Source organism: Schistocerca cancellata, chromosome 9, assembly GCF_023864275.1.
Source record: "Schistocerca cancellata isolate TAMUIC-IGC-003103 chromosome 9, iqSchCanc2.1, whole genome shotgun sequence".
NCBI lineage: Eukaryota > Metazoa > Arthropoda > Insecta > Orthoptera > Acrididae > Schistocerca > Schistocerca cancellata.
In genome coordinates this window covers 127,739,731-127,883,909 of record NC_064634.1, presented here as the reverse complement: position 1 = coordinate 127,883,909, position 144,179 = coordinate 127,739,731, and positions in this window count along the sequence as shown.

Genomic DNA, 144,179 nt, shown 5'->3' with positions numbered 1-144,179 from the left:
GTTTCCATTAAAAAAAGTAGGTTTGTGTTAAAAAACATACTTCAGTGCATTTTTTATGGTTTGTATTAAACAATTACGTTCGGTCTGTGGAATCAGTTCGTCAGTATTTGATGTGGTTTACGAAATATATCCAGCGGTAATGTTAGGTGACTCACCCTGTATAATCGGCGTAACTGTGTCAAACAGCGCACTACTAATACTGTATTCGAACATTACGATATCGTTTTTCCTGCTCATCTGTGTTTACATTTGCCTGTATTTAGAACAAGCTGCCACTCATCACACCAGCTAGAAATTTTGTCTAAGTCATCTGTTATCCTCATGCAGTCCCTCAAAGACGACACCGCAGCATCATCATCAAAAATGGGCATATTGCTGATCACTATGTCCATCACATAATTTATATCGTCTTATCACACTTCCCCGGGATAATTTTGCATTACATAGGAGTGTCCGGATATTTTTGACCAGACAGAGTATTCATCATCTGAAAAGTCGTAACACTGTGAGAGACCTATAGAAACTAGCATAGCATCCTACAGAATCTCTCCTTAGAACATTGATCCGCCCCAAAATTTAAGGAGACGGTATCGGCAAGAGTCAAGGACCTTATAGAGAGAAGGCCTGGACGAAGAAATGCCCGCCGGGTCAGTTGCCTTCGCTCTCGTTCCCGCTCTCGCTGCGCGCCTCTGCTGGGGTTTTCTCTCCTCGGTCTCGGCGCGCGGCTTGCGGCTCGGGTGAAAGCTGCGCTGAGTCAGGCCGTGCCGGGAACCGGGCGCAGGAAATGCCGCCGCTTCTTACACATCCTCCGGGCCTCTGCGTTGCGGGGCGACTCTCAAGCGGCACCGCCGGCGGTGGAGACACCTGCCACATGAGGAGGCAACCTCGTCATAAGCTCCACTGTTATTCCATCAACTCAGATATAGCAGTAAATAACTTGAGCCTTCTGAATGATTTGTGACAGGCAGTCACGATTTCCTCACTTGTGCCAATGCCTTCATCTTACATTCTCAATTACATCTGCAAGACTACTCTACAATTCACCATTAAGTGTCTGGCAGAGGATTCACGGAACCACCTTCAGACTATTCCTCAACCAGGATGACATTTTCAATCCGCAGCGGAGTGTGCGGCGATATAAAATTCCCTGGCAGATTACAACTGTGTGCTGGCAACTGCCCTACCGACTGAGCCACCCAAGAACGACTCACGACCCCTTCTCTCAATTTTACTTCCGCCAGTACCTCGTCTCCTGCCTTCCAAATCTCACAGAAGTTCTCCTGCGGAACTTCGGGACTAGCACTCCTAGAACAAAGGATATTGCGGGGCAGGGACAGTTTTCATCTTACAAGAAGTTTCATATCAGCGCACACACTACCGCAGAGTGAAACTTTCATTCAGGAAACATCCCCCAGGCTATAGCTAAGCCATGCCTCCGGAATATCCTTTTTTCCAGGAGTACTACTCCCACAAGTTCCTCAGGAGAACTTCTGTGAAGTTTGACGATGTACTGCCGTAAGTAAAATTGTGTTGAGGTGTCGTGTATCGTACTGCGTAGCTCAGTCGGTAGAGTATTTCCTGACAAAAAGCAAAGATCCTGAGTTCGAACCTCGGTCCGGGATACAGTTTTAATACGCCAAGAACTTTTTGATATATCTACCGTTCCACTCTCGAATAGCAGGCGGGAAAAACGGACACTTAGATCTTTCCGTGCGAACTCTGATTTCTCTGATTTTATTATCATGATGGTTTCTTTCTAGGCAAAAGTGAGCGCCAACAAAATATTTTCTCATTCGGGCCGGCCGAAGTGGCCGAGCGGCTCTAGGCGCTAAAGTCTGGAACCGCGCGACCGCTACTGTCGCAGGTTCGTATACTTTCTCGGGCATGGATGTGTGTGATGTCCTTAGGTTAGTTAGGTTTAAGTAGTTCTAAGTTCTAGGGGACTTATGACCAGAGCAGTTGAGTCCCATAGTGCTCAGAGCCATTTGAACCATTTGAAATCAACGGGCCACACTTTCGAGCACCCCAACTGGTTGACGAGTGTGTCAGCAGTACCATAGGGACGTCCGGCTGTGCAGCGAAGTGTTTGATTGTGATCGGTCGATCACTTCGAATGAGAGTGTCCACACGATCCAACATTGCAGGAGTAACAAGGAACAGAAATACACTCCTGGAAATGGAAAAAAGAACACATTGACACCGGTGTGTCAGACCCACCATACTTGCTCCGGACACTGAGAGAGGGCTGTACAAGCAATGATCACACGCACGGCACAGCGGACACACCAGGAACCGCGCTGTTGGCCGTCGAATGGCGCTAGCTGCGCAGCATTTGTGCACCGCCGCCGTCAGTGTCAGACAGTTTGCTGTGGCATACGGAGCTCCATCGCAGTCTTTAACACTGGTAGCATGCCGCGACAGCGTGGACGTGAACCGTATGTGCAGTTGACGGACTTTGAGCGAGGGCGTATCGTGGGCATGCAGGAGGCCGGGTGGACGTACCGCCGAATTGCTCAACACGTGGGGCGTGAGGTCTCCACAGTACATCGATGTTGTCGCCAGTGGTCGGCGGAAGGTGCACGTGCCCGTCGACCTGGGACCGGACCGCAGCGACGCACGGATGCACGCCAAGACCGTAGGATCCTACGCAGTGCCGTAGGGGACCGCACCGCCACTTCCCAGCAAATTAGGGACACTGTTGCTCCTGGGGTATCGGCGAGGACCATTCGCAACCGTCTCCATGAAGCTGGGCTACGGTCCCGCACACCGTTAGGCCGTCTTCCGCTCACGCCCCAACATCGTGCAGCCCGCCTCCAGTGGTGTCGCGACAGGCGTGAATGGAGGGACGAATGAAGACGTGTCGTCTTCAGCGATGAGAGTCGCTTCTGCCTTGGTGCCAATTATGGTCGTATGCGTGTTTGGCGCCGTGCAGGTGAGCGCCACAATCAGGACTGCATACGACCGAGGCACACAGGGCCAACACCCGGCATCATGGTGTGGGGAGCGATCTCCTACACTGGCCGTACACCACTGGTGATCGTCGAGGGGACACTGAATAGTGCACGGTACATCCAAACCGTCATCGAACCCATCGTTCTACCATTCCTAGACCGGCAAGGGAACTTGCTGTTCCAACAGGACAATGCACGTCCGCATGTATCCCGTGCCACCCAACGTGCTCTAGAAGGTGTAAGTCAACTACCCTGGCCAGCAAGATCTCCGGATCTGTCCCCCATTGAGCATGTTTGGGACTGGATGAAGCGTCGTCTCACGCGGTCTGCACGTCCAGCACGAACGCTGGTCCAACTGAGGTGCCAGGTGGAAATGGCATGGCAAGCCGTTCCACAGGACTACATCCAGGATCTCTACGATCGTCTCCATGGGAGAATAGCAGCCTGCATTGCTGCGAAAGGTGGATATACACTGTACTAGTGCCGACATTGTGCATGCTCTGTTGCCTGTGTCTATGTGCCTGTGGTTCTGTCAGTGTGATCATGTGATGTATCTGACCCCAGGAATGTGTCAATAAAGTTTCCCCTTCCTGGGACAATGAATTCACGGTGTTCTTATTTCAATTTCCAGGAGTGTATATTGCATCACTTATTGAAAATGTATTGGATTACTTATTGAACACCCCTCGTTGATTAGGGACAGCGGAGAACGTATAACACTTCTGTTTTACTCGATGACTTTCCACAAATTACCACATCTTTAGATAATTATTATACACTGAAGCGCCAAAGAAACGCATATTCAAATACAGAGATATGCAAACAGGCAGAATTAGGCGCTGCGGTCGGCAACGCTTATTAACGCAAGTGTCTGGCGCAGTTGTTAGATCGGTTACTGCTGCTAAAATGGCAGGTTATGAAGATTTAAGATGGGACACAGCATCTCCGAGGTAGCGATGAAGTAGGGATTTTTCCGTACGATTAGTTCACGAGTGTACCGTGAATATTAGGAAACCGGTAAAACATCATCTCTCCGACATGCTGGGCCAGAAAAAGATCCTGCAAGAACGGGTCCAACGACGACTGAAGAGAATCGTTCAACGTGACAGAAGTACAACCCTTCCGCAAACTGCTGCAGATTTCAGTGCTGTGCCATTTAATGAAACATCATCGATATGGCTTTTCGGAGCCGAAGGCCGACTTTTATACCCTTGATGACAGCGGGACACACCTTTTTAATCCTCGCCTCGGCCGCGTCAATACTGAGATTGGAGTGTTGATGATTGGAAACATGTCGTCTGGTCGGAGGTGGACGTGTATGGAGAGAACCTCATGAATCCATGGACCCTGGATGTCAGCAGGGGACTGTTCATAATGGTGGAGTCTCTTTAATGGGGTGGGGCGTGTGCAGTTGGAGTGATATGGGACCCCTGATACATACGTAAGTATCCTGTCTAATCACTTGCATCCATTCATGTCCATTGCGCATTCCGATGGACTTGGGCATTTCCATCAGGGCAATACGACACTCCCCACGTCCAGAACTGCTACAGAGCGGCTCCAGGAACATTCTTCTGAGTTTAGGCACTTCCGCTGGCCACTAAACTCCCCAGACATCAACATCAACATATATCTGGGATGCCTTGCAACGTGCTCTTCAGAAGAGAACTCCACCCCGTCGTACTCTTACGGATTTATTTACAGCCCTGCAGAGTTCATGGTGTCAGTTCCCTCCAACACTACTTCAGACATTAGTAGAGTCTACATCTACATCTACATCTACATCTACATCTACATCTACATCTACACGGATACTCTGCAAATCACATTGAAGTGCCTGGCAGAGGGTTCATCGAACCACCTTCACAATTCTTTATTATTCCAATCTCGTATAGCGCGCGGTAAGTATGAACAGCTATATCTTTCCGTACGAGCTCTGATTTTCCTTCTTTTATCGTGGTAATCGTTCCGCCTTATGTAGTTCGGTGTCAACAAAATATTTTCGCATTCGGTGGAGAAAGTTGGTGATTGGAATTTCGTGAGAAGATTCCGTCGCAACGAAAAACGCCTTTCTTTTAATGACTCCCAACCCAAATCCTGTATCATTTCTGTGACACTCCCTCCCATATTTCACGATAATACAAAACGTGCTGCCTTTCTTTGAACTTTTTCGATGTACTCCGTCAGTCCTACCTGGTAAGGATCCCACACCGCGGAGCGGTATTCTAAAAGAGGACGACAAGCATAGTGTAGGCAGTCTCCTTAGTAGGTCTGTTACATTTTCTAAGTGCCCTGCCAATAAAACGCAGCCTTTGGTTAGTCTTCCCCACAACATTTTCTATGTGTTCCTTCCACTTTAAGTTGTTCGTTATTGTCATACCTAGGTATTTAGTTGAATTTACGGCTTTTAGGTTAGACTGATTTATCGTGTAACCGAAGTTTAACGAGTTCCTTTTAGTACTCATGTCGATGACCTCACACTTTTCGTTATTTAAGGTCAGCTGCCACTTTTCGCACCATTCAGATATTTTTTCTAAATCGTTTAGCAGTTTGTTTTGATCTTCTGATGACTTTATTAGTCGATAAACGACAGCGTCATCTGCAAACAACCGAATACGGCTGCTCAGATTGTCTCCCAAATCGTTTATATAGATAAGGAACAGCAGTCCATGCCACATAGTGTTGCAGCAATTCTGAGTGCTGCCGGGTCCCTACACGATATTGGACCAGTGTACCAGTTTCTTTGGCTCTTCGCTGTAGACAGGGTGATTTCATTAAACGGGTCGAACTGCAGGAAATGAGCAAAAAAGATCAACTGGACGCTTGGCTAGAAATGTGCTCCAAGGGAGCTACACCAGCTTGAATGTGGAGGTAAAAAATCTCTGCCATTGTACGTTTCATTGATACAAAGTACTCATGAGCACACTCCAGGGAAGTTGTAATGTTCTTTCTATACTAGTGCTTTAGCTCTACACTGAAGAGGCCAGTAATGTTGTGAATGACCCGAGTGACCCGGCAACAGTAGAGAACTGGATGCTCCCTAGTACTGATGTGTGTACCCGCCACCGTCATGGACAACGTTACTGTCTCACTGCAATGGGCAGGACGTTCCCACTTGCCTGTGTGTTGTTGTGCGTGCTTTCATTAACTCAAACCTACGTTGTCTAAGATCTTTTATGATCACCTTCAAGTGGATGGACTTCCCTTGGAACACATTTCCGGCCATATGTCCACTTGATCTTGTTTGGATCTTATACTGTCAATGAACGTTCAATGAATCGTGCTGTATGAAACTTCCTGGCAGATTAAAACTGTGTGCCCGACCGAGACTCGAACTCGGGACCTTTGCCTTTCGCGGGCAAGTGCTCTCCCATCTGAGCTACCGAAGCACGACTCACGCCCGGTACTCATAGCTTTACTCCTGCCATTACCTCGTCTCCTACCTTCCAAACTTTGCAGAAGTTCTCCTGCGAAACTTGCAGAACTAGCACTCCTGAAAGAGAGGATATTGCGGAGACATGGCTTAGCCACAGCCTGGGGGATGTTTCCAGAATGAGAATCGTGCTGTATATTTCAGTCTCTGTCGTCCTGTTACCCCCTACGGCTCCCTCTAGACCAGGGCCGGCCACGGCGTGCCGAACGCCGCGGATGCCCGATTGCGGACCGAGGCTCGGCCTTCGGCCTGTCTCGGCTTTTGTTCGGTCCTCGGAAGCCCCCTGTAAACCGCGATATTTCATTTGGTACTACGGTGTGGCATTTTTCGGTCGGCACAACCCTCTTGAGTACGGCGGAATCGTGGTGTCAGCGCTGTTTACTCTTCGCTGTTTGTTCATGGCAAGAAGGACGTTCGCAGCCCCAGTGGCTACTTGCACAAAAAGACGACGTCTAGCAATCTACCATCACAAGCAACACCAGTTGCGTAACATTACCTTTCGTGGATGCACGCAGTTCTTTGTACGGGGAGTTGCTCCTTTGTTTGGGCTCAAATGGCTCTAAGCACTATGGAACTTAACATCTGAGGACATCAGTCCCCTAGACTTACAACTACTTAAACCTGACTAACGTAAGGAGATCACACAGAGCCATTTCCGAGGCAGGATTCGAACCTCCGACAGTAGCAGCAGCGTGGTTCGGGACTGAAGCGACTAGAACTGCTCGGCCATGTTTGAGCTCAACCATACCTTTCTTTTCCGTATGTTAACGTAAAGACACTGTTTCCCGTCAGCAGTTACGATACAGGAAGGTAATGGTACTCGGGACCTTTGCCTTTCGCGGGCAAGTGCTCTACCAGCTGAGCTACCCATGCACGACTCACGCCCCGTCCTCACAGCTTTACTTCCGCCAGTACCTCGTCTCCTACCTTCCAAACTTTACAGAAGCTCTCCTGCGTGAGTCGTGCATGGGTAGCTCAGATGGTAGAGCACCTGCCCGCGAAAGCTCCCGAGGTCCAGTCTCGGTCCGGCACACAATATCAATCTGCCAGGAAGTTTCATATCAGCGCACACTCCGCTGCAGAGTGAAAATCTCATTCTGGGAAAAGTAGGTGTTGTTCACGAACCAGTTAATGACGAGCAGGCAGAGACGTACGCATGGTGTGGTTTTGGCTTAGAGCATGCGGCACCCATACATCCGACACTTGAACCTTCCCCATTAAATGGAAATGTCTTAATGGAAATGTTGGAATAATCACAGATCATCACATGTGCCAATTCTACAGTACACAGACGCGGATCATGGTGGATTAATGCTTTTAAATGATGTCAATCACACCCCGAAAGCCTTCCTGAACATGGAGAGTCACTAATGTCAGTCTTAAAACGAGAAAACATGTTCTTGCCGTGTTCTGATCAGTGGCATTATCCCTACACGCAGCGCAAATGTTTCCGGCTGTCTCCGCTACTGTCACCCCTCTACTGAACTCATACAGAAGAATTTGTCGGAAATGTTCCGATATCTCCCCTTGACACACTATTTTCTTGTATCCACAGTTCCACTCGCTATATCCGCGTGATAAAATGGCAATATGAAAATTCAAATACCGACAGTGAACTACAAATAAAAAATGACAATCGATAAATGAACCCGTGGCCAGCGGAATACCAACATGCAAAACAAACGGTACGAGCTTATGAGCCAGCCTAATAACAGCAGTCAATTTATATTTCAGTTATATTACGTACAGGCGGAAAACGGGGCCTAGTCTATACAGACCTTGATGAACGTACTGGCACCGAAATTCAAAAGGCTTTATTACTGTACTCCACCTTGAAAATTGTGTCATTGAGAAGAAATTACTAAGGAATAACATTATACAATAAACTGCCCAATGCGATTGAAGCGATTACTAAAAAAAGTCTATTTCAGAATGCAATTAAAAAACTGGTTAAGCAATTAAGTTTGTAAGTAGGCTGTTTATGTTTAGTAGGCTGTTTATGTTTTCATATTGGTAACGCCACGTAGCGCTCTGTATGAAAATCACTGGCTGTGCTGTGTGCAGTCAGTGGCTGGTTGGCATTGTTGTAATACTCGCCATTGTAGTGTTGGGCAGCTGGATGTTAAAAGCGCGTAGCGTTGCGCAGTTAGAGGTGAGCCGCCAGCAGTGGTGGATGTGTGGAAGGAAATGGCGGAGTTTTGAAATTTCATATATTATGACTTTTGATGATATTAAGGTAAATACAGTGTTTGTTCTCTATTAAAATCTTTCATTTGCTAACTATGCCTATCAGTAGTTAGTGCTTTCCGTAGTTTGAATCTTTTATTTAGCTGGCAGTAGTGGCGCTCGCTGTATTGCAGAAGTTCCAGTAACGAAGATTTTTGTGAGGTAAGTGATTTGTGAAAGGTATAGGTTAATGTTAGTCAGGGCCATTCTTTTGTAGGGATTATTGGAAGTCAGATTGCGTTGCGCTAAAAATATTGTGTGTCAGGTTAAGCACAGTCTGTCAGGTTAAGCACAGTCTTGTATAACTGTTCAAAGGGGACGTTTCAAGTTCTGCACATTGAAGGACTGCTTATATAATACAGAGTGGGGAGATGGTAAAAAAATGTAACACAAGTAAACAATAATAAAAGATCTACATTATTTCACACCACACTTTCGCACTATAATGGTTCTTTTTCTTTTCTATAAAATCGTAAACAAAACTCTGCAATAGATTATACTAACACCTTACCGTATTTGAGATCTCAATTTTCTGCTCGTTATGGCGGGTTGCTGAAGACAAGAAAATGAGAAGATACAGGAAACGAAATGGAAACCAAGCATCGTTACCATGGTCCTGATGTGTGTAGTGTGCAATCTGAAATTATGTGAGTATGGCGTGCGTATTGCGTGTGTGGTGATGGTTACTGAGAAATGAATGAGTCATTCATCAAAAGCTTTGTCAATAATAAATAACTTATTTGCAAAACAGTATCCTACACTAAGGATAAACAGAAAGAGACTTCGCTGTTTGGAAGGGAATGACCTTGTATTCGTGAGGTTGCGGCTCAAATTTCCATCTCTCCATCCAGATTAAGGTTTTCTGTGATTTTGAAACTTCTTTATTAAAATGTGTGTGTCTGTACTTAAATTGCTGAATGACTGAGAAGATGAAACTTCTACGTTATTTGATTCTGAAACAGCTGAGTAAAACTGAACGTACTGTGCCTACTTTCTCTTTACTTTTTCTCATCATGTCAACTCTGACCCACAATATTCTAGCGCAACGCAATGTGACTGCTCAAAAAAATTACAACCTGACTTCAAATAATTAATTCAAAAGAATGGCCCTGACTAGAAAGAAATCTTAACAATAACCTATGCATTTCATTAAGCACTTACCTCACAAAAAACTTCATTTCGCGAACTACTGCAATACAGCGAGCGTCAATACTGCCAGCTAAATAAAAGATTCTAACTACTAAAGCCACTAACTACTAATAGGCATGTGGTTAGGAAAGAAAATAATCTATTTTTTTACCTTAATACTGTGACATCCAGTTGAAACACGAAGATAAATCGTCATTGACATCCACTACAAAAATATACAAAATGAAAAATTTTCAATCTCCAAGTCGTATACTTCCAGGTCGTAAGCCTACGCTAACACTTCATCAATGCTAACTTCTCACATTTAACATCCATCACTGCTGGCTGTTCACCTCCAACTGCCCAACAGTACTGGCGATTAACTTCCAACTGCGAGTCCAACCAGCCACAGAGTCTCTTACAAAGAAAGCGCAGTGGAGAGATCCAATGCAAAGCGCTACACAGCGCTGCCAACACAGAAGCAGCTGGCAAATGTGGGTTCAAAAATGGTTCAAATGGCTCTGAGCACTGTGCGACTTAATTTCTGAGGTCATCAGTCGCCTAGAACTTAGAACTAATTAAGCCTAACTAACCTAAGGACATCACACACATCCAAGCCCGAGGCTGGATTCGAATCTGCGACCGTAGCGGTCGCCCGGTTCCAGACTGTAGCGCCTAGAACCGCACGGCCACTCCGGCCGGCGCAAATGTTGGGATAGCTCTTATAGTAAGTCTATAAGAAATATGACTGACTATCCGTTTCATCCTTGTAAAGCTACACCATTTAGGTATGTAAATTACTGCATGTATCGTTTCAGCGCGGAAGCGCTATAACAAATACACTGATGTAACTAAAGTCATGGTATACCTCCTAATATCGTGTTGGACCTCCTTTTGCCCAGTGTAGTGCAATAACTCGACGTGACATGGACTCAACAAGTCGTTAGAAGTCTCCTGCAGAAATATTGACCCATATTGCCTCCATAGCGGTCCATAACTGCTAAGGTGTTGCCGCTGTAGGATTTAGTGCACGAACTGACCTCTCGATTATGTCACATAAACGTTCAATTGTATTCATGTCGGCCAATCAGGATGGACAAATCATTCACCCGAATCCTCCAGATTGTTCTTCAAACTAATCGCGAATAATTTCGACCTGGTGACATGACGCATTGTAATCCATAAAAATTCCGTCGTTGTTTGGGAACACGTCAATTGATGACTCAAATGGTCTCCAAGTGACCAAACATAACCATTTCTAGACAGCGATCGATTCAGTTGGCCCAAAGGACCCAGTCCATTCCATGTAAGGACAGCCCACACCATTATGGAGCCATCACTAGCTCTGCATAGTGCTTTGTTAACAGCCAAGGTTTATGGCTTCGTGAGGTCTACGCCACACGTGACCACTACCATCAGCTCTTACCAACTGAAATCGGGACTCATCTGACTAGGCCATGGTCTAGGGTCCAACAGATATGGTCACAAAACCAGGAGAGGCGCTGCAGGCGGTTTCGTGCTGTTAGCAAAGGCACTCGCGTCGGTCGTCTGCGGCCATAGCCCATTAACACCAAATTTCGCCGCACTGTCCTCACGAGTACGTTGATATATGACGCTATTTCACGTAGTGTTGCTTGTCTGTAAGCATTGACAACTCTACGCAAACGGCACTGCTCTCGGTCGTTAAGTGAAGGCCATCGGCCACTGCGTGATCTGTGGTCAGAGGTAACGCGTGAAATTCTGTATTCTCGGCATATTCTTGACACTGTGGATCTCGGAATTCTGAACTGCCTAACGATTTCCGAAACTGAATGTTCCATGCATCTAGATCCAACTACCAACCCGCGTCAGAAGTTTGTTAATTCATGTCGTGCAGTCAATCACGCCGGAAATCTTTTCAAGTGAATCACCTAAGTACGAATGACAGCCCCGCCAATGCACTGCCATTTTATACCTTGTGTATGCCATACTACCACCATCTGCGTGTGTGTGTGTGTGTGTGTGTGTGTGTGTGTGTGTGTGTGTGTGTGTGTGTGTGCATATCGCTATCCCATGATTTTTGTCACGTCAGTGTATGTACGAAAAGGCCTCGCGCAGAATCACCGTTTCGGATTGTCTTGGTGCTCGGTTGCCATTTGAGCTAGGAATGTGGGGTAAAAAGTGTATAGTTACTCCGGAGCAGCGGCCATTTGCACGCTCATTCGAATATCAGTCTTACTGTAGGTACGTTACAGAATATTAAGCAAGATTTGTACGACGAACTGGTGGCAAACTGTGCGAACCGATGATTCCTTTTGGGAAAGATTTCAACTGGGCTGAAATTAATGTTCAGCTGATGGCAGCATTTGTATGTGCACCCTGCGGATTTTACGTACAAAACCCCTTGGAAAAAACTTTCTTCGTTTGCGTTTAACGTGCAAAAAACAAGTTTCTCTGGGAAGTTTTTGGAGCGCGCCACTTCTGTGTTTCAGACTTGTGCGAATTCGTTCAAATTTTGGGAAAAGGCAGACAAATATATGCAATTAATATTCTTTCTGATGTTTTGTGAAAGCCATATTCTCTCTGGACACACGGAGCTCCCAACTGCTGGTTACAGAAATCAGGAGATGCTCTTTGCACGTGTTGCGGTAAACACATAGTATCGACTGGCCATTGAAGATCAGTTCGCATGCAAGCTGCAAAGCCACAAATACGGACACACAGTAGACACGAAGACAATACATTAACCTTTGAAGGCAGTAGCAGCACACACAGGTCGGCAGCAATAAGCAGGCGGGTAGCCAGACTCCGAGATGAAATAGCCTTACCCAGTATTTGGAAGACAGTGCAATCAGCTAAAATAAACACTGAGTTTCAGCCCCACAAGTTCCACTCGAAATAATGGAACGGGGTTCGGTTCGAGTGAGTAACTGTCGGCTATCACAGACACTCGACAACCAATGCAAAACGCAATAGTGGTCTTTGAGTTTCAGCGGAACTATGTACGTATTCAGTAAAATGTATAGAGATAATGTTAAATCACTTCTCGTACAGTAGGTAGAATCACTCCATGCAGGCACGTAACATGTAGACAATTTGAGACTCATATGATGTTTACGATATTGCAGTGCCTGTGTTATTCCGAATTACGACGGATGTTCCTTCGGACATGCATATGGCGGCTAAAGCCGGTATGAAATACAGTTGCGAATATGAACAACCATCAGCTGTATAATGGAATGGCAACAACGAAAATTTGCATCGAACCGGGGCTCGAACCTGGATTTCGCGCTTATCGCGAGTGTTCGCCTTACCATCATTTGGCATTCGGTAGGAAGGAAATTAGAGGAATCATAAAAACGACGAGCAGAATATGGATGTATCTCTCTCGGGCCAGTTCACTGCAGAATTATGTGCTTGCCTGTTGTGACTTTTCTGGAGATCGAACAATTCCTTTGTAGGAATAAACACGTTCCCACAAGCACTAATTCAATGAGATTCAGCTTGCTCTGTTCCGGAAATCAGCAGAGAGCGGACTTCCGGTCTATGCCGCGTTCCTTGACTTTCAGAAAACAGTAGATGCAGTTACGCGTAGACGCCCAGGAAGTGAACTACGCACACAAATGCGATCGGACTTGTGACTTCCAAGCTGACGGAATTCAGTATGTTGTCCTTAACGAGGAGGCATCATTAGAAGAGAAGTAGTTGTTGTTGTTGTTTTTGGGGAAGGAGACCAGACAGCGAGGTCATCGGTCTCATCGGATTAGGGAAGGACATGGAAGCAAGTCGGCCGTGCCCTTTGAAAGGAACCATCCCGGCATTTGCCTGGAGCGATTTAGGGAAATCACGGAAAACCTAAATCACGATGGCCGCACGCGGGATTGAACCGTCAAATGGTTCAAATGGCTCTGAGCACTATGGGACTTAACTTCTGTGGTCATCAGTCCCCTAGAACTTAGAACTACTTAAACCTAACTAACCTAAGGACATCACACACATCCATGCCCGAGGCAGGATTCGAACCTGCGACCGTAGCAGTCCCGCGGTTCCGGACTGCGCGCCTAGAACCACTAGACCACCGCGGCCGGCGATTGAACCGTCGTCCTCCCGAATGAGAGTCCAGTGTCTAACCACTGCGCCATCTCGCTCGGTCTTAGAAGAGAAGGTAGCGTCTGTTGTACCTCAGGGTAGTGTAATGGGAGTGCTGTTGTTATGCACATATGCAGGGAAGTTAGAAATGACACGTGTCCCGACATACGACAGTACTGGTCAAAACTAAAAAGAAAAGTTCCTATAACTATGTGTGCTTTTGAGATATGAACCAATCTGGCCTCTTATTTCCAATTGTCAATACGAACAACGCTGCATGTGGTTACCAAGCATCGTGACACATTCTTCAGCCCTTATTCGCAGTGAATGACGCGCCCTTTCAAATACTGCTGACTCCACTCGGGTTGTGTCACGTGCGTTAGTGAGTTTCCTGTAACGTCGGCGCATTGTCCACAGGTTGGGCATTCACCAATGCCTTTCATTGCCCCGAAAGACAGAAATGAACAGCTTCACGTCTGGAGGTCATGTTCCCGGCCCGACTCGACTAATCCACTGTGCATGGAACGTTGCGGGGAGGTGCTGCCCGGTCCACAGGACATCGGGTGGTGTCCCGTCGTGCGTGAATAACAGTCGTTGTCTTCCTGCAAGGGTAATAGCGCTGGTAATTCATCCTGTGAAACATAGCACCTGATAATGTGTTTGGTAAAATGTATGGCCCTACAAGTATGTCACCGACAATTCCTGCCCATTCACTGAAGCTGAAGCGATCCTGATGCCTCAACTGCCTGACTTCTCGAGAATTTGCGTCTCCGCACACGCGTAGTGCCGTAATTTATTATGCATTCTCTTCTAACGGCCTACGACACCAAACACTAAACATTACCAATCACACGTGAAATGGCCCATATCTCAACAGGTATTGGTCTTCGGACATATATTTAATGAAACTTTTCTTCTAGTTTTGACCAGTACTGCTCCGTGCACGAATAGTGACACATTTTTTTAAACAGCCTGTATAAATAATCAGTCAGCTGATACCTTTAGCCGTATTATTCTGTTTGCAGACGACGCAGTTGTGTGCGGAGAGATGGCATTGTTAGAAACCTGTCGCAACATGTAGAGAGACTGTTGCAAAAACTGGAATTTTAAACTCTGTTCCCATGCTTGCAGAAAGCAACCTTATACATGTATAAAAATGGATATGTATGTATGTATGTATGTGTGTGTGTGTGTGTGTGTGTGTGTGTGTGTTCCACATCTCCTCCTAAGCCCCTGGCTCGAGTTCACGTTTAATATATATTCTATGGGAAGAGATACAGAGACAAAAAGGACCTGGCTCCCAAAGGAAGAAGATGGCAGTGAAAAAGAGTCTGCATACCCAGACACACAGGCTGTCCTGCACAAAAGGCATATTATGCCGTTAGTAATGGAATGCCTTCCAGAGGTATATCTGCAGAAGCCACAGCTTAGGGAGGGGGAGAGGAGACGGATAGTGAGAGTGGGAGGATGAGATGGAAAGAGAAAGGTGGAAGGAGGAGATGGAGAGATGGAGGTGGCGTTAGGATACAGACAACAAAGACTAACAGAGAGGGGGGGGGGAAGAGGACATGGGAGTGTAGAGGTAGAAGTAGACAGAGAGAGTGGAGGAGTTGATGGACAGACAGAGAGGAAGCAGGAGAAGGTACCAAAGGGGGAAGATAGATATGTTGAGATAGAGGGGCCGAAGGGGAAGGGGTGGTAGGCATGTGGAACATGGAGAGGGCTAGTGGGTAAGTGGAAAAGGAAGAGCTAGGGGAGGAGACGGACAGGGGGGGGGGGGTGAACAGAGAGGAGAGCAGATTGAGAGAGTTGGGCAGAGAGAGGGGGAGGAGGCGAAGACGGGGAGGTGGTGGTGGACAGATAGTGTATGAGATGCACAGAGAGATGGGAGAGGAAGAGTTGTACAGAGAGCGGGGGCAGGAGGAAATGTGTGTAGTATATGGGCTGTTTGCGTCAGCGGGCGAAGCCAGGTGTAGAAGGCTGGCAATGAATTAATTCATTTTTGGCTGCTGAGCTTACAACAAATAAATGAAACAACTTCGTTTTACTACACATTCTTTAATCAGTCACTGGAAACAGCCACAGCCTTCAAGTATCCAGGAGATCCTGTCTAGAGTCATTTAAAATCGAATGGCCAAATAAATTTAAACTGAGGAAAAATAGATTTTTTGGAACAGATGCAATTAAAACACGAGACAGGTCGCTTAGAGACCCTAATTAGACCAATTCTGGACGTCTTTCTTCACTTTGGGATACTTCCGAGGAAAGAGTAAATATTCAAAGAAGAGCTGCACTGTTTTTCACGCGTGTATCACCGTTAGTGTGTCACTGGACTGCTCAACAAACCGCTCAGACAGAGATTTCAAGAGTGACGACGTGCATCGTGGAGAGACTTATCGTGAAAGTTCGCGAGCCCACCAGCGAACTAAAAGCTGCAAATGTAGCCCACCACGAGACAATGCTGCATGGTCGCGTTGCGGGCACGTGACCCGGAATGGAAAGTACACAGGGTGCATGACATGGTAGGTAGGCTACAGACGAAAGGGGCGAATGGAGAACACTGAGACAAGCAAGCAATCCTAATAAACATAGGTCCAGAAACCAATTGTTTTTCCGATACGGTGAATTACGACTGAGAACATCTTGTAACAGAGCCCCTAAGAATCCAAAATATAGATACGCACTTGAAGACAAACGTCATACAAGTGTTCCACATGGCGCCCATTCGTGTGAAGGCAAGCTTCAGCACGTCTCCTCATCAATGTCCGCACACGTTCAAAAATCCCAGGTGTCTTACGAACGCACTGACAACCATCCACAATGCATTCCCGGAATTCATCGACGCTTTCAACAGGGATGGCAAATGCAGATTGTTATGGAACGGCGCCTGGAGCGAGAAACCTGGAAACGGCGAAGCTGGTCGACTGTTCGCACGTTACTGTCGTGAGCGTCAATGGAAAGTCTTTTTCAATATATAAAGTATACAGACAACCGGTTGCATAAGTTTAATGTAAAAATCATATCCTGGTTTCGACACTACAAAACAGCAGAAAATATGTAGTAAAATCCTCCATGGATTTTGCTCTTTAACTTGAGCTCCTCCACTTCTGATGTATATTTACAGTTTTAACGTCATATAATGTATGTGACTTACTTCTGAAGAAGATACCCTTAGTGGTATCGAAACTAGTTAAGGTTTTTACATTAAACTTATGCAATAGTCTGACTGTAAAACCTTATATACTGAAAATTTATTTACCTTTGCTGCAGTCAGCCATGTTTAAAACTGTCGACGGAAAGTGGGTGAAGGACGATGAAACTAGGAGTAGGCGACAACATTGAGCCGTGGTAAAATTTGCTGTTTTGAAGAGCGCGCCGCAGCGCGTTGTGTGAAGCAGTCGCCCTCCGTTTCTGGCGGTGGCGCCGCTGTGGCAATCGCAGCTTTGGTGTCTCCCTCTGGTGAGGAAAGTGGAAAAGTTGCCTGTTCACGTACATTTAAGGGGCGCTATGAGCTCGGCAAAGGGTCAGTCGGTCAGTCTCGGCGAGTCTGGTTAGTTGGTCATCCGGGTCAGTGTGGGGCAGTCAGTGTCTGTCTCTCGTCCGGAGTGCTAGTATGTGATAGGCCGCCAGTCTGCTCGAGTTTGTTCAGGCAGTGGTCATTGGCCGTTGGATCGATCGGCTGGTCGGTCGTGCACTGGGACACAAGATGCCTTGTCCGTCTTGAGCGTCAGCGCATGTGAAGTCGCCGCGTCAGTCCAGTGGGCCGCGCCGTATAGCGAGGGGTAGTGGCTTCGCGGCCGACACGAGAGCAACAGGAGTCAACCCACGACATCGGTCTGGCCGGTGCGAGCTGCGACGCCGTGAGACGGGAGATCGGCGCGCCTTCATGCGTCCGTTGAAGCGGCTGGCAGCGGACGGTTCGGGAGAGCGTTTTAGGGGTGCTGCGCCAGGTCTTCGCCAGACATCGCAGTTTATTAGAATTTAAGTAATTCGTGATATGTTGTTTCATTTACTTGTTGAATTCTACTTGTTTTCTTGGTCAGTCTCTCGTCCCCAGCTTGCTCGTCTGTCTCCCGTCCGCATTTGTTAGGCAGTTAGTGTCTGTCTGTCGGTCGGTCTGCCGTACTTTAATAGCTGCCTCTGTCATGTTTGTCGGATTCGGTGTTAACGAATTTATTGCTTAAGGTGTACAGGCCGAATACCTGAAATATGTTTTTATCTTGCCTATCATCTTGAGAGGTGGTATATGTGTAATGTAGAGGATGTTTGTACAATTTATGTAAGACTGCATGTCACGGGTTTTTATTTAAATGGTCATTTTAGCATATAAAGTTGCCACCTTACCACCGTAAGAGTTATTTTAAAAACAAGTTGCACTTTCATGGCAAATAATTTTTAATGTGAGTGTTTTGTACCATTTCCATCCCTCTTACGAGGTGCATAGTTTATGTGTTTGTGTGAGTTGTTAAAATTTTTAGATTAAAGTAATCTGGCGTGTTGAAGATTTGCACCAGTGTAGTCTTTCAGAGGTTGTTGTGAGCGGTCGTGACTACGGCCGTGTTAAAAGGGAGCGGCAAGGTTCTCAGCCCGAAAGCTCGATTACAATTTTAAATCTGTTTTAAAAAAAAGGTGTTTTAGGAATAAAATTTCCATTTATTGGAAAAAAATTTATTTTGTTTTCATCAGTTACCCACTGGCAACTACTTCCACGCTCACGTAGTGTGATTAAATGTGTTGATGTTCTTGATGAATCGTTAGTAAATAAAGTAAATTCTTGAAGAAAAGATTTTGAAAGTTAACCCACGGTTCAAAGATGTTCGACGTCCACGCGTCATCACATACTGTGAAGGTCCGAAGTTTGCCACTTTGTAGAGCAGCAGAGGCGTTGATCTGTGGTTAATCTAACGACAGGGTACAGTAATGGTGCAGGGTGTTTTCTACCATACCGCTCACAGCACACTGTTGAACATTGGGCACCGCTGCAGACGACTCTTACATTTCCCAGTTAATACCCAATGACACCGTGTATTCCAGTTGCACTGGACATGAATGACTGGAAACGTCTCGCCTCATCAGCTGAAGTGCAACGAAACGTTCACGTGGCTAGGACCTGCCGTCGGGAAGACCGGTCGTCTGGTGCAAGTGTTTTCAGCTGATGCCACTTCGGCGACTTGCTTGTCGATGAGGAAGAAATGATGATGACAACAACACGGCACCCAGACCCAGGGTGGAGAAAATCTCCAACACGGCCAGGAATCGAACCCAGGCCGCGCTGACCACTAAGCTGTGGAGGCCTGGTCGGATGAATTACTTTTCTTGTTACTCCAAGTAGGATGGCTGCTCACGGATATGCCATCATCCAAGTGAGCAGTTATTCTGCACTGGGTCACGGACGCCGACCATTGAGAGCAGTATTCTGCTGTGGTGGACGTTCAGCTGGGCCTCCACGCGTCTGTGGCAGTAATCGATGGCACCGGGACAGTTTTTAACTACGTGAACGTTATTGCACGCCACCTATATCCCTTCAGACTTGATGTCTTCTCCGACGATACTGGAATCATCAAGCAGGGTAACTTCAAATGGTTCAAATGGCTCTGAGCACTATGGGACTTAACATCTGAGGTCATCAGTGCCCTAGAACTTAGAACTACTCAAAACTAACTAAGCTAAGGACATCACACACATTCGTGCCCGAGGCAGGATTCGAACCTGCGACCGTAGCAGTCGCGCGGTTCCGGACTGCAGCGCCTAAACCGCGCGGCCACCGCGGTCGGCAAGCAGGGTAACTGTCTGTGTCATAAGATTCGAACAGTGTTACCGTGCTTTGACGAGCATGACAGTGAATACATGTTGAGTCCGCAGCTCGTGGTCGTGCGGTAGCGTTCTCGCCTCCCACGCCCGGGTTCCCGGGTTCGATTCCCGGCGGGGTCAGGGATTTTCTCTGCCTCGTGATGACTGGGTGTTGTGTGCTGTCCTTCGGTTAGTTCGGTTTAAGTAGTTCTAAGTTCTAGGGGACTGATGACCATAGATGTTAAGTCCCATAGTGCTCAGAGCCATTTGAACCATTTGAACCAATACATGTTGATCTCTTGGCCACCAGATTCGCCTGATATGAACGCGATGGGACACATCTCATGTGCACAGAAATTTTGTGGCACATGCGTCCGGAAACCTACCAAGGACTTGTCGAATCCGTGCCACGCAGAACCGCTTTTGTATTGAGACTGAAAGGTGAGGTGTAGCGCTATTAATCAGATGGTAATAGTGTATTGTCTCATCACGACCCCTAAGTTACTGAGATTTTGATCTGTATAGAGAGGTACTGACAGTCTTTCTTGCCATCTACCACCTGTGAATGGAATGGGAAAGAGGAGGGTCGGGGCAAAATATACTCTAAGACAAAAATGAACGTCCCGAACGGAACGCAAATCGGTAGATGTGGCGTACATATACAAACAAATGATTACAATTTCGTAAACATTTGAAGATTTATTCAAGAGGAAGAGCTTCGCCGTCCGAAGTGGCCGTGCGGTTCTAGGCGCTGCAGTCTGGAACCGCGAGACCGCTACGGTCGCAGGTTCGAATCCTGCCTCGGGCATGGATGTGTGTGATGTCCTTAGGTTAGTTAGGTTTAACTAGTTCTAAGTTCTAGGGGACTAATGACCTCAGAAGTTGAGTCCCATAGTGCTCAGAGCCATTTGAACCATTTTTTGAAAGAGCTTCACAAATTGTGCGTGTCAATAACGCGATGATGCACCTCTGGCCCTTATGCAAGCAGTTGTTCATCTTAGCATCGATTGATTTTTTGAAATTTGTGGTAAGGTCTTATGCGACCAAACTGCTAAGGTCGTCGGTCCCTAAGCTTAGACAATACTTAATCTAACTTAAACTAACTTACGCTGAGGACGACACACACACCTATGCCCGAGGGAGGACTCGAACCTCCGACGGGAGGAGTTGCGCGAACGATGACCAGACGCCTAAGACGCGGCTACCCAAATCCATTGATCTGTTGCTGGATGTCCCCCTGAGGTATATCCTGCCTAATTCTGTTCAACTGGCGTGTTAGATCGTCGAAATAATGCACCATTCTCAGTTCGGAAGAGATCCGGCGACCTTGCTGGCCAAGGTAAGGTTTGATAAGCTCTAAGCAAGCAGCAGACACTCTCGCCGCATGCAGGCGGGCGCTATCTGGCTGAAATCTAAGCCCGGAATAGCTTGCCATGAAGGGCAATAAAACGAAGCGTAGAATATCGTCGACGTACAGCTGAGCTGTAAGGTCGCCGCGGATGACAATCAAAGGGGTCCTACTATGAAATGAAATCGTATTCCAAATCAGCACTCCTGTTTGTTGGTCCGTATGGTGGGTGACAGTCAAAGTGATATCTTAAGCAGGTAGGCGCATCAAGTAGAAATTTTTGTCACGTAGTAAATTCTACGGTTTCTTGGCAGTGTAAAACATTTTAGATTCTACGTCAGTGCAATCAAAAGATCCGGCCATTTATGTTACATATTTTGATATCTTACCAGTATCGATATCGATAACAGACAGAAATCGTCAAAATTCTGGGTTCTCGGGTTGGATGAACTACCTGAATATTCAATTAAGTGCGAGACCTTGAAACACCCCTGTCATATCCTTTATTGGGTTTTGTGTGATTTACCGAAGCCGCCAAACAGTTAATTATTATGCATATATGACAGTATGCTTAATCGATGAAAGGCCATCGCTTTTTTCTGCTGCGGTTTCGAGGGTATTTCAACAGAGTGCGGCTGTTCTGAGACAGAATAGTTTATGTTCAAATGTGTGTGAAATCTTATGGGACTTAACTGCAAAGCTTACACACTACTTAACCTAAATTATCCTAAGGACAAACACACACACTGATGCCCGAGGGAGGACTCGAACCTCCGCCGGGACCAGCCGCACAGTCCATGACTGCAGCGCCTGAGACCGCTCGGCTAATCCCGCGCGTAATAGAAAGTTTTTCTATTATTAAAGACCACAAAGGTTGCGATATACATCACCAACACGCAAATTCTGAGGCAGTTGCTACCGTCGCCTAACACGTTTAATTACGGTTATATCATCATTGGTTGCTGATTTTAAGTACTTCGTCACACGCAATGAAGATGGTTAACATTCACAACAATCCTCGCTCCAATCCATGGTTGTTGCTGGCCGACGCGGTTGACGCCAAACACGTAATTCAGCGCCTGACACTTTTGGTTTTACATCACTCGCGAATCGGTATTGATGACGCTCAGCCCCACGACGATAAGGGGACCCGCTCATTTGTCACACTCCGGTGAATTTACAATTTACTCCTCACTCGGCACATCCACCAGTGACACCGTACTCAGCTCGACCGCCATTTTTTTTTTTTTTGCCCGTCTTCCCAGTACTACTTTCACCCGACACTAATCTCACTGCCTCCTGCAGCGCTCGACAATCGACTCCTGTCTGCTTTCGACCTGGGTATCGGATACTAATATCTATGTTCGTGTCTGCCCCCCGGTAGCTGAATGGTCAGCGTAACGGATTGTCAATTCTCTGGGCCCGGGTCCGATTCTCGGCTGGGTCGGGGAATTTTCTCCACCCAGGGACTGGGTGTTGTGCTGAAACTTCCTGGCAGATTAAAACTGTGTGCCGGACTGAGACTCGAACTCGGGACCTTTGCCTTTCGCGGGCAAGTGCTCTACCATCTGAGCTACCCGAACACAACTCACGCCCCGTCCTCACAGCTTTACTTCTGCCAGTACCTCGTCTCCTACCTTCCAAAGGCAAAGGTCCCGAGTTCGAGTCTCGGTCCGGCACACAGTTTTAATCTGCCAGGAAGTTTCATATCAGTGCAAACTCCGCTGCAGAGTAAAAATCTCATTCTGGAGACATCCCCCAGGCTGTGGCTAAGCCATGTCTCCGCAATATCCTTTCATTCAGGAGTGCTAGTTCTGCAGGGTTCGCAGGAGAGCTTCTGTAAAGTTTGGAAGGTAGGAGACGAGGTACTGTCAGAAGTAAAGCTGTGAGGACGGGGCGTGAGTCGTGCTTGGGTAGCTCAGCTGGTAGAACACTTGCCCGCGAAAGGCAAAGGTCCCGAGTTCGAGTCTCGGTCCGGCACACAGTTTTAATCTGCCGGGAAGTTTCATATCAGTGCAAACTCCGCTGCAGAGTGAAAATCTCATTCTGGAAACATCCCCCAGGCTGTGGCTAAGCCATGTCTCCGCAATATCCTTTCTTTCAGGAGTGCTAGTTTGCAAAGGTTCGCAGGAGAGCTTCTGTAAAGTTTGGAAGGTAGGAAACGAGGTACTGGCAGAAGTAAAGCTGTGAGGACGGCGCGTGAGTCGTGCTTAGGTAGCTCAGCTGGTAGAGCACTTGCCCGCGAATGGCAAAGGTCCCGAGTTCGAGTCTCGGTCCGGCACACAGTTTTAATCTGCCAGGAAGTTTCATATCAGTGCAAACTCCGCTGCAGAGTGAAAATCTCATTCTGGGTGTTGTGCTGTCCTCGTCGACATCCTTTCATCCTCATCGACAGCAAATCGTCGAAGTGGCGTCAAATTGAAAGACCGGCACCAGGCGAACGGCCTGCCCGACGGGGATCCCTAGACGTACGATTAAAATATAAATCTATGTACGTGGGATCACGGGTTCCTTACCACTTATTCGCATTCATCCGGATTTTGTCTTAATGATGTGTAATTTTTTTCAGTGCCTCGTTCCTGTGAATCACCCTCTACAAGAGCGGCAGAAAAATGGTGGGATTAGTAGTGTACAAAACCAGTGGATGTTGAGCTCGGAAAGTAAGTGGCTACGTAAGGACTGGCTTACGGTAAGAAGACACGGAGGAAGAGAGGCCGATGATAATTTTAAAGAAATAGAATCGTAGGAAGAGCCACGTGCAGTGACCAGGAGGCTGCTTCATGGTGACGTAGGCGTCAGAGCATCGCCGGCCGTGACTCAGCGACTGTGGGAGCAGGTGGGCGGAACCAGCGCGTGGGTCAATAGCAGGATCCTGGTACCAGCACAGCACCTGGCTGACTTGGCTCACCCGTGGCGGGGAGCAGTCCACACGTGACCGTCAGCACACCGTCCGATCCCAGGCACCGCGCCGCTCTAGCACGGCAAAGGGGCTTCCACCTTGTTTGTTTGTATGCTTGCTACTGACAAGGGATTCTAGATCGATTCCGTATTCCATGATATCCGGAAGGCTTTTGACACTGTACCACACAAGCGGCTCGTAGTAGAATTGCATGCTTATGGAACGTCGTCTCAGTTATGTGTCTGGATTTGTCATTTCTTGTCAGAGAGGTCACAGTTCGTAGTAACTGACGGAAAGTCATCAAGTAAAACAGAAGTGATTTCAGGCGTTCCCCAAGGTAGTGCTACAAGCCCTTTGCTGTTCCTTATCTATATAAACGATTTTGGAGACAATCTGAAAAGCCGCTGTCGTTTATCGAGTAATAAAGTCATCAGAAGATCAAAACAAACTGCAAAACGATTTGGAAAAAATATCTGAATAGTGCGAAATGTGGCAGTTGACCCTAAGTCATCCACATAAGTACTAAAAGGAACTCGTTAAACTTCGGTTACACGATAAATCATTCTAATCTAAAAACCGTAAATTCAACTAAATACCTAGGTATTAAAACTACGAACAATTTAAATTGGAAAGAACACATAGAAAATGTTGTGGGGAAGGCTAAACAAAGGCTGCGTATTTTTCGCACAACACTTAGAAAATGTAACAGACCTACTAAGGAGACTGCCTACACTACGCTTGTCCGTCCTCTTTTAGAATACTGCTGCGCGGTGTGGTATCCTTACCAGGTAGGACTGACGGAGTACATCGAAAAAGTTCAAAGAAAGGCGGCACGTTTCGTATTATCGCGAAATATGGGAGAGAGCGTCACAGAAATGATACGGGATTTGGGCTGGAAATCATTAAAAGAAACGCGTTTTTCGTTGCGACGGAATCTTCTCACGAAATTCCAATCACCAACTTTCTCCTCCGAATGCGAAAATATTTTGTTGACACCGACCTACATAGGTCGGAACGATCACCACGATAAAAGAAGGAAAATCAGAGCTCGTACGGAAAGATATAAGTGTTCATTCTTTCCACGCGCTATACGAGATTGGAAGAATAGAGAATTGTGAATGTGGTTCGATGAACCCTCTGCCAGGCACTTAAATGTGATTTTCAGAGCATGCATGTAGATGTAGATGCCCTCTGAAAACCTGTCACCTTGTTTACTAATGCAGGCCACAAAGTGCATCTATTATATTGAAAGTGTCCTACAAAATTCTGAATTATAGAGGGTGAGTCAGCTAACACAGGGCACCCCAAATATATCCAGAACGAATAAACGTATCGAGATGAGGTTTTCGCCAAGTTACAGCAGACACAGACAGTATAGCGAATTTCCTGACATTCGAAAGTAATTTCTATCTTTTGTAGACGGTGAATCACGACACCGATGTTGCTTTTTGTAATTGAACAATATATTTTTTCTGTGGCATTTGAAAGAAGCTACTAAAAGAACAAGGACATAACATGTATGGGACTTGATCATAACGCCGCAAACCACTGTCCCGCCGTCAGGAGAAGAGGGTCCATTATTTAAGGAAACAGGTAACTCATGCTTCGTGTATAAATTATGACAGCTGTCAATCCAAGTGCTCAAAATGTTGACCTCGAACACTGCCACACGCTCCTAAAACGATCCTGCAGAAACAATACTGCACGTTGAATTTCATCTGGAGTTAACGGAAGCACAGGTCTATATTATAAGACTTTTGGTACCTTGGAGAGTCATCTGTGTTTGGAAACAAACCTCTTGTTTTAATTCTCGCCACAAATAAAAGTAAATAAGTGTCAAGTTTGGTGAGTCTGCAGACCGTTTAGCGTAAACGGAACGACCGTTCTAGTGCTCTCCAGATCTTCTCTTACGAGGTGTGAATATACAGGGTGTTTCATAAATGACCGGTATATTTGAAACGGCAATAAAAACTAAACGAGCAGCGATAGAAATACACCGTTGGTTGCAATATGCTTGGGACAACAGTACATTTTCAGGCGGACAAACTTTCGAAATTACAGTAGTTACAATTTTCACCAACAGATGGCGCTGCAAGTGATGTGAAAGATATAGAAGACAACGCAGTCTGTGGGTACGCCATTCTGTACGTCGTCTTTCTGCTGTAAGCATGTGCTGTTCACAACGTGCAAGTGTGCTGTGGACAACATGGTTTATTCCTTAGAACAGAGGATTTTTCTGGTGTTGGAGTTCCACCACCTAGAACACAGTGTTGTTGCAACAAGACGAAGTTTTCAACGGAGGTTTAATGTAACCAAAGGACCGAAAAGCGATACAATAAAGGATCTGTTTGAAAAATTTCAACGGACTGGGAACGTGACGGATGAACGTGCTGGAAAGGTAGGGCGACCGCGTACGGCAACCACAGAGGGCAACGCGCAGCTAGTGCAGCAGGTGATCCAACAGCGGGCTCGGGTTTCCGTTCGCCGTGTTGCAGCTGCGGTCCAAATGACGCCAACGTCCACGTATCGTCTCATGCGCCAGAGTTTACACCTCTATCCGTACAAAATTCAAACGCGGCAACCCCTCAGCACCGCTACCATTGCTGCACGAGAGACAATCGCTAAAGATATAGTGCACGGGATTGATGACGGCGACATGCATGTGGGCAGCATTTGGTTTACTGACGAAGCTTATTTTTACCTGGACGGCTTCGTCAATAAACAGAACTGGCGCATATGGGGAACCGAAAAGCCCCATGTTGCAGTCCCATCGTCCCTGCATCCTCAAAAAGTACTGGTCTGGGCCGCCATTTCTTCCAAAGGAATCATTGGCCCATTTTTCAGATCCGAAACGATTACTGCATCACGCTATCTGGATATTCTTCGTGAATTTGTGGCGGTACAAACTGCCTTAGACGACACTGCGAACACCTCGTGGTTTATGCAAGATGGTGCCCGGCCACATCGCACGGCCGACGTCTTTAATTTCCTGAATGAATATTTCGATGATCGTGTGATTGCTTTGGGCTACCCGAAACATACAGGAGGCGGCGTGGATTGGCCTCCCTATTCGCCAGACATGAACCCCTGTGACTTCTTTCTGTGGGGACACGTGAAAGACCAGGTGTACCGCCAGAATCCAGAAACAATTGAACAGCTGAAGCAGTACATCTCATCTGCATGTGAAGCCATTCCGCCAGACACGTTGTCAAAGGTTTCGGGTAATTTCATTCAGAGACTACGCCATATTATTGCTACGCATGGTGGATACGTGGAATATATCGTACTATAGAGTTTCCCAGACCGCAGGGCCGTCTGTTGTTGACAATTGTAACTACTGTAATTTCGAAAGTTTGTCTGCCTCAAAATGTACTGTTGTCCCAAGCATATTGCAACAAACGGTGTATTTCTATCGCTGCTCGTTTAGTTTGTATCGCCGTTTCAAATATACCGGTCATTTTTGAAAGACCCTGTATGAAGATGTCATATATGAAGATGTCAGCTGATATGCCATCTTCATATCGTTTAAGGCTAACCGGCTGATGACCTTCTTCAGTGCGGATGCACACGATTTGCCTGAACTGTTACAGGACTCAGTGGATTGTCTGCCGCGAGTAATGGGTATAATAGCCGGGGCACTACGAATGCAGTGTGTGGACTATAATGTGAGAATGTGCGTCTCACGGGGAGCGTGCCAGCAATAAATCCATGTAGTCGCACCATCCTCTGTGCCCTCGGTGGCTCAGATGGATAGAGCGTCTTCCATGTAGGCAGGAGATCCCGGGTTCGAGTTGCAGTCGGGGCACACAGTTTCAACTGTCCCCGTTGATGTTTATCAACGCCCGTCAGCAGCTAATGGTATTGATTTAATTGTAATCTCTTACGAGGGTCTATCATTACATGTGCAGAATGGCAGGGACATTCGTCACGCTGCTACCACACAGATTGCCTAACGGCCAATGGCAGTTCCGTTGCCAACTTTATGACGTCCGTGGGGTAGTATCGAAACATGACGTCACACACTCAGCCCACAGTGTAATCACTGCCCAGGACGACAGCATCGTCTTACTTCTGATCCAGCAGCGCGAGTTGTTTTAGAAGCTAGAACTGTATATCAAGATTATAGTCAATTGTACATTGAGATATCACTATCATTCCGTATAGTATTTTCATAAGTTAGTATTCAGCGACAGCAACAAATTCCTGTGAACCTGAATTCTTTCCAACTTAACTATTTTACACGGAAGTGGCAAAGAAACTAGCATAGGCATACATATTCAAATACAGAGGTACGTAAACAGGCACAATACGACGCTGCGGTCGGCAACGCCTATATAAGACAAGTGTCTGCGCAGTTGTTAGATCGGTTGCTGCTGCTACAAAGGCAGATTATCAAGATTTAAGTGAGTTTGGACTTTGTTTTATAGTCGGTGCACGAGCGATGGGACGCAGCATGTCCGAGGTGGCGGTGAAGTGGGTATTTTCCCGTACGACCATTTCACGAGTGTACCGTGAATGTCAGGAATCCGCTAAAACATCAAATCTCCGACATCGCTGCGGCCGGGAAAAGATCCTCCAAGGACGGGACCAATGACGACTGAAGAGAATCGTTCAACATGACAAAAGTGCAACCCTTCCACAAATTGCTACAGATTTCAATGCTGGGCCATCAGCAAGTGTCAGCGTTCGAACCATTCAACGAAATATCATCGATGTGGGTTTTCAGAGCCGGAGGGCCACTCGTGTACACTTGATGGCTGCACGATGGCAGATATGAGACCCCTGATACGTCTAGATACGACTCTGACAGGTGACACGTACGTAAGCATCCTGTCAGATCGCATGCATCCAATGTCCATTGTGCCTTCCGACGGACTTGGGCAATTCCAGTAGGACAATGCGACACCCTCTTATACCTTATAAGCCCATTACAAATTTTACCGACTGTAGCCCCCCTTTATTATTTTACGCTGTTAAATTAATCGTTGAAGATTTGAGTATGCCTACAGTAGCGACATCTGGTAAACTTACAACACAAACATCTTGTGGCTGCTGTACGGCAGCTTGTTTTGAACAGTAGTGCTGCTGACAACATGACTCGTTCCTATGCTGTTATTTATATATATTTGACAATGCTGGAGCTGATTTTGCATTTAACATTTGACGATACCACTACGGCAGCAGTACATTATGACTTTATTTTTTTTAAACAGGTATGCCTCTTCATACTTAAAGTGCACAAATGCATATATATGTCAGTAGTACTTTTCATAAAGGTATATTTATTGTTTTAAGCTGTAGACAATCTGCTTATGTATTTATGTTTCCCATATTTTGCTGCAGATCTGAAGATGGTCATTATAGACTGAAACGGGTAATCTGCTGGCAAAAAAAAAAAAAAAAAAAAAAAAGAAAAGAAAAAAAAAGAAATTGTAACCATAGACGTAAAGTAAAGGAAATTTTTCAAATGGAACACTCTTTTTTTTACGTATATGGCCACTTCCCCATTCCGCAAATAACTCCTTGAAAAGCAGCCAGCTAATCTGTATCCTGGTAAAGGAAGCCTCTCAATTGTCAAATTATTTAAGTGTTGCTCCGGTATACGAACAATGTCAGAGTCAACATCTATAAGGAGTTCGCTGACTTTATCTCTAGTACCTCTTATATTTTGATGAAATATGCTAATTCCTACACTTCATGGGTGCCGGATCTCCTCTGAAGGTGTTTCCTCTGTTAGAAGGACTTCCTTTAAGCAGGGACTTCAGTCTAGAAAAGGTGCAGCTCTAACACCAACTACTGTAGGAATTTTCCCGTGAGTGATCCCACTACCCACTACACGGTCACCTATCAGCTTTGCCAGCCTCCCCTTGCCATACCCATTGAGGTGCAGGCCATGCCTAGTGAAACCCGATCTACTGATAGACTCAACTAGCACCACTGCAATGTGAACCATGCCCTCCGCCTTCAGCGCCCTCTCCAGCCCCGTGTTAACACGCCTAACTGCAGCATTAGGATGAGGCCGATCATGGCGCTGAAACTGTTGCACGATGTGCACATTAGTGCCACCAGTTTGAGTGGCTATCTTTACCAGGTCACTACCTACATCATACTCTCTTTCCCTATCAAGACTATTCCCAGTTCCACTCACAATCACTACCTGATCCTCTTTCGTAAAATTCCTACTAACTCCCCTGTTTTAACAGTCACGTGAACCATTCTTGCACTAGGCTTCACAATGCTGGTGACCTGATATCCATCCCGCAACACTTCCTGCAACTGCTGGCCCACACCTCTGTCATGCGAACTACCTAGCAGCAGAATCTTCTTCTTTCTTGTTACGATCCGGATACCCCCTAGCAGCAGAATCTTCTTCTTTCTTGTTACGATCCGGATACTCTTCGGCTTCAAACCGCATCGCTACTCTAACCGTTAGGGGGGATTTGCCATAAACGATATTGGCTGTAATATAATTGTGAATGTCCCAATAGCTACACGTACAAGTTATCTCATTGCTACAACAGCAGAGCGCGGACTGATGGGCTTCAAGCGCACAGTTAAGCACGAGAACCGTACCTGAGTTCCGCGTTTGCCTACATTCGTTATAATAGGGCAGTCGCCTGTGGAACCTCATCTCCTGACGATAGGATAGTGTTTTGCGGCACTGTTATCTTTTATTTGATCAAGTTCCATACATGTTATGTCGTTGTAGAAGTTTTTTTTGAATGTCACAGTACGTAGCTGCATGCCGGCCGGAGTGGCCGAGCGGTTAAAGGCGCTACAGTCTGGAACCGCACGACCGCTTCGGTCGCAGGTTCGAATCCTGCCTCGGGCATGGATGTGTGTGATGTCCTTAGGTTAGTTAGCTTTAAGTAGTTCTAAGTTCTAGGGAATTATGACCACAGCAGTTGAATCCCATAGTGCTCAGAGCCATTTGAACCATTTTACGTAGTTGCACTAGAAAAAAAACCAAAGTCGGTGTCGTAATTCAGCGACTATAAACGATATAAAATAACTATCGAACGTCAGGAAACTCGCCGCATTGTTCAATATAACTTGTCGAAAACCGCACCTCGATATGTTTATTCAAAATGGTTCAAATAGCTCTGAGCACTATGGGACTTAACATCTGTGGTCATCAGTCCCCTAGAACTTAAAGCTACTTAAACCTCACTAACCTAAGGACATCACACACAACCATTCCCGAGGCAGGATTCGAACCTGCGTCCGTAGCAGAAGCGCGGTTCCGGACTGAAGTGCCTAGAACCGCTCGGCCACTCCGGCCGGCGATATATTTATTCATTCTGTATATAACTGTGGTGGCCTGACTTCGCTGCCTCACCGTGTATGATAGCGTTTGTGGACAGATATATGAAACTTTGGAAATTTATATCTCATGGTTTACTACATTACATTTGAGATGTAATACTGTTGATAACCGATTTCGGCCTTAAGAGCCCTTCTTCAGATCTACAAAAATGACAAAAGAACAGAAATCACAAAGGTATCCTACTGTATGATGAAATGTATGTAATAGTATGAAGTAAATATATAAAACCGCAGGTTTTTGGCTTGGTTACAGTGTAACACATCAAATTCGTAGCCGTGTGATAAGATACTGCGGTGTGAATAGAGGATACGTAGATGCTAAAGAAACCAATCGGTATTCTATTTGCTAGGCATGTACCGAGTCTTTCTTGTGCAGAGTGACAACATGTTGTACATCTAAGATAACATCTACATTTTATAGAACTATTATCACTAAACTATTCTATGCTAAATTTGTTATTCTCCTGTGAGAAAGTGTCTAGATGGATAAATGATTGATTGACCAGTTCTTACAGTATAACAGGCGTTTATATACAGGTGTTAAAACTGTAAAAATACAAAAATGAGTGAAAAATCCAGCTATATCTGTATTTATTTAAGTCGATTAGAGACCGACACAACTGATTTCGGCAACTTTTAAGCTGCATCTTCTTGGGTATAGAGCTACAGAAAACTTTATTAATTAATGCTTTAAGTATTGAGTGAACAGATTTAAACAAGTATCTAGTTAGGAAACTAGGTGTGGATCACATACGCCCCACAACGAACGAGCCTGTTAGTATTTAATAAGTAAGATTTGTAGTTTCATACCAAAAGAAGGTATGCTGTGTCATAGTGTATAGGGAAATGTTACAGAATGTTAGAGACTAACAGTTGGCGTAGCTACGCGATGTTCACACCCTTCCTCAATTGATAAAAACCAACATCAGTGATGAATGTCCGGACTCAAAAAAAATGCAATAGAATTAGGAATCAGAAACTGCTACCTGCTTAAGAAACAGTGAACCGGTAACTAAAATGAAAACGAGATGCAGACAGCCGCCATGTAACGTGGAACAATTGCCAAAAACGTGACCTACTAGCGTTAAAATCACGAACTATCATCATTTTACCGGTTAAAATATGTTCTTGTGGGCCTATGTCAAGCAACAGACGATGCACCGCGTAAATGTTATCCAGGAAAATTTTGGGATTCTGGAGAGACTGAAGAGTAAAATAAAGTTAGTGATGAAAGCTAATGAAATTAATGTATTGAAATACGCTGGAAAAAATTGCTTTTAATATGGTTTGTGGACCACCAATGACCGAAAGGAAGAAGCTTATGCTGACGTCTCTAGACGGATCAGTGTCGGAGGCAACTGAAACCAGCTACTCTAGTTTTGAATGATTATCTTATTTCTCCGTAAGTAGCTCTCTGATCTCAACCTCCACATTTTATCATGAGGGAAACTTTCTACTTTGCAGAAGTCTGCTTCATTTATGTGTGTCAAGCTTCTACTAGATATTGCCCACTTCCAAGAGTGCAATCTGTAGCAGCATGGAACTCCCCACTGCAGTCAACTCCCACTTAGCGAGCAAGCGAGAAACGAGCAATTCCCGTAGCCGCTCAGCAGAATTTCACTCGTTGCCTTTATCTGTTTCCGGGAACCGCACGTTGCGGCCTGGCTCTGCTACGGGGACCAGCACAGCATTTGTCTATAACGCACGATAATCTGTCTAAAGCGCACACAGAGCCGTTCAATGTTTGTTTGATGTCAACAAACATCAGAGAGCTCGCAATGTGGTATTCACGGCAGCCAAACATAGGCGCCATTGATTCAGTTAAAATATTTGGGCAGTCTGTATGTTGGGATATGCAGTCGCCTCAGAAAATCAAACAGATATTGCGCCCTGTGAGAGATAGTCACAGGTGTTTACGATATTCTATGAGAATCTAGCAGCAGCTACGTGTGACAACCAGACCGAACAGTTTCCGAACGCTGTACCAGTCATCAGTGGCGCACCAAGTACAGTCTCACAAATAAACACAAGAAACGTGGTTGAGCAGACACGGATTTTAGCTAACGCTTCAAAACACTAGGTTTGTTGAAACTAGTATGTGTGTCAGTAACTTTAATAAAGATATGGGCTATGCACTCAGCATTGCGTTGGAGCCGGTACACGGAGACATAAAACGAGTATGTCCAGTATTGCACGCCGTCACGGAAAAAATGGCAGCTGATGTCAACATAATCTCTGGTCGTTGTTGGCACTACTACACGATTTACACATATGAGATTCGTTATTTCTTTATTTATGTTTTATTTATTTTTCATTCATTAATACAGTGGAAATAAATAGTTCACAAATATACTCACACACAGAATACATAAGTATGCGTATACATCTACACCATCGACATCAATACTCTGCAGGCCACATGACGGTGTGTGGCGGAGGGTACCTCTGGTACCACAAACTGATGACCTCTTCCCTGCTTCATTCGTAAATGGGGTCTGGGAAGAACGATTGTCGGTAGCCTCTGTATTAGCTCTAATTTGTCAAATTTTCTTGTGGTTATTTCGCGACACCATGTGGGAGGAAGTAGTATGTTTTCCGACTATTCTCAGAAAGTACTGTCTCCAAATTTCTATAGTAAACCCTTCCGTTATGCCAAGGCCTCAATTGTAGCGTCTGCCACAGGGGTTTGTTGAGCACTCTGTAACGCTCTCGCGCCAACTAATCGATCCCGTGACGAAACGTGCTGTTCTTCGTCGGGTCTTTTCCATCTCTTCTATCAGCCCTACCTGTAAGGGTCCCAGACTGATGAAAATATTCAGGAATCGGTTGAACAAGCACCTCGTAAGCCACTTTTTTAACGGCTGACCTATACATTTCCTTAACGTTCTTCCTACGCATCGCACTCAGGCATGTGGTTTTCTTACTATTTGTTTTATATGGCAAATCCACTTAAGTCGCTCCGGATAGATTCTCCTAGTTATTTTACGGCAGATTCCGTTTCTAGCAATTTGTCGTCAATAGTGTACTTGCAAAGTCGTGGATTCCTTTTCCTGTATCTGCGCAATATGTTGCATCTGTTAACGTTCAGGGTCAACAGCCAGTCCCCGCACCAAAAAGCATGCCTCAGTAGACCCTCCTGCGAATCGTTCTTTCTTCAGGCATTGCTACGTTCTTATAGACAACCACATCAACGGCGAACAGCCTTAAAGAGCTTCCAACGCATTCTGGTAGATGATTTCTGCAAGTTATAAACATTAACGATCCTATCGCACTCCATTTGGGTATTCCCGAAATCGCTTCAAATGGTTTAGGGAAACCACGGGAAACCCAATTCAGGACCTGTTGTGTCTAGACAAGACAGTCTAGACACAAGGCGAGGAAGCCGAAAGGGCACGCGCTTAATTCACGCAGGCTTGCTTAGGTCTGAAACAGGATACGTAATGAAAGCTATAAAGAAAAGTACGTAGCTGCTGGAATACTTAACTTTAATCCATCATTTGTATACAGCATTCTTGATGATACAAGTGAGACTCTCTCTAGAAATGGTTAATGGCGCCTTGCTAGGTCGTAGCCATGGACTTAGCTGAAGGCTATTCTAACTGTCTCTCGACAAATGAGAGAAAGGCGTCGTCAGTGTAGTCGCTAGCAAAGTCGTCCGTACAACTGGGGCGAGTGCTAGTACGTCTCTCTAGACCTGCCGTGTGGTGGCGCTTGGTCTGCAATTACTGACAGTGGCGACACGCGGGTCCGACATGTACTAATGGACCGCGGCCGATTTAAAGCTACCACCTAGCAAGTGTGGTGTCTGGCGGTGACACCACAGGACCCTCTAGAATATGAGTTCAGTGTCTTATCAACTGCAATACCTCATCGATTGGTCCCTATTGTACAGTATTCTTCGACAGTCACTTGCTTTCCTGGCGAAGACAGTGATGGACATTGTCGAAAAAACGAATTTTTATAGAGAATTAAGGTATCAAGAACATTAATGAAATGCATCGAGAACAAACTACAACAAATCTACAACAAATCCTGTAGAGAAATGAAATGATAATTAAATGGACACCCTAGCTGCAAACAGGCGTTGATGTGCTTCATTGGGGACATGTTGAAATTGGGGCACACATTTTCAACATGTCCCCAATGAAGCACATCAACGCCTGTTTGCAGCTAGGGTGTCCATTTAATTATCATTTCATTTCTAGCAAAGCTGCATGGTCATCTATGGTAACTGTTCTTTCGGGAGCAGATACTACCGTCATATATAATCCTGTACAGATTGTACAAAAAAGGCTGGGTATGATATTGGTCAAAATTAAATATTAAAATTCCCGACACAATTCAGGATATTTAAAGAATCACCCATAACAAATTGAGATGCTGCTGAATTTTGTTTTATATTGGCTTCTTCGTCGTGTATATTGCATGAAGAAATGTCATTCATTTTATGTGCCTTATGTTTTAAGCATTTCTTTACAGAGCATCACTATTATCTTACATGACAATAATGAGTTATTTATTATTTCCAATTAACCAAAGAAACGTCTAAAAATGGTAAACTAAAAAACATTAATGTAAAAAGTAAAATAACAGTTTAAAACATAAAACAATTATAAGCAACCAAAATAATTAAAATAGTAATGAATGTTTAGATACTCAAATTAGGTATGTTGAAAATACTCAGCACAATGTGTACAGCCTATTTTCCAAACATTAGTTTTCATTTTTCAAAATTAATTAATGGTGGTAGTGTATTTTGCTAAATTTCAAATTATGACAAAAGTTGGTTATATAGTTTTCAAGAACGTGAGCTGCATATCAACTTTTGTATCGAAAAAGTTTTTACATGTCGAAATGTGGAAGATATTCCCTCTAAACCTAATATGCCAAATTAGCTTTCGGGGCGAGTCTTACCTACAAAACTGAAATTGGGCGCAGACAAAAATATCCGTACTGCACTATTTTGCCCCCTCTCTACACACCCGCCAAATTTCGTCAAGATCGTTTATTCACACGTTCCCTTTCCCTGATGTGTAAAAGAAATAAATTAAGGAAACCACAGTGGTTTACTATGAAATGGGAATTTCACCTTCGGAATGAACGAAAGAAAATGCAATAACTTGTCATGAAGAGTAAATGGATCAGAATTAACAAGCATTAACAAGAATATACTATACACATCGTATGACAGCAGTCTTGACTAAATATTTTTCTTTCAGAATACGAGCCGATTATTGCAGGCTGTCAGACAGAACTACACATGTTAATTTTAGTGATGAAATATGCTAGAAGTAAGAAACTCTATACTATGAATAGTTGTATGAAGTAAATGGTAATATGAATAATGAATAATGAAGTGCCTTTTTTTTGCTGATGATGTTAAATGATGTATGGATATATGAAGAGTATGGTAATATGAGTAATGAAATTTTTCTTTGCAGATGATGATAATGATGGTTATGATAATATGAATAATGAAGTTTTTCTTTGCAGACGATGATAATGATGAAGTTTATATATTTACTATTAGTTAAGAGATGCTATGTAGTTATTTAAGTATTTGTTGCAGTTCCTTTTGACAGTATGTCTTATGTCGCATAGTATAATGACTGAATGTTTTGGGAAAGACAGCTAAAGTATATACATATTAAGTACACGTTTCATTACCTGTTAATTCGAAGTTTACTACTTTTCAGCATAATATACATTTTTCTTTCAGGTCAATAATCCATTTTGTATTTTTTCCAGGAGAAGCTATTCATTATATTAATATGTTATTATCAGTTAGTTATTAAACCTTTTCTAATACCTGCATTTTTTTTACCCAGTTGTGTCTTATCATTGATGAATGTGATCGCATATACTGTACTGGTTTCATAACTTTGCTACAGCTGACTCATGATGAATGACGTTATTAATCCTTATTTCCAACAATAAGTCAAAAGCAAATATTTTCATGCCCCAGTAATTAATTATCGATCCCAACACAATGCATTGTTGACACAAAAATATTTTATTACCAGTCCCCACTGTTACCAGTATACTACTAAATAATGCTACCAGTGTAAGATATATTTCTAGTCCTAAATATAATGAAAATTTCTCTGATGTATTGATTCCATTATCTCTATGTATTATTGGACTAAACACCTTGAGTAATAGTTACACTGTCTTACATTTTAAGTATGTCTTATGTCACTTACATGATATCATATATAGTCACTAGCAGCTTGTTGCTACACGCAATAACTCTTGTTTTGAATGATGACTTCTGAATAATACTGAATGATGTTTTGTAATACTGTATGAGTGCTATACCAATGATTACTGTAATATGATGACTTATGCATAAATGCTATGTGAATAATTTCTGTAAATAATATTTTGTTATATTCTATAAATGCTATGCCAATAATTATTGTAACGAGATGACTTCTGATGCCAATGATTACTGAAATATGAAGACTTATGCATAAATGTTATGCAAATAATTAACGTTCCCTTGTTACTGATAGTATTCATTAAACTGCGTTGTGTATGGCAGGGCAGATTTGCAACGCCGGGTAATTCTGACTATTTCCTCGGGGAAGTGAAGCTAGGTGAGCACCTTTTGTGCTAATCTCGGAACCAGTGGTACATGCGCAAATGTTGTAGGCCGTCAGTCTCTGGGGTATATGCTCAGCTTGTGTGATAATCGTAACTTCTGTGAAGGCTTTTTAAGTAAATTTCATTACATTCAATGATGATTTCTTTCTTGTAATTCGGAATAGTTTTTCCTGGCAGCACCCTGTGCGTGACTCCTGCTAACCATTGACAGGCATCAGTCCCAAGATTTAGTTCAGTTTTCAATTCGGCGACTACTTCGAAACTTTTTTTTCCCGATCTCAAGTTATTTAGTTGATTTCTGTATTAATTTACTCGTGGATCATGTCTGATCGTTGTTTATTATCCCCCTCCCCCTGACACACAAGTGGGTACTCTCAGTGACAGATCTACGATGGAAGAAGAACACGCTTAGTATGAAGCAAACTATAAACATTTTAATTGTGTTTGGTCTTTGCGTAATTTCTCCAGGTGAGCTAGTGGCTAGTGACGGTGTGTCCCGTTTGTAGATCAGTAGCTGCATGTGTGTGGGTGTGTGCAGCTTTATTCCTACTTCAGCTGTAGTGTCCTTGTCCAGACTGTATCCCATGTACCGAATGAAATGACTAGCGAGATCGATAAAGCTAGTGAGACTACTTGATGTGTGATTACGTAACTACAGTTGTAAAACTACCGTAGACTATCACAAGTAAGGGTAGACCACTGTAATTTTTCTAGTAGCTTTGGTTATTTAAACTCGTAGCTGCGTTACTAGACGTCAGGTGTATTGCGTACTTACGTGACGCTATCTCATAAGGATTGCTGGGTAACCTATGGAACACTTTCGTTCTACATAGTTATCATACTGTCTATTACTTACAAATAAACAGTAGTTACAGCAGAATTGAAATTTTCAGTGTTTAATTCAGGTTTTATTAGGAAATATTGATTTTTAACATGAAAAAGAGGGATTTTGTAGTAAAATCAAAAGGAAACAATACAGGTTTATCATAAAGAGCTAGAAACGTAGAAGGGTTAAAAAAACGCAAAACAAAAATATATCAAACATCATTTCAATATATCGTCGAATTTCCATAAAACCTGTTTCTATTACTCATAAACAACATCTGCATTTATCGATAGTAACATGAAACTCTTACCTTTGATCATAATGAAGTACGTTCTACTGAGTACAAAATAACTACAATTATATACACTTCACCGGTTCCTCATTTCGCAAGCACCCCAGTACCTTGCTTCACAGATTAAACACCTTTCATGCCACCATAATCGAAACACGAGGTCACTGATATTTGGTATCCTAACTGCGCCCACTCACAAAACAAAAACATTTGCAAGCTCCTTCTCTGTTGCCGCCGTCCGCCTATGGAACAAACTGCCTCTCACTTTGCGCAAAATTCAGTCCCCTGCCACTTTTAAGAAGAAGTTGCAGTATTTCCTATTATCTTGCTCATAACGTTTTCCACAAAATTAATGTGCATGGCCAATCTTCCTCTCTGTCAAATAGTAAAGGTAGTGTCTCCTATCTTGCTCCTTTCTCTTCTTCCTCTTCTTCTATCTCCATTAGACATGCAATCCTCTTTTCCCTTATATTTCCTTAACTGTGTTTCATCGCGTCCCCATTCTTCCCCTCCCTTCACCATCTGTTTCTCTCATATCCAGTGCTGCGAACACTCCTATCTAAAATATGTCTTCATTATAATGTCTAATTATTGCAGTACTTACCAAATGGCTCTGAGCACTATGGGACTTAACATCTTAGGTCATCAGTCCCCTAGAACTTAGAACTACTTAAACCTAACTAACCTAAGGACATCACACAACACCCAGCCATCACGAGGTAGAGAAAATCCCAGACCCCGCCGGGAATCGAACCCGGGAACCCGGGCGTGGGAAGCGAGAACGCTACCGCACGACCACGAGATGCGGGCGCAGTACTTATCACCTACGGATATAAACTGTATATGTATGTATTTTTACAAGTGTGTCTTTGTAATTGTTTATTTCACATTTTGTACTAGATGTAGTGTAACATGCCTACTAAAACATATGAAAGCAAAATATGTAGAATGCCTGGTTAGACGTAAGAGAGGGCCCGATAGCCCTAATCTTGCCAGGTTAAATAAATCAATATATATAAAATCGACGAGATCAACCAATTTTTATTGCTTGTAAACTTACTGTAAAGATATGAAAAACGTAATGGACCATCACTGAATGAGGTGCGGTTCTAATTATGTGCAAAACAAACAAATAACCAAACAAATAAAAGACAAATGATATGTCGTCGGCCTCCACTTTCTCCCTTACACATTCATTTATGTTTCTTTCCCTTACGATGCTACCAACAATACCGATAATCCTTCCATTTACCACGTCAATTATGCAGTGTACCAAAATTACCAAACCGTAGTTTTGGTAGCACGCAACTAAACACGTAACTATTGCGTTCTGGACCCCCAGTGCGAGTATGTTTACTGCAAATGTTCACGTGTAAACCAATAAATGGAATGCGTGTTCATAAGAGTAAGTCAAGGTGTACGGTCGAGTAACTGCTAATATTTCAGAAACCAACGCTAGCTATCCTTAACCATTTCTCCACCCAGTAATCGATAGTGTTCCTTATCGAGCTCTTGACGATCAGTCCCGATGAATGGTATGTTATGCCTGAGAGGCGCTTGCACTATGTACTTTTCTCTCGAAGTACACAAATCCTTGCGTTATCCGTTGCGTTAGTAATTCATTTTTCTACCCTGTTAGCCTCATTTTAGGGCTTTATTTGTTTCAGGTTGAGCGCTCTGTCAGACGGAAAGGTGTATGTGGAATCGTGGATCAGTTGAAGGACTGCAACTCATCAGGGATATTAATAATTGTAGACCATACTCTAGCACCTCCCTATCAGGCACCATACGACGAAGGTTTTAATAATCTGGCACCACCTGCCAGAGTTAATTAGATGAGAACAATTAATTTCAGGGATAGCATAAGGGAACAATTGAAAGGAATGGGGGAAAGAAATACAGTAGAAGAAGAATGGGTAGCTCTGAGGGATGAAGTAGTGAAGGCAGCAGAGGATCAAGTAGGTAAAAAGAAGAGGGTTAGTAGAAATCCTTGGGTAACAGAAGAAATATTGAATTTAATTGATGAGAGGAGAAAATATAAAAATGCAGTAAATGAAGCAGGCAAAAAGGAATACAAACGTCTCAAAAATGAGATCGACAGGAAGTGCAAAATGGCTAAGCAGGGATGGCTAGAGGACAAATGTAAGGATGTAGAGGCTTATCTAACTAGGGGTAAGATAGATACTGCCTACAGGAAAATTAAAGAGACCTTTGGAGATAAGAGAACCACATGTATGAACATCAAGAGCTCAGATGGAAACCCAGTTCTAAGCAAAGAAGGGAAAGCAGAAAGGTGGAAGGAGTATATAGAGGGTCTATACAAGAGCGACGCACTTGAGGACAATATTATGGAAATGGAAGAGGATGTAGATGAAGATGAAATGGGAGATACGATACTGCGTGAAGAGTTTGACAGAGCACTGAAAGACCTGAGTCGAAACAAGGCCCCCGGAGTAGACAACATTCCATTGGAACTCCTGACGGCCTTGGGAGAGCCAGTCCTGACAAAACTCTACCACCTGGTGAGCAAGATGTATGAAACAGGCGAAATACCCTCAGACTTCAAGAAGAATATAATAATTCCAATCCCAAAGAAAGCAGGTGTTGACAGATGTGAAAATTACCGAACAATCAGTTTAATAAGCCACAGCTGCAAAGTACTAACACGAATTCTTTACAGACGAATGGAAAAACTAGTAGAAGCCGACCTCGGGGAAGATCAGTTTGGATTCCGTAGAAATACTGGAACACGTGAGGCAATACTGACCTTACGACTTATCTTAGAAGAAAGATTAAGGAAAGGCAAACCTGCGTTTCTAGCATTTGTAGACTTAGAGAAAGCTTTTGACAATGTTGACTGGAATACTCTCTTTCAAATTCTAAAGGTGGCAGGGGTAAAATACAGGGAGCGAAAGGCTATTTACAACTTGTACAGAAACCAGATGGCAGTTATAAGAGTCGAGGGACATGAAAGGGAAGCAGTGGTTGGGAAGGGAGTAAGGCAGGGTTGTAGCCTCTCCCCGATGTTATTCAATCTGTACATTGAGCAAGCAGTAAAGGAAACAAAAGAAAAATTCGGAGTAGGTATTAAAATCCATGGAGAAGAAATAAAAACCTTGAGGTTTGCCGATGACATTGTAATTCTGTCAGAGACAGCAAAGGACCTGGAAGAGCAGTTGAACGGAATGGACAGTGTCTTAAAAGGAGGATATAAGATGAACATCAACAAAAGCAAAACGAGGATAATGGAATGTAGTCGAATTAAGTCGGGTGATGCTGAGGGAATTAGATTAGGAAATGAGGCACTTAAAGTAGTAAAGGAGTTTTGCTATTTGGGGAGCAAAATAACTGATGATGGTCGAAGTAGAGAGGATATAAAATGTAGACTGGCAATGGCAAGGAAAGCGTTTCTGAAGAAGAGAAATTTGTTAACATCGAGTATAGATTTAAGTGTCAGGAAGTCATTTCTGAAAGTATTTGTATGGAGTGTAGCCATGTATGGAAGTGAAACATGGACGCTAAATAGTTTGGACAAGAAGAGAATAGAAGCTTTCGAAATGTGGTGCTACAGAAGAATGCTGAAGATTAGATGGGTAGATCACATAACTAATGAGGAAGTATTGAATAGGATTGGTGAGAAGAGAAGTTTGTGGTACAACTTGACCAGAAGAAGGGATCGGTTGGTAGGACATGTTCTGAGGCATCAAGGGATCACCAATTTAGTTTTGGAGGGCAGCGTGGAGGGTAAAAATCGTAGGGGGAGACCAAGAGATGAATACACTAAGCAGATTCAGAAGGATGTAGGTTGCAGTAGGTACTGGGAGATGAAGAAGCTTGCACAGGATAGAGTAGCATGGAGAGCTGCATCAAACCAGTCTCAGGACTGAAGACCACAACAACAACAGCAATTAATTTAAATACACCCTATCAAAGTGACGTCAGTGCACGGTGGATAACGTGGTAACGTGGACTGCCACTTGAGAGCAGGCAGTGTTAAGTAGTGGACGTGCTGCTGTGGTGTGTCAACGCTGTTGTGTTGCAAATCGCACTGCAGCAACATCTCTGTCAAGATCTTCTCCACAATGTTTTGAAGAAGGGAAAATTTTGTGCACAGTTTGTCCCACACACCATGACGGGGTTGGACCACTTGTAGACGGAGCTTTGTGCTGCTGCAGGTATAAGCGGTTTTCACAGGTACACTAAGAAGTCTAGCAGCGACCAGTAGTATAAAATGTCTTCAGACGGAAGGAGAATCTATGGATGTAGTTCCATGTCATTTACCTGCGTTTCTGCAGCAAAGATTTTGTATAGGGTGTTCGTGCATTAAACTGCTTTTCAGTATTTACATATTTCCGATGATTATGGCGTTTTCCTGTCACTGTAATTTCTGTGCGTGGCTCACAAAAGTCAAAAACAATTTTAAGCTGCCGTCAAGTTGGAGTCTTTTTAAAGCCTTTGCAGAAGTCTCGTCAGACTTATTTTCGCATCGAAATTTAAAATTAAACCGCGAGACTGATGGCCGTATTACTTTGCGTTGTCCCGAAGGTTTTCGCCAATGAGTAAACATTTGGATGAACTTTTGATATTCATGTATTTATTCTTCGCTTCCATCCTTCAGAGACGTTAGTGCGATGGCGTCTTCCACTGAAATTCTATATATCTCTTGGCGTACTCCCGTTATAGAGCCAACGGTTCAGAATAGTACAAGTCCTGATGCTTTTGGTATTAAGACGTGCTCTTCTGAGTAAACAACCAACCATCATCCAACATTTCCAGAGGAAGATATGCTAGATGTGAACACATTCTTCGTTTTCGTTGTAGCCAGGAGCAAGGCCGCAATAACCTGTAAGAAGGGAATTAAAGGAATGGAGTGGCCAGATTGAGCATGTCTGGGATGAACTTTGCAGACGCGTTGCAGCCAGACCAGCACCTCCCACAACTGTTGTAGAGCTGGATATTTTACTCATCGAAGAATGTCCAAATATCCCTCAAGAGCTGATTGATAACATCTTACTGTCCAGGCCACGCAGATGTGCAACTGTACTGGCCGTCTGAGGTGATCACTAACCATATTAGAGGGCAACGAGAATGACTCTTTCACTATTAGCCCCATGGTGCCTCGCTCTACGTAAACGCCATGTAAACCTCAAGTAAAGAGTTGAGACCGCAACATATCGTACTGTATTTCACACAAATTACAATACTAACTGATATCTGAATAAAATACGGTACCATATGTTTATTGTGTGTGATATCTCACATGATCCCCTAATTGTTTTGAGCAGTGTATTAAGAGATTTAAAAGTTGTCGCTCACTACTTTCAGTATGACCCTCGTAGAAGTGAAGCTGTGGGGGCGATTCGTTAGCCGAATCTAGATAGACTATTCCCCATGAAATGTTCCTTATTCGAGTCACGGTCCAGCACAGAAGTTTTAGCGAGCTCGGCTGAGTATGTATTCTGTCAGGCTAGTTGTGCAGTTAAAAACGTGTGCATTGGCATTCCTTGCAATAACTGACGTTACAGGGGCTAAGAGCAGACGCAATGGCGGCAGGTGTCTGGTGTGTGTGCCTTGCGCAGCGACCTGGAGTAGCAGGTTCCGTGACTCACCGGTCGGGCACGCGGTCCCAGCCCGCCAAAAAGTCTGACTGCAGTCTGCACTGCTCTGCAGAGCGAAAGCTCCACCTGCAGAACCGGCACCGCCCGACATTGTACGGCCAAGCCCACAGCACACTCCGTAAGGGACTCAATTCCAACTGGGCTGGAAGCCAGGTGATACACTGCGTAAGGCGCTGGACTACCACTTGCGAGATGTGAGGTTCGAATACAAGTCAGGCCTCCCGTTTATATTCGCCATGCTTTCCTAAATCCATCCTCCAATTGTCTCCCAAAAAGAAACGTAAGTTTATTGAGGATTTCATGGGTCCCCCATTGCTAAAACTTATCAATAAAAGATAAACATATTTCCTCAGAAAAAAAACAAGAATACATTGTAGTACATCACAGTTGTACCTCAAATGACAGCATTGGCTTTGACTGTGCCCAAATTAAAGCAACAAACTAATATGAACTGTCGACAACCGTACGATCGTGTTCTGCACGGAAGATGGCATTCCTGTCAACGGAGAACCACGCCAACGATGACCTCAGAACACCTATCAAACAGGATAGTGTTTGCTTGGTAGTCCCACATCCACAATCGAGGTATGCACAGTCACACACGGTACAGTATGGCACAGAGAATATGCCTACCAGACTCTCTGCAAAGGGGGAGCCATAGGAAGAATGGAAGCAATTCCAAACCGATGAGACGGGATGGCTTAACGTGAATTGTTCTGTGTTTCGAATGTGGCGACAGTTTCTGGAGACTGAAACACTGTCCCGAAAACAAGGACAGGGCCGACCACGTGTGACAACACAAAGAGAGGACCGATATTTGGCTATAAGGGCACGACGGTACTGAACGCCAGCTGTCATCTGACCTCGCAGCATCCATTGGATGTATTGTTTCGAGGTACTGTCAGAGTGGACTTTGCTGTCGGAGACCTACTGTATGTGTACCTTTGACGCGCTTTCACTGAACATCAAGAGTGCATACGCCAACGTGCCACCTGAACAGTAAAAAAAAAAAAATGGTTCAAATGGCTCTGAGCACTATGGGACTTGACTTCTGAGGTCATCAGTCCCCTAGAACTTAGAACTACTTAAACCTAACTAACCTAAGGACATAACACACATCCATACACGACGCAGGAAACGAACCTGAACAGTCGAACAATGGCCTAACGTTCTTTTCACAGATGAGTCCCGATTTGGTCTCGAGAGTAATTCTCGACGGATTCGCATCTGGAGGGAACGTGGAACATGATTTCGGGACCCAATCATTGTAGAAAGAGACCGATGTCGAGAGAGATCCCTAAATTTTGACCACTCGAACACCTCTTCATAACCGAGCGAGGTGGCAAATGCCGGGATGGTTCCTTTGAAAGGGCATGACCGACTTCCTTCCTCGTCCTTCCCTAATTCGACGAGACTATAACCTCGCTGTCTGGTCTCCTCCGCCGAAACAACCCCACCCAACCCAACCTCTTCATGAAATTGTGCAGATGAATCGGCAAAGTTTAACTGCTGTCAGGTACTGTGACGAGATCTTGGGATCGTACATGCGGTTGTTGAGTAATGCTGTGGGTCCAGATGTCGTACTGATGAACTATAATGTTCGGCCTCGTAGAGTACAGGTGGTTGATGTTTCAAAAAACGCTTCAAATGGCTCTGAGCACTATGGGACTCAACATCTTAGGTCATAAGTCCCCTAGAACTTAGAACTACTTAAACCTAACTAACCTAAGGACATCACACGCACCCATGCCCGAGGCAGGATTCGAACCTGCGACCGTAGCAGTCCCGCGGTCCGGACTGCAGCGCCAGAATCGCACGGCCACCGCGACCGGCTGGTTGATGTTTCCTTGGAAATGCAAGATACTGCACTCATCCGTTCTCGCTTCCCATGCCCGGGTTCCCGGGTTCGATTCCCGGCGGGGTCAGGGATTTTCTCTGCCTCGTGATGGCTGGGTGTTGTGTGCTGTCCTTAGGCTAGTTAGGTTTAAGTAGTTCTAAGTTCTAGGGGACTTATGACCACAGCAGTTGAGTCCCATAGTGCTCAGAGCCATTTGAGCCACTGCACTCATCTACATCTACATCCATACTCCGCAAGCCACCTGACAGTGTGTGGCGGAGGGTACCTTGAATACCTCTGAATACCTCTATCGGTTCTCCCTTCTATTCCAGTCTCGTATTGTTCGTGGAAAGAAAGATTGTCGGTACGTCTCTGTGTGGGCTCTAATCTCTCTGATTTTATCATCACGGTCTCTTCGCGAGATATACGTAGGAGGGAGCAATATACTGAAACTTCCTGGCAGATTAAAACTGTGTGCCGGACCGAGACTCGAACTCGGGACCTTTGCCCGCGAAAGGCAAAGGTGCCGGACCGAGACTCGAACTCGGGACCTTTGCCTTTCGCTGGCAAAGGTCCCGAGTTCGAGTCTCGGTCCGGCACACAGTTTTAATCTACCAGGAAGTTTCATATCAGCGCACACTCCGCTGTAGAGTGAAAATTTCATTCTAGAGCAATATACTGTTTGACTCTTCGGTGAAGGTATGTTCTCGAAACTTCAACAAAAGCCCGTACCGAGCTACTGAGCGTCTCTCTTGCAGAGTCTTCCACTGGAGTTTATCTATCATCTCCGTAACGCTTTCGCGATTACTAAATGCTCCTGTAACTAAGCGCGCTGCTCTCCATTGGATCTTCTCTATCTCTTCTGTCAATCCTATCTGGTACGGATCCCACACCGGTGAGCAGTATTCAAGCAGTGGGCGAAGAAGTGTACTGTAACCTACTTCCTTTGTTTTCGGATTGCTTTTCCTCAGGATTCTTCCAATGAATCTCAGTGAGGCATCTGCTTTACCGACGATTAATTTTATATGGACATTCCATTTTAAATCACTCCTAATGCCTACTCCCAGATAATTTATGGAATTAACTGCTTCCAGTTGCTGACCTGCTATATTGTAGCTAAATGATAAAGGATCTTTCTTTCTATGTATTCGCAGCACACTACACTTGTCTACATTGAGATTCAATTGCCATTCCCTGCACCACGCGCCAATTCGTTGCGGATCCTCCTGCATCTCAGTACATGGCGTGGTCTGCTCTCTCTCCCGATTTCAATCCCATGGCGAATGTCTGGGATGCACAGGGGAGATGGTCTGCATCACGTCAGCATCCACAACCACTCTCCCAGACTTGCGAACAGCTCTGCAGAAAGAATGGGCGTTATTACCTCAACATGAGATTGAAGACATCATTCAGAACATGCCCCTTCGTTGCCAGGCCTGTACTGCTACCGGAGGTGGTCACACCGCATACTGAGTGTGGTGTCACCGCCAGACAGCACACTTGCTAGGTGGTAGCTTTAAATCGGCCGCGGTCCATTAGTACATGTCGGACCCGCGTGTCGCCACTGTCAGTAATTGCAGACCGAGCGCCACCACACGGCAGGTCTTGAGAGACTTACTAAGCACTCGTCCCAGTTGTACGGACGACTTTGCTAGCGACTACACTGACGAAGCCTTTCTCTCATTTGCCGAGAGATAGTTAGAATAGCCTTCAGCTAAGTCCATGGCTACGACCTAGCAAGGCGCCATTAACCATTTCTAGAGAGAGTCTCACTTGTATCATCAAGAATGCTGTATACAAATGATGGATTAAAGTTAAGTATTCCAGCAGCTACGTACTTTTCTTTATAGCATTCATTACGTATCCTGTTTCAGACCTCACGCCCATCTGCGTGAGTTTAACGCGTGCCTTTCGGCTACTTCCGAGTGGCGTGGCTGTCTTGTTACGCCACAACACTGAGCACATTAACCTGTTGTCGGACTGTGTTTGCAAATCCATTAAGTTGGAAAAAACGAAGAACATTTTTGTCTAACGTTACGCATATTGCGGTTGTTTACGTTCTGTATTCTTTACATTGTTTTTACTTCACTGTCACCTTTTCATATTGTTTTGTTGCGAAATAAACGAAAACTTGCATTATTTCCCTCTGTTGCTTTAATTTTAGACACCATTGTATGTACATTCTGAAAAGTACGAAGGCAACCATTGTTTTATGAACAGGAGATGCAGCGAACGAGTAGTGATTAGCGCAAATGAATTTGCCTTCCAAATTACATGTTAACTGAGAACTTCTATTTCGTTTTCTTCCGCAATAATAGCGGCAACGCATTGAATTCCTCTCTGACATTCCCGTGGTTAATGGCTGACTTCCCACCAGAGGAATGTCAAGAAACTCGCTTATTTTGAAACGCAGTCTTCTTGGCAACATTTTGCTTTTATCTGTGGTAAGCCAGAGCTTTTATCCAAGCCACCGACACGTCAATAAGAAATTCTCGACGTCGAACACGAAAGTAGTTTGGGTACGCTGCATAATTGCAAGCTGCAATAAGGATGCTATGCAGATGGTGCAGATCATAAAATGCAGTAAGAGGCCATCTTCTTGACTTTCTAGACACGTCATACAACGAGCAATTCTTACCAACTAGATCCACTCTGCTCTTCGGACGGTTGTAGAATGTTGTTATTTCCGGTTTCTGCCGAGCTCCTGTATCAGCATCAGTTTTTGCATCATTCTCGACATTAAAATTACGACTTTGTTACGGTCCACATTTAGCATCTCTGTCTCTAAAATATTTATTCCCGTTACGGTTTATTTTTATGTCAGAACGTTTGTTTTTGAGATGAATGATACTGTGGTAAGGAACCCGCATTCTTCGATGGTAGTTATCTGTCATGCAGTTCCTTTAGGACCAGGCCTCGAGTTCCTATGTTCAGAGAAGGAATCCTTGACCAGAGAGAGCTATCTAAGCTAGAGTAAACATCAACTTACCTACTTCTCTGAAATGTTTCACCAAGTGCGAATTCAGGACTGTTTTCAATAGTCTCACCTGGGGCTTCTTTCCGCTGCTCAGAGTCATCTTCATCACTTGGATCTGCGTCAGGGATGTCTGCCTACACCTACATGAATACTCTGCAGATCACATTTAAGTGCCTGGCAGATGGTTCATCGAACAACCTTCACAATAATTTTCTATTATTTCAATCATGTACAGCGCGCGAAAAAAATGAACACCTATATCCGTGCGAGCTCTGATTTCCATTTTTCTCCCTGTGATGGTCGGCGTCAACCAAATATTTTCGCATTCGGAAAATTGGTGATTGAAATATCGTGAGAAGATTCTGCCGCAACGAAAAACTTCTTTGTTTTAAAGATGTCTACCCCAAATAATGTGTCAGTTCAGCGACACTCTCTCCCCTATTTCGCGATAATACAAAACGCTGCCCTTCTTTGAACTTTCTCGATGTATTTTAACGAAACTACACGACCATTTCACACGTTAATACATTCTGAAACAGGGCCGGCCAGGGCACGCCTAACTGCACAGGTGTCAGGTGTGAAGGCAACATGCGGGCCAAGGCTCGGCCTCAATCGGCTTTGCTCGGTCCTTGTCGGAAATACCCGGCACGGCACGACATTTCGTTAGGTATTGCGGTGTGGCATATTTCTGTCAGCGCAACTCAACTCCAGTTCGACAGGATCGTGATGTCAACTCTGTTTATCGTTTGCTGTTTGTTCTTGATATGAAGGACGTTCACTGTTCAACTGGCTGTTTGCACAAAATGAGGCACAAGCTTTAAAAATGAATGGGAATAACAGAAGAGAGGGGTGATAATTATCAGTATATATGTTATGCAGTCACGTAAGCGATGGTTACTGCAAATTTTACTACAGTACCGTGCAGAAAGAATTTAAGGATTTATTTAGCAATCAAAGAGCAAAACATTAGAACGATCGACAGACGGGATTCGGTGTTTTTACATCAAGAAGCACTTTGTGCTAATTTTAGAGGCCTGCAGCACGTGAAGAACAAATAGAAAATTTTCTGAAGTAACACGCATGATTCCACCGTCACTTGTAACAATTTTCGACGGAACTGAATGTAGAGTACGGAGACTTTATATGGTACTGCAAGGTACGTTCGTTAAGTCAAGGGGCGTGTAACGATTTGCGATTTAAATTTCCCTGTTGTTGAATTTATGAAGGAAAAGGAGTGCAGGGACGAAAATTAGAATATCTGGAATGGATTTCAGACCTCGCATTTCAAGGGCACATTACTGCACACTGCCCATAGTAAGACATCGCAAGGTGAGAAACAACTTATTTCTGATTTGATAGGCAGGTACTTAAAAAGAAAATCGCGTTTTAGAAGGGACACATTCTGACAAATACAGTCCAGTTCCCTAAGCCCACTGACATTAAAGAAAGCGCGATCGCTTGAAGAATTCATTGTAGCCTTGAATGATTTATAAGAATAGTTTCCTAAACGTTTGAGGACACTGCCATTCTTACATCTGGTTTGGAGACTGTTTGCCGTTTCATCTGAAAGCGCTCTTGTGTTTGTACAGACGCAACTTCTTGATCTGCAAGGTTGTTTCCGTTTTAAACACAAATCCTTTTACGTTAAAATTCTCCAGGACGTCTTCTTCGCTTTCCTCAGTAGAGTTTCCATGTCCCCACAATGAGGTTGCAAGAGATGCAATATTTCGACTAATATATGTGTACCAAAGAGCGTTTCCGATTATGAAACTAAATAAGTCAAAATTAAATGGCTCTGAGCACTATGGAAATTTACATCTGAGGTCATCAGTCTGCTAGACTAAGAACTACTTAAACCTAACTAACCTAAGTACATCACACACATCCATGCCCGAGGCAGGATTCGAACCTGCGACCGTAGCAGCAGCGCAGGTCCGGACGTAAGAGCCTATAAGCGCTCGTCCACAGCAGCCGGCCTAAATAAGTCACAATTACGTGGCAAAGTAAGTGCGAAAATATGTGAAAATGTCTGTGTCTGCCCATATGCTGACAGTTTGAACCAGATAAAAACTGTATTACGGTTTCACCGCACCAAAAATTATTAAATAATACTATCAGTTTGTATTATTTGTGATCTATGTTGCTGAGAAAAGTGAAATATTAAAAAAATGCAAATCATGCGCAGCACAGCTGCTTCCCCTCCTGACACCCACGCAGCATGGCATGGCGGTGGGGGAAGTATGCAGCGAGGCTGGCCTTGCGGCAGGGTATTAGTCTAACAATAAAAGTGGAAAAAAGTACCAAATACTATATTAACAGAGTCTTCCGTCGGTTCTTGGTAGAACAACATTACAATAATATTTGAAAAGCACGTTTTTGTTCTACAATATTATTTTTATTGCTAACCGGTTTTCGGCTTACAAGGCCATCTTCAGACATAATTGTGCTGGTGCTTTTCATTTATTATTACCAAATACTAATCTCTCGTGTGGACTGCGGTGGTAGATCGCCGACGTTGCGGAACGTCTGTGACACAACCACATGCGGTCGGGGCTCGCACAAAACTGAGAGGGTACGCCAACAATTCATCTTACAAAGAGGCTTGAAACATTGTTGTTATCCGAAAATCAGATTTTTTGGAATTTTCACAAATGATTTTTACATGTGTAATCCACGCGACCACTGGAGGACTCATTCACGTGAACAGATCTTCTGAAAGTCTGAGATTATAAATAACATAGCTGTCGACCGGACGTAAACCTTACTTGCTTCATTAAAGCGCAGCAACGGCTCATCCAAAACAGTGTCTTGTGGTTGAAGATTATCGTATTGCTATTCATCCTGAATTGCATAGTATGAGCAGGAAGAGCAGTGAAAGTGTTCGGAATTTTATGGAAACTGGATTTGTGATCCATTTTAATGCAATTACGTTTGGTAAAATGATACAGAACGACTGAATTAGGAAGTGTACCATGCTGGTGGATTTGTCCAGCAAAAATAACAATTATCTTAAAACAGATATTTATTTTCCAAATCGCCCTAAGTGCCTGTCCACGGCTTCCACAGTTACAAGTAAGGTTATTTGCAGTCCCAATTATCTTTACAAAATAGAAAATTTCTGAAACTGTGATTTTCTCGTATGTGTAAGTCGTAATGACGCACGGTCATCATGCCTTTTAATGATCGTGAACTTTCCGATTACACTTTTGACAACTTCAGTCCTTTGGCAGAAACTTACACGCTGTAGCAAAAAAGAAGGTTAAATGATTCTTAATTTCTCATGAAAATAGAATTCTTCTAGAATCGGCCCCACTGACCAAGGCGGCGTAAACCAGATAATGATCACGAAATATTCCAAGAATAGCTCTAAAACTGAGCAGATAATTGAAAAATAATTCAAACTCTACCTAGCCTGCGAGCAACACATGAAGAACTCAGACGTGCAGTATTATTTTATACAACGTTACTACACGCCGGCCCGGCCGCGGTGGCCGTGCAGTTCTAGGCGCTGCAGTCCGGGACCACGGGACTGCTACGGTCGCAGGTTCGAATCTTGCCTCGGGCATGGATGTGTGTGATGTCTTTAGGTTAGTTAGGTTTAAGTAGTTCTAAGTTCTAGGGGACTGATGACCTCAGATGTTAAGTCCCATAGTGCTCAGAGCCATTTGAATCATAGCATTCCATCCGCTGCGAGACGTGCATGAAGTGTGATTGAGGTTCGGGGGGGGGGGAGGAGGAGGGGGGGAGGGGTAGGGATAGGGATGTGAAGCCATTCAGACTCCAATGCTGTGGCCAGCTGCGCTAGATTTTTTGGGTTTGGCATCTATGGCGCGAACATTTCGATCGAGGTAGTCCTACAGATTCTCGACTGGGTTTAAATCCGGGCAGTTTCGTAAACAGGGGAGTACAGTAAACTCATTCTGGTGCTCTTCGAACGACGCACGTACACTGAGAGCTGTGTTACACGTTGCGTTGTCCTCCAGGTAGATGCCATTGTACCGAGGAAAAACAAACGACATGTAGGCTGGTTCAAATGGCTCTGAGCACTATGGGACTCAACTTCTGAGGTCATCAGTCCCCTAGAACTTAGAACTACTTAAACCTAAGTAACCTAAGGACATCACACACATCCATGCCCGAGGCAGGATTCGAACCTGCGACCGTAGCGGTCGCGCGGTTCCAGACTGTAGTGCCTAGAACCGCTCGGCCATCCCGGCCGGCAACGACATGTAGGAGTGGACGAGGATAGATGCATACTTGTGTTGATGCATTGTGCATTCCAGAATGACGAGATTACCCACGGAATACTACGAAAACATTCCCCAAACCATAACACTCTCTCCGGCCTGGACACTTCCGACGATTGTTCCAGGACGATACGCGCCACGGCCATCTGTCTGACGGAGCATAAATCGTGATTCATCTGAGAGTGCCAGCTGTCACCACTCAGTGGGCGTCGAGTAGCGGTATGTTGTTGTTGTGGTCTTCACTCCATGCTAATCTATCCTGTGCAAGCTTCTTCATCTCCCAGTACCTACTGCAGCCTACATCCTTCTGAATCTGCTTAGTGTATTCATGTCTTGGTCTCCCCCTACGATTTTTACCCTCCACGCTGCCCTCCAATGCTAAATTTGTGATCCCTTGATGCCTCAGGACAAGTCCTACCAACCGATCCCTTCTTCTAGTCAAGTTGTGCCACAAACTTCTCTTCTCCCCAATCCTATTCAATACCTCCTCATTAGTTACATGATCTACCCACGTAATCTTCAACATTTTTCTGTCGCACCACATTTCAAAAGCTTCTATTCTCTTCTTGTCCAAACTATCGTCCATGTTTCACTTCCATACAGGGCTACACTCCATACAAATACTTTCAGAAACGACTTCCTGACACTTAAACCTTTACTCGATGTTAACAAATTTCTCTTCTTCAGAAATGCTTTCCTTGCCATTGCCAGTCTGCATTTTATATCCTCTCTACTTCGACCATCATCAGTTATTTTGCTTCCCAAATAGCAAAACTCCTTTACTACTTTGAGTGTCTCATTTCCTAATCTAATTCCCTCAGCACCACCCGACTTAATTCGACTACATTCCATTATCCTCGGTTTGCTTTTGTTGATGTTCATCTTATATTCTCCTTTCAAGACACTGTCCATTCCGTTCAACTACTCTTCCAAGTCCTTTGCTGTCTCTGACAGAATTACAATGTCATCGGCGAACCTCAAAGTTTTTATTTCTTCTCCCTGGATTTTAATACCTGCTCCAAATTTTTCTTTTGTTTCCTTTACTGCTTGCTCAATATGCAGATTGAATAACATCGGGGAGAGGCTACAACCCTGTCTCACTCCCTTCCCAACCACTGCTTCCTTTTCATGTCCCTCGACTCTTATAACTGCCATCTGGTTTCTGTACAAATTGTAAATAGCCTTTCGCTCCCTGTATTTTACCCCTGCCACCTTTAGAATTTGAAAGAGAGTATTCCAGTCAACATTGTCAAAAGCTTTCTCTAAGTCTACAAATGCTAGAAACGTAGGTTTGCCTTTCCTTAATCTTTCTTCTAAGATAAGTCGTAAGGTCAGTATTGCCTCACGTGATCCAACATTTCTACGGAATCCAAACTGATCTTCCCCGAGGTCAGCTTCAACCAGTTTTTCCATTCGTCTGTAAATAATTCGTGTTAGTATTTTGCAGCTGTGACTTATTAAACTGATAGTTCGGTAGTTTTCACATCTGTCAACACCTGCTTTCTTTGGGATTGGAATTATTATATTCATCTTGCTCACCAGATGGTAGAGTTTTGTCAGGACTGGCTCTCCCAAGGCCGTCAGTAGTTCTAATGGAATGTTGTCTACTCCCGGGGTCTTGTTTCGACCTCAGTAGCGGTATAGGCGTGCAAAATTCAGCTCTCGTCGCCGACGAACAGCAGTCAGCATCGGTGCATGGACCAGGCGCCTGCTGCGGAGGCACATGTGCAGAGACGTTCGCTGAGCAGTCGTCGAGGAGACACTGCTGGTAACCCCTTAGTTTATCTGGAACGTCACTTGTTCAACAGCTAAACGTCTGTTCGCCCGTACACATCTCCGCAGCCGCCCTTCATCGCTGTCATCTACGGCACGTGGTGAACCACAGTTTTCTCGGCGGCAGTTTTGGATAGCGCCATTTTGCCATGCATGATATACTTTAACAACGCGGCATGCGAGTAGTTTACAAACATAGCCGTTTCGGAAATGCTTCCTCCCTTGGCCCGAAAGCCAATGATCGTGCCCTTTTGGACGTCAGACAAATCACTCCTTTTCCGCATTACGACAACGACTGCACTGCTTCAGCGTCCCCACGCCACGCTTTATACAATGAAGCGCCAAAGAAACTAGTATAGACATGCTTATTCAAATACAGAGATATGTAAAGAGGAAGAATACGGCGCTGCGATCGGCAACGCCTATATAAGACAACAAGTGTCTGACGCAGCTGTTAGAGCGGTTACTGCTGCTACAATGACAGGTTATCAAGATTTAAGTTAGTTTTAACGTGGTGTTATAGTCGGCCCTCGAGCGATGGGACACAGCATCTCCGAGGTAGCGACGAAGGTGGGGATTTTCCTGTACATTTCAAGTGTGTACCGCGAATATCAGGAATCCGGTAAAATATCAGATATCCGACAGCACCGCGGCCGGAAAAAGTTACTGCAAGAACGGGACCAACGACGACTGAAGAGAATCGTTCAACGTGCAGAAGTGGAATTGCTAAAGATTTCAATGCTGGGTTATCAAAAAGTGTCAGCTGCGAACCATTTAACAAAAAATCATCGATATGGGCTTCCGGAGCCGAAAGTCCACTCGTGTACGCTTGATGACTGCACGACACAAAGCTCTTAAGCCACACCTGGGCCCGTCAATACCGACATTGGACTGTTGATGACTGGAAACATGCTGCCTGGTCGGACTAGTCTCGTTTCAAATTGTATCGAGCGGATGAACTTGTATGGGTAATGAGACAACCTCATGAATCCGTGGATCGTGCATGTCGCAAGCGACTGTTCAAGTTGTTGGAGGCTCTGTAATGGTGTGAGGCGTGTGCAGTTGGAGTGATATGGGGCCCCTGTTACGTCTAGATACGACTGTGACAGGCGACACATACGTAAGCATCCTGTGTGATCACCTGCATCCATTCATGTCGATGTGCATTCCGAGGACTTGGGCCAGTAGGACAACGCGACACCCAACACGTCCAGAATTGCTGCAGAGTGGCTCCAGAACACTCTTCTGAGTTTGAACACTTCCGCTGGCGACCAAACTCCCCAGACATGAACATTAATCAGCATATGTGGGGTGCCTTGCAACGTGCTCCTATGGAAACGAGTTCCTGAACATATGCGGTTATATAGTCGCTGATGTTTCGAAAACAATCACATATTAATAGAAACAACAATTGGTCTACCTCGAAATAGGTCCCAGCATGGTGCCTTTCCCAGTCTTGAGATCTTCTCTTCAGTTCTGCGTAGCTGTCACTTTCCACTCTGATAGCGCCCGTTAGCTGACATCTTCTTCTTCACTCTTCACCTTTCGTTTACCACGCCTGAAGTTACTTTCTGATGTAAGCACTGACTTCTCAAGAAATGGCCCCGCTTCATCTTCTCTTAACGCTTCCTGGTTCGTCACCTTGTCTTCTCAATTCGTACTATCTACTTTCCTCCATAAAGATTTACAGTGCCCGCAGCCTTCTTGCCTCAAATGGTTCTTCAGGCGTTCAATATTTATGCAGTAACGTTGAACAAGGCAGACTGATAATGACGGTTTGTGCCCTATATCGCAGAAGAGTGCAGAGCTTTTGATATGTTTGTCCAGGAGTCACCAGATACGCGCTTGTAAACAATCGCAGAGAAAATGGAAGATCATGGTGTGATGACGGTGAACAGAAAGTTTTATTTTACTCGTAGCAAATAAAGATAGGTCAGCTGCCCAGTGAGCGTATATGTTAAAATTTTCTTTCAGTATTTCTCACAGTACAAAAAACATCAAATAAGTTTTCAGTCAGCCAAAATGTTTTATTTCGTTTGCACCAGTAGTTAGAATGAAAAAACATAGAAAACACGGCATGTCCACGACAAATTATACAGTACACTCGTTGAATTTGTAATTGGCTGTTATTGTGGTTTATGAATCTGTGCTGCCATAAAAGACTCCATGGTAGATCGAAATATTCATAGAAAGGGTCTCGGACCTGTTTCGCCCTTTCTGCATAATTTCTGTTTGCATTTTGCAAGGCAGCCAGCTGAATCGCAATACAGACGAGTGCGACATTGGCGGTCGTCGACATGTTCGTCGTGAACGCAGAGCTCTAACCAGTACATAAATACTGCGCAACAATATTGTGCCAATCTCGGCGTCGCACTCTCGCGCAATTTATTGGCACAATATTATTGTAGAGCTATGTTTCACATGCAGTTACGGCCGGTTTTAGACTGAAGCGACACAAGCGGCCGCTTACGTTACCAAACTGATAGGGGCGCCAGAAGTGCAAAATTTGTATACGTGGTGTGTCATAATCAGTTGCAAAAAAAATTCATTTCCACGCTTAGTAGATACAAATTTATTTTTTAAAGGTATTTTCAAGATCGCAAGGAAAGGAAACTAACGTAGATAATGTTTGAGACAGTTATGGAGATGTTTTCTGTTATCTTTTTTAGCATTTACAGTTTCAGGTTGTAACGTACGTTTAAAATATTCTTTGAGGTACTTAAGTGAGTGCGTATGCACATAACAAATAAATTATGTAACTTTCTTTAAGCATTATTGAATGAGTGCGAGACTGTGGAATGTATACTAAATTGGAGTTATCGTGTACCGTGTTGTAACTGCAAGTGGTATGCTTAATCCGTCTTATTGTTGGCAAAACTTTATATGAACAGATTGGGAAATGCAACTCCCGGTACCAATAAGGAAATACAGTCACTGCAAAATACGTTCAGACCCTTAGGTACTGAATCCTCTGGACATGTTCGAAACAGATAACTTTGATCCCCGTGCGCATAACAAATAAATTAAATTGTCGCCTCTAAAGAAGCAACGGTGGAACGCGATATACTCTGGTCTCTCATAAAAAAAAATATAAATATGCTAGCGCAGCTTCAGTGGTGTGCAATGCTGACCGTAATATTTTGGAATGTACATGAAATTCTTTTGGCTGCCGGCCGCGGTGGTCTAGCGGTTCTAGGCGCTCAGTCCAGAACCGCGCGACTGCTACGGTCGCAGGTTCGAATCCTGCCTCGGGCATGGATGTGTGTGATGTCCTTAGGTTAGTTAGGTTTAAGTAGTTCTAAGTCTAGGGGACTGATGACCTCAGATGTTAAGTCCCATAGTGCTCAGAGCCATTTGAACCATTCTTTTGACTGATAACTGAAAACACTTGAGAAAAATCCAATGTCTTTGGAAAACGTACGACCTGGAGAGGGAGGCGGTACTGATTGTGGCGAATTACTAACACAGATTTCTTTGTGAAATTATATTCCAAGTTAAGTTTGGCTTTTCAAAATATCTGACAGTTTAATTTACGTTACTCAGAAAATTACATCATATTTACTAATTGACCCACAAACAATGAGATTTATACAGCAAGTATTATCTAACCTCACTAAAAAGGCGTAAACACAAATCATCAAATTACACATATGTGTTACCAAATCTTAGAACCATTACGAAAGGGAAATATCTAACTAGGCTTTTCATCAAATCAATTTACGTACATTCTGGGGTTATTCAAAAATTGACAGTTATCAGCCAACTCATCTATACTAACGCACTGGCAAAACGAAAGTCATAATTATTTAAATTCTTTACCTTGCTTGCGTGAAGACTTCTGCTTCCATGTTCTCGTAATTCCTACATTAATCTAACACTTGGTGGCTTCACAGAGCACACCACAAAAACTGCCTACTCCATCTCCTTTCGCTCACAGACAGCTACCTACAATTGCTCGCCAAGCTCTCTCTTACGCCAACACTACAATCTCAGACATGAAGCAGTATCTTTGGCCCCGCGCTCGTGCACAGTCAGCGATCCGCTTTATAAAGCCTGTCAGAGACATACAGCCTTTATAATATAATAGTTTCATTTTAGTTTACATTAATATTATTATCATATTCGGGTACCAGATGCGAGTGTGCCTCAGTAGACCCCTTTCAACGCAATATTAGAAAACAAACTCATTTTATATATACATTGCAACACACTCACATTTCAGTCTTTTGTACGGAAATCTGCAAGAAATTGTCCATTGAGTTATTCGTTACTTGACACTTTTATAGAATTCATATTACATTTCTTTTTTTACGTGAGATTTCATGTCAAAATATTAAAAATATTAACACAAGCTCTATAGACTGGAATCTTGAGAAAATTCGCTTACAAAAGCCTGTTTTCAGGATGTCTCGCTTTCATCCCATAAGTATGCTAGATACGGTAAGTTGTCCGATAATATAAGTCCAAAAATTATATGAATTGTGTGTGCTATGATGCATGTTGCTGGATTTCCATTCTGGTAGCATGGCGTTATAAACCTGTATATTTCGTACGTCGACTCATGTTCATTGCCGTGTGCCATATCTCGACAAATTTCGGGCACTCAAAACGATGTTCGGTTTTGTCCTCCGAATACAATTTCTACATGCGGCTGACGGTTTTAACGGGATGGAGTTGGTCGCTATTGTCCGGTTTATCACTTTGTACCAAGGCGATCTGGCGTCTTCTGGTTTTATTTTCATCGCTAAATTTTCCCACTTGGTTTTCCAATTGTGCTGCGGTAGTCGCAGCTCTCATTTATTAGGAATTGGTATTCCTTTGGGAGCTGTGGTCATTTTACGAACTTTTCCTTGTTTTGGGACATCTTTTTGGTATGTAGCTTTAATTAAAATAATAATTTCGGCCAAAATTGAATGAGTATGGGATACTGACAATAATATATTCGATAACATCGTATATCTGTCTTTTTAGATACTCTTTTCTCGTTGTTGCCAGCCCTTATTTTAAATCCCCTCCATCGGCAACTAATTTGCTACCTAAACAGCGAAACCCATCTACTACATTTAGTTTCTCATTTCCTAATCGAATTATGAAAGGTGAAAACAACTGACAACAACTAAGCGCAACCTGTAACGATCTAAGATACTGATACTCGTACATAAATCATTTTTTGGGCAGCTAATGTTTTTCTACGATGAAACTGCTCTGAATAGTTGGTAATATCCTTTTGCCATCACTCATTAAATACTTTCGACATCTTCCACAGGCTCAGTCAACATTGCGATTAGTGACCAGTTTATTTATTTATTTAATCTGTTCTGATTAGAACCTTCAGGCCCCTTCGTACATCGGACGAGGGTTTCACATATACAGTATCTTTTTTTACATCATAGTTAACTAAGAAATAACAATTTTAGTATGACAAATAGTATTAAAATGATTTGAGTGTCTGGATTGGCGTTGTGAGTGAGTTATACTGCCTCTGAACTAATAAAATTAATTGTGGTAATACTTAACTACTGCAACTGGTGTCACTAATAGTGATAATGGTAATAATAATAATAATAATAATAATAATAATAATAATAATAATAATAATAATAATAAAAACAGGAGAAAAAATTGAAAAATACATCTAACTGGCTGAGGAAGTCAAGGACATGTGGCATCAGGATAAAGTTGACATTATAGCAATTATACTATCAACTACAGGAGTCATACCACACAATATCCACCAGTACATCAATGCAATACAGCTACATCCAAACTTATATATACAACTACAGAAATCCGTAATTATTGATACATGTTTAATTACCCGAAAGTTCCTAAATGCAATATAACATACACCGTACAGTTAAAAGGAAGTCACGCTTGATCAAGGTCCGCGTCACTTTCCATTTTTGACCAGACATAACGTCTGAGAAAAGAAAGAAAGAATAATAATAATAACGGCAGCAATAATGAGAATAATAGCAATAAATATAGTATCAGATATAAGACGAATTTATAGGTGAACAAAATAGGTGTTGTCTGATCAGCGAGTTCCGAGGAAAGGAAATTCGAGGAAACTGCGTCGGTTATTCGAGAGATTTACAAGGGTAACGAGTTCGTACAGAGACAACAGTTTCCATATTGTTGCTTTAATAGATATTTGATTAGCTGTCTCTGAAACTGGAGATATTGTTCAGTTCTCTAATATAGTGCGGGAGGTTATTTCAGAGTCCAGTTCTTGCTGCTGAGAAGGATTTCGAGAAATTGGCCGAAAGATGAGTGAAACAGAAAGCGGGTGTTTCTGCTATGTTGTTCAGAAAAGAGCGTTAAGGTCTGTAGTTGATACGCTTTGTGCCTCCTAATGTTTTCCATCTCCAATGCACCTGTATGCTGATACTAGCGTCGTTTATCTGAAACACATTAGGAAACGCAAGATGACCTCGCTCGCAAAAGCCCAGCGCGATCACTGAAACGCGTCACGAATAGAGAACGAGTGAGCGGATGCAGTGATTAAGGCTGGTCTCTCATCCGTGTGCAGAGATTTGAAATCACAGTGGGGCCCTCTACATGTTGCTATTCCGTGATTCCATTTCCTTTTCACGACTGCTGTCTGGAAATCTTGTCTACCTTGATTATTACTGGTAACACACAAAATATTCCAGTTTCCCATAGAGCATAACACCTCAATATAAGAACAGTTCATAACAACCAGTTCAGTGGACTCGCAGTTCGTCTGTCGTTTCATGTTGATTAATACACGGATGGTCGCACCAGGATATTGAGCCACATAAAATTATTGTGTTATTAACACTGCGGCAGCAGGAAGGAAGACAAAGAAAATAAGTCTCAGGGGCACAGTGAACTTAAAATTTATTGATTCACAAATAACACGACGTTCTCTGAAACTTACTGGTACATTAAAACTGTGTGCCCGCCCGAGACTCGAACTCGGGACCTTTGCCTTTCGCGGGCAAGTGCTCTACCATCTGAGCTACCGAATCTCGACTCACGCCCGGTACTCACAGCTTTACTTCTGCCCGTATCTCGTCTCCTACCTTCCAAACTTTCATATCAGCGCACACTCCTCTGCAGAGCGAAAATCTCATTCTGGAAACATCCGCCAGGCTGTGGCTAAGCCATGTCTCCGCAGTATCCTCTCTTTCAGGAGTGCTAGTGCTGCAGGGTTCGCAGGAGAGCTTCTGTAAAGTTTGGAAGGTAGGAGACGAGATACTGGCAGAAGTAAAGCTGTGAGTACCGGGCGTGAGTCGTGCTTCGGTGGCTCAGATGGTAGAGCACTTGCCCGCGAAAGGCAAAGGTTCCGAGTTCGAGTCTCGGTCGGGCACACAGTTTTAATCTGCCAGGAAGTTTCATATCAGCGCACACTCCGCTGCAGAGTGAAAATCTCATTCTGGACGACGTTCTCTGACTGTGGTTGGTTTGTAACCCGTCATTAAACCAAAATAACTCTTCTTCAGAATGAACACCTACAACAGCAGAAGGCCGACAAAGGCACAATACACGCGAGTGTTAACTACTAAGAGCCTTGGCACTCAGTGTGCCAGAGTCCTGAAGGGACTTCCCAAAGCCTCGGTCAAGAATCTAAGTTGAGCGAAGCTGTTAACGAAACGAAATGAAATTAACTAATAGTTCGAAGTTGGGTCACTGCATCAGGCCCATGTCGTCTTCAAGGTACGATCGCGTTTGAAGATCTGGACCCAAAGTCGGAAGCGGACAGCGATGAGGACGTAGTGATGGCTCCGAAATGAGCTCGTCATTGATGCAATGTGACTGTTTTCGACGCCTGGCCCAGGAAACCCACTGGTAGTGAACTGTCGTCTGCAAGGAAGATGGCTGCTATATATGTATTTTTTTTTTTTTCATCAGTCTTCTGACTGATTTGAAGCGGTCCTTCTCGAATTCCTCTCCTGCTTCAAGCTCTTCAACTCAACTTGCAACCTACGTTCTCGCTGGATGTATTCCAATCTCTGTCTTCCTCTACAGCTCCCTCTAGTACAGGGCTTCACAACATACGTGCTTGTGGAGCAAGCTGTGAGCAGCTAGGCGCGAGCACGGAGCAGCGCGAGCACGCTAACCCCACTACCAGACCAGAGCGGAGAGTGGGGAAAGTCACGTGGGGCACACAACAGCTGCCGCCAGCCAATGTAAATCCGCGGCCACCTGCAGGGATATCACTCACGAATTATTACTGTGACAAATGAAACAAATAAAGGAGAATGTACACATGCCACATAATTTTATTAGCTTAGTGTATGCCTCTACACTCGTATTCATTTGTGAACTGTTACACAATAAAAGGCGTCACTGAAGTGTGGGATTCTCGGTTATCTTGTACTTTTTGCCCTTTACAATTGCGTCTGTGTTCGGAGTAATTGTTCTTGTGCATTTTACGCGCAGCGTGCAGTTTAAATTTCGATCAGACAAGGCGTTTCTCAGGCGCATCTTGTTACATTTCATTGCAGAGAACAATTGTTCACAAACATACGTGGAACCGAACATTGATATTATTGTAGCCGCCAGTTTGTGCAAACGAGGAAATCTATCCTGAGGGAAGTGTCTGTAGAATTCCAAAATGTTTTTCTTGTTCTGAAAGTTGTCTCTGTATTCTCTGTCACACTGCAGGTCAATAATTTCTTGCTGCAGCTCAGGAGGAATCTCTTAAATATTCGCTGAATATGGAGAGAACAGATCAAAATCACTGTCTAGTGCTGTCAGATCTTGAAAGCGCTGATCAACTAAACTATGTGAATAACGTTCACAGTCTTTGTGAACATCTTGCATGGATGATAATTTAGGAAAATGAGCTAGGTTTCCTGTTTCCAGCTGACTCACCCAAAGTGTCAATTTCATTCTAAAAGCTCGTATTCGATCTATGAAATGAGTAATTAGCAGATCTTTACCTTGTAGTAAAATGTTCAAAGCATTCAGATGGCTAGTTAAATCTGCTACGAACGCGAGATCACATTCAAACGTGCGCTCGCATTTCCCCTCCCTCCCCTCCCGCCCTACTCCGCGACCTTGCACCTGCTCGCGAGCACGTGCCTGAGCAGACGCGAGTACTCGCGCTCAAAACCGGCCAGTTGTTAAGCCCTGGTCTAGTATGATGGAAGTTATGTTTTGATGTCATAACGGATGTCCCATCATCCTGTACTTCTTCTTGTCAGTCCTTCCATCTATTCATTTCCTCTCCGATTGTATGCAGAACCCCCCTCTCCACTAATTCTTTACCTTGTCAGTCCACCTAATTTTCAACACTCATCTGTAGCACCACATCTCAAATGTTTCGATTCCCTTCTTTTCCCGTCGTCCCACACTCCACGTTTCACTATCATACAGTTATGTGCTCTAAACGTACATTCTCAAAAATTTCTTTCTCAAATGAAGTCATGTGTTGATACTAGTAGACTTCTCTTGGTCAGGAATACCCTTTCTGCCAATGGCAGTCTTGTTTTAATGCCCTCCTTACTCCGTCCTTCACGGCTAACTTTGGTGTCTACATAACAGAGTTCCTTAAATTCATCTACTTCGTGACCAGCAATACTATTGTTAAGTTTCTCGGTGTTCTCATTTCTGCTAGTTTTCATTACTTTCGTCTTTCCTCGATTTACTCACATTCAAATTCTGTACTCATCAAACTTTTCATTCCCTCCAGCAGATCCGTAATTATCCACATCATCAGTGAATCTTACCTTTCACCTTAAATTTTAATTCCACTCCTGAAGTTTTCTTTTATTTCCATCATTGCTTCTTCGCTGTATAGATTGAACAGTAGTAGGGGAGAAACATCCACGTCTTCCATCCTTTTTATTCTGAGCACTTCGTTATTGATCTTCACTCTTATTATTTCCCCTTGTACACTTTGTATATTACCCGTGTTTCCCTATAACTTATCTCTATCTTCCTCAGAATTTCGAACATCTTGCACCATTTTACATTGTCGAACTCCATTTCTGGGTCGACAAGTCCTGAGAACGTGTTTGATTTTTCTTTAGCCTTGGTTATATTATCAACCACAACGTCAGAACTGCCTCTTTGGTGCCATTGCCTTTCTTATAGTTAAACTGATCGTCACCTAACACATGCCAAATTTTCTTTTCAAATGTCCACATAGCCTGCCTCGAATGTAGGTTTTTGGCAGAACAGGCTTAGGCCCTCGGTAGACCACACCTCCCCTGTCTCAGGTGGGGCGAAGACTCTATGTCCCCTGCTAATGCAACCAGGAAGGCGATGTCCATTATCATTGGTGTCAAAGCTGATGGTTCTGGAGGATTTTCATAGAGCCCTACTGCCGCTGTCGCTGACGCCGGTTTGGGCTGGTCAAGACCAACGGATCCAAGATAGTGGGTTGGGAAGCTTCCACCTCTGGAACAAGAGAGAAGTAAACTCTTCGGCTCAGAAGGAGGACCACTGTGAGGCTACATTTGGTTAGTATGTTTACAGTAGAGAGTGCCATCGAGAAGATTCAACTCAGCCATAGCCTTCCTAGAAGCTGGAAAACGACCACAGGGAGCCAGTGTTGGTTCCCTTTAATGAAAATAAAGGCCAGCACTGAGCCTGGGCCAGAAAACCTATGGCAGACAGACCGCCCAGAGGAAGGGGCAGGCAGGATGGGGTGAAGAACAGAGAATTTAGATGCATGAGGTCGACCATGAAGTTTCTCTGCCAGGGTTTATCTGTCCTGGGGGCTTGAACAGTATGGTGCCAGGAAGAGGGGTGATGTCAGTAGAGTTCAAGTGGATTTGTTTTAAACATACAGACAAAATATTCAGCCAGACCATTGGAGACAGAGTGAAACGGATTCAAGGAGCGAAGGAATAGAAAAAAATCTGGGATAGTTTGAGGATAGTTTCTCCAGCGAGCTTGTTGGGTGCGTGGACGATGTAGGGAAAACCACTATCAGCATCGACAGTGGTCAGCCAAGAGTGCCCCATGAATGAGCCAGAAAACTACAGATGGATTCTAGACCAAAGGGCCAAAGTATCGGCCATGGAAAAAAATGACTTGGAGGAGCAGCCTGCTTGCCTTAGCATGTTGGTCAAGCCTCAATCACGCAGGTGAATGCCACATGGATGCCCATCCAGGACACATGCAGGTACCTCATGGTGGTGATGCCAGTACAGCTGGACTTCAGACTGATGTAACTGCCAATGGTCATACAGCTTCTCATGTTGTCCTTGGCGATATGGCTCATGATGAGTTATACAAGCAATGGGAAGCTGAGCACAGGTTCTGCGGATATCTTGTCCAGATGAAATTAGACTTCAGCATTCATGCCAAAGTGTGGATCCTTTCCAGAGGCAGAGATGAAAGGAGGTCTATAGAATGGAACTGAATGTCACAACTGAAATTAGATAAGAAAAGGGCCAACTGATGCAGGTGGAACGCTGTTCTTGTCAGAATGATGCCTGATTCCTTAAAAACGAAGAGCAAGGGCTTGTGATCAGTAAAGAGAGTGAAATGGCCGTCATTGACATAATCTTCGAATTTTTTTATCCCAATGATGAGGGCAGGCGCCTCTTTCCCAATTTGACTAAAACCGCATTGGGCTGACGATAAGGTCATGGACACAAAGGCAATAGGACACTCAAAGGCGTCTATGGTGAGGGAAGAAACTGCGCCGACTCTATATTCCAATGCATCTGTGGCCAGGCAGAGATGTTTGGTGGGCTCATACACCATAAGGCACGGAGGGCTGAGAAGGACCCATTTCAAACCCTGAAACGCCTTATCACACTCGGAGGTCCGGTTCCAGTGGTCATTGTTGCAGAGGAAGTAATGTAAGGTGAAACGTCCCTTAGAACAATTTATACAAGACTGTGCTTAAACTGACACACAATGTTTTTAGCGCAACGCAATCTGACTATCAAAGATCCCTGCAAAAGAATGGCCCTGAGTAACTTTAACCTATACCTTTCACAAATCACTTACCTCACAAAAATCTTCGTTACTCGAACTACTGCAATACAGCGAGCGCCACTACTGCCAGCTAAATAAAAGATTCAAACTACTGAAGGCACTAACTACTGATAGGCATAGTTAGCAAATGAAAGATTTTTGTAGAGAACAAACAATGTATTTACCTTAATAGTGTAGAAAAAGCATAATATACATAGCAGTTCATAATATCCATTCTGTACTCAAAAATCCGCCATCTCATTTCCCACATCCACCACTGCTGGCAGCTCACCTCCAACTGTCCAACGCTACGCGCTGTTCACATCCAGCTGCCGCTGCCCAACACTACAATGGCAGACAACAATGCAAACTAGCCACAGGCTGCACACAGCACAGCCAGTGATTTTCATACAGAGCGCTACGTAACGTTGCCAATAAGAAAACATAAACAGCCTACTTACATAAAGAAAACATAAACAGCCTACTTACATAGCCCCCATGCTCCCCACAAAAAATTTTACAAAATATTTTTGGGCAGTGGCCAATAATGATTTGATAAAATTTTTCATAATTACAATAACAAAGATATCAAATGTACACACTTATTTATACAATGTTGGTCATAAGCTAAAATTTTCTCACAGTCCATAAAGACAGTCCTGATCATTCATCATAATAGTAATTACAGTTTTTTCACAAAGTCTCATTAGTAAAAAAAATTGCACACAGAAGTAGTGGATTTCCATGCAGTCTTGAAGAAGTAGTGGTGTCCTTCCAACGGAAAGACAGTGCTGACTCTTGACATGCTGACAGGTAATGGGCCACAATGGAGCAAACCCACAGCAGAGTCATTCGAAGTTCTGAAGAATATTGGTAGGTAGGTCATCACTGAGTAGACCCACTGTAGTCCTGGTAGAGATTGTGGTATTGGTGGGCCACCAGAGGTGTAGACCCACTGCAGTCCTTGTAGAAATTGTGGACAGGCCCACTGTAGTCCTGGTAGAGATTGTGGTATTGGTGGGCCACCAGAGGTGCAGACCCACTGCAGTCCTTGTAGAAATAATGGTATTGGTGAGTCATCAAAGATGCAGACCCACTGTAGTCCTTGTAGAGATGGCCAGCAGCGATCTGTTGTGACTGTGCGGGTGCACAATCACCATTGAAGAGTCTTGCAGTTAATATAACAAGTCTATAACCACCACTTGTGCACGCACAAATTTTTTTGGAATTGTCCTTAGAATGAGCAATGCTGTTATCCAGTCCCTTGCTGAATTATTAACACACATGTAAACACTAAGAGCCCCAACTTCTCACATATTGTCCATATACCATGACCAACAGAAACGTGTGCAGTGAAATGTAACGTACAAGTTACTTAATTTGATGAACTGCTGTCAATTACAATTTTATAACATAAGAATACAATGACAAAGGTACAAAATTCATAATTAAAAACATAACAATACAGATAACATTTGTAGTACAGGCTTTACAACAGAATAGAAATAAACATATACATCAGTGTTACAGGAATTATGACATAAGTAAATACATAAAAGATCAGAAGAACGTTTGAAACATCACCTTCACATGTAAGCAACCAAACAGTATAAATAATGTCTACACATCGTTACAAAGTAAATAACAGAGTATTAGAAAATGTCTACAACATAGCTCTCATCAGCTAAACACATAAAGACAGGAAAAACACAAATACACAAGGGTACACAAACATATAGAGGGATGACACAAAAGGAAAGGACAGGGTTTGTTTTACTGCAGTATTTTGCATGGAGATCTCCCTTCGTTCATCATTATTCCCAAAAGTCCTATCTAAGCCTGCTTTCTGTATTCTGTTCACATCCTCTGTCAAAAATAGTTTTTCTCCATTGTACAGTATCCTTTTTTTTGCCAAACCATTTTCTGATAGCTTCTCAATGCATTTCTGATAAATTCATCATAGTTAGTTTCTTATATAGTCTACCCCCTCTTAAGCTAACTTAAATCTACTGAGCTTAGATATATATATGCCAAGGGACAAGGCAATGCAGCGGCACATAACAAATTAACACAAACAGCAATGCAAAAAAAAAAAAAAATGGAAAATTGCAAAGCAAGCTACAGTAAATCTAAATTACCAAGCAATGCAACATTACAATATGAGCCAATGTGCAGCAACAAGAAAAATAAATCATTAGTAAAACTAGCTTAGAAGAGTAACACAAAGTCAAATTCAGTAACACTATGCCTGGCAAACAGCAGTAACTTATACCTAAAGATGACATAGCTCAAGCAGAAAAAATATTACACTAAAATGGCCATGTCTAATACCTACGTCACATCTTAACACTAGAGTGATGCATCACGAGAACTTACACTAGCAGATAAGTTACCAAATCGTAAAGAAATTATTTATGCAATTCCTATGAAGGGAAATGTCTATTTATGTGCCCTCGTTTTCTTGGAAGTAGATCATAAATTTCTTATTGACTGGATCTGTAGGCATAAAATAACTATATTAGTACATATATTAAATTTTATTTTAACCAATGCTGCAGTGCAGCTAGAAACTTGATATTAAACAAAATGTGTAAATAAATACATAAAGCAAGCCATATGGCATTTTTCTCAACTAGCAAGACAATAGCCGTGAAATGTTTCTCATCGTTTCATTAGGCATTTCAGTAAATATCATAAATTACGAGCTCCACAGTATGCTTTCAACAAGGAAATGTCAATAGCGAGGACAATGGCCTCCCCTTTCTTTTTTTTTTTACCTGTGCTTCTGACGAGGCTTTTTTTTTCCGGGCGTCTGTCGCACAGCTGGGTGCCCACGACGCATTATGTGCAGGTGGTCACTTAACTTTCTTACGGAAATATTTACGACAGCAGTTTCCGCTACAGTGGCAGTCTCATATAAAAAATTTCACAGGTCGAGAATTTGCGTTACAAATGTGTAGAAACAAAATCTTATGAATATAACAGTGTCCAAAAAATTTTCGCCGGCATTGTGATACATTCACGCATTTACACACATTTCATAACTCTTAAAGTACGATTCTTGGTTTCCAACATCCTTTTCATAAATCATTATTCCTTACCTTATTCGTCAACACTTCTTCAATATTTCATCATAACAGATACATAGCTTAATCAAATAACTCATATAGCATCAGCTTATGGATCATAAACTTACCGCAACAGCATAATACACATAGTCATCGTAGTAATAACATCATAACACCTCAGTCAACTCTCAAAATCGTCGTAGCTTCCTCCAATAATTAAAAAAATTCTCTGCTCATGTCAAAGGTGTCATCTGCCTCAAACGTACTTTAAAAATCATGATCCCATACCAAATACATCATTCAAAGCTCTCATAGTATCACAATGGTTCCGAAAAAATATGAACAGTTCACAAAGTACAGACAAAATACAATTTTGTAAGTGTGAAGTTATCCAGCGGTGTAATCACGTAAACATCTGTCACTGACGTAATAAAAAAGTTTGTCTCTCTCAGTTAAATGATCAGATAGCTGTGTAATTTGTGTTAGAGAAATATGGTACCGATGTGTAAAGTTGTATAAGCAAATACCATATTAGCTAGGGCTCCTTGTGCTTGCCACACACATGATACACAAAGTAAGCGTGTACCCCACTGAGGATTAATGTAATTATACCCTCAGGTGTTACAGATTACAGCAATGGAATGAAATGTATCACAGAAAACCTTTGTATCATTATATTTCAAATATCTTTGAAAATAAATGTTTTTAGTACAAAATTAATCACTCAAATACGTGTCCTGTAGCACTAAATGTGCATCTTGTAAGATAATCTCTGTGGAAGTGTCGTAGTTATTTTCCTCCGAAAGCTAAGTTCTGCAGAAGCCAATGTACTTACCTCATGATAAACAAAAGTGAAATGCTTGGCGTAGAGATATCTTAGTTATTACACTTATTGTTGTGATAATGAAAGTACTGTGCTGTAACGTATTATTGTGCTATGGAAAAGGCTGTCTCCTTGTAGCTATACCACAAAAGTTACTAATAAAACATGTTTTGCTTTGCAGAAGAATTCAGAAAAACTGTGCAGATATAAAACAGATACACCGCAAAAGCAACAATGTAAATTATGTCACACATTAGTAGTGTCGTAATATAACCGTGTAGCTGTCAAAGAAACTAAATACTAAGTCATCTTTAATCTCATAGAAAGTACTTTAAATCCCAAATGTATTTTCCAGTAAACCAAAATGTTGCATTAAAATCTCATTAGCAGTACTGGTAAATGTTCTAATCGTGCAACTAACAAGCAAGAATGTACACACACAATTACACTGTGTCGTCTGTTCGCAATAACAATGCATTCGTAATTACTGTTTAAATAAGTTCTCTTCGTTCTTGACTGGATATTTAACTTCAAACATTGTTGCATGGTAACAGTTTCTAAAGCATACTAGTAACGTGAAGTGAAACGTTTTATGGCAAAGACAAAGTTAAAAAGCAGATTATCTGTCAATAAATGGTTTTACATGTGAAATGTGGTGTAGCCCTTTGCTCTTCCTAGTATGCAGAGTTTCAACTTTAACGCAATTATCATGTGGTATACGTCGGTAAAGAATACTGGAATTTTGCTCAAGGTTAGTGTCAATGTTATTTTTCCCTGAGCCAGCGGGCGCAAGTGGCTGCCTGCGGTGTGAGTCATTGTCTGTTTCTTTGTTGGCGCGCGTCGTTACTGGGATTAGGAGGCCTAACTTCAACAAATTCGCCTTGCCGAGAGGGCTCTGCTCTGTTAGAACCCCGCCAGTTCTGATGAAATTCACGTCTGTCGTTTTGTCGGTAGTTTCTGTAGTTTCTATCTTGTCGGTTAAGTGGTGGAGAATTTCTCCCTGAATTATCACTATACGGTGGACCGTTCCGTCTGAAGTTATTCTGTCTCCCGTGATAATAATTTTACTGGTTGCCAAATTGTCTGTTTCTATGAGTGTCTCTGTCATATTCATTACTACGGAAATGCGATCTCTCTCTGTAACTATTACTCTGCCAGTGGTTGTCATACGGGTGGTGTCTGTTTTGGTCACGATTTGTTTTGTGAGAATAGCCTTGTTGTGTCCAGTTATTATTTCTTTCATCACGGAATTGCGACGGATGTGACCTGTAGTTGTTGTGTTCCTGTTTTCACGTCACGCAATTGTCAGTGTCAATTTCTAGTTCTTGTAACAGTCCCTGAAAAGCTTCAATGTCGTCTTTGCAACATCCTGCTAAAATAATATGTCGTAAATGTTCAGGCAGTTTGATTAAGCAAATGCGGATGAGTTCTGAGGGGCTGTATGGGTTTGAAAGATACTGATTCTTGTGCAACATGTCTTCAAAATATTTGACAAGACTGGAAAATTCAGATTGTTCAAAGTGTTTCATCATCATGATGCTATGTTTTACTCGGTTTTGTGTAGCTTGTGACCAATATGCTGAGAGGAACGCATGGTAAAATTCTCCTTCACTGTGACAATCGTGAATGACCGATCGCATTCTTACAGCTGGTTCATTCTCCAAGTAGCCACACATAAATTCTAATCTGTGCTCCAATGACCAGTTGGGGGGAAAACAATGAGAGAATTGATGGAGCCACGCTTGTGGATGAATGTCGTTGGCGGAATTCTTAAACGTTTTGAATTTACGTGTAGTAATGAACAGCTTATAGTCAAAATCATCGTGTCGGCGAGTCGCATGTCGGTCATTGTTACGTCGTGTCGGCGGTTCCATCTCAAAATTCGGTCCGCCTTGCCAATTCCTTTCATAATACCGAAATGCCCTGTGTTATTATTTTGTGGCTGTTCCGTATTTCTATGTCCCTCTTCCCGTATTGGAGCGCGAGTGGCCTCTGAAAGACGTAATTCTTGTATTACCTGTGTCAGCTGATCTTGTACTTCCCGGATTTCTCTTTTGTACTGTGTATTGATTTGATTTTGATTTTGTTTGAATTTTCTTATTTGTTCATACTCTTCTGTGTCAGTGAAGGCTACAGGTCTTGTGTCATTCAGATCATCATCTACCTTTATAGATAAGTTAGTGACCTGATCCGAAAGTTCGGCTACTTTCTCCGATAGTGAACACATTTCCTCAGTGTGTTTTTCTGAACCAAGTTTCAGAGTGTCCATTTGTGTTGAAATCGAATCTACTGTGTCCTTTAAGTTTTCCTGAGTTTTTGCAAGTTGCGTAACCGAATCGGTAGACGCAACTGAGTCAATTTTAGCCCACAAGGTCTCATGATTTTCATGAACAATGGTTTGCAGTTCTTTTATGGCTGCTTCGTTATTCTGTAATGCATTTTCATGCCGCGAAAAAATAGGTTGAAAATGCTCACAAATTTGTGTTTTTACGTCATTACAGACTTTTTGACATTTCGATTCAATGTTATGTAACTCAGTAGTTAAATCTTCACGTGTTTGTTCAAGCGTGGTGTGAAGATTTTGTTCCCTTGCGTCTAACTGTTGCTGTGTTTGTCTCTGGTGTTGTTCCATTGTGTCTAACTTTTGAAGCTTTTGCTGTGTTTGTCTCTGATTTTGTTCCATTTGTTTCTGATTTTGTTCAAGCGTTGTGTCTAACTTTTGTAGCCTTTGTCCCATTTGTTGCATTAACTGTAATAACAGTGCACTGGTGTCTGAAACATGTTCCTCAGTGCCATTCGGCAACGCATTTGAACCGGCAATATTCGCAGTTTGAATAGCAGAAAATGTGTCTTGACTTATTTGAGAAAAGGGTGAGGACGCAAAACCTGAATCTACAGTATTTGCAAGATTGTGTCCTGTCATTTCGGATTCCTGAGGCGAGCTGTTGCCGACCGATCGATCGATAATGCTTCCCTGTTCACTAATTGTTTCACTGCCTACGCCATTGTTTGCCGTCCGCTCCATTTCCCTATGCACAATTACCAAATTACTATGTTGAACATTAGTTAATTCATTACATGGTGGCGCTAACACACTACTTTCGTCTTCACTGTCATTTCTCAGTTTACATGGGAGCCTAGTGTTACGTTTTTCACACGCCATTATTGTCACAATATTTCACACGATAACACAGAAAAGCACAATTTGAAGAGCAAAAATAAGAGAACACATTAACATAGAACTGAAAATAATATCTAGTTAATTGCAGCTGCGAAATACTTGGTGCAAATCTACATGCATGCCACAACTGTTTTACTGTGCAACAATGAAAAACCACAAGTACCAAGGAAATTCTCTCTATAATTAAGCGCTAGCAGTAAACAAAAGCTACACTAATTACACAAACTACAAGAAAAAATCTCAGAAGATTCCAGTGAGGTATCCTCGGCTAAGGGTCGACATATGAAACGTCCCCTTAGAACAATTGTACATGACTGTGGTTAAACTGACACAATATTTTTTAGCGCAACGCAATCTGACTTTCAAAAATTCCTACAAAAGAATGGCCCTGACTAACATTAGACTATACCTTTCACAAATAACTTACCTCACAAAAATCTTCATTACTCGAACTACTGCAATACAGCGAGCGCCACTATTGCCAGCTAAATAAAAGATTCAAACTACAGCAGGCACTAACTACTGATAGGGATAGTTAGCAAATGAAAGATATTAATAGAGAACAAACAATGTATTTACCTTAATAGTCATAATATATATAGCAGTTCATGACAAATTACAAAACTCCGCCATTTCTCTCCTCACATCCACCACTGCTGGCGGCTCACCTCCTACTGTCCAACGCTACGCGCTGTTCACATCCAGCTGCCGCTGCCCAACACTACAATGGCAGACAACAATGCAAACTAGCCACAGGCTGTACACAGCACAGCCAGTGATTTTCATACAGAGCGCTACGTAACGTTGCCAAAAAGAAAACATAAACAGCCTACTTACATAAAGAAAACATAAACAGCCTACTTACAAAGGGTTTGGCAATGACCACTACATGCAGAATGAATTTACTTTAATAACTGTAGTTTCTCAACAACAATTTCAGTCGTCTGGTGTTGGTGGTGTTAGCAGCTTTTGAATGGCCTCAACATATTGTGGGTGGGGTGAATGCCTGAAGGGCTGAAAATGTAACCTTAGTACTCAACCTGGGGAAGGAACAAATAGCGTTTATCTTTGTTAAACCTTAAGTTTGCTTGTTGAAGGATCGTGAAGGTCTTATTTAAATTGTTGGTCATGTCATGAGTGTCTTTGCTGACTGCAAGAACGTCATCTAAATAATTGGCCATGTGCTGGACCCAGCAGATATTGCTGGAAGATCGCTGGAGTACTGGCATTGTAGAAAGGTAGCCTTTGGCACTGGAAAAGATGTAAAAGGGTGTTGCTCATCAAGAAACAGTGGGACTCCTCTTCGAACAGAAGATGGAGATATGCACCCCCGAGATAGATCTTAGCAAAACTCCTGCTGTAAGGCTAGGCTAGAGAGGATTTCCTCAACTCCAGAGATAGATGTCTATGACCAACTGAACATTAATAGTGAAATTAAAATCACCACAGAAGTTCAGCACCCCATTGGGTTTCTCAGTGGTGACAGTGGGGGAGGTCCATTGGCTATTGGACACCCACAAGAGGACACCCTCATCCTGGAGCAACTGGACCTCCAGCTGAAGCTTATCATGGAGCATGAATGGAACATTCCTGGCTCTGTGGAATTTAAGCATTGCAGATGGAAGCAGGCGCACATGTGCCTCAAAATCGTTGACCTCTGAGTTGCAGTGGAAAAAGACATAATTAAACTCCTGAAAAAGAGCATTAACACCCAACAAATTGATTTTGAGGATAGAGTAATTGATGTCAAGGCCCAGTGCATGAAAGAGATCCATACCTGAGAGGTTAATGGTACCTGGTGCCTCCATGAGCAGTGTCTTGGTAGCCAGGTCAGTCAAGTGGTATTGAACCTGGGTTGTAAAATACCTACTAACCTTGATGAAGTCGTTGCTGTAACTACACAGCAGGGTGTCAAGAAGCTTAAGTGGAAGCAACTCCATATGGAATGACGAGTTCCAGTTGATGAGGTCATGGACCAATCTGTGTTGCCCTGAAGCCCGTTGGGGAATTTGTTGACGTTCACTCTTATGAACAACGAGTCACCCATGTGGCAAAGCACTGCTTCACTGTTCAAGATGTCCAGAAAAGGGTCCACCTCTTCATATCCATCAGCACCCGAGACGCCCCTGCAAGCAGAATCCACATTCATCTTAATCGTTGCCTGGCATACTTCAGCTCTGTGGCTGGACTCTCCACATGGAGAGTAGTTACTGCAATGGTGAGAAAGGACACTGGCGTTGTTGATGGCTAATGAAGCACTGCCTGCAGGAGGGGAGCTGCTTTGTGTGGCACCTATAGTCGAGACAGCTTGATACTTGACAGCTGGCAGTGCTGTTGCCAACATTCAACTATGAAGCATACATGGTCACAGGCGACACTATAACCATCTGTAGAGCTCCAGCAGCACTGACACATTGCCACAGAGATGTTTACAAAACCATTTAACATTATTGACTGTAGCAAGCCTGTGAAGCTGCTGCATGCAGGTCACTGCAACTGTCTTATTACAGAGACTCAACTATAGTTAAGAATGAATTTCTTTTATTTCCACCAGTGACCACAAAACTTTGGGTCCTTAGGCTACTAGTTTTGGTCAGCAATGACCATCTTCAGATCTCTTCTATAACATGTCCTAAAATAATGAAGCCATAGTGGTAGATCTGAAGATGGTCATTGCTGACTGAAACCAGTTATCTAAGGACCAGAACTTTTGTAATGATTACTGGAAATAAAAGAAATTGGTTCTGCACTTCCTGAATCACTGTTTTGATCCACGACCATATCGCAACTTGTGTCAGTTACAGTTGTGCCTTCCTCTGCAGTGTGTAGTTAGGTGGTGCATATTTGTCAAGGGTCCTGCAGAGTGGCAGGCGACTGAAGAGATTCCTCAAAAGCAAGGCAAGTTTCCAGTAACCCATCCCTCAACTTCAGGAGATCATGCCTCTGACCAAGAGGCCACATATGATTGCCTACATTGAGAGTTACTACACTGGAAATTGCATTTGCAAGATAGGCCCTGGAGATGGGCAGTCCTTTCCCAGTAAGATTGTCCACCAGGTTTGTAGCAGCTAAAAAATTCATTTTAGGCCACCACCACATGCATCTACGAATTAAAATATTTCGTTAAGACAGACTTGATCTCATCATAAGGGAGGGTATGTGATTTCACTTGAAGATTGAGCTGTTGCAGGAGAGGGCATATCTCGCGACCAGCATGTGCCAGGAAGAAAGTATGCTGTTGTGTACCACCTGAAATGCCATGCACCAGGAAGTGTTGCTCAATGCAGATTACATATTTCGCCCATGGCTCGATCTTCTTGTTAAACGGTGGTAACTGTGGAGTTGCCAGTTGGAAACCATTGACCATGATGTCCATCTGGAAAGTTGATTGAGGAGTACCAGGGAGGCTGCAGGGATGGCCATCAGCCACTCTAAGAAGGAGTGAGTGGGTGCCCTTCATCTGCTGGAACAGTACTAAGACCTAGGCAACAGGATCGATTGGAGACATCATACTAGAAGCAATGTAGCAGGAGTGAGTGTATGTGAACACACTCACAAAATCATTGTCTACCTGATCAGAACACACGTGTAAGCACAGGAAAAATAACCCTTATCGCTAAATAATAGGTCCGTCAAGAAATAAGACCCAAGTATATAATGAACTTAAAGTTTATTGATTCAGAATTGACATAACGGTCTCTGACAGTAGTTGGTTTGTAACTAGTCATTAACCCAAAACAAATCTCCCCGACAATGAATACTGGTTAGCTGCAGTGGTAGAAGGCCGACAGATTCACAATATACACAGAGAATGTACTATTAAGAGTCTGAGCGCTCTGTGCGCCAGAATCAGAGTCATGAAGGGATTTACCGAAGACTGGGTCAAGATTCTAAGTTCAGCAAAGCCATTAACAAAACAAAACTGAATATTTTTGCAAGTCTAAACATGTGCCATTGCATCAGGACCACATTTTCTTCAGGGTATGACCACAGCAGAAGATCCAGAATGTAAAGAGGGAACCGAACTGTGATGGCGGCATAACGATGGTTCCAGAGGGGGAGCTTGATCAAATGTGACTACATTCGGCGCATGGCTCAGGGAGCCAACTCAGAGTGAACTAGCACTTTAGGGTCCATCCACTGGCCTAAATACAGCCCCAGGTGCAAGGATACAATTGGTCCTATTTCTGTCATGTGGCCCATGTTAGGAAAATGGTGTTGCCATCTGGTGGCTGAAGGGACATGGCCAGTGTTTTGTGTTGCCTTCGTGGAAGACTGCTGTCCATGTGGCCTGGCTGTAATGTGAATTGCTGGCAGAGTAGACATAGGCACACGATGAAGTAGAAGTAAATAATGATACTCCTTTTACTAAAGTTTGAAGCTCCTCTTTTCGTTCTTCCGTGTTTGAGATTTAAAAACTGGGTTGTTTTGGAAAACAACCCAGTTTGTAAATAATGATATTGTGCTTACTGTACTCAAAAGTATAGAAGGAATAAATTTATGATTTGTGTACTGAGTATTGAATAGACATCTCCACTTAGATCTTCTTCAGGATCTGTTGGTGTTACTGGTTTGCTGAATAGATTCCACTGTTGGAAATTTCTTCAGGGTCCGCTGCTGTCCTCAGTTATTGGACAGCTCCCTTTGCTAGGATCTTCTTCAGAGTCTGCTGGTGTTCTTGTTAGCTGAACAGACCACTGTGCTGGAATCTTCTTTAGGATCTGCTTGTGTTCCAGTTAGTTGCCAGACTCCTTTTCTGGTACTTTCTTCAGGAACAGCTCTTGATCCTGATTGCTGAACATATTTCTTTTTTCACTTACACTGCCTATTCGGTGACGCACAACCTAATTTATTAGCACACTAACTCCCACAGCCACACACACCAATTCTTGTACCCTGCCATGTGGAGGTGGGCCATACTTATATCCATTTTCTTTCTTTCATATCTTTGTTTATTGTCTACACCTTTATTTACCATGAAAAGCATATTAAAATGAGGAAATATCAAATTTGAAATGAATGTTGTTGTCATTAGAAGAATTGATGATACAGCCATTACCTTAACATTATTACAGTTTTTTAATAAGACTTTAATTTTGCTTAAAGAGTTGACAGAAATGGTAACCTAACATTAAATAAGGTTTTCAGACAGACTGACTTATAGCTGTTATTGCTTTTATAGCAGCTCCTCCTGCCAGAGGTTCAAGTCCTCCCTCGAGCATGGGTGTGTGTGTTGTTCTTAGCATAAGTCTTCAGTACCTTGTGGTGTCTCCATAATATGAATTTGACCCTCACTACTCCAGCAGAAGTAATTTCCATCACAAAATCTTTGAAATCAAAAACATCTACTGGGTATGATGAAATATCAACACAGGTAATTAAAGAATGTGATTTTGAGTTAAACAACATATTAAGCTATCTGTGTAACCAGTAGTTTATCAGGGGAATATTCCTAAATGGTTGAAATACAGTGAAGTAAAGCCACTGTTTAAGAAGGGAGGTAAAGAAATAGTGTCAAATTTCCATTCAGTTTCACCTTTGCCAGTATCCTCAAAAAATTTAGAAAAGGTAATGTACAATCGGCTTTATATCCATTTTATCACAAATAACATACTGTCAAAGTCACAGTTCAGATTTCTAAAGGTTTCTGATATCGACAAGACTATCTGCACTTACAGTGAAAAGGCACTTAATTAGACAAAAAATTGCAGACAACTGGTATATTTTGTGATCCGTCAAAGGGATTTGACTGTGTAAATCACAATATCCTTTTAAGTAAATTAGAATATTATGGTGTAACAGGAAATGCTGCAAAATGGTTCAAATCTTATATCTCTGGCAGGAAACAAAGGGTGTTAATACGAAAGAGGCGTGTATTAAGCTATTAGGCATCATCCAACTGGGAACTAATTACATGTGGGGTCCCACAAGGTTCCATCTTAGGGCCTTTACTTTTTCTTGTGTATATCAATGACCTTTCATCAGTAACATTACCAGATGCCAAGTTTGTTTTTTGACAATGATACAAACATTGCAATAAATAGCAAGTCAAGTGTAGTCTTAGACAGATCAGCTAATAAAATATTTGTGGACATTAACCCCTGGTTCCTAGCCAATTCTTTGTCACTAAATTTTGAAAAAACACACTACATGCAGTTCAGAACTCGTAAGGGGTGTCTCACGAGTATATGCCTAATGTATGATGAGAAACAGATAGAAGAAGTGGACAGTGTTACATACTAGGGGTTACAGTTTGATAATAAATTCAACTAGGAGGAGCACACCACAGAATTGCTGAAGCATCTAAACAAATCTCTATTTGAAATGTGAATTTTGTAAGACATAGGGGATATAAAAATGAAAAAGCTGGCATACTATGTTTACTTTCACTCCATAATGTCAAATGGGAATATTTTTGGGGTAATTCATCAAGCCAAGCCAAAGTTTTCTGGACACAAAAACGTGCAGTAAGAGTTATATGTGATGTGAACTCAAGAACATCCTGCAAAGGCCTGTTTAGGGAACTAGGGATACTAACTACTACTTCACAATATATTTATTCCTTAATGAATATTTTTCAAACTAACAGCTCAGTTCATGGAATCAATACTAGAAATAAGAATAACCTTCACAAGGATTTAAAATCACTTACTCTTGTACAAAAAGGTGTGCACTATTCAGGAAAACACATTTTCAATAACTTGCCAGCAACCATAAAAAGCTTAACAACCAATGAAACTCAGTTTAAGAGAAGCCTAAACGATTTATTGGTGGCCAACTCCTGCTCCATTGATGAATTTCTCAGTAAATCTAGCTGATTTGTGTGTGTATAAAGTACAATCTAACTTCACACCATTTAAGTGTAGTAATTTGTTCATTGTAGATAAGTATTGTAGTAATTCTAGTATATGTTTATTACCTTATAAATAAAAACATTTTTTTAAATTTTAAATTCAGTGCATTAATGCAGTAAATGAGTATTGTAAAATGATCCTTTCATATAGTGTTCATTAAAAAAAATAACGATCATTCCACTTGGGAACTGTGGAAGGTTTTTTTGTTTCAGTTGTAGATATTTGTCATGTATTATTGTTTTCCTGACGTGTTCTACACCATGGAGGACCTCCTCACTATGGGTAAATTGGAATGAAAGTAAATCTAATCTAAGTCTAGGGACTGATGACCTCAGCAGTTTGGTCCCTTAGAAATTCACACACATTTGAATGTTTGAAAATTTGTTTTTATAATTAATATTTTAAAGACAATGTTTTGTATCAGTACACCTGTGATAGCTAGCCTGTTTATAATTTAAAAATTTCCAGTATTTAAAAAATAGCTGAAAAGATTCCTCTTCTGCGAAATTCCTTAGGCTCTACTAATGTTCCTTCTGCTGAGAACTTAAGGATCTGTTGGTATCTGTAGTTGGCTAAACAGATTTCTCTGCTACCATCGTTTTCAGGACCTGCTGGTGTCCAGAGTTAGCTAAATAGACCCTCTGCTGTGATCTCTTTCAGGATCTACTGGTAATCTCTGTTTGCTGAACATACCTCTTGGCTGGGACCTTCTTCAGGATCTGCCGGTGTTACTAGCTAGCTGGACAGACCTATCTGTTGAGATCTTCTTCAGGATCTGGCAGTGTTCCCAGTTAACTCAAGAGAACTCTCTTTGCTGTTCCTAGTTAGTTGAACAGACTGGTGCTGGATTGTTCTTCAGGATCTTCTGGTGTCCCAGATAGTTGCTAGTCCCCTCTACTGGGATCTTTGTCAGGATCAGTCTATGCCTCCATTTAGCTGAACACACCCCTCTGCTGCAAAATTCCTTATGATCTGCTGGTGTTCCAAGTAAACTATTCAGACCCCTTTGTTGTGATCTCCTTCAAAATCTGCTGGTGTTCCCAATTAGCTAAACAAACCTTGTTTCTGAGATCTTCTTTGGTATCTGGTGGTGTTACTGAACAGACTGCTCTGCAGAGATCTTCTTCAGGATCTGCTGGTGCTGCAGTTAGTTGCCAGACCCTTCTGCAGGGATCTTCTTCAGGACTATGTCCCTAGCTAGCTGCACAAACACATTTGCCTAAGGATCTACTGGTCTTCCTATTATACTGAGACCTGCAGGATCTGCTGGTGTTTGAAGTTATCTGAACAGACCCTTCTGCTGAGATCTTCAGGACCTAGTGGTGTTCCCAGATAGCTGAACAGAACACTCTGTTGGGATCTTCTTCAGAGTGCACTGGTGTCACAGTTACTTGCCAGATCCCTCTGCTGCAGTCTTCTTCAGAGTCAGCACATGTCCCCAGTTAGTTGAGCACACCCCTTTGCTACAAAATTCCTTAGGCTTTGCTGATGTCCCAAGTAAGCTGATCAGACCTGTCTGCTGTGATCTCCTTCAAAGTCTGCTCTTGGTCCCAGTTAGCTGAACACATCCCTCTGCTGAGATTTTGTTCACGATCTGGCAGTGTTCCTAGTTAGCTAACAGATATTTATCTGGGATCTTCTTAAGAATCTTCTGGTTTCACAGTTGACTGCCAGATCCCTCAGTTGGGGTATTCATCTGGATCAGCATATGTCCACAGTTAGACAAGCATGCCTTTTTGCTGGTAAATTCCTTAGGATTTGCTGGTGTTCCAAGTTAGCTAATTAAACCTGCCTCTTCTGATCTTCTTCAATGGTGTTCCCTATTAGCTGAACAAACCCCTTAGCCAAGATCTTCTTCAGGATCTGTCTGGTGTTCCCAGTTAGTTGAACAGACCACTCTGCTGGAACCTTCTTCATGGTCTGCTGGTGTCATAGTTAGTTGCCAGACCCCTCTGGTGGAATCCTCTTCAGGGTTGTATGTATCTGCAGTTAGCTTTGCTGAAAAATTCCGTATGATGTACTGGTCTTCCCATCTAGCTGAACAGACGCCTCTGTTGAGATCTGCAGGATATGTTAGTGTTTGCAGTTAGCTACAAAGACACCTCTGCTGTGATATCGTTCTGATCTGATGGTGTTTGCAGTTAGCTGAACACACCTGTACCTATTGTTCATGTTTAACTGGACAGTCTTCTGCTGGGATATTCTTCAGGATTTGCTGGTGGTCCCAGTAGAGACCCCTTTGCTGCATAAATGAATATGTAAGAGAGAAACTTGGAGCCAATGATTTCTGATTTTTTTGTTAGTTTGGTTGTTTGTTTTGTGCATAATTAGAAGTGCACATCATTCATCGTTAATCCATTGCGTATTTTATTTTTATACCCTTACAAAATATAAATTGTATCATTTTACAAGTGATGAACCAGTTACTTTTAAAGTACAATTTTCATGCATTAAATACATATCTTTGTTATTTTGTTCTCAATATAATGCTCTTCATCATAAACAAAGGCAAGAATTTCTTGTCACTATTGATACATTTGAATGCTTTTTGTGAATAACAGAAACAAATGGCTCAAATGGCTCTGAGCACTACGGAACTTAACTGCTGTGGTCATCAGTCCCCTAGAACTTAGAACTACTTAAACCTAACTAACCTAAGGACATCATACACATCCATGCCCGAGGCAGGATTCGAACCTGCGACCGTAGCAGTCACGCGGCTACAGACTGTAGCACCTAGAATCGCACTGCCACTCCGGCCGGCATCAAAAACATATTTTATGTAAGTTTCCCAAAGTATGAAAGCAATGTCTGATATACCGGATGATCAAATAGTCAGTATAAATTTGAAAACTGAATAAATCACGGAATAATGTAGATAGAGAGGTACAAATTGACACACATGCTTTTTATTAGAACCAAAAAAATACAAAAGTTCACAAAATGTCCGGCAGATGGCGCTTCATCTGATCATAATAGCAATAATTAACATAACAAAGTAAGACAAAGCAAAGATGATGTTCTTCACAGGAAATGCTCAATATGTCCACCATCATTCCTCAACAATAGCTGTCGTCGAGGAATAGTGTTGTGAACAGCACTGTAAAGCATGTCCGGAGTTATGGTGAGGCATTGGCGTCGAGTGTTGTCTTTCAGCATCCCTAGAGATGTCGGTCGATCACGATACACTTGCGACTTCAGGTAACCATAAAGCCAATAATCGCACGGCCTGAGGTCTGGGGTCCTGGGAGGCCAAGCATGACGAAAGTGGCGGCTGAGCACACAATCATCACCAAACGACACGCGCAAGAGATCTTTCACGCGCCATCTGTCGGACATTTTTTGTACTTTGTTTTTTTTTTGTTCTAATAAAACCCCATGTCATTCCAAGCATGTGTGCCAATTTTTACCTCTCTATCTACATTATTCCGTGGTTTATTAAGTTTTAAAATTTATACTAACTTTTTCATACCCTGTATTTTTGTTGTGTTTTTTTTTCATTTATCTTTTTGTTGAGGAAACTGCGTTTTCTATCTCTATGTGACAAATCTGTGTTGTTTTATTTATTTTTTCTAAACCATCCCTTTGTTTCACATTACAGTTTTCGAATAAAGCCTGAATATAACATTGACAAGTTTAATTTTGGTATAAATACTATTTATTTTTAAATATGGAACACAAAATAACTAAGTAGAACAATAATGTTCCGTAAGTTAGGCGGCCATTTATGTATATCCTTATTCAATTCCTCGACGGTTTACCGATTCCGGTTTTTAGGAGAACCTAATAAGACGCTGACTGCATACATAAACAAAGCAATTGTTACGAAATAACACCAGATAGGTATGCAAAACACCTAAAGTATAGGTAATGCGGGTACGACCTTAACTGACCAACGATACTAGGATAACTACGATTGCCTACACTTACTTACAGACTACGGTAACCTTCGACAGTTTTACAACTCTAATTACAACTGCCAAGAGAACATGGTGCAGACTTGTAACAAATTGCTGTCCGTGTTCTGTTCTGTCTCTGCGCACGTTTGATGTCACAGGTTACTTCGTCACGTCACAGGTAAAAGTTGATGTCTGGTAGTGGGGTGTGCGGACATTTGCCATGCCGGACATTTGCCACGATTTTACCTGCTCCGAAGGGTTGGGTCCCTTGTCTCCCCCTCCTCCTCCTCCTCCTCCCCCTCCTCCGCCACATCGCTTACAGAGCCTTTCCGCTGATTAACTTAACATAGAACCAGAATCTCTTTGGCTTTTCCGCCACATTTGTAGAGAGAGTTTCATTGTGGAAGCTGCATCTCGCATTGAAATCCGCGCCAAATTTCGAGCCTCAGTAAAACTTCGCCAATCTTGGAGATTTTGTGTTCGTCTAACTTATACTTGCCTTTTTCGGTGCTCCTGCAGTAGCTTTCTGTCGTGTTTTGTGTACCATGGGGTACCAGTTCCGTCTCTTATTAATTTATTAGCTATGAATCTCTCGAGTGCTGTTGATACTATTTCTTTGAACTTAAGCCACATATGGTCTTTACTTACATAGTTTGGAAGGATTGGAGACTGTCTCTTAGAAAGACGTCAACCGAATTTTTAGTTGCTTTTATAAATAGATATATGTCGCTTTTAGTTTTGGTAAATTTCTTTGTTACGGAATTGAGCCTCGCTACGACCATGTGTTCACTAATCCCTGTATCCGACGTGATGCTCAGGATTATTTGTGGCTAAGAGGTCAAGTGTGTTTTCGTAACCATTTACAATTTGAATGGCCTCGTGAACTAATTGTTCAAAATAATTTTTTTAAAAAGCAATCAGAACAATTACGGAAGTTGTTTTCTATCTACAATAGGGTCTGAAAATGCATTTTTGTCAATATACGGAAGATAGATTGAAGTCACTGCCAACTATAATTGTATGATTAGGGTACCTATTTGCGATGAGACTCAAGTTTTCTTTTAAGTGCTCAGCAACTGTTTCATCTGAGACCGGGGGTCGGTAAAAGGAGCCAGTTATTAATTTATTCCGGTTGTCGAATATAGCCTCTGCCCATACTAAGTCACAGGAACTATCTGCTTCAATGTCGCTTGTGAGCTGGAACACACATTACATTATTTTTCCTTAAGTTGTGCTTCTTGTTTCTGTTGTAGTGCAGATCATTACAATTACGGCTTTTCCCTCCAAAACCTAGGATGCTTTCTCTGTGACCCTGTAAATAACAGAGCTAAACAATGTAGAACAACAACGTACGTTACAAGCATAGCATTCTGTATTACTTCATTTTCTTATTTCTAACATTTTAAAATTGTACGTCGACTTTAGATGACATGCCAATCATGGATGTTCTTATCTCTATTTGATGAACGTATTATCAGTCATGTTTCTAACTTTGTCCCGCTACACTTTATTAACTAATGTTTCACCGAAAGGGATATCGCATTTTAGAGAGTAAATTAATATGGAGTATGTCGTTCTTCTTTTCAGACATTCACATACCCACTTCTTATTTCCATATTGTCTTTTGGGCATGCAGTTGCAGTAGTTGAAGTAGGCACAAATGCAGTGATCAAAAATGATTAGCGTACATTCGCATTCTCTGCACATCGTCCCTTTCTTGTTGCTCCCATGGCGAAGGACTGTTTTTATCGCAATCAGTAAGCGTGAAAGGAAGCTACCGTACAGGCAGTGGGATCTACAGGGTGTTACAAAAAGGTACGGCCAAACTTTCAGGAAACATTCCTCATACACAAAGAAAGAAAATATGTTATGTGGACATGTGTCCGAAAACGCTTACTTCCCATGTTAGAGCTCATTTTGTTACTTCTCTTCAAATCACGTTAATCATGGAATGGAAACATACAGCAACAGAACGTACCAGAGTGACGTCAAACACTTTGTTACAGGAAATGTTCAAAATGTCCTCCGTTAGCGAGGATACATGCATCCACCCTCCGTCGCATGGAATCCCTGATGCGCTGATGCAGCCCTGGAGAATGGCGTATTGTATCATAGCCGTCCACAATACGAGCACGAAGAGTCTCTACATTTGGTACCGGGGTTGCGTAGACAAGAGCTTTCAAATGCCCCCATAGATGAAAGTCAAGATGGTTGAGGTCAGGAAAGCGTGGAGGCCATGGAATTGGTCCGCCTCTACCAATCCATCGGTCACCGAATCTGTTGTTGAGAAGCGTACGAACACTTCGACTGGAATGTGCAGGAGCTCCATCGTGCACGAACCACATGTTGTGTCGTACTTGTAAAGGCACATGTTCTAGCAGCACAGGTAGAGTATTCGGGTATGAAATCATGATAACGTGCTCCATTGAGCGTAGGTGGTCGAAACTAAAATGAGGTCTAACATGGAAATTAAGCGTTTCCGGACACATGTCCACATAACATCTTTTTTTTGTGTGTGAGGAATGTTTCCTGAAAGTTTGGCCGTACCTTTTTGTAACACCCTGTATATCTATACTTGGCAGAACTAATTACTTACTGACATAATCGTCAGTATTGCTTTCGTTTCCCGAAAGTTATAAATATTTCGATTTCGGAAAAGAAGCTCTGTATTTGGCCGAGATGTCGAAGAAGAAGGTCCCTTACGTACTGGTTGTATCGAGTAAGATGTGGAGACGGCGGTTTGAAAGCGGGCAGAAGAAGTACGAGGAAGGGCGTCCCTTACCTGAGGGATCGCTACCTGGCGAAGGGGCAGGTATGGCAAAAGTCCAGCATGGCAAATGTCCGGCATTCGTGGTAGGTTGAACCCACCCGGCGCCTATCACTTGAAATATGGTTCAAATGGTTGTGAGCACTATGCGACTTAACTTCTGAGGTCAACAGTCGCCTGGAACTTAGAACTAATTAAACCTAACTAACCTAAGGACATCACACACATTCGAACCTGCGACCGTAGCGCTCTCTCGGCTCCAGACTGTAGCGCCTAGAACTGCACGGCCACTACGGCCGGCGCCTACCACTTGACCCCATTACGTGCGGGACTTCCTAGCACACACACACACACTGACATGACCTTCCCTTACCTCGTCGTGAGCCTCTGCTCTGATGCGCCGTCACGTTCCCCTTTCGTGACGCGCGGCCGCCAGGAGGGGGGGGGGGGGGAGAGGTGGAGGGAGAGGTGTGGCAGCGCTGCTACCGGCGTGCCGCAGTTTTGCGCGGTGATTCGGCTGGGCAGGACCAGGATGTGAATGAGGGTCCCGCCGCGCGCAGAGCCTGCAGCTGCCTGAGCGGTGACGTCACCGGATCAATAGGCCCGTCTGGTGGCTGCTGCGGCGGCCTTGGGAAGGGTGCGAGCGCCTCAGATGTCGCGCGGCGCGCCTAGCGTTCGATAGGTCAGTGCGCGGCAGAGGCACGCCTTCCTGCCGGCGCTAATTGAAGGGCGGGAGGGGGCGCGTGACTCACTCCACTTCCGGCCCTGCGTCTGGCCGCGCCAACAGTGCGTGAAACGCCCTTCTCGCGTCCGCAGGCGCCAGCAAGCTCCGTTACCTAGCTCTTCGCCTAGAAATGTGCGCTCCGCGGTAAAAGATTGCAAAATTTTCTAAACAGTCGACGTATCGACTATTCGATCTCCAATATCGATAATGACCCTATAAAGTCATGAGGCAGCTTCGTATCACACCGAAAGTTGAACTGTAGATATTTCCGTGCTACAGTTACTCCAATACTTATTAATGGTATCCAATTAGCGTTTCAAAAAAAATTAAAAGATCGACCTTGGTGTCCCCCACCACTCCAAAAGGTTTTGAGGCTGTACTAATAACAAATTGAGAAAGTTAACTTAATTTTACATCGGTGCTTGACAGAACGTGATATTAATATTACAAAGGAAAAACATTTCCTAATGTTCAGCAAAATTATATTTATTTCCTCATGACCCAACTTTCCGCTTCTCAGGCCATCAAAATGGTTCTGAGCACTATTCTGAGGTCATCAGTCCCCTAGAACTTAGAACTACTTAAACCTAACTAACCTAAGGACATCACACACATCCATGCCCCAGGCAGGATTCGAACCTGCGACCGTAGTGGTCGCTCGGTTGCAGACTGTAGCGCCTAGAACCGCTCGGCCACCCCGGCCGGCCTCAGGCCATCTTCAGATGACAACTGAAAGTCGCAAACACAGATGAACATGATATGTGACTTACACAGATAGTATTTGTACAGAAATACAAAAATGGCACAATGTTTACATAGAAAAACATTACAATAATTACATTAACTAAAGAAGGATGTAAACCAAGTATGGACATAAATTTAAGAAATGATAAGAAATAAGGTAAATTTACAGTCAGAATCTAGTATCTGTAACGAAAACTTAATTATAGCAAAAGGGAAGATGGAAACGGAACCTGATTATTTAATGCTTAGCCCTCACGTTCTGTGTCATTTGTTTGTCGATTTCCAGTATGCTACAACTCGAGACTGTTACCTGAAATGCTCCTCCATGATACTGACAAGAGGGAGATTGAGTTAATAATTAAATCACTAAAGACCAAGAACTCTCTTGGATACGACGGGGTATCTAGCAGAATACTGAAGTATTGTTCTATGTATGTTAGCCCAGTACTTAGCCATATCTGTAACTTTTCCTTTAGGAGTGGTCAGTTTCCTGACCGATTAAAGTACTCGGTAGTGAAGCCACTTTATAAAAAGGGAGACAGGGATAATGTTGACAATTTTAGACCTATTTCTATGCCATCGGTGTTTGCTAAAGTTATCGAAAAGGTTGTATATACTGGAGCATTTAAATTCACATAATTTGCTGTCGAATGTACAGTTTGGTTTTAGAAATGGTTTAACAACTGAAAATGTTATATTCTCTTTTCTCTGTGAGGTTTTGGACGGATTAAATAAAAGGTTCAGAACGCTAGGTGTTTTCTTTGATTTAACGAAGGCTTTTGACTGTGTTGACCACAAAATATTACTGCAGAAGTTGGACCATTATGGAGTAAGGGGAGTAGCTTACAATTGGTTCGCCTCTTACTTTAAGAACAAAAAGCAGAAGGTAATTATCCACAATATAGAGAATGGTAGTGATGTTCAGTCCCAATGGGGCACTGTTAAGTGAGGTGTTCCCCAAGGGTCGGTGCTGGGGCCACTGCTGTTTCTTATTTATACACTCCTGGAAATTGAAATAAGAACACCGTGAATTCATTGTCCCAGGAAGGGGAAACTTTATTGACACATTCCTGGGGTCAGATACATCACATGATCACACTGACAGAACCACAGGCACATAGACACAGGCAACAGAGCATGCACAATGTCGGCACTAGTACAGTGTATATCCACCTTTCGCAGCAATGCAGGCTGCTATTCTCCCATGGAGACGATCGTAGAGATGCTGGATGTAGTCCTGTGGAACGGCTTGCCATGCCATTTCCACCTGGCGCCTCAGTTGGACCAGCGTTCGTGCTGGACGTGCAGACCGCGTGAGACGACGCTTCATCCAGTCCCAAACATGCTCAATGGGGGACAGATCCGGAGAGCTTGCTGGCCACGGTAGTTGACTTACACCTTCTAGAGCACGTTGGGTGGCACGGGATACATGTGGACGTGCATTGTCCTGTTGGAACAGCAAGTTCCCTTGCCGGTCTAGGAATGGTGGAACGATGTGTTCGATGACGGTTTGGATGTACCGGGCACTATTCAGTGTCCCCTCGACGATCACCAGTGGTGTACGGCCAGTGTAGGAGATCGCTCCCCACACCATGATGCCGGGTGTTGGCCCTGTGTTCCTCAGTCGTATGCAGTCCTGATTGTGGCGCTCACCTGCACGGCGCCAAACACGCATACGACCATCATCGGCACCAAGGCAGAAGCGACTCTCATCGCTGAAGACGACACGTCTCCATTCGTCCCTCCATTCACGGAGGCGGGCTGCACGATGTTGGGGCGTGAGCGGAAGACGGCCTAACGGTGTGCGGGACCGTAGCCCAGCTTCATGGAGACGGTTGCGAATGGTCCTCGCCGATACCCCAGGAGCAACAGTGTCCCTAATTTGCTGGGAAGTGGCGGTGCGGTCCCCTACGGCACTGCGTAGGATCCTACGGTCTTGGCGTGCATCCGTGCGTCGCTGCGGTCCGGTCCCAGGTCGACGGGCACGTGCACCTTCCGCCGACCTCTGGCGACAACATCGATGTACTGTGGAGACCTCACGCCCCACGTGTTGAGCAATTCGGCGGTACGTCCACCCGGCGTCCCGCATGCCCACTATACGCCCTCGCTCAAAGTCCGTCAACTGCACAACTGCACATACGGTTCACGTCCACGCTGTCGCGGCATGCTACCAGTGTTAAAGACTGCGATGGAGCTCCGTATGCCACGGCAAACTGGCTGACACTGACGGCGGCGGTGCACAAATGCTGCGCAGCTAGCGCCATTCGACGGCCAACACCGCGGTTCCTGGTGTGTCCGCTGTGCCGTGCGTGTGATCATTGCTTGTACGGCCCTCTCGCAGTGTCCGGAGCAAGTATGGTGGGTCTGACACACCGGTGTCAATGTGTTCTTTTTTCCATTTCCAGGAGTGTATAAATGATATGCCTTCTAGTATTACAGGTGATTCAAAAATATTTCTGTTTGCTGATGACACCAGCTTGGTAGTGAAGGATCTTATACGCAACATATTGACACAGTATCAAGTAATGTAGTTCATGAAATAAGTTTGTGGCTTGTGGAAAATAATTTGATGCTAAATCACAGTAAGACTCAGTGTTTACAGTTTCTAACTCACAATTGAACAAGAACCGATATTTTGATCAGACAATGGGCATATTATAAGAGAGACGGAACAGTTCAAGTTCCTAGGCGTTCGGATAGATAGTAAGCTGTCGTGGAAAGCCCATGTTCAGGATCTTGTTCAGAAACTAAATGCTGCTTTATTTACCATTAGAACAGTATCTGAAATAAGTGACAGTTCAACACGAAAAATAGTCTACTTCGCATATTTTCATACGCTTATGTCGTATGGTATTATCTTTTGGGGTAATTCTTCTGAACATAAATAATACATAATTATGAGCACGTCACACAGATGGTTGCGTTACAGGCTTGCATTGGGATGTGACTCACGTGTAATGCCGGTTTGGAGTACTTGTTTTCATAGTTTTCATCCAGCAGACGGTGTTAAGCATTCCATTCTTTAGTCCTGTCAAATTTTACTACAGTGATGTCGCTTAACACAGCAGAAATAATGGAAACACCGTAACACTAGAGCTAGCTATGAGTGCTTGGCTAAATACATGTGCAACGTTCGTTGTTTAATGGTGTTACTCCTTCTTAAGTCAGCTTGAATGCGACCATGTGGACGACGTTACTTTCGCATGTTCTGTTTTCTACATGATTTTTTTAGTCGCCCGTGTCCTCAACGCTTCTCCTCACATATCGAATACCTGTCATCATTCCATATCCACAACACCTACCACATACGTTCACGTGCGCCTGCATAACACTAAACTTTTATTGATCCTCTTCTCCATAACTTCCGTACGATTGTGGAATAAATTACCCTGCAACCTGCGCCTTATCCAAAACCACTTAGCATTCAAGAGGAGATTAAAGGTTTATCCGTTTCCATCAGCGTAGCTTCCCTCTCGGCATATCCCAGTTGTTTTCTTTCTGCCGTCAGGGAACCACTATCTGTGCTGACACAGTGTAAACTGTCTACGCTTGTCTCATCCCTATTTCTGTTTTGTGCTTTCCATTTCATCTGTTAATCTTACCCTGTTAATGCTTGCTCTTCTTCTGAAGAGCGAACAACTTTGTTATCACACTTTGTTCTTTTAGATGTCATTAGACACATTCGAAAAGAGCATAACGAGAAAATTGCTTAATGTTAGTAAGTCTGTCATTTCTCAAATAGCACATACTCATTACCATACTTACAAGGGAACCTCCCCATCGCACCCCCCTCAGATTTAGTTATAAGTTGGCACAGTGGATAGGCCTTGAAAAACTGAACACACATCAATCGAGAAAACAGGAAGAAGTTGTGTGGAACTATGCAAAAATAAGCAAAATATACAAAAAAGAGTAGTGTATGTGCGGCATAGGCAACATCAAGGAGACCGTAGGCGCAGTAGCGCCGTGGTCTCGTGGTTAGCGTGAGCAGCTTCGGAGCGAGAAGTCCTTGCATCAAGTCTTCCCTCGAGTGAAAAATTTTATTTTCGCAAAGTTATGATCTGTCCGTTCGTTCATTGACGTCACTGTTCACTATAATAAGTTTAGTATCTGTGTTTTGCGACCGCACCGCAAAACCGTGCGATTAGTAGACGAAAGGACGTGCCTCTTCGATGGGAACCGAAAACATTTGATCGCAAGGTCATAGGTCAACCGATTCCTCCACAGAAAAACACGTCTGATATATTGTATACGACACTGGTGACAGCATGTGTGTCACATGGCAGGAATTTGTTGTCGATCCACCCAACTTGTACACTTGGCGAATGGGTAAAAAGATTCTTCTACCTTGCCCGATTTAGGTTTTCTTGTGGATGTGATAATTACTCCCTAAACACTGATGAAAACATAATAGTTTGTCACATAAACTGAAAATAACAAATTAAACTTTTCACTGGAGGGAAGCCTTGAACCAAGAACCTCTCGTTCCGCAGCTACTCAGACTAACCACGGGACCACGACGCTCCTGTGTTTGTGTTATCCTTGATGTTGCTTATCTTGCAAATGGACTACTCAGTTTGTATATTTTGCTCATTTTTTCATAGTTCCACACAACTTCTTCCTGTTTTCTCGATTGATGTGTGTTGTTTTTCAAGGCCTATCCACTGTGCCAACTTATAACTAAATCTGACGGGGTTGCGATGGGGAGGTTCCCTTGTTAGTATCATTATTATTATTGACTTTTTTTTTCTCAGACTTAAGTCTGGTTAAAAATGGAACGTGACGCGGACCTCGGTCAAGCGTGACTTCCTTGTAACTGTATGGTATATGTTATATTGCATTTAGGAACTTTCGGGTAATTGAACATGTATCAATAATTACAGATTTTTGTAGTTGTATATATATGTTTGGATGTAGCTGTATTGCATTGATGTACTGGTGAATATTGTGAGGTATGACTCCTGTAGTTGATAGTATAATTGGTATGATGTCAACTTTATCCTGATGCCACATGTCCTTGACTTCCTCAGCCAGTTGGATGTATTTTTCAATTTTTTCTCCTGTTTTCTTCTGTATATTTGTTGTGTTGGGTATGGATATTTCAATTAGTTGTGTTAATTTCTTCTTTTTATTGGTGAGTATGATGTCAGGTTTGTTATGTGGTGTTGTTTTATCTGTTATAATCGTTCTGTTCCAGTATAATTTGTATTCATCATTCTCCAGTACATTTTGTGGTGTGTACTTGTATGTGGGAACGTGTTGTTTTATTAGTTTATGTTTTATGGCAAGTTGTTGATGTATTATTTTTGCTACATTGTCATGTCTTCTGGGGTATTCTGTATTTGCTAGTATTGTACATCCGCTTGTGATGTGATCTACTGTTTCTATTTGTTGTTTGCAAAGTCTGCATTTATCTGTTGTGGTATTGGGATCTTTAATAATATGCTTGCTGTAATATCTGGTGTTTATTGTTTGATCCTGTATTGCGATCATGAATCCTTCCGTCTCACTGTATATATTGCCGTTTCTTAGCCATGTGTTGGATGTGAACAGCGCCTACCGTTGTGCAGTTGGAGTTGAGCCGCCAGCAGTGGTGGATGTGGAGAGAAAGATGCCACAGTTTTGAGAAGTTACCATAAGCGGACGATCTGGACCTGTGTCCGCCAGAAAAAAGAAAATTGTAAAGATGGATGTCATGAATTGATATAAATATATATGATGGCTTTTGAACATTATTAAGGTAAATACATTGCTTGATCTCTATCAAAATCTTTCATTTGCTAAATATGTCTATCAGTAGTTAGTACCTTCAGTAGTTGGAATCTTTTATTTAGCTGGCAGTATTGGCGCTCGCTGTATTGCAGTAGTTCGAGTAACGAAGATTTTTGTGTCGTAAGTGATTCATGAAAGATGTAGGTTATTGTTAGTCAGGGCCATTCTTTTGTAGGGATTATTGAAAGTCAGATTGCGTTGCGCTAAAAATATTGTGTTGCAGTTTAGTGAAGATCAGAATAAGTAAGAGAGAAATGTCTGAGTACGTTCAGTTTTATTCGGCTGTTTGAAAATCAAATAACGTAAGAGTTTTTCCAGCACTGTCATACTTAATTTTTCTAATTATTATTATTATTATTATTATTATTATTATTATTACCATATACTGCTTACGTACTATACAAAAAGTAATGGTGTGTCGCCGTGGATAGCTGGTTAGATTTTTCCAAGCGAAATGAATGTGTAAATAAATATATCGCATGTTAAATATGGGTATTTCGTGACAGAACTAAGTACTCTATACTGTACAGGGAATGTTCCACAGAAATGGCAGTAATATCGAGTGTGCCCGATATCGTTAGGCGATACACAGGGTGATTTTTTCCACCGTGTACAAACTGTAGGGTCTGATCGATGAGAGGATGCGGAACAAAAAACGTCTAATGAATTTATGTCCGGAAACGCAGATCGTCTCTTCGATCATACTTGGTTGCAGAGACTGCGGTGTAACACGCAGCCACAGCTGCGGTATGCATGGTTTTCTCCCAGAGGATGCATGGTTGTATCAGGAGACCTATCGCCGCCGACAACAACCACAGCATTCAGTGTTTGGAACAGTGTTTTCTGAGACAGGGTCGTTTGAGGAAGCAGGAAATAATGAAGGACGTGTAACGTCCCCTTAGAAAAATTAAGTATGACAGTGCTGGAAAAACTCTTACGTTATTTGATTTTCAAACAGCCGAACAAAACTGAACGTACTCAGACATTTCTCTCTTACTTATTCTGATCATCACTAAACTGCAACACAATATTTTTAGCGCAACGCAATCTCACTTTCAATAATCCCTACAAAAGAATGGCCCTGACTAACAATAACCTACACCTTTCATGAATCACTTACGACACAAAAATCTTCGTTCCTCGAACTATTGCAATACAGCGAGCGCCAATACTGCCACCTAAAGAAAAGATTCCAACTACTGAAGGTACTAACTACTGATAGACATAGTTAGCAAATGAAAGATTTTGATAGAGATCAAGCAATGTATTTACCTTAATAACGTTCAAAAGCCATCATACATATTTATATCAATTCATGACATCCATCTTTACAATTTTCCTTTTTCTGGCGGACACATGTCCAGATCGTCCGCTTATGGTAACTTCTCAAAACTGTGGCATCTTTCTCTCCACGTCCACCACTGCTGGCGGCTCAACTCCAACTGCACAAAAAAATGGTTCAAATGGCTCTGAGCACTATGGGACTTAGCATCTGAGGTCATCAGTCCCCTTGAGTTAGAGCTACTTAAAGCTAACTAACCTAAGGACATCACACACATCCATGCCCGAGGCAGGATTCGAACCTGCGACCGTAGCGGTCGCGCGGCTCCAGACTGTAGCGCCTAGAACCGCTCGGCCACTCTGGCCGGCCCAACTGCACAACGGTAGGCGCTGTTCACATCCAACTGCCCAACAATACAATAGCGAATATTCCAACAATGCCAACCAGCCACAGTCGGTGATTTTCATACAGAGCGCTACGTGGCGTTACCAACATATAAACCCAAACAGCCTGCTTACAGACGTACCCGAAGTGTTCGGATGCGAGACTTCGAGGGAAATGTGATTAACACTACGGAAGGCGACCACCGTGTCAGGACCAGGCAGTTCGCCCACCAGTACAGGGTAAACCGTGTGGAACATTCTCCATGACGACTGTTACTACCCTTATCACTAATAGCGTGTGCAGGGCTTACTAGCGACAGACGTTCCACATAGGGAGCAGTTTCGTCACTGGTTTCTTCACCAGGCAACCACGATTCCGGGATTTGTGTCATCCATCCTTCAGCTGTATAATAGTCATCTGTGGGATAGTATGCTCAACACCAACGATATGGTGACAGCGAATCGTCAGCATTGGTGCAGCCAGGATGTGTGGACCGGGATAACTGGCGACCGTTTTTTTGGACTAGTCTTCCTCCCACGTCGTCTGACACACCGGAATTATCGGTGTTTCTTGTGGGTGACTTTGCCTCCCGCGCTGGAAGAAGTTCCATTGATGATTCGTCGAGTTTGGGAGCTGCGACATGATGGTGTTCCAGCCCACTTCACCGTTAACGTCCAGACGCATCTCTTTTGTGTCTTCCCTGATCCTTGTGAGATGGAACTTGTTGTCCCGTACAATATTTTTCTCAATAAATTCCGGTACCGGAGAATTATAGCGAGAGTGTTTTTACTCTGCAAAAATAAATCTATGAGTAACAAGCGGGAGAGAATGGGCCAAGCGGTGTTTATTTATTTATTGATTAATTTTTTATTTCGTGTGTGGCACCTTTCCCTGCATCCTTTCCCTTGTGCGACCTGGGATGTATGAATGAGATATTATGAGAAGTAGCAGAAAGCTTTGGTCAGAGGTTGTAGCATTGCACGAGTAGAGTGGTTTTGTGGTAGGATAGTACCAACCGCTAAATGCGAAAAAGTTTGGCAAGGAAGGTGAGCAAGTCAGGTCAGAGAGGTCGCGAAGGCACAAGTATTGGCTCTGTTAAGTTGGCGAACTATCCCGTCCACCACCTTTTGAACGAAGAACGGTTAGGCGAGGTGTCCGCAGGTCTGTCTTGTTCCTGGGTTACGCGAATATGCAGCTCTCGAGTTCGGTATTGGTAACAAAGGTATCAGAATGTCTCAAAACTGCTCGTTAATAAAGTTCAGATGTTGAAATCAGGTGTGAGATTACCATCAAACCCCCATAAACGAGTTTATTTTTATAATTTAGTCAAATTTCAGTAAGAACTTTGCGTTTATCCCTTGGTCAGGCCACGCACTATGGGCCTTAAGCTCGCGGTCGTATTATTGCTCTGTGTTTAATGGAAGTTCACTCATTTAATGTATTTTAATGTTAACCGTATGGTAGTGGGTGAGTGTAAGATAGGGAAGGAATAGCCTTGTGTGACGGTATTTTTTTGCATTTCTGTTGGCTACCGCTACTTGGCCACGTGTGTGGAATAGTATTGATGTGATAGTTAGTTAATGTTTCTTGTGCCCCCAAAACTATTTGAAACGAAGTGCATTACGTAAAATACGAGTACACAGTTTAAACTCTTGTATCCAGGAAAGTTCAGATTTTTATGCCCATTGATGGAATAAATACTCGCAAAATTTTCCCACCATATGATAGTAAATGTTCTTCCCCGCAGCTCAGTAACGTGGTGTTGTTTCTGAAAGCAAGATTAAACCAAAATTTTCAGTCATAGTTAAGTGCACCACTTCTTCAGCGTACGTTTTAACGAAAATTGAAATATTTAGGCAAATACTCTTTCGCCCTGACCGAGTTCGCTTGAAGTGTCTTTACTAAACTTGTTCAGCGTGACCTACAGTAATTGATTGTAATAAGCATGGGTTTGGGTATAATTGTGTGCCTGCATAAAATTACGTTGACGCCAGGTATGCGCCCCCCCTCTCCCTTTCCATAATTACGTGGCGAAAGTGAATCATGTAACTAGAGAGACCAGTTGTGATGACGTAGATTCCAACAGACACACGGCTAGTTATTGAACTGCCATCGATATTGAATAAATATCAATTAACCTATACCATCGACTGATTATTTCCTCCCGTCATCACAAAGAATAGGTGAAAGTCAGTACCACAGTTGAATGCTGGGTCATGATAGTAAATAATGGCTCTATGCTCCCTATTAAGCCCTGCATAGGTGCCTTCTGTAATGGTTGTAAAAAATATTGCGTTACCTGTTGCATTCAAATTTTTACCAGTTGGTTAAACCCTCTCGCTAGAAATTATTAATACCCAGCAATAACTGGCAGGCGCCTGTAATTTCGTGGACCACACGAATTTGTTAAACCATTACTACAGAGGGTAGCTTGCAGGAGCTGCAGGACACGACAAGCGACGGTAATCATCCTACCAGGTCGAGTTATAACATTAGCTATACCACCGCTAGTAGAAGGTTACGTTGCAGATGGATCAGCCAAGGGGGCCCAGTTGCATGGCTTGCTCGTTCATCGGACCTCAACCTGTGCAATTTCTGGTTATGGGGCCATCTCAAAAGTATCGTGCAAGCAGATCCCATCCCAGCTGTGCGACACTGTAGCAGCGTATTCATGCTGCCTTTGACACTGTTCACTGTTCGGATGCAGCCTGGTCACTGTGAACGTGAGAGACTGAACATGCTACGTCACCCACATGCATGGGCTGAGGCACATGAAAACCATTTTCAACACATACTGCAACTGTGACTGCATGGTATAGCGCGTATTACACTGCAGTTTCTGTAATAATGTATGTCTGAATAAATGGACTCTGGCATGGAAAACATGCTTTTCCAGACGTAAGTTCATTAGACCTTTTTTGTTCCATATCCTCTCATCGATCAATCCCTTTAGTTTGTACACGATGGCGAAAATCACCCTTTATACACTATCTGACAAAAAAGTGGAGTGTCCAGCAGATATGGTCAAATGTCAATGTAACTTTGCACTAATCCACACCACCAGTGTGTACGTAAATAATTATAGTATCATTTCTCTGTCAAGGTAAGTTGGCCACCACAGTGCATTCGTGTCGCTCGTGTTTAGTGTTGCTGCAAGGCCTAATAGAATATATGTCTGGTGTGAACAGTTGAAGATGTTGATGATCGCCGTGGAAGACACAGACATACTGTGTTCTTGCATGGAACAGGGTTATTAGCATTGTATAGAGTTCGAAAAGTGGGTCCCTTTCTAGCTGCCAGGTCGAATTGTGCAATATCCAGTTTTGTGGAATGGAGTGGATGTTACAAAGGTCCATTAAGAAAGTGGGTGTGTTAAGAAAGTGGGTGTGTTCGTGAGGGCATGATACACTTGTCATCAGAGTTCTGGTCGACCAGGTCTAACCACCAAAAGATAGTGTAAAGTGGCTATAATATCGCACCTTACAAACACTCATCTACATATTTTGCTGTAATTTACAACCGCAATTAGGTATCATTTGATAGGTTGTACATCATACGAGGTGCATTCAAGTTCTAAGGCCTCCGATTTTTTTCTCCGGACTGGAAAGAGATAGAAACATGCGCATTGTTTTAAAATGAGGCCACGTTCATTGTCAATACGTCCCAGAGATGGCAGCACCGTACGACAGATGGAATTTTACCGCCAGCGGCGAGAATGAGAACTGTTTTAAATACTTAAAATTGCGACGTTTTCCTTACTTGAGCAGTGTGCAATCATTCGTTTTCTGAATTTACGTGGTGTGAAACCAATTGAAATTCATCGACAGTTGAAGGAGACATGTGGTGATGGAGTTATGGATGTGTCGAAAGTGCGTTCGTGGGTGTGACAGTTTAATGAAGGCAGAACATCGTGTGACAACAAACCGAAACAACCTCGGGCTCGCACAAGCCGGTCTGACGACATGATCGAGAAAGTGGAGAGAATTGTTTTGGGGGATCGCCGAATGACTTTTGAACAGATCGCCTCCAAAGTTGGCATTTCTGTGGGTTCTGTGCACACAATCCTGCATGACGACCTGAAAATGCGAAAAGTGTCATCCAGGTGGGTGCCACGAATGTTGACGGACGACCATATGGCTGCCCGTGTGGCATGTTGCCAAGCAATGTTGATGCGCAACGACAGCATGAATGGGACTTTCTTTTCGTCGGTTGTGACAATGGATGAGACGTGGATGCCATTTTTCAGTCCAGAAACAAAGCGCCAGTCAGCTCAATGGAAGAACACAGATTCACCGCCACCAAAAAAATTTCAGGTAACCGCCAGTGCTGAAAAAATGATGGTGTCCATGTTCTGGTACAGCGAGAGCGTAATCCTTACCCATTGCGTTCCAAAGGGCACTACGGTAACAGGTGCATCCTACGAAAATGTTTTGTAGAACAAACTCCTTCCTGCACTGCAACAAAAACGTCCGGGAAGGGCTGCGCGTGTGCCATTTCACCAAGACAACGCACCCGCACATCGAGCTAACGTTACGCAACAGTTTCTTCGTGATAACAACTTTGAAGTGATTCCTCATGCTCCCTACTCACCTGACCTGGCTCCTAGTGACTTTTGGCTTTTTCCAACAATGAAAGACGCTCTCCGTGGCCGCACATTCACCAGCCGTGCTGCTATTGCCTCAGCGATTTTCCAGTGACCAAAACAGACTCCTAAAGAAGCCTTCGCCGCTGCCATTGAATCATGGCGTCAGCGTTGTGAAAAAAGTGTACGTCTGCAGGGCGATTACGTCGAGAAGTAACGCCAGTTTCATCGATTTCGGGTGAGTCGTTAATTAGAAAAAAAATCGGAGGCCTTAGAACTTGAATGCACCTCGTATATATGAATACGTAAAGAAGACTGACATTGTCACGTACACCTTGTAAACAGATGTTAACGCTTATTGCATGAAAGGTGATGGAGTGGAAAATGACACAACGAATGATTGCTTTTACTAGTAGAGGTTGGAACGCCAGTAGAAATGAAACGGCAGGCATAACTCAAGCCCTGGGTGGAAAATCCCGCACAGTTGTGTTGGTTCTCCTTAACGCAGGAAGTAGACAAGACGGAGGACGGTCGTAGTCGGGGCACCTGAGCACTGGAGCACAATACAGTGGCGGCTGGTCGGTAGCGTACCGGGGCCGGAAGGATAACCAGATAATACTTCAAAACCTCTGAAAATCTTGGACGCAGCAGAGAGGAACGAGCAAGCATTACTTCGGAAATCATGCAGGCTGGGTTATTTCCGAGGATTTTGTCTCTGAGAAGTATAGGTATTTCCTCGCAAACTTTCCACTCTGGACGAGTAAAGACTAAATATGGTGAAACGTCCCCTTAGAAAAATTATACAAGACTGTGCTTAAACTGACACACAATATTTTTAGCGCAACGCAATCTCACTTTGAATAACCCCTACAAAAGTGTGGCCCTGACTAACATTAACCTATATCTTTCACAAATCACTTACCTCACAAAAATCTTCGTTACTCGAACTACTGCAATACAGCGAGCGCCACTACTGCCAGCTAAATAAAAGATTCAAACTACTGAAGGCACTAACTACTGATAGGCATAGTTAGCAAATGAAAGATTTTGATAGAGAACAAACAATGTATTTACCTTAATAATCATAATATATATAGCAGTTCATGGCATCCAGTCTGTACTCAAAAATCCGCCATCTCTTTTCCCACATCCACCACTGCTGGCGGCTCACCTCCAACTGCGCAACGCTACGCGCTGTTCACATCCAGCTGCCGCTGCCCAACACTACAATGGCAGACAACAATGCAAACTAGCTACAGACTGCACACAGCACAGCCAGTGATTTTCATATAGAGCGCTACGTATCGTTGTCGACAAGAAAACATAAACAGCCTACTTACAATGGTTGATCGGCTTTTGGAAGAATCTGTAGAGAGAGAGAATATTCCGTGGTTTCGAGAATATGAGTCACCTTCTGCAGTTACGAAGGAGAGGAGCAGAGTTTTGCTGGGAAGCCAGTGGTGAAGAGAAGAGGTCTTCCATTTTGAGCACCCATGTTGGACGGTCACTCAGTATCAGTTTTTGTTGGTACAGACGGACTTGCTGTCTTTGCTCTCAGGAGATTTTATAGTTAGAACGATTAGGCACTGTACTGTTCGAACTTACACGATTCTGTACTTTGCCTCCGGGTTGGGAGTCATGATTGAGTATGCAGCGTTCAGCGACTGAGACCACTTCTTCTTCCTATACTCACGTTGCGACGTTATCTGAACTGCGTCCTTGTGGCTGGGAGTTCGCACTTCTCGTCTGTAGAACTCAGAGAGGAGAAGACAGTATTAGATTATACTAATCAGAGGACCGCCTTCTGCCGTCCTAGTGTCTGAATTACTTTTTACGTATTTGGTGGCTGGAGTTCTTCCGTCCACGCAGACATGTACGAGAACCATAACTCCGAGGCACCAGACACAGTACATACAGTCGTATTGGTAATTGCTTCGGCTTATTAGGGCTATAAAGCTGAACAGCTGTGATCATGTAAATTTTATTTCCGCTGAGGTTGCACACCACTGTAGATCATCTTTGAAAGTAGTGTCTTCTAGTGTTTGGTACATAGATGTCAGTCATCTGGCGTTATTTATATTAGATCGCGTAACCATAAAAGGGGCAGATTTTGGCAATTGATCAATCGTATTCGTTAGGAAGTTCATTTGTATCCCTTTATGTCCACTGGACATTGAGCCCGCATCTCGTGGTCGTGCGGTAGCGTTCTCGCTTCCCACGCCCGGGTACCCGGGTTCGATTCCCGGCGGGGTCAGGGATTTTCTCTGCCTCGTGATGGCTGGGTGTTGTGTGCTGTCCTTAGGTTAGTTAGGTTTAAGTAGTTCTAAGTTCTAGGGGACTGATGACCATCGCTGTTAAGTCCCATAGTGCTCAGAGCCATTTAAACCATTGGACATTGATATATAAACACCTGTAATATAAAGGGGTTTTAATGTACAATAAATATATAACCGGAAACAGCATTTATCGTTACTAGTTCCCTTAATCATTCATTTATGTTTATGTTGTAATTTATAAGTTAAGGTGCGGGAAGGAGGAGATAATCACCATTAAGAGATCCTAAGATCTGCTTCAGGGGGTAGTCAAACAGGGCCAAATCTTCGTTTTCGCGTTCAGTATTTCCGTTGCGCACATTCATTTTACACCCGACTGGAGTAGCATCTTGGAACAGAATTCTCGTATGGCGCACCGAGCACATCCTGACCCACTTAGATCTGCACCTGCCAGCCGACGACAAATAATGGACTGCCTATAGGGTTCTATAGCGTCCCACTCCATTGTTTAGAGCAGGGCTTAACAACTGGCCGGTTTTGAGCGCGAGTACTCGCGTCTGCTCAGGCACGTGCTCGCGAGCAGGTGCAAGGTCGTGGAGTAGCGAGGGAGGGGAGGGAGGGGAAATGAGCGCGCACGTATGAATAGGACCGCAGTGTACCTATTGAATTCGCGCCGACTGTGTAACGTTAAAAGTACTACGATCTGCTCCACAGTCACTTCGCTGGTTAAGAATCATGTCAAGTCGCCGTTGTGTAATCCCAACCATGCTTTCGCAGTTCAACCCCCATCGAGAGGAATTGTATCTGTTTACAGAAAAAGATGGTGTTGCAAAATGTTTAGTATGTCACAAAACGCTGAATTCTTTTAGGAAATTTAATTTGCAGCGACATTATATGTCGTACCACGCGAAAGACTACGGAAGTGGAAAATGTGATGGACCAGATCGTGCACAGGAAGTTATTAAACTTAAAAGGAAGCTATCCGAAGAAGATCTGGATGACCAAGAAAAATCAACTGAGGCAGCTCTCAGAGTGAGCTACAAAATTGCTTTGTTTTTAGCAAAATCTCTGCGCCCCTTCACTGATGGCGATTTAATAAAAGATGTTTGGTGGTTGCAGCGGAACATTTGTGTCCATCTCAAGTTGAACAGTTTCGGATTGTGCCATTATCTAACATGACCATTAGGCGTTGCATACAGGACATGGCAGACGACATCCAGAGCCAGCTTGCAAATATCTGTAAAGATTTTATGGCGTATTCTCTAGCTCTGGACGAAAGTGTTGATATCACTGGAACAGCGCAGCTTGCCATATTTATTAGAGTGTTAATAGAGATCTTCAGGTGAGGGAGGAGCTCCTCGATGTAGTAGCCATGAAGAACACTACAACCGGAGGTGATATTTTAAGTAGTGTTGAAGAAAGTGTTGAAAATATAGGATTGTCGTGGAATTCTTTAGTTTCAGTGTCTACAGACGGTGCACCAGCGATGACAGGGAAAAAATTAGGTTTCGTTGCGCTGTTGAAGGAGAAAATGCAAAAACTGACCGTGCCGAATGAAATAAGGGGCGTTTACTGTGTGATCCACCAGGAAAACTTATGTGCAAAGAGTATCACTCTAAAAAATGTGATGAGTGTTGTTGTTCGTACAACCAATTACATAAGGAAGCATGGGCTACAACACAGACAATTTAAAAGCTTTCTTGAGGATGTAGAAAGCCAGTATGGTAGCCTGCCTTATTACAGCGAGGTCCGCTGGCTTAGTCGTGGCGAATTATTAAATCGAATTTTTGCCTGTTAGATGAGATAAATATGTTCATGGAAATAAATGTGTGTTCCTGAATTGAAAGATCCTTCATGGAAATGTGATCTCGCGTTCTTAGCAGATTTAACTAGCCATCTGAATGCTTTGAACATTTCACTACAAGGTAAAGATCTGCTAATTACTCATTTCATAGAGCGAACACGAGCTTTTAAAATGCAATTGACACTTTGGGTGAGTCAGCTGGAAACAGGAAATCTAGCTCATTTTCCTAAATTATCATCCATGCAAGATGTTCACAAAGACTGTGAACGTTATTCACATAGTTTAGTTGCCCTTAAGGAAGAATTTGATCAACGCTTTCAAGATCTGACAGCACTAGACAGTGATTCTGATCTGTTCTCCTCTCCATATTCAGCAAATATTGAAGAGATTCGTTCTGAGCTGCAATTAGAAATTATTGACCTGCAGTGTGACAGAGAATACAGAGACAAATTTCAGAGCAAGAAAAACATTTTGAAATTTTACAGACACTTCCCTCAGGATAGATTTCCTCATTTGCACAAACTGGCGGCTACAATAATATCAATGTTCGGTTCCATGTATGTTTGTGAATAACTGTTCTCTGCAATGAAATGTAACAAGACGCGCCTGAGAAACGCATTGTCTGATCGAAATTTAAACTGCACGCTGCGCCTACGATGCACAAGAACAATTACTCCGAACATAGACGCAATTGTAAAGGGCAAAAAGTACAAGATAACAGAGAATCCCACACTTCAGTGACACCTTTTATTGTGTAACAGTTCACAAATTAATACGAATGTAGAGGCATACACTAAGCTAATAAAATTATGTGGCACGTGTACATTCTCCTTTATTTGTTTCATTTGCCACAGTAATAATTCGTGAGTGATATCCCTGCAGGTGGCCGCGGATTTACATTGCCTGGCGGCAGCTGTTGTGTGCCCCACGTGACTCTCCCCACTTTCCGCTCTGGTCCGGTAGTGGGGGTAGCGTGCTCGCGCTGCTCCGTGCTCGCGCCTAGCTGCTCACAGCTTGCACCGCGAGCACGTATGTTGTTAAGCCCTGGGTTAGAGGCTAGTAGGAGCTGGACTAGAGAATTACCGTTCCATGCGTAGGCTGCCGTTAACACCACAACACAAACAGTTGTGTTTGGAGTGGTGCCTTGAGCTCGAAACAAGCACAACTGATGGATGGCGTAGCATTGTGTAGTGCCCCCTGATGGCCATTGTCAGCTAGTATGGTGTCGACCTGGGGAGGGATCCCATTCTTCCAGTGCTTTGAAGAGGCACATCGGCGTTACTCCTAGCGTGATGGTAAGAGGTGCCGTCGGCTATCACTTCACAGCTGGTTGTGATTGAGGGAACTCTGATGGCACAACAGTACTTCCAGCGTCCTTGTGTGTTGCCTTTCATATGTCTGTATTATGGTGTCATTTTTCAACAGGACAATACCCGTTCATACATGGTACATGTATCTACGAACTGTATGAGTGATGTTGAGGTACTCCCAGGGCCATAAAGATCGTCAGCTCTATCCCCTATAGAACATGTGTCAAATCAGCAATTCTGTTCCAATGCCAGATTCCAGGATATCAACGACCAGTTACAATAGTTGTTGGTCAGCTTGGCTCGGGAGAGGAAACCACAGCTTTATACACACTTCCCTTTCGAATCAGTGCTTGCATCGATGCTAGAGAGGGTGCGACGTCATACCGATAAGTGGGCTCCTAGTACCAAGTTCTTTGTAAATTTGACTCTATTTTATAATAATGGAAATATTCTTATGTGTCCTCTTAGACTGAAGTTTCATTTTGTTTCCTCCTCACCTCCTGGGTGCTTCCCTTTTGTTTTGCCATGCAGTGTACACTGATGAGCCAAAACATTATGAGCAGTGCCACTGCGTTGTTGGATACCTCCTGCTGGCTTTGTGGGCACTTGACGCGGTAGCAAAAGTATGAAGCGAGGCAGACACGGACTGGGAATCACCCTAGCGAAGATATGGGCTGCAAATGGGGAAATCAAGTGAGATAAGCGAGTCTGACAAAGAGCAAATTGTTATACCGCAGAGCTTGTGAACGGGTACCTCGGCTACGGCGAACCTGGTTGAATGTTCACGTGCTACTGTCGTAAGCCTCTATGGAAAGAGGTAGAAGGACAGAGAAACTACCACTAGGCGCTAACGTCCGTGATTCCTCACACAATGTGAGTATCGGAGGCATGTCTGTAAATTAGGATGGATGGTGATTTGTGGCACCTCTGCCAAAAGACCACAACGCTGATGCTCGCACAAGTGTTTCGGAGTACACCATTCACCGTACATTAGCCGGACGTTGTGACCGAGCGGTTCTAGACGCTTTTTTTTTTATTTCGTGTGTGCCACGTTTCCTTGCAGCCTTTCCCTTGTGCGACCTGGGCTGTATAATGAGATACTTTGAGAGGTAGCAAAGAGCTTTGGTTAGAGGTCGTAGCATTGCATGAGTAGAGTGGTTCTGTGGTAGGATTCTACCAACCCGCCGGCCGCGGTGGCCGAGCGGTTCTAGGTGCTACAGTCCGGAACCGGGCTGCTGCTACGGTCGCAGGTTCGAATCCTGCCTCGCATGGGTGTGTGTGGTGTCCTTAGGTTAGTTAGGTTTAAGTAGTTCTACGTTTAGGGGACTGATGACCTCAGATATTAAGTCCCATAGTGCTCAGAGCCATTTGAACCATCACCGTACATTGTTGAACTTGGAGCTGCGCAGCAGCTGTATAATGAGAGCCCGGTTCCAGACTGTAGCACCTAGAACCGCTCGGCCACCGCGGCCGGCGGGTTGGTAGAATCCTACCACAGAACCACTCTACTCATGCAATGCTACGACCTCTAACCAAAGCTCTCTGCTACTTCTCAAAGTATCTCATTGTACAGCCCAGCTCATTCACATTTTGACCCAACGGCATCGTCAATTACGATTGCAGTGGTCACTGGGCCATCGGGAGTCGACCGTCGATCAATGGAAACGTGTCGGCTCTTCTGGTGAATCACATTTTTGCTACACTAGGTCTATGGTCGTCTGCACAGACGCTGTCGTCGTGGTGAATGGCGGCCACGGTCGCCACGGTCGCAGGCTGGTGGCAGCAGTATTATGCTGTGGGAGACACTCTCGTGTGCTTGCGTGGGACCTGTGTTAGTAATCGAAGATACGCTGACTTTTATACAAAAGTTAAAATCTTATGGGATAACAGGAGTAGCTGGCTCATGGTTCTCACCCTATCTTTTTAACACAAAACAGTGTGTCTGTATCAGGCTTACCGCATAACAATAGTCATTCAAAATATGAAACCATCAGACAAGGGGTGCCCCAGGGCTCTATTTTAGGTCCCTTGTTGTTCCTATTATCTATAAATGACCTTCCATATGCAGTGTTACAAAATGAAAATTTTGTCCTATTTGCAGATCATACAAGTATTGATATAAAAAAACAGTACCCGTGAACTCACTAAGCAATCAGCTAATGAAATAATTGTAAGTATCAATGGGTCGTTCACAGCAAATGGATTGTTGAAACGTCCCCTTAGAACAATTATACACTCCTGGAAATGGAAAAAAGAACACATAGACACCGGTGTGTCAGCCCTACCATACTTGCTCCGGACACTGCGAGAGGGCTGTACAAGCAATGATCACACGCACGGCACAGCGGACACACCAGGAACCGCGGTGTTGGCCGTCGAATGGCGCTAGCTGCGCAGCATTTGTGCACCGCCGCCGTCAGTGTCAGCCAGTTTGCCGTGGCGTACGGAGCTCCATCGCAGTCTTTAACACTGGTAGCATGCCGCGACAGCGTGGACGTGAACCGTATGTGCAGTTGGGGACTTTGAGCGAGGGCGTATAGTGGGCATGCGGGAGGCCGGGTGGACGTACCGCCGAATTGCTCAACACGTGGGGCGTGAGGTCTCCACAGTACATCGATGTTGTCGCCAGTGGTCGGCGGAAGGTGCACGTGCCCGTCGACCTGGGACCGGACCGCGGCGACGCACTGATGCACGCCAAGACCGTAGGATCCTACGCAGTGCCGTAGGGGACCGCACCGCCACTTCCCAGCAAATTAGGGACACTGTTGCTCCTCGGGTATCGGCGAGGACCATTCGCAACCGTCTCCATGAAGCTGGGCTACGGTCCCGCACACCGTTAGGCCGTCTTCCGCTCACGCCCCAACATCGTGCAGCCCGCCTCCAGTGGTGTCGCGACAGGCGTGAATGGAGAGACGAATGGAGACGTGTCGTCTTCAGCGATGAGAGTCGCTTCTGCCTTGGTGCCAATGATGGTCGTATGCGTGTTTGGCGCCGTGCAGGTGAGCGCCACAATCAGTACTGCATACGACCGAGGCACACAGGGCCAACACCCGGCATCATGGTGTGGGGAGCGATCTCCTACACTGGCCGTACACCACTGGTGATCGTCGAGGGGACACTGAATAGTGCACAGTACATCCAAACCGTCATCGAACCCATCGTTCTACCATTCCTAGACCGGCAAGGAAACTTGCTGTTCCAACAGGACAATGCACGTCCGCATGTATCCCGTGCCACCCAACGTGCTCTAGAAGGTGTAAGTCAACTACCCTGGCCAGCAAGATCTCCAGATCTGTCCCCCATTGAGCATGTTTGGGACTGGATGAAGCGTCGTCTCACGCGGTCTGCACATCCAGCATGAACGCTGGTCCAACTGAGGCGCCAGGTGGAAATGGCATGGCAAGCCGTTCCACAGGACTACATCCAGCATCTCTACGATCGTCTCCATGGGAGAATAGCAGCCTGCATTGCTGCGAAAGGTGGATATACACTGTACTAGTGCCGACATTGTGCATGCTCTGTTGCCTGTGTCTATGTGCCTGTGGTTCTGTCAGTGTGATCATGTGATGTATCTGACCCCAGGAATGTGTCAATAAAGTTTCCCCTTCCTGGGACAATGAATTCACGGTGTTCTTATTTCAATTTCCAGGAGTGTACATGACTGTGCTTAAACTGACACACAATATTTTTAGCGCAACGCAATCTGACTATCAAAAATCCCTACAAAAGAATGGCCCTGACTAACATTATACTATACCTTCCACAGATCACTTACCTCACCAAAATCTTCATTACTCGAACTACTGCAATACAGCGAGCGTCACTACTGACAGCTAAATAAAAGATTCAAACTACTGAAGGCACTAACTACTGATAGGGATAGTTAGCAAATGAAAGATTTTAATAGAGAACAAACAATGTATTTACCTTAATATCATCAAAAGTCATATGTAATTTCAAAACTCCGCCATTTCCTTCCACACATCCACCACTGCTGGCGGCTCACCTCTAACTGCGCAACGCTACACGCTGTTCACATCCAGCTGCCGCTGCCCAACACTACAATGGCAGACAACAATGCAAACTAGCCACAGACTGCACACAGCACAGCCAGTGATTTTCATATAGAGCGCTACGTAACGTTGCCAATAAGAAAACATAAACAGCCTACTTACATTGTCACTAAATTTTGACAAGACCCAGTACATACTGTACCTCACAAAGAATACCCGACCCTATAATATAATGTAGTCAAACAATGAAATTAAAGCTGTAGACAGTGTCAAATTTTTAGGGCTACAAATTGACCACAACCTAAACTGGAAAACTCACACTTCAGACTTAATGGATCGCCTTAGTTCAGCTACATTTGCAGTACGCATGGTAGCAGAAATAGGTGATTTAAAAATGAAGAAGTTAGTTTATTCATCCTACTTCCACTCACGAATGAGTTATGGAATCATTTTTTGGGGAAACTCTTCTCACAAAGAGAACATTTTCAAAATTCAGAAATGAGTCAATAGAATTATATCTGGTGTCAGTCCTAGATCATCATGCAGAGACCTCTTTAAGAAACTTGGTATTCTGACTACTACTTCTCAGTACATATACTCATTGATGTCCTTTGTCATTTCCAGCCTGTCGCTTTTTACACAAAATAGTGCAAAACATGATTGTAATACCAGAATCAAAAACATCTGTATACGGACTATAAAAGCTTAACATTAGTACAAAACGGAGTCAAATATATGAGTACTCATATATTCAATAACTTACCAGAACATATCAAAAGTCTTATAAGTGATAATGATCGTTTCAGAGTGAATTAAAGTGCTTCCTGTTGGTTAACTCCTTCTGCTCCATCGATGAATATCTCCACAAAAAAAGAACAACTTTGACTCTTTCCACATCCCAGGAATGCCTCTCCAAGGAACCCACGAAAAACGATAAATGTAATGTAAGCTGCGAGCCATCTGCATCCGTTCATGCTTGTTGTTTTCCTCGACGGCGATATCATCAGCAGTATAATTGTCCTTGTTTCGGAGCCAGAGCCATGCTACTACAGTGATTTGAAGAGCATTAAAGTGAACTCACCTTGATGTCTCGGCGACCACATTCGCCTGATGTAAATCCTACGGAACCTCTCTCGATCGCTATCGGGCGCCATCACCGCGTACGCAGATCAGCGGCCCGTTATTTACGCGAGTTACATGGCCTGTGCGTAGACATCTAATGCTACATACCTCAATAAACCTACCAACAAACTCTCTAGTCCCTGATACGCAGAGTCATTGATGGATTTCGTTTCAAAGACGGACAAACAAGCTATTAAGCAGGTGGTCATAATCTTTTGGCTCATCAGTGTATGTCGGCCAGCGAACTCCAGAACTGCACGTGGCAACGTGCAGCTGAATGTGTAATCGCCTTAAGGTGGGCATAAGCCTGAAACTAGTCGTAGTTTATAAAAACCACCATCATTCGTGACTGACAACGGGTTTTATGGTGGTGGTGGTAAGTTATTATTGGACGAAACTGCTTAGGTCATCGGTCCCTAGACTTACACACTACTTAATCTAACTTAAACTAACTTACACTAAATACAACACACATATCTATGCCCGAGGGAGGACGTGAACCTCCGACGGAGGGAGCCGCGCAAACTGTGGCAAGACGACTTAGACCGCGTGGCTACCCCGCGCGGCGGTAACAGGTTTTATTCGGCAAGTTAGTCAACATTTAAAGGAAAAAGTCACGGAGTTAAAAAAAAGAAAAAATACACTAATTTCGTTTTCATGATCCCTACGTGAGCGATACGTAGTAAGATATAGTACAGTGGGTTATGATTTCACTTTCGCTACTTGAGACGGCCCCACGAAAAACGAGTTCATCGTAGGAAAACGAAACGTTGCGGAAACATTTGTAAGGACATTCAGAAGAGAAATAACGAATAAACCACTGAAACAAACAAATTAATTTCAAAAAAATGGTTCAAATGGCTCTGAGCACTATGGGACTTAACTTTTAAGGTCATCAGTCCCCTAGAACTTAGAACTACTTAAACCTAACTAACCTAAGGACATCACAAACATCCATGCCCGAGGCAGGATTCGAACCTGCGACCGTAGCAGTCGCGCGGTTCCGGTCTGAGCGCCTAGAACCGCTAGACCACCGCGGCCGGCAAATTAATTTCCACATGAGAGGAAAGATCATGGTGGTTAAGCAGTTTGGAACAATCGGCCTATGATTCTGTTTCGCTCCTGCGAGAGGCTGGTGGCGAATTGCGCCACAAATTATTGAAGAAGTTACTGCTGCCGTGAGTGAGAATGCTGGGCGCAGTGTGCGATCTCCAAGCACTACAAGAGCTGTGTCACGACAGCTGAACATTCCATGATCCACCGTTCGAAACGAGCTGCGAACAATTCTGAAATAGTATCCGTACAAACTTCGCGGTTCACCAACTTTTGCCACGTGACACAGAGTTCAGGCAGACATTGCTCTTGTTTCTTGCAAGCGTTGAAGTTGACATGTGACCTTGGAACATTTTGTGGAGGGATGAGGCACACTTTACCCTCACTGGAGCAGTGAACACTCATAACTGTCGCATTTGGAGTCGTCACCGACAACGAACGTCCATGAACTTCCCTGCATAGTGAACGCGCCATTGTGTGATGTGGCTTCACGTCGCATTTCATGATGGGTCCACTTTTTCTTTGAGGAACTCGGAACCCAAGGACCAAGGACATGCAACGCGAATAGCATGCTCTACGGGAGAGAAATAATGTGGACCCGGCTGTTTCGATGCACGATGGAGTTACACATCACACTTACTTCATAACACATACGAAGAAAACCGAATCATTGGCCGATCGTTCCAATCCGCGTAGCTACCAAGATCATCAGATTTGAACCCTATTAGGTGGAAATTCAAATGGTTTCTTTCAACGGTTTATTCGTTATTCCTGTTGCGCACGTCGTTACAAATTTTTCCACGAAGTTTCATTGTCCTACGAGTATTCGTTTTGATGGGAGCCGTCTCAAGTAACGAAAGTTTATTATAACCACGCTGTATTTTCATGGTACAGTCGCGGGAAAAAAGTAACTGCTTATTACTTCGAATAATACTGCATGCCAGTCACATATCGCTCTATTTTTTACATTTTTTTAAGTCATCAATCTTCTGACTGGTTTAATGCGGCCCGGCACGAATTCCTCTCCTGTGTCAATCTCTTCATTTCACAGTATTTTTTGCAACCTCCGTCCTCCATTATTTGTTGGATGTATTCGAATCTCTGCCGCCTTCTACAGCTTTTACCCTCTACAGCTCTCTCTAGTATCATGGAAGTCATTCTCTGATGTCTTAACGTATGTCCTATCATCCAGTCCCTCCCCCTTGCCAGTGTTTTCCATGCATTCCTTTCGTCTGCGACTCTGTGCAGAACCTCCTTATTAATTACCTTATCAGCGCACGTAATTTTCAACAATTCTTCTGTAGCACCACATCTCAAACGCTTTGATACTCTTCTTTTCCAGTTTTACCACAATCCATGTTTCATTACAGTACAACACTGTGCCCCAAACGTACATCCTCAGAAATTTCTTCTTCAAATTAAGGCCTGTGTTTGATACTAGAAGACTTTTCTTGGCCAGGAATGCCATTATTGTATATTTCACTGTAAGCATTGGTTACACACTTCTGGCTAATAGTACTAGCCCGCTGCCGGATATAAGCAATGCTGCTATCATATTCGGCTATTAGAGAGTGTAAGTAGACATTAAGCAGCAGTGGCGTGCAGAACTTCTTTAGGGCGTGACTTCGCCGATGTCACCATTCCTTGGCTGCGTCTGACAGCCACTATATTTTACTTGTAGTTCTGTTCTGAGGAACCTTGTGGGATCTCACTCTTCGGATTCGTACCGTTACTTCTAATACACTAAAGAGACAAAGAAACTAGCGTACCTGCCTCATATAATGTAGGGGCCACGCAAGCACGCAGATATGCCGCAACACGACGTGGCATGGACTCGACTACTGTCTGAAGTAGTGCTGGAGGAAACTGACACAGTGAATCCTGCAGGGCTGTCCATAAATCCGTAACAGTACGAGGGAGTGGAGATCTCTTCGGAACAGCAAGTTGCAGGGATCCCAGATATGCTCAATATTGTTCATGTTTGGTAGCCAGAGGAAGTGTTTAAATTCAGAAGAGTGTTCCTGAAGCCATTCTGTAGCAATTCTGGACGTGTGGGTGTCGCATTGTCCTGCTGGAATAGCCTAAGTCCGTCGGAATGCACGATGGACATGAATGGACGCAGGTGATCAGATAGGATGCTTGCGTACGTGTATTTAGACGTACCAGCGGCCCCATATCACTCCAACTGCACACGCCCCACACCATTACAGAGCCTCCACCAGCTTGGACAGTTCCTTGTTGACATGCAGGGTCCATGTATTCATGAGGTTGTCTCCATACCAGTACACGTCCATCCGCTCGATACCATTTGAAACGAGACACGTCCGACCAGGCAGTATGTTCCCAGTCATCGACAGTTCAAAGTCGGTTTTGACGGGCCCAGGCGAGGCGTAAGGCTTTGTGTCGTGCAGTCATCAAGGGCACACGAGTGGGCCTTCGGCTCCGAAAGCTCATACTGATGACGTTTCGTTAAATGGTTCGCACGCTGACACATGCTGATGGCCCAGCATTTAAATCTGCGTCAATCTGTGGAAGGGTTGTACTTCTGTCACGTTGAACCATTCTCCTCAGTCGTCGTTGGCCCCATTTTTGCAGTGTCTTTTTGCGGCCGCAGCGATGTCAGAGATTTGATGTTTTGCTCGGTTACGGTAGACTCGTGAAATGGTCATACCGGAAAATCCCCACTTCATCGCTACCTCGGTGATGCTGTGTCCCATCGCTCGTTCGCCGACTATAACACCACGTCCAAATTCATTTAAATCTTGATAACCTGCCATTGTGGCAGCAGTAACCGATCTAACAACTGTGCCAGACACTCGTCTTATATAAGCGATGTCAAACGAAGCCCCATGTTAACATATCTCTGTATTTGAATGCGCATACCTATACCAGTTTCTTTGTTGCTTCGGTATAGAAGGTACACTTTACTTGCTTAATTCACGTTTTTATAAGAATGCATCTTTAACTGTGTTCTGACAGATTAGAAATACTCGTTGGACCGCAGCTTCATCTTGGACGCTTGGTTTGAAAACCGTGACACCCCCTCCGTTCCGTCAGACAATAGCGTTTGGCGCCCTTTCGTTGTGACTTCCCCTATAATCGGGTCCGGGCTACACGCAGTTACACCCCGCTCACCTCCCCACACCCAGCCGAATGAGCATTTGTCGCGTGTTGTTTCCCAGACGGGACTGTGTCGCAGTGTGGCTATGCCTCCCATCTAGTGAGCATAATACGACCAGGGAGTAAAAACCACCTGCGGCTATCAAGCCTCACCACAGACTGTTTCATCAGTTCACTTGTTGAGTATTGAAGTTATTTGTCAAAGAGATTGCTTACAAAACATTTCTACGACTCCCTATTTCGTATCATCGAGCCATGTCGAACGGAAAGCAGACATTCCGCGTATGCAAAAAGACACAGCACCAGTGGTTTATCAGCCCTGCGGAGAGTTTAATGCAATTTGTAAGAAATCTCAGCTAGTCAATAGGAATATATATATATATATATATATATATATATATATACATGTGTCCGGAAACGCTTAATTTCCATGTTAGAGGTCATTTTAGTTTCGTCAGTATGTGCTGTACTTCCTCGATTCACCGCCATGATTTCATACGGGATACTCTACCTGTGCTGCTAGAACATGTGCCTTTACAAGTACGACACATGTGCAACATGTGGTGCATGCACGATGGAGCTCCTGCACATTTCAGTCGAAGTGTTCGTACGCTTCTCAACAACAGATTCGGTGACCGATGGATTGGTAGAGGCGGACCAATTCCATGGCCTCCACGCTCTCCTGACCTCAACCCTCTCGGCTTTCATTTATGGGGGCATTTGAAAGCTCTTGTCTACGCAACCCCGGTACCAAATGTAGAGACTCTTCGTGCTCGTATTGTGGACGGCTGTGATACATTACGCCATTCACCAGGGCTGCATCAGCGAGGGAGGGTGGATGCATGTATCCTCGCTACCGGAGGACATTTTGAACATTTCCTGTACCAAAGTGTTTGAAGTCACGCTGGTACGTTCTGTTGCTGTGTGTTTCCATTCCATGATTAATGTGATTTGAAGAGAAGTAATAAAATGAGCTCTAACATGGAAAGTAAGCGTTTCCGGACACATGTCCACATAACATATTTTCTTTCTTTGTGTGTGAGGAATGTTTCCTGAAAGTTTGGCCGTACCTTTTTGTAACACCCCGTGTATATATATATATATATATATATATATATATATATATATATATATATATATATATTAAAAAATTTTAAGGATTGGGGTTCACAACCCATAAACCCCGCGTGACTGCGAGGACAGAGCAATAACGGCTCCCACAGAACAGCGTAATATTCATTAGCAGTAGCTCCATGTGTGAATGAAACGCGAAGAAATCATGATGGACAGTAATTCTGAAGCTTCCGACAAAGTTTGAGTGGTCGTAAAGGTGATCTTAATGAACCTTACATTGTATAGCATATTGCTATTGCTCTTGTTTAGTTGATCGTGTTTCCCTGTTCGGGTATTCCACTAATAGTTATTGTTACTATCCTTTCAGTGCTCGGTACAATTACCATAGTAGCCGGGGTGATATCTGATATCTGGCCAGGCCACCCTCCCCCTCCCCCCCCCACGACCACCCCCTATAATAAAAAACACTGAATGAAGATTTCGTCGATGAAATTTCAGAGGTGTCATGCGACATCCGACCAACGGCCTGGCCGCAGTGGTAGCACCGGTTCCCGTCAGATCAGCGAAGTTAAGCGTTGTCGGGCCGGACTAGCACTCGGATAGGTAACCATCGGGTCTGCCGAGCGCTGTTGGCAAGCGGGGTGCACTCAGCCCTTGTGAGGCAAACTGAGGAGCTACTTGACTGAAAAGTAGTACCTCCGGTCTCGTAAACTGACATTCAGTGATGCCTGTGGGCTGAAGATGACACGGCGGCCCGTCGGTACTGTTGCGCCTTCCAAGGCCTGTTCGGGCGGAGAGGAGCATGCGACACCGGCAGAGAAATAAAGTGGAAAAATGTCGAAACAATGAATAGAACGACCAGAAAAAAGAGGTGGTCGATGTGTCTGACAGCCATGCCGATGACTCGGGTTGAATTCCAGGTACTGCGAGATATTTTTTTCTTAATGATTGGGCTGGAACGGGTTCATTAAGTCGCGTGATGCCAATTAATGAGCTTTATGAATGAGCAGTAGCGACACCGAGGTCTGCAAAGCCGATACGTCACTTGCGTAAATTTCAATTACTTTGACACAAACGGAACGTTGGCAGATGGACTTTTACTAGAGTGATTTAGTGTGGTCATTAGGAGGCTTGTTTGATTTGTCGATGGAACAAATATACTTTTTTTAACGACTCTCGAAACATCTGGGGAAGAGAAGTTCAGTTGTATAGTGTTAGCCAAGGTTTGCAGTGAAATTTTCGGAAGAACATCTAACGGGTACGTAAATTTAAGGTAAAGGTTTCTAGCTTTGTTAGGCCATGTCATGTTCCTCTTCCATTTCTCCTACACGATCGATATTTCGAACCCTCCGCGGGGATCTTGTTCTGGTGTTGACAGTTAGTTTCTCGTGAACAGGAAATAAGACGCGGACTAACGTGCAATTTAATCGTTTGTTGCAGTAACTGTTATCGATTCTGATATATTTCAACATATAATTTGAAGGGTACTTCGCCATTCATTGTAATTTAAAAGAAGAGTTCTACTTCATTACTGAATCTCATCTTCATGCATCGCACAAACACTACAATCTACACACAACTGTAATGGCTTCTGTGTACCGCTGTCGGCATCAGGCGAAGCCCTATTCAGCAATGTTTAGACTTTAGTAGAGCTGATAAAAGGTCTTACATTGGCAGTGGTAATTAGAAATCTTTTTTCGGGGGCGGCGGGGGGCGGGGGCGAGGGAATTGTGTTCTGACTGGTTCGATGCGGTCTGCCATGAGTTTATCTCAGAATAACACTTGCATCTCGCTTCATCAATTATTTGTTGGATGTAAGTGCACTTTTGTGCTTGAGTCCAACTACAAATGCTAATGGGCTTTTTTGCGAACAATAAACACATCATTAGAACACTAAACAGGAGCTGGCTTGAGTTCTATGTCGTGTGGATAATAAGTCACACTCCAAAGAAGCTCCAGAAGAAGAGAAAAAAGTTCTGATGGATGAATTGGGGTGCAGAGTAGCTTCTGCCCTCTACAGCTCCCTCTAGTACCATGCAAGTTATTCTCTGATGTCTTAACATCTGCCGTAGCATCCTGTCCCTTCTTCTTCTTAGTGTTTTCCGTATTTTCTTTTCTTCGTCTCTTCTATGGGAACCCACTCACATCCTATCAGCCTACCTAATGTCCAGCATTCTTGTATAGAACTACATCTTAAACATTTCGATTCTCTACTTCCCAGTTTTACCACAGTCCATGATATTCTACCATACAATGCTCGGCATTTGCTTAAACGACCTTTAATAACAACTTAAAGATGAGTTAACCCTTCCTAGCAACTGTTTCCTATACTTGGACGAAAGAGTCGCGGCCATGATGAAGGAAGCAAGCACTCTGTCAGCAACAACATCACAGCTTACACATAACGCTTTCGTCTTTCTGTTTCAAGAAATGATATACGAGCTTAATGCTACCAAGCTCGATTGCACAAGGAATGTTCGAATGACGTCGGCTATCAAAACATACATCTCCTCATCAACTCCGGACGTGAATGCAATAGAAAATGCTGGGTGCTACATAGAGGGATCGGTAGATGACTACTTTTGTGCTTGTGTGCAACGAGAAATGTTAGGGGCTTCTTTGAGGACAATAAACACATCTTTAGAACACTAAACGGGAGCTAACTTTAGTTCGATGCGCAGTGGATAATAACTGAAAGCTTTGCGTGTGTTGAATGCAGGTGTCCAGCTACCATTAATTTTCTGTGCATGCGAGCTTTACAAGTATCCGACCCATCCAGTGACATCCACGACATCTGTTTAACGGGAAACACCTCGATTTATTAATTTAACATTGCCAAAGACGGGAAGGGGAATCCGAAAAAGAATTCGAGTGTTTTGAGAACTCTAAACCAACCAACGCTAAAATGTACCAAAATTCTGAGTATTTTCCATATGGTAAAAGCTTGACTAGAACAATGCTGTTCAACTGCATGATACGTATCCAACGTTTCTCTCTTCTTACTATGAGGGTGAAGACTTTGGATGTATGCTCAGTCTTAAGAAGGAATTAATACCCGTGGTGGTGATTAACTGCTCTAAGCAAAAGGAACTCACCAAAACTGAACTGCAGATGTGTGTACTGACTTTGAATCATCGCAAAACTTTCGTACAGGTACCGCAGCATATGCGTTATTGCTACACGACTGTGTCATAAACAACCTCTCACAGGAATCATGCAATGTGTAGTATAAATGTAGAACTATCGCATCCCATGCACCATATGTCACAATGGCGTCTGAGACTGCAAACATCTTTTTGGAAATACAGGTGTGGATAATTCGTATTTAAAGATGTTGCCTGCACTGCATTCTTGAATGCTGGACACGTATTAACGAAGTATTCCAAAGTCATTGCTTTGCCCAAACTGTTCTAAGACACGTCGAACCATTGCGTGATTTACTTGGTATCACCGCGATAAATGGTGAGAGTTTTATATGAAAGTACGGTGACATTGCTCCAAACCTATTATCATAAAGACAGTATAGTTTACGTCACAGGCTGTGGATATGTATTCTGGCTTCGTTGTACTTCAAGAGTGCATCAGTATGGAATTTCGAGGAGTTTAGATGCCCAGAAATTTGCGGAATCAAGAAAATGCATGGAGACAGCAGCAGCAGTTATACAATGAGGCAAAAAAAGTGATGATATTGTGATATGCACATATACACACGGTGGTACTAACGCATATTATACAAGATATAAAGGGGCAGTGCATTGGTAGAGCTGTTACTATAAACAGACTCTGAATGCGGAATGACAATTGGAGCTAGACACATGGGACATTCCATGTCGGAAATCGTTAGGGAATTCAGTAGTCCGGGATCCACAGTGCCAAGAGTGTGCCGAGAGCACATCATCTCAGACGTTACCTCTCGCCACAGTGGCCAACGGCCTTCACTTAACGACCGAACGCAGCGGCGTTTGCGTAAAGTTGTTGGTGCTAACAGACAAGCAACACTGCGTGAAATAACCACAAAAATCAAAGAGAGACGTACGATGAACGTATCCGTTAAGACAGTGCCGTGAACTGCGGCGTTAGTGGGCTGTGGCAGCGGACAACAGAAGCGAGTGCCTTTGCTAAAAGCACGAAATTACGTGCGGCATCTCTCCAGGGCTCATGACCATATTGGTTGGAAACTAGACTACTGGGACACCTTGGCCTAGTGAGCTGAGTCCCATTTATTTATTTAGCGTATGGCTGTAACGCCGGAAATGCATATCCTCCTATTTCCATCTATTGTACTATAAATTTGTTTTCATTATTTTTGTTACCTGAATATATAACATTTCTGTGTCTTCGTATATTGTAATTGTTTTACTATTTGTATATATATGCTTATGCATTTATGTCGATGTATAATTGGTTTGTTTCCTAAATATTATTTGTATTTTTACGCTGGGTCTTGCCTAGGGAAAACTGCTATCGAACGATTACATCGATAGGTCGTGTGAAGAATCAAAGTGTGTAGGATCTTTGGTAGTGTTAACTCTGTCGCGTGGAGCGCGGGCGGAGAGGGGGTCTGGCTGGAGTAGCGAGTGGAGCAGGTGTGTTGTGTGACGCTCCCGCGAGTTGCCGCGCTTTCGGGGTTTGGCAGCATGTAATTGCGCTCGAATTGCTATGATAGTTTCTGACATGGTGTCGCGGACGGGAAGCGTTAGCTGGCGCACATCAAGAGCCCGTTTCGTCTGGTGACCGTGTCGAGAAGAAGGCGCGCCAACATCCAGCTTCTGCAACAGCGACGGCCGACAATGAGTGACTGTCGCCACCTCCTCGATCGACGGCTTCAAACCTTCAATCAACCAACAAGGAAGACTGGAAGCACGTAAAGTTTTAGAACTGTATGGCAGACCTCAGCTTTTCAAACTTTTGAAATTGTTGCATCACAAAATTACAGCAACTTAGCATGAACGTTTGTTGCTCATTGTCCCAATTGCATTACCAAGCAGGGTCCCTTCCTTTTCCGGAATGAACCCGAGTGTCGTTGAAATTCAAACGCCAGCATTAAAGTAATGCTATAATATTTCACTGCTTTAATTTCAAAGTTCAGTTAAAGTATTCATAGCTGGCTACCATATTTAGATTACACAAGCACAAATTAAGAGTGCGAGTTTTGTTACCATATTTTAGCTTACCTGTGACTGCAGCTCAGCTTGGTACGTACTAAATTTTACTATTGTTAATTGTTCAGAATCGTTTGATTCAAGTTCAAAGTTAAATCTCTTGTTTCTAAATTGTGTAGATTCAAGTAGCTTTTGAAATGATTGTTGAGGTAGTCCAAGACTAACCGTATTTTACTGAATTTCGATGTGCTTCAGAAAGAAAGCTCACTATTAACTTCAGTCACTAAATTAACTTTCGATTTTCCTGTTTTATTAATTCTTTTGCTAAATTAAGTCAGAGTGTAGGGAAATTTATTACCTCTGACAAACTTTCAGTTTTCACACTACGCGTGTCAACCTTCAGTTGCCACGCTTCTAGGGCTAATTATATGTGTAATAACCTTTCTTTTTCAGTTACTATAGTAATTGTCCTTAGGACTGGCGACCGTAATTTCCCCCAAATCTCAGATATCTAATTACCGCTAGTTGATTGTTAACGTAACGGCCGCACATTTAACTTTACCCCTTTTTCAAAATTAATTTCCACCAGTTTCATTAGCATTTTTCCTTTCATTTAGATATAACCCTTTCCTCCCTCTTTACCGACAGATTAACCTCGGTGACGATTGCTTTTCCCAAATTTCCATTAGGTACACGTGGTTTAATTTTTCACTGTCATTAAGGTCGATAACTGAGGGGGAGGATACATGGCATTTAAGTACATTTCAGTATTGGATCACGTTATTCTATATTACATATATTTACAGACAAACATCTAGTCCTCGTATATATTCAATGGGTTTTTGAGATGCCATAAGGAATTCTTCAAAGTCCCCACTGATCGCTCTGGCACACATTCTTCTCTGATGTGTTGGATGGTCCACTTAGGCGCGCCGCAGTCACATGTTGGCAAAGGCAGCAGTCCCCATTTGAAGAGTGAGTCAGCACATATCCGAAGCACAGTTCTTAGTCGGTTCAGAGTTGATCAGATCTTGCAGGGCTGATCAAACCCAGGAACTGCCTCAGTAATACAAGGCATTAGGTGGCAAGTTGTTGGGGCATTTTGGAGCCATTCTCTTCTCCAAGAGTTGATGTCAGCCCCAGTGAGGCTGTCGAGAGCAACAGAAGGATGTCTTGAACAAAACCTCTTGATACTCAGATCAGGTATATCGATGTGGACCGGTAGTTCAGTGTTTGCCTCGATCTTGTTGTATTCCCTGACCAAGGCTACTTCTCGTCGTATTTTTGGGGCTGGTATATGACTCAGGACATGTAGCCATATGTTAGATGTAGACCTAACGGTTCCTGAAATAATGCGCATGGTGTTGTGAAGTTCGACATCGGTTTTGTTCACATGACTACTGTTGAGCCATACTGGTGCACAGTACTCTGCCATAGAGTACACCAGGCTCTGCACAGACGTCCTCAGAGTTGTTGCCATTGATCCCCAGTAGGTTCTGCAGAGTTTATGGATGAGGTTGTTTCTTGTTCTCACCCTGGCAGCTGTTTTTGTAAGGTGTGATTTAAATGACAAGGTTCTGTCTAACGTGACCCCTAGGTACCTTGGCTCCTTGTTGTGGTTGAGGTGTGTGTCGTCAAGGTATACTTCCAGAGCTCTGTTGGCTTCTCTGTTATTGAGGTGGAAGCAAGTTATTTCTGTCTTCGTGGCGTTAGGCATAAGCCTCCATTTACGAACGTATGCTGCCAGGACAGACAGATCGGATGTCAGGGTTTCTTCCGTTATATCAACATCGATGTGCCTTGTTGCAATGGCCCAGTAATCAGCGTAGCCAAATTTCCTACAAGCTGTTTCTGGCATGTCAGCAATGTATGGACTCAAAAGCAGTGGGGCTAATACTGAGCCTTGAGGTAAAGTAAGCCAAGCCACGAGTCCCAATTTCAGTTGATAAGAGCTGGTGGTAAGGTTCGAGTGTGGTGCAGATCCGACAAAGCCATGGACACAAGTTATCGATGTTCAAACTGGTGGTGGCTCTGACATTGTGTGGGTTGTATTTACATGGGATGGACTGGGTCCTCTGGCCCAACTGAACTGATTGTTGACTGGAAATTGTTGTGTATGGCTACTTGGAGACTATTTGCAGCCATTCATGGACTTCATGTTCCCGAACAATGGTGGAATTTTTATGGATGACAGTGCACTATGCCACTGGGTCACAATTGTTCAGGATTGGCTTAAAGTACATTCTGGACAATTTCAGCGAATTATTTGTCCGCCCAGATCCAGAGGTCAGTTCTCGCACAGAATCCTACAACAGCACCACTTTCTCCATTATGGATGACTATAGAGGCAGCAGGACTCCGTAGTTCTCGAGTGGACCTCCAACAACGGTTGAGTCCATGCCACGCCGATTTGCTGTTCTACGCCAAGCAAGAGGAGGTCCAACAAGATATTAGGAGGTATCCCAGGACTTTTGTTATCTGGTTGTATATACGTGTCTTAATCATTTTTAGAGGGATATGTTAAATTCTACGCAGAGACAGAGATGCGCTAGGTCACAGACATTTTTGGGAAATTGTGGAGTATATTCCTGGGCACATACACTCTGGATCCTGCCTTTTATTACACCCACCCAGGGATTTCTTGAGATGCAACGTAAACAAAAGAGACATCTCAACATCACACTGTTAATCGATGCTGATATGTTTCTTATCCGAATTCGCATCGGAGTTTGCCAGTGCGTGCAAAGGTATGTTAAGGCAAGTAACCCGGAAATGAGTGAGGAGAAGTACATAGCGTCTGACGATTTGAGTTACGATCTTTATGGGCACGCCATTCAACAATGTGTGTCATTTGGAGTGCTCCTACGGCCGCCCAAAGATAAAATCGCCAGACTGGTGAAAGGGATCCGGTATGTGGCTCCTGATGCTGGTGAGGGATATGTCTTGGAAGCAGACCTGAAATATCCCACGAATTGGCATGATGCGCACAGTGGCTTTTCACTGTGCTTGGAGCACGTCAATACTGTAAACTGGTTTTGTCCTCAAACTGATGGCAACGCTGGGGAACAAGCAGAGGCACATTCTACACTGCAGAAACCTCCAACAACGGCTCACTTTTGCGATGAGACTTATCCTTCAAACAGTGTCCCTTCTTGAAAGAGTTCAGTGATTTTAATACCAAAAAGAGGGCTCTCCCAGTGCGTGATTTTGAAAAAGATTTTTATAAATTCATGAATAATTCAATTTTCGACAAAACCATGGAGAAAGAAACCATTGCGAAATTTATTTAGTTTGCTGTTGGGACGGGCGTTATGGATCGAGAGATTACATCACCAGTCAAATTTTAAACGAGCCACAATCTTCAATGGACTAGTTACTGTGAAGATGACTAAGGAGGTTTCGGTCTAGATCGCAAAGCATGTCTATATCGGTATGTGTATTCTTGGCCACTCCAAATTCCACATTTATCGATTTCTCTATGAGTTGAAAACTAATTTATGTTGACCACAAGTTATAAGGGGTGATCAAAAAGTTTCCATTTGATGGCGTTGATACAGTGCATATTTAATGCAATGAGACTTCGATGTATATAAGCAGCAACATGTAGGCAAGGCATTAGTGTCGTATTTGTGTCTTTCTCATGTACATACGATAAATGTGGAAATGTGAACTATGGCGACGTTATTACTAAAAAGGACTCCAAAGAGGACAAACATTCTGTTACTATTCTTTTGGTTGCCGAAGTATAGACACCAGTAGACATCCCTGGACAATAAAGAATGTGTATGGGGCAGCATGTCTGTAAAAAAAAAAAAAAAAAAAAAGTTTGTGGATTGGTGTTCCAAGTTCCACTGACATCGCGATTGGACACAAGACGCTGATCAAATAACACCTGTTCACCCATCTTATTGTCCTGATCTCTTCCCATGCAATTAGTATTCCTTCGATCCCTTAAAAAATGAGTTGTCTGTTCAAGAACCACTGTCAGATGAGGAAGTGCAGTAGGCAGTTGGGGACTTCTTCACCCAGGAGGAGACAGAATTTTACGAAACTCATGTCTTCAACCTGGTGCATCGGTGGAATAATGGACTCACTGCTCATGGCGGTTTTGCCACATTGGCATATCAGTTCTGGCCTTCGAACAGTGTAAGGTGTCAGGCAAATCCAACACCTTCCATGAAAACCCTGACATGATAACAAATCCGGCAGTATGTCACATTGCTCCGAATAAATCCTGACATTAAATTAACCAAAGTAATACAATCAACGAGTGAGCAAATGGAATACCTCAGACTAACACAAGAATGCCTAAATGCATGTCATACCTTCCCACCGTGAAAAAGATGCAGTTCCGAGGAAAGAAACGAGAACAGAAGCCGAGAGCAGAGTCGTGTAGGCTAGGAGGCCCTACGATAAGGGACAGACACCCACGTCGCCAGCCGACTGCCAGGACCACCCCCCCCCAGCCCATGTTAAAAGATAGAGCCCTCCAGAAGAACAGTATAGATCTTACGATAACACTAAAAGGACCACACCAGCTGTAAGTTTTAGCGTGAGACTATACGTGTCTCTTTTACGTTGCAAACGTTAAAAACATTGCCCCACCACGAAAAGTATAACGTTTCTCATTGGATAGACAGAATTTTTGTAGGCGGTGCTTAAGGTTAACATTGAGACCCTTATTGGTCAGTTGAAAACAAAGCCAGATAGTTTTTCTTAAACCAACTTCGGTAAATTATAGTAAGGAGAAGTTAGAGAGAGTTGCTTCCGAGACGGCGAGGTGCATGGAGCTGCGCCGCCCGCCGCCCCCTGCCGCTGCCTAAACACCGAAAGGTAATGAACCCACGCGGAACTGCAGAAGTCTCATCTGTTACATCCCCTTTTTACGTAATACTAGTGTTGATTGTCAATTAAACTTCGTGGTATTCACATTTGCTACTAGAAGTTAAAATCTGAAACGCGATGATTTTTCTGTTATATAATTATTGAGAAGCCACATCAGCCACTGTAATTTACGACAAGTTAAATAAGTAATTAAAGATAATTGAGGGTCACTGTAGACCATTTTGATAGTTTTCTCTTTTATGAAACTTAACTTAAATCTAGATTATAGATGTGATATGGCATAGGTCACTTCCTCTGTGCATGTGGGATTGGTACCCTGCCCTCCTCATTATATTTGCTCAATAATGATAGAGATTGCACATTAAGTGTACATGAGTGTGTGTGTGAGTGTGTGTGTGTGTGTGTGTGTGTGAGTGAGTGAGTGAGTGAGTGAGTGTGTGTGTGTGTGTGTGTGTGTGTGTGTGTGTGGAATAGACTGGTGAAGTCCTTATCATAGTTGTGTGTAATTGTGTATGCATGTGAATGACGGTACATTTTGTGTACATGCAGATCATATCTGTTATTATTAGGTGTACTAATACAGATGATAAACACACTATGTGTACTTGTATTTATTCTACATTTGTATGTAAATGTGTGTGGGGTTCTTTCTTCGCCTGTACAGTGTAAATGTTGTGTATAAAATCCATATTAGTAGTATTAGTGTGCTGTATCTCAGTGTATAAATGATGAGCTGCTGTTTGTCATGTAAATATTGCATACAAAACCATCCTGTTCCTGTGTTAGTATTAGTTTGATGTATCTTTGCACATAAGTTTTTGAAAAAAAGAGTAATTATTTTAAAAAAGCTATTGTAAATAACTTTAAAATATATTAATAATGATAACAAACTGTAAGTTAGTTTGTTATAAAAGTGTTATTATTTATGAGCAACTTGATCGCTTTATTATGAAAGTTATTGTAGGGTGGAAACAAATAAGATCAATTTTTTGCAGAACGTTTTTATGCATCTATATATTTATTTATCGATTGTCATTTTTTATTTGTAGTTCACTGTTCCTATCTGAGTTTTCATACTGCTGTGAGTGGAGCAGGGAGTGGAGCTGTGGACGCTAGAAAATGGAGTGCTAAGTGGGGAAGTCGGAACATTTCCGACGTATTCTTCTGAGTTCAGTAGAGGAGTGAACCAGCAGAGGCGGCCAGAATCATTTGCACCGTGTATAGGGATAATACTACTGGACAGAGCATGGCAAGAAAACGGTTTTCTCGATTTAACGAGGATAATTTTGACGTTAGTGATTCCACACGTTCAGGAAGGCCTTTAAGGTTTGATGAAGATCGTTTAAACGCATTACTCCGCTTTCATGCACATCATTGTACTAGAGAGTCGGGAAATTTGAACTATTATCATTCCACCACTGTGCGACATTTGCAAGCAATGCGATAGGATCAAAACGTGGGTGCATAGGTACTGCACGCTCTAAGGTAAAATCACAAAGATCAACTGGTAGCCATGTGTACTCGTCATTTGTTGGCTCGCGAACAACACCGACCGTTCCTCTCCTGGGTCGTTACTGGTGACGAGAAATGGTGTCTTCGTGCTAACATAAATACAGGAAGGGAATGGTTGAACATGAACGAAGCAGCAACTCTGCACACTAAGAACTGCGTGCATCTGGTGGAGCAACGACAGTGTGATGTACTACGAATTGATTCCCTGAGGTGTAACCATCACTGCTGACATTCATTGTCAACAAGTGAAACGCCTTGCAGACACACTCCAAGAACAATGACCAGGAGACTGCGTAGTGATGCTACTCCAATATAACGCCTGCCCCAATTGTGCTGGCTGTCAGGCGTAGCCAGCACTTGAATGGGTGACCATCCGAGCCACCATGCGCTGTTGCTATTTTTTGGGGTGCACTCAAGCTTGTGATGCCAATTGAGAAGTTACGCGACCAATAGTAGCTGTTCCGGTCAAAGAAAACCATCATGGCCGGGAGAGCGGTGTGCTGACCACACGTCACTCCTATCTGCATCCTCAGCTGAAGATGACACAGCGGTCGGATGGTCCCTATGGGCCACATGTGGCCTGCAGACGGAGTGCTGCTGCTGCTGCTGCTACCATTCTGCTGGACTGAAAAGAATATGCACATGTTTAGATACACTGGCAGTCAAATTGTACATATTCATGAATAGAACTATTCTGGTAGCATTGTGGTATGTTCCAGTTGTGCCTCGACATAGTCAAATGACAGCAGGTACGATAAATCATAAAGATATCTTGCGGAGAATGACTGCTGCTGCTGCTGTGATTCAGGAAGGAACATCTGCATACCCTCGTCTGCAACAATAATAATAGAGCCCTAAGTATAATAAAATATGTAATAATAATAATAATAATAATAATTAGAAATGTAATCTTCTTCTTTTCAGTTGATGGTTGCTGCGCTCCATTCTGGACAAAAAGCAGACGGAAAATGACTGCGTTCATGCAGTCAAATTATAAAAATTAAAGTTGCTTGGAGGGTAGGGCTGCTGAACTTCGATGCCATTGGCAAAAACGCCACTTCTTCAGAGCTCCGGGAGGCCCTGCAGAGATTGACCGACAGCGTGATGTCGTAAACATAGGGGGAGGGAATTCCGAGCATCTTGATGCTGATGTCATCGACTTCTGGAATGCTGGTGCTGAAGTCAGCGTTAATGGAATGGCCCCAGTATCTGGGTTATCCAGAACTCCCACTGTGGCAGTTACAGGATTTTTATTCCTACTCCTATGCATTAACTTTAAATTTTGTCTAAGTCACCTTGAATCTTCCTACAGTCACTCAACGACAACGACTCCCTATACTCCGAGGCGTCATCAGCAAACAGCAACAAACTGCTGCTCACCATGTGCATCAAATCATTTATATACAGGGCTATTACAAATGATTGAAGCGATTTCATAAATTCACTGTAGCTCCATTCATTGACATATGGTCACGACACACTACAGATACGTAGAAAAACTCATAAAGTTTTGTTCGGCTGAAGCCGCACTTCAGGTTTCTGCCGCCAGAGCGCTCGAGAGCGCAGCGAGACAAAATGGCGAAGGGAGCCGAGAAAGCGTATGTCGTGCTTGAAATGCACTCACATCAGTCAGTCATAACAGTGCAACGACACTTCAGGACGAAGTTCAACAAAGATCCACCAACTGCTAACTCCATTCGGCGATGGTATGCGCAGTTTAAAGTTTCTGGATGCCTCTGTAAGGGGAAATCAACGGGTCGGCCTGCAGTGAGCGAAGAAACGGTTGAACGCGTGCGGGGAAGTTTCACGCGTAGCCCACGGAAATCGACGAATAAAGCAAGCAGGGAGCTAAACGTACCACAGCCGATGGTTTGGAAAATCTTACGGAAAAGGCTAAAGCAGAAGCCTTACCGTTTACAATTGCTACAAGCCCTGACAACCGATGACAAAGTCAAACGCTTTGAATTTTCGGCGCGGTTGCAACAGCTCATGGAAGAGGGAGGATGCGTTCAGTGCGAAACTTGTTTTCAGTGATGAAGCAACATTTTTTCTTAATGGTGAAGTGAACAGACACAATGTGCGAATCTGGGCGGTAGAGAATCCTCACGCATTCGTGCAGCAAATTCGCAATTCACCAAAAGTTAACGTGTTTTGTGCAATCTCACGGTTTAAAGTTTACGACCCCTTTTTCTTCTGCGAAAAAAACGTTACAGGACACGTGTATCTGGACATGCTGGAAAATTGGCTCATGCCACAACTGGAGACCGACAGCACCGACTTCATCTTTCAACAGGATGGTGCTCCACCGCACTTCCATCATTATGTTCGGCATTTCTTAAACAGGAGCTTGGAAAACCGATGGATCGGTCGTGGTGGAGATCATGATCAGAAATTCGTGTCATGGCCTCCACGCTCTCCCGACTTAACCCCATGCGATTTCTTTCTGTGGGGTTATGTGAAAGATTCAGTGTTTAAACCTCCTCTACCAAGAAACGTGCCAGAACTGGGAGCTCGCATCAACGATGCTTTCGAACTCATTGATGGGGACATGCTGCGCCGAGTGTGGGAGGAACTTTATTATCGGTTTGATGTCTGCCGAATCACGAAAGGGGCACTTATCGAACATTTGTGAATGCCTAAAAAAACTTTTTGAGTTTTTGTATGTGTGTGCAAAGCATTGTGAAAATATCTCAAATAATAAAGTTATTGTAGAGCTGTGAAATCGCTTGAATCATTTGTAATAACCCTGTAATATAGATATTAAGAACGGCGCTTTCACACTTCCTCGGCACACGTCTCCCGGCAATTCCCTTGTCTCTGATGAACACTCGCCATCGAGCACAACGTACAAGGTTCTTTTAGTTAAGAAGTATTCGAACCACTCACACATCTGGGAAACTATTCCCTGTGTTTGTACCTTCGTTAACAATCTGTATCAAATACTTTTTGGAAATTTAGAAATATGGAATCTGTGTATTGCCCTTCATCCATGGTCCCCAAGATATCATGTGAGAAAAGGGCAAGCTGAGTTTCACACGAGCGATGCTTTCTAAATCTGTGATCATTTGTGGGCAGAAGCTTTCCGTCTCAAGAAAATTTATTGGTTTCGAACTAAGAATACGTTCAAGAATTCTTCAACAAACTGATGTTAAGGATGCTAGTCTGTAATTTAGCAGGTCCATTCTTTTACCCATCTCGTACATGGTGCTTCCGTGATGTTGTTAGAACCTTCCAGGAATAATGGAGAAGAGTAAGTGCTTTAATTTGAGGTAAGGGACCCTGACAAGAAACGACCGAGTCGAAAGTTATAAGTGAAAATCGTTCTGATACTCGTGACAGTCGAATTCTTGTATTGGTATTGTTCTTGCAAAGATAGTAGAAGAGGCAACTTTCAGAGCTGATAGCTTGGACACACACAAGAAAAAAATTCTAGTAAGTACAGGCTTTAAAATGCATACCTTAAGAACGATGAACTCTTGTTCACCTTCGCTATTGTGTAACACATCTCTTGTGCTGAACTAGTTTGATGCAGCCCGCCGTGAATTCCTCTCCTGTGCCAGCCTTCTCATCTCAGAGTAGCACTTGCAACTTACATCCTCAAGTATTTGCCTGATGTACTCCAATCTCTGTTTCCCCTCCTGATGTCTTTACCGATGTACTATCGTCGTGTCCCTCCTTCTGGTCAGTGTTATATTCCTTTCCTCGCCCATTCTGCGGAGAATCTTTTCATTTGTTACCTTGTCAGTCCACCTAATTTTCAACATTCTTCTGTAACACTACATCTAAAATGCTTCTATTCTCTTTTCTTCTGATTTTCCTCCAGTCCATGTTCCACTACCACACAATGTGGGGCTCCAAACATCCACTCTCAGAAATTTCTTCCTCAACTTAAGACCTATGTTTAATACCAGTGGACTTCTCTTGACCAGCGATGCCCTTTTTATATCCTCTTTGCTACGTCAGTCATGGATTATTTTGCCGCCTAGGTAGCAGAATTCCTCAACTTCCTCTCCTTCGTGATCACCAATCTTGGTGATACGTTTCTAGCTGCTCTCGTTTTTGTTACTTCTCATTGCTTTCATCTTTATTTTGATTTCCATATTCGGTACCCACCAGAACGGTAGACAACCAGCATGAAGGTCGTTCATTGAACCCTCTACCTGGCACTTTATTGTGAATAGCGTAGATGTAAATGTAGATCAGAACTGGTTTTTATTACACTCTGTAATACCTGCTTTTCACTGCGGACAGCAAAGTCATCAGCGAATATTATGATTGATATCCTTTGACTATTGAACCTTTCTTTTATTTCCGCCACTGCTTCTTCGACGTACAGACTAAACAGCAGGGGCGAAAGACTACAACCCTGTCTTATACCCTTTTTAATCCGAGAACTTCATTCTTGGTCTCCCACTCTTCTCTCTTGTACGTATTGTATGTTATCCGTCTTACCCTAACGTTTTCTTCTATTTTTCTCAGGATTTTGAACATCTCACACCATTTTACATTTCCTAACGTTTTTTTCCAGGTCGACAAATCCTATGAACGTGTCTTGATTTTTCTTCAGTCTTGCTTCCAGTATCAGCCCTAACGTCAGAACTGCCCCTCTGGTGCCTTTGCCTTTCCTAAAGCCAAAGTAGACGTCACCTAAGGCATCCTCAATTTTCGTTTCCGTTCTTCTGTACATTATTCTTGTCAGCAACTTGGATGCATTAGCTGTTAAGCTTATGGTGCGATAATTCACTTTTTCTCATACTGTTTGGTTTGGTTGTAAAGAAACTGAACGGTAAGAGGCAATATGAACACAGTAGTTGCGAATTAAAAGCACAGTTTTCGGTAAAATATCTGCAACTAGCGACAGAAGGATAACAGTGCTCCACGGCAATTAAAGAAAACAATATGAAAAATGTGAAGAAAAAAGTTCATAATTCGCAAACGCGCTTATGTTTCGTACGCGAAGTTACAGTGTGACCTCCAGCATGAGACGAAACGCAGATGCAAACCAAAAAACGCGAAATAGTGAAGGTGCCTTAAAGTAAAAGGCGAAACGCTCTGGAAGAAATAAAACACATTGCAGCAAGAAAAGGCGGTTTTTATTCACAAAACGAATATTTCTGACTGGACCGCGTATCCCTTCCCTATTTACTTCTGTTTCTTCTTCTACCACACTATCGGACACGTCCTCTCCCACATAGAGGCTTTCAGTACTCTCTCTCGATCCTTCTGCTCTCTCTTTTGTGTTTAACAGTGGAATTTGCTTTTAATTTCACCGAAGGATGTTTTTACTTTTGACGCTGAGTCAGCCTACATCTACATCTACATCTACATTTACATGGATACTCTGCAAATCACATTCAAGTGCCTGGCAAAGGTTTCATGGAACCACCTTCACAATTCTCTATTATTCCAATCTCGTATAGCGCGCGGAAAGAATAAACATCTATATCTTTCCGTACGAGCTCTGGTTTCCCTTATTTTACCGTGGTGATAGTTCCTCCCTATGTAGGTCGGTGTCATCAAAATATTCTCGCATTCGGAGGAGAAAGTTGGTGATTGGAATTTCGTGAGAAGATTCCGTCGCAACGAAAAACCTCTTTCTTTTAATGATTTCCAGCCCAATTCCTGTATCATTTCTGTCACACCCTCTCCCATATTTCGCGATAATACAAAACGTGCCGCCTTTCTTTGTACTTTTTCGATGTATTCCGTCAGTGCTATCTGGTAAGGATCCCATAGATCTTAAGGTATGCAGTTTAGAGCCCAAGTTTAGTCTACATCTACATCTACATACTTCGCAATCCACCATACAATGCGTGGCGGAGGGTACCTCGTACCACAACTAGCATCTTCTCTCCCTGTTCCACTCCCAAACAGAACGAGGGAAAAATGACTGCCTATATGCCTCTTAACGAGCCCTAATCTCTCTTATCTTTGTGGTCTTTCCGCGAAATGTAAGTTGGCGGCAGTAAAATTGAACTGCAGTCAGCCTCAAATGCTGGTTCTCTAAATTCCCTCAGTAGCGATTCACGGAAAGAACGTGTCCTTTCCTCTAGAGACTCCGAGTTCCTGAAGCATTTCCGTAACACTCGCGTGATGATCAAAACTACCAGTAACAAATCTAGCAGCCCGCCTCTGAATTGCTTCTATGTCCTCCCTCAATCCGACCTGATAGGGATCCAAAACGCTCGAGCAGTACTCAAGAATAGGTCGTATTAGTGTTTTATAAGCGGTCTCCTTCACAGATCAACCAAATCTTCCCAAAAGTCTACAAACGAACCGAAGACGACTATCCGCCTTCCCCACAACTGCCATTGTAAATGCTTGTCCCACTTCATATCGACGTGACTGTGTCAAGCGCTACACTACTAATGGAGTATTCAAACTTTACAGGATTCTTTTTCCTATTCATCTGCATTAATTTACATTTATGTATATTTAGAGTTAAAATGGTTCAAATGGCTCTGAGCACTATGCGACTCAACTTCTGAGGTCATTAGTCGCCTAGAACTTAGAACTAATTAAACCTAACTAACCTAAGGACAACACACACATCCATGCCCGAGGCAGGATTCGAACCTGCGACCGTAGCAGTCGCGCGGTTCCGGACTGCGCGCCTAGAACCGCGAGACCACCGCGGCCGGCTATTTAGAGTTAGCTGCCATTCTTTACACCAATCACAAATCCTGTCGAAGTGCACTTGTTTTCGTCGTTTGATCCATATTACCAGCTCTGAAAGTTACCCACTCTAGAATACTACACTACTGGGCATTAAAATTGGTACACCACGAAGATGACGTGCTACAGCCGCGAAATTTAACCGACAGGAAGAAGATGCTGTGATATGCAAATGATTAGCTTTCCAGAGCATTCACGCAAGGTTGGCGCCGCTGGCGACACCTACAACGTGCTGGTATGAGGAAAGTTTCCAACCGATTTCTCATACACAAACAGCAGTTGACCGGCGTTGCCTGGTGAAACGTTGTTGTGATGCCTCGTGTAAGGAGGAGAAATGCGTACCATCACGTTTCCGACTTTGATAAAGGTCGGATTGTAGCCTATCGCGATTGCGGTTTATCGTATCGCGACACTGCTCCTCGCGTTGGTCGAGATCCAATGACTGTTAGCAGAATATGGAATCGGTGGGTTCAGGAGGGTAATACGGAACGCCGTGCTGGATCCCAACGGCCTCGTATCACTAGCAGTCGAGATGACAGGCATCTTATCCGCATGGCTGTAACGAATCGTGCAGCCACGTCTCGATCGCTGAGTCAACAGATTGGCACCTTTGCAAGACAACAACCGTCTGCACGAACAGTTTGACGACGTTTGCAGCAGCATGGACTATCAGCTCGTAGACCATGGCTGGGGTTACCCTTGACGATGCATCACAGAAAGGAGCGCCTGCGATGGTGTACTCTATGACGAACCTGGAGCACGAATGGCAAAACGCCATTTTTTCGGATGAATCCAGGTTCTGTTTACAGCACCATGATGGTCATATCCGTGTTTGGCGACATCGCAGTGAAAGCACACTGGAAGCGTGTATTCGTCATCGCCATACTGGCATATCACCCAGCGTGATGGTATGGGGTGCCATTGGTTACACTTCTCGGTCACCTCTTGTTCGCATTGACGGCACTGTGAACAGTGGACGTTACATTTCAGATGTGTTACGACCCGTGGCTCTACCCTTCATTAGATGCCTGCGAAACCCTACATTCCAGCAGGATAATGCACGACCGCATGTTACAGGTCCCGTACGGGCCTTTTTGGATACAGAAAATGGTCGACTGTTGTCCTGGCCAGCAGATTCTCCAGTTCCCTCACCAATTGAAAACGTCTGGTCAATGGTGGCCGAGCAACTGGCTCGTAAGAAGACTCCAGTCACTACTCTTGATGAGCTGTGGTATCGTGTTGAAGCTGCATGGGCAGCTGTACCTGTACACGCTATCCAAGCTCTGTTTGACTTAATGCCCAGGCGTATCAAGGCCGTTATTACGGCCAGAGGTGGTCGTTCAGGGTGCTGATTTCTCAGGATCTATGCACCCAAATTGCGTGAAAATGTAATCACATGTCAGTTCTAGTATAATATATTTGTCCAATGAATACCCGTTTATTACTTGCATTTCTTCTTGGTGTAGCAGTTTTAATGGACAGTAGTTTATTTTGTTGACACCGACCTGCATAGGGAGGAACGATCACCACGATAAAATAAGGGAAATCAGAGCTCGTACGGAAATATATAGGTGTTCATTCTTTCCGTCCGCTATACGAGATTGGAATAATAGAGAATTGTGAAGGTGGTTCAGTGAACCTTCTGCCAGGCACTTGAATGTGATTTGCAGAGTATCCATGTAGATGTAGATGTAGATGTATACTGACTCAGCGTCAAATGTAAAAACATCCTTCGGTGAAATTAAAAGCAAATTCCACTGTTAAACACAAAAGAGAGAGCAGAAGGATCGAGAGAGAGTACTGAAAGCCTCTATGTGGGAGGGGACGTGTCCGATAGTGTGATAGAAGAAGAAAGAGAAGTCGATAGGGAAGAGATACGGAATCCAGCCAGAAATATTCGTTTTGTGAATAAAAACCGCATTTTCTGGCTGCAATGTGTTTTATTCCTTTCAGACGCGTTTCGCCTTTTACTTTAAGGCACCTTCACTGGAATACTATTTCGCGTTTTTTGGCTTGCATCTGCGTTTCCTCTTATCTCGTCACATGCTGGAGGTTACACTGTAACTTCGCTTACGAAACATAAGCGCGATTGCTAATTATGAACTTTTTTCTTCATGATTTTCATATTGTTTTCCTTAATTGCCGTCGAGCACTGTTAACCTTCTGCCGCTAGTTGTAGATATTTTACCGAAAACTGTGCTTTAAAGTCGTAACTACTGCGTTGATATTGTCTCATAATGTTCCGTTTCTTTAGAACTAAACCAAACAGTATGAGAAAAAGTGAATTATGGCACCATAAGCTTAACAGCTAATGCATCCAAGTTGCTGACAAGAATAATGCACAGAAGAATGGAAAATAAAATTGAGTAAGTTTTAGGTGACGATAACTTTGGCTTTAGGAAAGGTAAAGGCAGTTCTGACGTTAGGGCTGATACTGGAAGCAAGGCTGGAGAAAAATCAAGACACGTTCATAGGATCTGTCGACCTGGAAAAAGCGTTAGGCAATGTAAAATAGTGTGAGATGTTCGAAATTCTGAGAAAAATAGAGGAAAACTGTGGGGAAAGACCGGTAATATACAATACGTACAAGAGAGAAGAGTGGGAGACCAAGAACGAAGTTCTCGGATTAAAAAGGGTGTAAGGCAGCACCACTACATGTATTCCACTGTCAGAGCTATCAAACAGGGTCCCTCACTACACGTTGATACATTTACCACCTTCATCCCGGAAAGTTCGTAACATCATGAGGGAATCATCTCGTATACATGAGTCAAGTGTACTTTTTTTTCCAGTGGCTTGGGACGTCCCGCTGAGCGGAAGATGCGAGGCAAACTGAAGCTGAGTCCCAAGTCTGGAAGGGACGGGTGTCCCCAGACGGGCCAGTACGAGTGCAGGGAGCTGCAGCGCGCCGTAGTGCGCCCCAGCCAGCCCGCCCGCCAGCCCCGCCCCGTATTGATCGCGCCGCTCAGCTGGCCGCCTGCCGCCCCCGCAGCTCTCCTTGTCTCCCTCTCTCTGCCTCTGCTGCCGATTACTTTGTCTCGCTGCGCGGTTGCGAAACACCCTCACACCGAAACTATGCTTAACACGACACAGTTTCGCGAAATCGCAACAACCCTCTGTTTACAGGGATTCCCATCTCTTCCAAATGGATGCTAACGAAGGACGCATCATGCATCTTTGGCGTACTGGGCTCGTACTGGCTAGTGGCCCAACAACTGAGCCTATCTGAACATTCAGTTTAGAGCAGCCACAGCTAAAGTAATTATACATCTACATCTACATGATTACTCTGCAATTCACATTTAAATGCTTGGCAGAGGGTTCATCGAACCACAATCATACTATCTCTCTACCATTCCACTCCCGAACAGCGCGCGGCAAAAACGAACACCTAAACCTTTCTGTTCGAGCTCTGATTTCTCTTATTTTACTTTGATGATCATTCCTACCTATGTAGGTTGTGCTCAACAAAATATTTTCGCATTCGGATGAGAAAGTTGGCGACTGAAATTTCGTAAATAGATCTCGCCGCGACGAAAAACGTCTTTGCTTTAATGACTTCCATCCCAACTCGCGTATCATATCTGCCACACTCTCTCCCCTACCACGTGATAATACAATACGAGCTGCCCTTTTTTGCACCCTTTCGATGTCCTCCGCCAATCCCACCTGGTAAGGATTCCACACCGCGCAGCAATATTCTAACAGAGGACGAACGAGTGTAGTGTAAGCTGTCTCTTTAGTAGACTTGTTGCATCTTCTAAGTGTTCTGCCAATGAAACGCAACCTTTGGCTCGCCTTCCCCACAATATTATCTATGTGGTCTTTCCAATTGAAGTTGTTCGTAATTTTAACACCCAGGTACTTAGTTGAATTGACAGCCTTGAGAATTGTACTTTTTATCGAGTAATCGAATTCCAACGAATTTCTTTTGGAACTCATGTGGATCGTCTCACACTTCTCGTTATTTAGCGTCAACTGCCACCTGCCACACCATACAGCAATCTTTTCTAAATCGCTTTGCAACTGATATTGGTCTTCGAATGACCTTACTAGACGGTAAATTACAGCATCATCTGCGAACAACCTAAGAGAACTGCTCAGATTGTCACCCAGGTCATTTATATAGACCAGGAACAGCAGAGGTCCCAGAACGCTTCCCTGGGGAACACCTGATATCACTTCAATTTTACTCGATGATTTGCCGTCAATCACTACGAATTGCGACCTTCCTGACAGAAAATCACGAATCCAGTCGCACAACTGAGACGATACCCCATAGGCCCGCAGCTTGATTAGAAGTCGCTTGTGAGGAACGGTGTCAAAAGCTTTCCGGAAATCTAGAAATACGGAATCAACTTGAGATCCCCTGTCCATAGCGGCCACTACTTCGTGCGAATAAAGAGCTAGCTGCGTTGCACAAGAACTATGTTTTCTGAAACCATGCTGATTACGTATCAATAGATCGTTCCCTTCGAGGTGATTCATAATGTTTGAATACGTAGTCGATTGACTATTCATACAGTATAACACATGTCTGTAGGTGGCAGGGGTATAATACATGGAGCGAAAGGCTGTTTACAATTTGTACAGAAACCAGATGGCAGTTATAAGAGTCGAGGGGCATGAAAGGGAAGCAGTGGTTGGGAAGGGGGTGAGACAGGGTTGTAGCCTCTCCCCGATTTTGTTCAACCTGTATATTGAGCAAGCAGTAAAGGAAACAAAAGAAAAATTCGGAGTAGGTATTAAAATCCATGGAGAAGAAATAAAAACTTTAAGGTTCGCCGATGACATTGTAATTCTGTCAGAGACAGCAAAGAACTTGGAAAGCAGTTGAATGATATGGACAGTATCTTGAAAGGAGGATACAAGATGAAAATCAACAAAATCAAAACGAGAAAAATGTAATGTAGTGGAATGACACTTAAAGTAGTAAGAGAGTTTTGCTATTTGGGGAGCAAAATAACTGATGATGGTCGAAGTAGAGAGGATATAAAATGTAGACTGGCAATAGTAAGGAAAGCATTTCTGAAGAAGAGAAGTTTGTTAACATCGAGTATAGATCTAAGTGTCAGGAAGTCGTTTCTGAAAGTATTTGTATGGAATGTAGCCATGTATGGAAGTGAAACGTGGACGATAAATAGTTTACACAAGAAGAGAATAGAAGCTTTCAATAGTTGGTGGTACAGAAGAATGCTGAAGATTAGATGGGTAGATCACGTGGCTAATGAGGAGGTACTGAATAGTATTGGGGAGAAGAGGAGTTTGTGGCACAACTTGACTAGAAGAAGTGGTCGGTTGGTAGCACATGTTCTGAGGCATCAAAGGATCGCCAATTACGTATTGGAGGGAAGTATGGAGAGTAAAAATCATAGAGGGAGACCGAGAGGTGAAGACACTTAGCAGATTCAGAAGGATGTATGTTGCAGTAGTTAGTCGGAGATGAAGAAGCTTGCACAGGTTAGAGTAGCATTGAGAGCTGCATCAAACCAGCCTCAGGACTGAAGACCACAACAACAACAACAACACATGTGTTTACATTCAGGTGTTAAAACATTTAAAACAAAACAAAAAATAAAAAGTTGAATAGTCTGTTGCATGACATAGGCCCGCTAGAATATATTTTAATCTGTCAAGCGTTGACAATTCGTCGTGATTTTAATGCAGGTCAGTCCAGTCTTTGTCAGATGTTCCACGTTACATGGAGCTGTCCCCATCTGTTTTCATTTTGTTACGGCTTCAGTGTGTAAGACGTCTATATTTCTATTGTCTATTGTCAAACCACAATTTATGAAAGATGTTTATATTTCATTAATAGGATTAAGTAGGAATAATTAACATTTGTCACTTTGGAAATAATTGTGGTACCGAAGTATTGTTGGCGGGAGAGACCGTATATTGATATAATTTTAAAAAGGGTGAGAGAGACAGCGTGTGGATACATTTTAAGAAAAGAGCGGGAAAGACCGCGCATTGATACATTTTGTAATGGTAGCAGGGACTGTCTGCACCAGAAAGCATTGTTGGCGGGAGAGACCGCACTTTAGCGTTCGTAGGAAGTCAGTAGCAAGCGAGATGTGAAGCGAGTCGGTAGCAGGTCTGAAGCGAGAGGTTGAGAGGAGCGGTGTGCCTGCCACCCACCAGCTATGATTTAGAAGAGATTATAAACGGATGTACAGAGACATCGGCTAACTATTCTCATAAGAGGAAGCAATATTATTGAATTATTTTTTTGAGAAACTCAAGACTACTGAAGGTATGTTTGCGCAATGCTAGTTGTAAGATTATTGTAAAAAGTAAGCCCCATTTGAACGTTTGTAAAATCATTTCATTACCAGCAGTAAATATTTGAAGAAACGTTTTCAGAATGTAATTAATTTTTGCCAGCAATCTTGCATTACTGATTATAATCCATCCCAAAAAACCATCAACGTAAAACTTTACAAAATTTTATTGTTGTCAAGAAAAAGTTTAACTATGAATTACGTAACTTAAGTCAAATTAATTAAAGAATAACGTCAGCTTTGCTATGAAAGAACAACGTCAACTTTGGTAATAAATACAGCCACTTATTATGACAGCCCACCAGCAGTTAATAGAGTATAGTAAACCAGAGTAAGTATATTCATGTCGCAGTTCGATGTAGCAATCAGATGGCGATCCAGTAACAGTAAAAAAGGTGACGACTGAGGACCAGGACGACGACACATTCTATGTTTCGTCGAAATAATCAGAAAATCACTTTTAATAAGTACCATTTAAATTTGTATGCGAAGATTGAGAAAGAGAATTAATTTTAAAGGGAAGATTTCATTTGTTATTATTAAGCAAGAGATAGAAATCCTAAGGGAAGGTTTCATAGGTTATTGTAGAAGGGAAAATTGCACAGCAAAAGAGATATAGAGAAGACGGGAAGGTTTCAAGTGTTGTTTAGTTAAAGATAAGTTTCTGATTCCATACCTTCGCTCTTATAGATCGACAGTCATCAATGATGGTTTTACGAAATGAAGAAGGCTGAGAACTTTGCCTTAGCACGCTGCTACTCTGCGGCATTCTGTAGCAGCTTCCTACACCATATGACACAGCATTGTAAAAAACCTTCTTTTGGTATGAAACTACAAATGTTATTTATTGTACACTGAAGAGTCAAAGAAACTGGTACACTTGCCTGATACCAAGTAGGGCCCCCGCGAGGACGCAGAAGTGCCGCAACACTACGTGACATGCGCTCGACTAATGTCTGAAGTAGTGCTGGAGGGAAGTGACACCATGCAGAGCTGTCCATAAATCCGTAAGAGTACGAGGGGGTGGAGGTCTCTTCTGAACAGCAAGCTGCAAGGCATCCCAGATATGCTCAGTGATGTAAGTCTGAACTCTTTCGTGGCCATTGTCACTGAAGTTAAAATCTTCTGGGTTATTAGGCCGCGTCATGTTTCTTATAAAATGATCGACGTTTCGACCCCTCTGCTCGGATCTTCCTCAGGATCTTCTGATGTCCACTGCTGCGAAATAGGGGAGATAGTGTCACAGACATTATACGTGAATTGAAGTGGCAATCATTAAAACAAAGGCGTTTTTCGTTGCGACGGGATCGTCTCATGAAATTTCAATCACCAGTTTTCTCCTCCGATTGCGAAAACATTCTGTTGGCACCCACCTACATAGGGAGAAATGATCATCACGATAAAATAAGAGAAATCAGGGCTCGCACTGAAAAATTTAAGTGCTCGTTTTTCCCGCGTGCCGTTCGAGAGTGGAACGGTAGAGAGACAGCTTGAAGGTGGTTCATTGAACCCTCTGCCAGACACTTTATTGTGAATAGCAAAGTAATCACTTAGATGTACATGTAGACTGCTAGAACACTGTCAGAGATGAGTGTCGCGTCCTCACTCCGTCAGATTACCGTTCGTTTCTGGGGTCACTGACCTCATAAGCAGAATTTTAAAGAAAAATGGTATTCAGGCAGCTTTATTTAGTCAAAACAAAATAAAAGATTTTATCCGGCAGAAAACGGATGCATCTGATTGCCTCCACAATGCAGGCGTCTATCAAGTGACGTGTGGCTGCGGCAAAGTGTATATAGGCGAAACGGGAAGAACTGTTAAAGAACGCATTAAGGAACACGAACGGCACATGCGGCTGAAACAAAGTGCAAAATCGGCAGTAGCGGGACATCATGAGAACCGTGGCTCTGACATCGATTTTAATAACGTGCGTGTACTGGCTAAAGAAACAAACATTTAAAGAAGAAAGGTCCGAGAAGCGGTTGAAATTTCTAAGAATGCATCTAATTTCAATAGAGAGGACGGCTATAGGCTTCCGGCATTGTGGCTCCCCCCCATCAAAGAAGTAAATACGCAGCCGCTGTGTGTGAGCGGCATAAACAACGAGCTGCAACTCGCCTCGGCGGACAATAATATTTTGGGTAAACATTCCCCCCTCTCTTGCTCTGTCCGTTTCGAATCTAGCCAATGATGAGGACCAACCAATAGCGGTAGCAGTAATTTCAGCCAATCACCCTTCTCCAGCGTAAGTGTGGAATAGTGCCTTTCTGTCCAATGACGATGGGCCGTCAGTGGTATCCACAGGAGATTAGCTAACAACGCCCCTTCTTCCGCATCACAGAGGGAATATTAACCTGTGACTATGGCCCACCAGTTGTAGCCATATGAATTCAACCAATACTACCACTTCTCCAACACGAACCCATCTCCGACAGTGTTCTAGCAGTAGTGAACACCTGAAGATCCTGAGGAAGATCCCAGCAGAGGGGTCAAAACGTCGATCATTGTAGAAGAAACATACGCGGCCTAATAACCCAGAAGATTTTAACTTCAATGCTCAATAATGTTCACGTCTGGGGAGTTTGGTGGCCAGCGGAAGTGTTTAAATTCTGAAGAGTGTTCCTGGAGCCACTCTGCAGCATTTTTGGACGTGTGGGGTG